Source organism: Leptodactylus fuscus, chromosome 3 (assembly GCF_031893055.1).
Source record: "Leptodactylus fuscus isolate aLepFus1 chromosome 3, aLepFus1.hap2, whole genome shotgun sequence".
NCBI classification, from domain to species: Eukaryota; Metazoa; Chordata; class Amphibia; order Anura; family Leptodactylidae; genus Leptodactylus; species Leptodactylus fuscus.
The window spans coordinates 242,135,028-242,279,206 of NC_134267.1; the positions used below are offsets into that span (position 1 = coordinate 242,135,028).

General features: G+C 48.9%; 5 protein-coding genes across 10 annotated transcripts in view; 3 read left to right on the plus strand and 2 right to left on the minus strand.

Moving 5' to 3' along the window:
* The first annotated feature begins 74 nt into the window (after positions 1–74).
* On the plus strand, positions 75–9,239 carry GPN1 (GPN-loop GTPase 1). Its single transcript, XM_075269356.1, has 14 exons — positions 75–217; positions 4,805–4,898; positions 4,989–5,028; positions 5,712–5,778; positions 5,857–5,894; positions 5,971–6,049; positions 6,127–6,221; positions 6,296–6,341; positions 7,487–7,633; positions 7,713–7,795; positions 8,261–8,300; positions 8,523–8,613; positions 8,719–8,826; positions 9,014–9,239. The coding sequence occupies exons 1-14, from the start codon at positions 119–121 to the stop codon at positions 9,097–9,099; spliced, it is 1,113 nt and encodes a 370-aa protein (XP_075125457.1). The 5' UTR covers positions 75–118; the 3' UTR covers positions 9,100–9,239.
* A 4,000-nt stretch (positions 9,240–13,239) lies between these two features.
* Positions 13,240–17,726, minus strand: ATRAID (all-trans retinoic acid induced differentiation factor). Its single transcript, XM_075266854.1, has 7 exons — positions 17,634–17,726; positions 16,516–16,640; positions 15,678–15,749; positions 15,438–15,509; positions 15,233–15,354; positions 13,651–13,751; positions 13,240–13,570 (listed from the first exon to the last, which is right to left on the minus strand). The coding sequence occupies exons 1-7, from the start codon at positions 17,697–17,699 to the stop codon at positions 13,466–13,468; spliced, it is 663 nt and encodes a 220-aa protein (XP_075122955.1). The 5' UTR covers positions 17,700–17,726; the 3' UTR covers positions 13,240–13,465.
* Positions 17,727–23,198: 5,472 nt separating this feature from the next.
* On the minus strand, positions 23,199–37,330 carry LOC142198369 (sterile alpha motif domain-containing protein 12-like). Of its 2 annotated transcripts, XM_075269367.1 has the most exons (5): positions 36,836–37,330; positions 26,596–26,668; positions 24,330–24,477; positions 24,062–24,246; positions 23,199–23,572 (listed from the first exon to the last, which is right to left on the minus strand). In XM_075269367.1, the coding sequence occupies exons 2-4, from the start codon at positions 26,611–26,613 to the stop codon at positions 24,086–24,088; spliced, it is 327 nt and encodes a 108-aa protein (XP_075125468.1). In that variant the 5' UTR covers positions 26,614–26,668; positions 36,836–37,330; the 3' UTR covers positions 23,199–23,572; positions 24,062–24,085. The 2 variants fall into 2 exon arrangements, with proteins under 2 accessions (XP_075125468.1, XP_075125469.1); XM_075269368.1 differs by lacking the exon at positions 36,836–37,330 and having other exon boundaries at positions 26,596–26,682.
* A 14,071-nt stretch (positions 37,331–51,401) lies between these two features.
* Positions 51,402–107,256, plus strand: CAD (carbamoyl-phosphate synthetase 2, aspartate transcarbamylase, and dihydroorotase). Of its 4 annotated transcripts, none has more exons than XM_075269357.1 (45): positions 51,402–51,542; positions 52,877–53,016; positions 53,625–53,754; positions 53,837–53,979; positions 54,060–54,201; positions 55,552–55,723; positions 56,106–56,291; positions 56,382–56,494; positions 56,634–56,782; positions 56,905–57,036; positions 57,119–57,352; positions 57,624–57,845; positions 59,556–59,744; positions 59,825–59,949; positions 60,028–60,161; positions 60,365–60,477; positions 60,562–60,809; positions 60,906–61,152; positions 61,329–61,427; positions 61,737–61,961; positions 62,041–62,223; positions 62,324–62,542; positions 62,629–62,796; positions 62,881–63,063; positions 63,333–63,437; positions 63,517–63,762; positions 63,845–63,926; positions 64,230–64,396; positions 64,473–64,637; positions 64,778–64,909; positions 64,981–65,182; positions 65,392–65,582; positions 67,839–67,979; positions 68,052–68,147; positions 68,317–68,458; positions 68,667–68,717; positions 69,714–69,758; positions 69,928–70,094; positions 70,260–70,334; positions 70,414–70,626; positions 70,708–70,833; positions 72,457–72,612; positions 72,688–72,789; positions 72,878–72,972; positions 73,266–73,953. In XM_075269357.1, the coding sequence occupies exons 1-45, from the start codon at positions 51,452–51,454 to the stop codon at positions 73,366–73,368; spliced, it is 6,789 nt and encodes a 2,262-aa protein (XP_075125458.1). In that variant the 5' UTR covers positions 51,402–51,451; the 3' UTR covers positions 73,369–73,953. The 4 variants fall into 4 exon arrangements, with proteins under 4 accessions (XP_075125458.1, XP_075125459.1, XP_075125460.1 ...); XM_075269358.1 differs by lacking the exon at positions 68,667–68,717 and adding an exon at positions 69,321–69,362; XM_075269359.1 differs by lacking the exon at positions 68,667–68,717.
* Positions 107,257–118,676: 11,420 nt separating this feature from the next.
* LOC142198366 (mitochondrial inner membrane protein Mpv17-like) overlaps positions 118,677–144,179 on the plus strand; it is a 100,887-nt gene continuing 75,384 nt past the window's right edge. For both annotated transcript variants that reach the window (XM_075269364.1, XM_075269363.1), the window contains exons 1-2: positions 118,677–118,745; positions 119,210–119,287. In XM_075269364.1, the coding sequence (XP_075125465.1) occupies positions 119,212–119,287 (76 nt within the window). In that variant the 5' untranslated portion in view covers positions 118,677–118,745; positions 119,210–119,211. The remainder of the gene's footprint in view (positions 118,746–119,209; positions 119,288–144,179) is intronic.

Below are 144,179 nucleotides of genomic sequence, written 5' to 3' on the forward strand. Positions count from 1 at the left end.
GAGAGAGGGCGGGGCCTGGAGATCTTGTATCCAATAGGAGGTGGAGGGGCGGGCGGTCTCCATAGTGACACTGCAGCCGCTCTGTACGGTGCTCTATGGTGAAGGAGGACTGAGCAACATGGCTGACGGCGGCGGTGACGGGGGAGCCGGGGAAGCTCCGCCACTCTGTATGATCGTGCTGGGGATGGCCGGCTCCGGGAAGACCACCTTCGTACAGGTCAGTGTGACTGAGGAGCGGCGGGAATCCTGATGGAGGAGACTGATCCCTACACCTATACACATCACATGGAGAGCGATCCCTACAGCTACTGCTATACACATCACATGGAGAGCGATCCCTACAGCTACTGCTATACACATCACATGGAGAGCGATCCCTACAGCTACTGCTATACACATCACATGGAGAGCGATCCCTACACCCACTGCTATACACATCACATGGAGAGCGATCCCTACAGCTACTGCTATACACATCACATGGAGAGCGATCCCTACACCCACTGCTATATACATCACATGGAGAGCGATCCCTACACCCACTGCTATACACATCACATGGAGAGCGATCCCTACAGCTACTGCTATACACATCACATGGAGAGCGATCCCTACACCCACTGCTATATACATCACATGGAGAGCGATCCCTACACCCACTGCTATACACATCACATGGAGAGCGATCCCTACAGCCACTGCTATATACATCACATGGAGAGCGATCCCTACACCCACTGCTATATACATCACATGGAGAGCGATCCCTACAGCCACTGCTATATACATCACATGGAGAGCGATCCCTACACCCACTGCTATATATCACATGGAGAGCGATCCCTACAGCCACTGCTATATACATCACATGGAGAGCGATCCCTACACCTATATACATCACATGGAGAGCGATCCCTACACCCACTGCTATATATCACATGGAGAGCGATCCCTACAGCCACTGCTATATATCACATGGAGAGCGATCCCTACAGCCACTGCTATATACATCACATGGAGAGCGATCCCTACAGCCACTGCTATATATCACATGGAGAGCGATCCCTACACCCACTGCTATATATCACATGGAGAGCGATCCCTACACCTATACACATCACATGGAGAGCGATCCCTACACCCACTGCTATACATCACATGGAGAGCGATCCCTACAGCCACTGCTATACACATCACATGGAGAGCGATCCCTACAGCTACTGCTATATACATCACATGGAGAGCGATCCCTACACCTATACACATCACATGGAGAGCGATCCCTACAGCTACTGCTATACACATCACATGGAGAGCGATCCCTACACCCACTGCTATATACATCACATGGAGAGCGATCCCTACAGCCACTGCTATATACATCACATGGAGAGCGATCCCTACACCCACTGCTATATACATCACATGGAGAGCGATCCCTACACCCAATGCTATACATCACATGGAGAGCGATCCCTACACCCACTGCTATACATCACATGGAGAGCGATCCCTACACCTATACACATCACATGGAGAGCGATTCCTACACCCACTGCTATATACATCACATGGAGAGCGATCCCTACACCCAATGCTATATACATCACATGGAGAGCGATCCCTACACCCACTGCTATACATCACATGGAGAGCGATCCCTACACCTATACACATCACATGGAGAGCGATCCCTACACCCACTGCTATACACATCACATGGAGAGCGATCCCTACACCCACTGCTATACACATCACATGGAGAGCGATCCCTACAGCCACTGCTATATACATCACATGGAGAGCGATCCCTACACCCACTGCTATATATCACATGGAGAGCGATCCCTACAGCCACTGCTATATACATCACATGGAGAGCGATCCCTACACCTATATACATCACATGGAGAGCGATCCCTACAGCCACTGCTATATATCACATGGAGAGCGATCCCTACAGCCACTGCTATATATCACATGGAGAGCGATCCCTACAGCCACTGCTATATATCACATGGAGAGCGATCCCTACAGCCACTGCTATATACATCACATGGAGAGCGATCCCTACAGCCACTGCTATATATCACATGGAGAGCGATCCCTACAGCCACTGCTATATATCACATGGAGAGCGATCCCTACACCTATACACATCACATGGAGAGCGATCCCTACACCCACTGCTATACATCACATGGAGAGCGATCCCTACAGCCACTGCTATACACATCACATGGAGAGCGATCCCTACAGCTACTGCTATATACATCACATGGAGAGCGATCCCTACACCTATACACATCACATGGAGAGCGATCCCTACAGCTACTGCTATACACATCACATGGAGAGCGATCCCTACACCCACTGCTATATACATCACATGGAGAGCGATCCCTACAGCCACTGCTATATACATCACATGGAGAGCGATCCCTACACCCACTGCTATACATCACATGGAGAGCGATCCCTACACCCACTGCTATATACATCACATGGAGAGCGATCCCTACACCCACTGCTATATACATCACATGGAGAGCGATCCCTACACCCAATGCTATATACATCACATGGAGAGCGATCCCTACACCCACTGCTATACATCACATGGAGAGCGATCCCTACACCTATACACATCACATGGAGAGCGATCCCTACACCCACTGCTATATACATCACATGGAGAGCGATCCCTACACCCAATGCTATATACATCACATGGAGAGCGATCCCTACACCCACTGCTATACATCACATGGAGAGCGATCCCTACACCTATACACATCACATGGAGAGCGATCCCTACACCCACTGCTATACACATCACATGGAGAGCGATCCCTACACCCACTGCTATACACATCACATGGAGAGCGATCCCTACACCCACTGCTATACACATCACATGGAGAGCGATCCCTACACCTATACACATCACATGGAGAGCGATCCCTACACCTATACACATCACATGGAGAGCGATCCCTACACCTATACACATCACATGGAGAGCGATCCCTACACCCACTGCTATACATCACATGGAGAGCGATCCCTACACCTATACACATCACATGGAGAGCGATCCCTACACCCACTGCTATACACATCACATGGAGAGCGATCCCTACACCCACTGCTATATACATCACATGGAGAGCGATCCCTACACCCACTGCTATATATCACATGGAGAGCGATCCCTACACCTATACACATCACATGGAGAGCGATCCCTACACCCACTGCTATATACATCACATGGAGAGCGATCCCTACAGCTACTGCTATACACATCACATGGAGAGCGATCCCTACACCCGCTGCTATATACATCACATGGAGAGCGATCCCTACAGCCACTGCTATATACATCACATGGAGAGCGATCCCTACACTCACTGCTATATACATCACATGGAGAGCGATCCCTACAGCCACTGCTATATACATCACATGGAGAGCGATCCCTACACCCACTGCTATATATCACATGGAGAGCGATCCCTACACCTATACACATCACATGGAGAGCGATCCCTACACCCACTGCTATATACATCACATGGAGAGCGATCCCTACAGCTACTGCTATACACATCACATGGAGAGCGATCCCTACACCCGCTGCTATATACATCACATGGAGAGCGATCCCTACAGCCACTGCTATATACATCACATGGAGAGCGATCCCTACACCCACTGCTATATACATCACATGGAGAGCGATCCCTACAGCCACTGCTATACACATCACATGGAGAGCGATCCCTACACCCACTGCTATACACATCACATGGAGAGCGATCCCTACACCCACTGCTATACACATCACATGGAGAGCGATCCCTACACCCACTGCTATATACATCACATGGAGAGCGATCCCTACAGCCACTGCTATATACATCACATGGAGAGCGATCCCTACACCCACTGCTATATACATCACATGGAGAGCGATCCCTACACCCACTGCTATATACATCACATGGAGAGCGATCCCTACAGCCACTGCTATACACATCACATGGAGAGCGATCCCTACACCCACTGCTATACACATCACATGGAGAGCGATCCCTACACCCACTGCTATACACATCACATGGAGAGCGATCCCTACACCCACTGCTATACACATCACATGGAGAGCGATCCCTACACCTACTGCTATATACATCACATGGAGAGCGATCCCTACACCCACTGCTATATACATCACATGGAGAGCGATCCCTACACCCACTGCTATATACATCACATGGAGAGCGATCCCTACACCCACTGCTATATACATCACATGGAGAGCGATCCCTACAGCCACTGCTATACACATCACATGGAGAGCGATCCCTACACCCACTGCTATACACATCACATGGAGAGCGATCCCTACACCCACTGCTATATACATCACATGGAGAGCGATCCCTACAGCTACTGCTATATACATCACATGGAGAGCGATCCCTACAGCCACTGCTATATACATCACATGGAGAGCGATCCCTACAGCCACTGCTATATATCACATGGAGAGCGATCCCTACACCCACTGCTATATATCACATGGAGAGCGATCCCTACACCCACTGCTATATACATCACATGGAGAGTGATCCCTACACCTACTGCTATATACATCACATGGAGAGCGATCCCTACGTGCACTGGGCCCCTTTAAGTCACTGCTCTGCCCTGTGATTAGTTTTGTATTTCTTGTATGTATGGGGGGGAGGGGTCACTGCCGCTGTTGTCCGCTGATATCTGCTGTTTTCTTCCTCAGAGATTGACCTCTTATTTACATGGAAAGCACTGCCCCCCCTACGTCATCAACCTGGACCCCGCTGTACATGAGATCCCCTTCCCCGCCAACATAGGTACCGACCCCCCCCCCCCCCCTATGATGTATGGTGTAACTGCCCCTCCCCCAACGGGGTGTCTTATATCTGCCCCTTCTCTCTCCACAGATATACGGGACACGGTGAAGTACAAGGAAGTGATGAAGCAGTATCCATCTCATGGGGGAGGGGGTATAAAGGGGTGGGGGTTGTAACAGCTGCAGTGATGTCACTGGTGACCTCTTATGTATGACCTGTGACCTCACTGGTGACCTCTTATGTATGACCTCATGGCATGTGACCTCTTATGTATGACCTCATGACATGTGACATCACTGGTGACCTCTTATGTAGGACCTTATGACATGTGACCTTATGTATGACCACACGACCTTTGACATCACTGGTGACCTCTTATGTATGACCTGTGACATCACTGCTGACCTCTTATGTATGACCTTATGACATGTGACCTCTTATGTGACATCACTGGTGACCTCTTATGCATGACCTCATGACCTGTGACATCACTGGTGACCTCTTATGTAGGACCTCATGACATGTGACCTTATGTATGACCACATGACATGTGACATCACTGGTGACCTCTTATGTAGGACCACATGACCTGTGACATCACTGGTGACCTCTTATGTATGACCACATGACCTGTGACATCACTGGTGACCTCTTATGTATGACCACATGACCTGTGACATCACTGGTGACCTCTTATGTAGGACCACATGACCTGTGACATCACTGGTGACCTCAGATATGAGACCACATGACCATCATCTCTTGTATATACAGTTGGGGGCGGGGCTACCTTTTCCTGAACCGCTCCCTCAGATACGGTCTTGGCCCTAATGGCGGTATCGTCACCTCCCTTAATCTGTTTGCCACTCGGTTTGACCAGGTGAGTGTTTGGCGTAGTCATGTGACTGTGCTCGCCGTGCCTCTGCCGCCCTCGCTCACCTTCTCCCTCCCCCCACAGGTGGTGAAGTTCGTAGAGAAGCGGCAGAAGAACTGTCGGTGAGTATCAGGAGATCACAGTCCTAGTCACCGAAGGGTTAACATGGACCCTGACTATGCCCCTCCCCCTCCGCAGGTACGTCCTCATAGACACCCCCGGACAGATTGAGGTCTTCACGTGGTCGGCCTCGGGGTCCATCATCACTGAGGCTCTGGTGAGTAGTGACTGGGGGCGGAGCCTGTACACAATATAGTCCAGGAAGGACCGATGACCGCCATCTTGTCTCTTCAGGCCTCCTCCTTCCCCTCAGTGGTGGTCTACGTCATGGACACGTCCCGCAGTACCAACCCCGTCACCTTCATGTCCAACATGCTCTACGCCTGCAGGTGGGTGCCAGGGGGTGGGGGAGGGGCAAGGATTACCGTCACCTGATGCCTATATGACCCGCCATCTCTTCCAGCATCATGTACAAGACCAAGCTGCCCTTCATCGTCGTCATGAACAAGGTATGGCCTCAGGGTGACGTGTTATCTATCTCCACAGGCAGGAGTAATCGATCATTACGATCAGACAGGAGTAATACACCCAGCCTTGGTGTGTTAGGGATGTAATGTTGTGGTGTTATCTATCTGTAGTCAGGCAGTTGTAATCTACCATTCGCATCAGGCATTAATAATCTACCTCTTGGCAGACAGGAGTAATAGATCCCAGCTTTGGCATAGTATGGGTTCAGAGTTTAGGTGTTATCTATCTACAGGCAGAAGTAATTGATAGTTGACAGTATTCAGACATTAATAATCTACCTCTTGGCAGGCAGGAGTAATAGATCTTAGATGGATGCAGGAGTGGAGTGTGATCATCTGTTTGAGGTGTTATCTACCTCTCAGCAGACAGAAGTAATCAGTTGTCAGATTGATGTGTTCAGGCAGACAGTAGTAATAGATCTCGTCCTTAGGGTAGAGGTGTTAGCTACCTCTTGGTAAACAGCATTAATCACTCATCAGACATTACTAATCTACCTGTAATAGATCTCAGTCTTAGTGCAGTGTGGCACAGGGCTGAGGTGTTATCTATCTTTCCGCAGGCAGGGGTAATCGATCAGACAGGAGTAATACACCCAGCCTTGGTGTGTTATGGATGTAATGTTGTGGTGTTATCTATCTGTAGTCAGGCAGTTGTAATCTACCATTCGCATCAGGCATTAATAATCTACCTCTTGGCAGACAGGAGTAATAGATCACCGCTTTGGCATAGTATGAGGTCAGAGTTTAGGTGTTACCTATCTACAGGCAGAAGTAATTGATAGTTGACAGTATTCAGACATTAATAATCTACCTCTTGGCAGGCAGGAGTAACAGATCTTAGATGGATGCAGGATTGGAGTGTGATCATCTGTTTGAGGTGTTATCTTCCTCTCAGCAGACAGAAGTAATCAGTTGTCAGATTGATGTGTTCAGGCATTAATAATTTATCAGTTGTACAGACAGTAGTAATAGATCTCATCCTTAGGGTAGAGGTGTTAGCTACCTGTTGGTAATCGCTCATCAGACATTACTAATCTACCTGTAATAGATCTCAGTCTTAGCGCAGTGTTATCTATCTACCGATTGCCAGTGTCCGCTCTCAGACATTACTAATCTCCCTCCTGCAGACAGACATAATCGATCACAGCTTTGCGGTGGAGTGGATGCAGGATTTCGAGTGTTTCCAGGACGCGCTGAACCAGGAGACGTCGTACGTTAGTAATCTGACGCGCTCCATGAGCCTGGTCCTGGACGAGTTCTACAACGCCCTGCGGGTAACGCCCCCTTGTCCTGGCGGTGCGGTCAGTGTGTAAAGCTGGTCACATGACCCTCACGCCCATCTCCTCTGTCTAGGTGGTCGGAGTCTCAGCTGTGACCGGGGCCGGGATGGACGAGTTTTTTGTGAAGGTTTCAGATGCGGCTGAGGAGTATGAGAGGTGAGGAGGGGAGGAGCCTGATATGTGAGGAGGGGAGGAGCCTGATATGTGAGGAGAGGAGGAGCCTGAGAGGTGAAGAGAGGAGGAGCCTGATATGTGAGGAGAGGAGGAGCCTGAGAGGTGAGGAGAGGAGGAGACTGTGAGGAGAGAAGGTGCCTGAGAGGAGGATGGGGAGGGAGGAGAGGAGGAGCCTGAGAAACAAGGAGGGAGGTGAGGAGAAAAGGAGCCTGAGAGGGGGCGAGGAGAGGAGGAGCCTGAGAGGTGAGTAGGGGAGGAGCCTGGGAGGCGAGGAAGGGGGAGTGAGGAGAGGAGGAGCCTGAGAGGCAAGGGGAGGAGCATGAGAGGGGAGGAGGAGCGTCAATGGAGGGGGGGGGCGAGGAGGAGCGTCAGAGCTGTCTGTTCTTTGCACCTCATTTATTTCTCTTGCCTTGTCCTGCCGTCCATAACACCTTCTGTTCTCTGCAGAGAGTACCGGCCCGAGTATGAGCGCCTGCGCCGCGCTGCGGTAAGTCATGTGACAGGGTAGGATCTAAAGGGGGTGGAGCTGATACGAATTATGTCATGTCCTGGGATACATGGGGGAGGGGCATGTATCTAATCTCTGTCCCAGGGGGTGGAGCCGATACTGATCATGTCTTCTCCTGGGATACAGGGGGGAGGGGCATGTATCTAATCTCTGTCCCAGGGGGTGGAGCCAATACTGATCATGTCTTCTCCTGGGATACAGGAGGAGGAGAAGCTGAAGGAGCGGCAGGAGCAGTTGGAGCGGCTGCATCGTGACATGGGATCGGTGGCCCTGGAGCCAGGACTCTCCTCAGGTACCTCCTATGGGCGGAGCCAGGGACCTGTATTTGGGGTCACAGAGATTTGGGGTGTCTGAGCAGGCCGATGAGGTCATGTGACTGGGATCTCTTCCCTCCCAGGCGGGGATGAAGCGGCTGCGGGGCCGTCAGATCTGATCCTGACCCGGGGGAACATGGAGGATGAGGACGAGGCGGAGGACAGCGACACGGACGACATTGATCACTCAGGTGAGACCCGGGCAGGTGGATCGATCGCTGATCATTAGGGTCAGGACAAGTTGTCGGCCACAGAGGGGTCATGTGGGGGTGGTTAGTGACAGGCAGTAACCAGCAGGTGGCAGTCTGGCCTGACCCTCTCACCTATGGCCTCGTATTCGGTACGCAGCTCTCACTCCCGCACCATTTCCCTTTGCAGCGGCGGAGTCCAGACTGGAGGAGCCGGCCTTCCAGAACTTTCTGCAGCAAATCCAGAGCAAGTACCGGGAGAAGGTGAACAAGTGATGAGCGCGGGCAGCCATGTTGTATGGGTCAGCAGGAGGTCAGGAACCTGAACTTGGTACCGCCCACTATCTGCTTCAGCGATGATGATGAGTGTGATCTGCTGCCCCCTGGGGGTGGTGTCCTTTATTTTCCTGTGATGAGCAGGGTATTTCTTTATAATATATTTTACTTTTGTTACTTGTTGTCGGCTTCTTGTGTTCTACAGAAATGACTCCGCCCACTGTTAGAGGAACGCACGCCCCAGCCCAACTCTAAACCTGGACTCAGTCTCACCCCAGTTTTCTGAAGTCTTGTTATGTGTCTGCACCTTGTGGGTGCTGTGCCTTCCTCCATTATCTGCTTGGCTGTGATCTCGCACCCTGTGTGTACAGCCCCTGTGTCTGATCCTGCAGCTTCTCTTACACACGTGTGATACTGGTCTCTGCAGATGTGTCTCTGGTGTAGCAGGGCTGTGCGCTCAACACTGCTACATCTTAGATTGGACCACAATGGAGACTGCTGTGGACCGATCTTAGACTCCGCCTCCTCTGGCAGAACCAGCGTTGATTGGCTGAAAGCTGTACTCTGTATGGCATTCGGCCAATCAGCGGTGGTCACTGCATTCCTATGGGAAAAAGTCAACTCGTGCATATCGCAAGCTGCCAGGGATACCGACGAGATAGTAGCATAATACAGGGACTTTGGTGTGTTAGATGCCCCCAGACATGCGCCCCCTGCTGGCCCAGTTACATTGCAGAGGTGTTGGTATCATTTCCTGGGGTGTCATAGTGGACTTGGTGACTCTCCTGAGATGAATGGTGGGATCCCCTGTAGCGAAGCATTTTCTCCCATAGACTATAATGGGGTTCCATATTCCTTCCAATAGTCACATATTGAGCGGCTGCTCGGAACGAATCTCAAATATTTCAGTGTTCGCTCATCTTACTCCCTATATATGGGTTGATTGTACAGCTTTGTTCGGTCCATGTCTGATCCCAGGCGCTGCCACTTCCCTCCCACCTGCAGCTTCTCTCTCGCTGTGCTGCCGCTGCTTCCTTAAACACTCCTCTAGCGCCTATCAATGCTGAAACGTTGACAGCAGTATACAGTGAGAGAAGAGAATATAGAGGAGCAGAAGCAGGTCTGGAACTTGGGCAACCAGCTGTAACCAATCAGGAGAGAAATACGGCTGCACATAGATCGAGAAAGATAAAGCATTGTATTGAGGAAAACCATTCAGCGACAAGTCTGAACATGAACCTGGAGATGAGAATAATCCTTTTATGTAACATGTGATCAAACTTGCCTGCAGCTTCTCTCAGTTGGATCTCCTCTTTCTGTGATCTTGTTCCTTGCAGCTTCCCTCTGTTTGATTTCCCCCCTTTCTGTATGATCTCACTTTCCCGCAGCTTCTCTCTCTTTGCTCTCACTTTCCCGCAGCTTCTCTCTCTTTGCTCTCACTTTCCCGCAGCTTCTCTCGCTTTGCTCTCACTTTCCCGCAGCTTCTCTCTCTCTCTTGCTTTGCTCTCACTTTCCCGCAGCTTCTCTCTCTCTCTCTTGCTTTGCTCTCACTTTCCCGCAGCTTCTCTCTCTCTCTTGCTTTGCTCTCACTTTCCCGCAGCTTCTCTCTCTCTCTTGCTTTGCTCTCACTTTCCCGCAGCTTCTCTCTCTCTCTTGCTTTGCTCTCACTTTCCCGCAGCTTCTCTCTCTCTCTTGCTTTGCTCTCACTTTCCCGCAGCTTCTCTCTCTCTCTTGCTTTGCTCTCACTTTCCCGCAGCTTCTCTCTCTCTCTTGCTTTGCTCTCACTTTCCCGCAGCTTCTCTCTCTCTCTTGCTTTGCTCTCACTTTCCCGCAGCTTCTCTCTCTCTCTTGCTTTGCTCTCACTTTCCCGCAGCTTCTCTCTCTCTCTTGCTTTGCTCTCACTTTCCCGCAGCTTCTCTCTCTCTCTTGCTTTGCTCTCACTTTCCCGCAGCTTCTCTCTCTCTCTTGCTTTGCTCTCACTTTCCCGCAGCTTCTCTCTCTCTCTTGCTTTGCTCTCACTTTCCCGCAGCTTCTCTCTCTCTCTTGCTTTGCTCTCACTTTCCCGCAGCTTCTCTCTCTCTCTTGCTTTGCTCTCACTTTCCCGCAGCTTCTCTCTCTCTCTTGCTTTGCTCTCACTTTCCCGCAGCTTCTCTCTCTCTCTTGCTTTGCTCTCACTTTCCCGCAGCTTCTCTCTCTCTCTTGCTTTGCTCTCACTTTCCCGCAGCTTCTCTCTCTCTCTTGCTTTGCTCTCACTTTCCCGCAGCTTCTCTCTCTCTCTTGCTTTGCTCTCACTTTCCCGCAGCTTCTCTCTCTCTCTTGCTTTGCTCTCACTTTCCCGCAGCTTCTCTCTCTCTCTTGCTTTGCTCTCACTTTCCCGCAGCTTCTCTCTCTCTCTTGCTTTGCTCTCACTTTCCCGCAGCTTCTCTCTCTCTCTTGCTTTGCTCTCACTTTCCCGCAGCTTCTCTCTCTCTCTTGCTTTGCTCTCACTTTCCCGCAGCTTCTCTCTCTCTCTTGCTTTGCTCTCACTTTCCCGCAGCTTCTCTCTCTCTCTTGCTTTGCTCTCACTTTCCCGCAGCTTCTCTCTCTCTCTTGCTTTGCTCTCACTTTCCCGCAGCTTCTCTCTCTCTCTTGCTTTGCTCTCACTTTCCCGCAGCTTCTCTCTCTCTCTTGCTTTGCTCTCACTTTCCCGCAGCTTCTCTCTCTCTCTTGCTTTGCTCTCACTTTCCCGCAGCTTCTCTCTCTCTCTTGCTTTGCTCTCACTTTCCCGCAGCTTCTCTCTCTCTCTTGCTTTGCTCTCACTTTCCCGCAGCTTCTCTCTCTCTCTTGCTTTGCTCTCACTTTCCCGCAGCTTCTCTCTCTCTCTTGCTTTGCTCTCACTTTCCCGCAGCTTCTCTCTCTCTCTTGCTTTGCTCTCACTTTCCCGCAGCTTCTCTCTCTCTCTTGCTTTGCTCTCACTTTCCCGCAGCTTCTCTCTCTCTCTTGCTTTGCTCTCACTTTCCCGCAGCTTCTCTCTCTCTCTTGCTTTGCTCTCACTTTCCCGCAGCTTCTCTCTCTCTCTTGCTTTGCTCTCACTTTCCCGCAGCTTCTCTCTCTCTCTTGCTTTGCTCTCACTTTCCCGCAGCTTCTCTCTCTCTCTTGCTTTGCTCTCACTTTCCCGCAGCTTCTCTCTCTCTCTTGCTTTGCTCTCACTTTCCCGCAGCTTCTCTCTCTCTCTTGCTTTGCTCTCACTTTCCCGCAGCTTCTCTCTCTCTCTTGCTTTGCTCTCACTTTCCCGCAGCTTCTCTCTCTCTCTTGCTTTGCTCTCACTTTCCCGCAGCTTCTCTCTCTCTCTTGCTTTGCTCTCACTTTCCCGCAGCTTCTCTCTCTCTCTTGCTTTGCTCTCACTTTCCCGCAGCTTCTCTCTCTCTCTTGCTTTGCTCTCACTTTCCCGCAGCTTCTCTCTCTCTCTTGCTTTGCTCTCACTTTCCCGCAGCTTCTCTCTCTCTCTTGCTTTGCTCTCACTTTCCCGCAGCTTCTCTCTCTCTCTTGCTTTGCTCTCACTTTCCCGCAGCTTCTCTCTCTCTCTTGCTTTGCTCTCACTTTCCCGCAGCTTCTCTCTCTCTCTTGCTTTGCTCTCACTTTCCCGCAGCTTCTCTCTCTCTCTTGCTTTGCTCTCACTTTCCCGCAGCTTCTCTCTCTCTCTTGCTTTGCTCTCACTTTCCCGCAGCTTCTCTCTCTCTCTTGCTTTGCTCTCACTTTCCCGCAGCTTCTCTCTCTCTCTTGCTTTGCTCTCACTTTCCCGCAGCTTCTCTCTCTCTCTTGCTTTGCTCTCACTTTCCCGCAGCTTCTCTCTCTCTCTTGCTTTGCTCTCACTTTCCCGCAGCTTCTCTCTCTCTCTTGCTTTGCTCTCACTTTCCCGCAGCTTCTCTCTCTCTCTTGCTTTGCTCTCACTTTCCCGCAGCTTCTCTCTCCACCCTCACATAACCTGCACAGACATGGAGGATAGCACTGCGGTTCTGGTGTAAGATTTATAAGACTCTTTGTGACCATATTCGGAGAGAAGACTCCAGAACTTGAGAATATTCTGAGATTGCTGCAGAATGAAATGTAAATAAAGTGTCCGGATTGAATCTGTAAAATTTACCAAAGAGGAAACCCAAAACCATTTCTCTTTATTGGAACGTTTAAAAACTTTACAAATCTATTTACACTTTCACCTCCCCTGATTGGCCGCTGACACGTTACGTATCCCTTAGCTCCGCCTCCATTATATACAGTAGTTGTAGTGGATGAGGCTGAGACTCCTCCTCATCTCCGGTCACCGCGCTGCGGGGCGGCAGTGGGCGCCTGTCAGGTTATCGTCCAGGTGGGCAGCAGCGCCCTGTAGTTACTGATTCTTCACCTTCTTACGTTGCGTGCACCACAGCAGGATGGACAGACTGAGTGTGACTGAGGCCAAGATACCGAAGAACATGAGTGTAGGGAAAGAGCCCTGCCAGGAAGAAGACCAGAGGAACATGTCATGTGACCAAATATGGCTATATACCAACCGTGAGCAGCCCTGCTCATTACCTCTCTCAGGCACTTGTATCCGCTGAACCCCGGAGCGCACAGACACTGCGTATAGCCCGGGCCGGCGGGGGCGCAGAAAGAATTCTCCGGACACAGCGAGGCTGCCGAGAGAAGAGACAAAGTCATGGCTGAGGTGTGATGTATGAGCCGGCCCACCCCCAAGGAACCAATCACCGAGCTCATGACAATCCTGACCCACCCCCAGGAGGTCACACACCGAGCGCGTGATGAGCCTGACCCACCTCCAGGAGGCCACACAACGAGCGCGTGATGAGCCTGACCCACCCCCAGGAGGCCACACACCGAGCGCGTGATGACCCTGACCCACCCCCAAGGAACCACATCCCGAGCTCGAGACAACCCTGACCCACCCCCAGGAGGCCACACACCGAGCGCGTGATGAGCCTGACCCACCTCCAGGAGGCCACACAACGAGCTCGTGATGATCCTGACCCACCCCCAAGAAACCACATCCCGAGCTCGTGACAACCCTGACCCACCCCCAAGGAACCACACACAGAGCTTGTGACAATCCTGACCCACCCCCAGGAGGCCATACACCAAGCTTGTGACAACTCTGACCCCCAAGGAACCACACACTGTGCTCATGACAACGCTGACCCCCAAGGAACCACACACCGAGCTCATGACAACCCTGACCCACCCCCCAAGGAACCACACACCGAGCTTGTAACAACCCTGACCCACCCCCAGGCCACACAACGAGCTCGTGACAACCCTGGCCCATCCAGAAGAAACCACATCCCGAGCTCGTGACAACCCTGACCCACCCCCAGGAGGCCACACACTGAGCTCATGACAACCCTGACTCCCAAGGAACCACACACCGAGCTCATGACAACCCTGACCCACCCCCAGGAGGCCACACACTGAGCTCATGACAACCCTGACTCCCAAGGAACCACACACCGAGCTCATGACAACCCTGACCCACCCCCAAGGAACCATACACCGAGCTCATGACAACCCTGACCCACCCCCAAGGAACCACACACCGAGCTCATGACAACCCTGACCCACCCCCAGGCCACACAACGAGCTCGTGACAACCCTGGCCCATCCAGAAGAAACCACATCCCGAGCTCGTGACAACCCTGACCCACCCCCAGGAGGCCACACACTGAGCTCATGACAACCCTGACTCCCAAGGAACCACACACCAAGCTTGTGACAACCCTGACCCACCCCCAGGAGGCCACACAACGAGCTCGTGATGATCCTGACCCACCCCCAAGGAACCACATCCCGAGCTTATGACAACCCTGACCCTCAAGGAACCACACACAGAGCACGTGACAACCCTGACCCCACCCCCAAGGAACCACATCCCAAGCTTGTGACAACCCTGACCCACCCCCAGGAGGCCACACACTGAGCTCATGACAACCTTGACTCCCAAGGAACCACACACCGAGCTCGTGACAACCCTGACCCTCAAGGAACCACACACCGAGCTTGTGATAACCCTGGCCCACCCCCACAAAGCCACACCAACCTCTTGACAATCTCCGTCCATAACACAGATGTATGCCATATGTGTGCCTGACACCCCAGTACTCACCCGGCTCTCCGGTGCTGTTACACCCATCCTTCTGGTCCTGGCAGATATGGACGCCAGAAATATTGTGTACACTCCTCCACACCCCATCACCCCCAGGACAGCTGATATTGGGGGGCAGGGCTCTAATACAAGACAAAGGGTTAATATTCTGTTGATAAAAGTAAAAAGGGGTGGGGGGCGGAGCTCAAGTCACATGATCACTTACATGTACTCCAGACCTGTAAGACCCAGAAACATGTCCTGAGGAAGATCCAGCAGAGGATTCTCGGAGAGGTCACTGGAGGAGAACACAAGGGTCAGAGGTCACATCGGCATATTATTAACCCTTACCTACCGGATCATTCTTCAGATATGAGGGATGATGTCATAGGAGAATGGGCAGTCTCCAGATGAAACCGACCTTCATACAAGGGGGCAGTACAGTGGGGAGGGGGCTGTCACTTACATGGCAGTCAGAGCAGCCGTCAGATTGAGGGCGGAGTCCAGATGGGAGATGGAGCAATTATGGAGATCAAGCCTGAAGGAGGAGAGGACAGAGGTCACTGATGTAACGTCCGCAATGAAAAGGTCCCCCCCCATGTGTAACGTCTCCAGTGATGAGGTCCCCCCTCCCCCCCATGTGTAACGTCTCCAGTGATGAGGTCCCCCCTCCCCCCCATGTGTAACGTCTCCAGTGATGAGGTCCCCCCTCCCCCCATGTGTAACGTCTCCCGGGATGAGGTCCCCCCATGTGTAACGTCTCCAGTGATGAGGTCCCCCCTCCCCCCATGTGTAACGTCTCCCGGGATGAGGTCCCCCCATGTGTAACGTCTCCAGTGATGAGGTCCCCCCTCCCCCCATGTGTAACGTCTCCCGGGATGAGGTCCCCCCTCCCCCCATGTGTAACGTCTCCAGTGATGAGGTCCCCCCTCCCCCCATGTGTAACGTCTCCAGTGATGAGGTCCCCCCTCCCCCCATGTGTAACGTCTCCAGTGATGAGGTCCCCCCTCCCCCCATGTGTAACGTCTCCAGTGATGAGGTCCCCCCTCCCCCCCATGTGTAACGTCTCCAGTGATGAGGTCCCCCCTCCCCCCCATGTGTAACGTCTCCAGTGATGAGGTCCCCCCTCCCCCCATGTGTAACGTCTCCAGTGATGAGGTCCCCCCTCCCCCCATGTGTAACGTCTCCAGTGATGAGGTCCCCACTCCCCCCCATGTGTAACGTCTCCAGTGATGAGGTCCCCCCTCCCCCCCATGTGTAACGTCTCCAGTGATGAGGTCCCCCCTCCCCCCCATGTCTTGTACCCTGTGATGGTGTCTTCTCCAGTCACACAGCAGTGGGCCACTACTCTTGCCCCGGGGGTGGCCGCACATCTCCTCCCCACCTCAGACACGTTTGTCATCTGTCCAGGACATGACGTGCAGATAGGCTGTGGAGACAGAAGGGTTAATCAGTGACTCCACCCACATGGCACATTGTACACCGTATACTACGTGCAGAGTGAGCGGCCATCATGGCGTATTCGTCAGATATCACACACTGGCCAATGAACGGGATCACAAGCAGAAAACTCCAACAATCACAAGGTCTGTAGTGTGAACAGCGTCTGAGAGAGAATGGAAATCATATGAGAAGAGAACGAAGAGCCGAGACAGGACCCGAACCAGCGCTCACTCACACGGAGAGGACTGTGATGTCACTAGTCGTATGCCTCATGTACTGTGATGTCACTAGTCGTATGCCTCATGTACTGTGATGTCACTAGTCGTATGCCTCATGTACTGTGATGTCACTAGTCGTATGCCTCATGTACTGTGATGTCACTAGTCGTATGCCTCATGTACTGTGATGTCACTAGTCGTATGCCTCATGTACTGTGATGTCACTAGTCGTATGCCTCATGTACTGTGATGTCACTAGTCGTATGCCTCATGTACTGTGATGTCACTAGTCGTATGCCTCATGTACTGTGATGTCACTAGTCGTATGCCTCATGTACTGTGATGTCACTAGTTGTATGCCTCATGTACTGTGATGTCACTAGTCGTATGCCTCATGTACTGTGATGTCACTAATGGTACACTTCCTGTACCATGATGTCACTAGTTGTACGGTTCCCCTGTGGTGACATCACTAGTCACATGCTTCCCGTTCTGTGACGTCACTAGTGGTACTTTTCCCGCATAGTTATGTCACTAGCCATCCACTTCCTATACTGTGACGTCACTAGTTGTACGCTTCATGTACAGTGACGTCACCAGGGATACCCTTTCTGCATGGTGATGTCACTAGTCATCCACTTCCTATACTGTGACGTCACTAGTCGTCCACCCTCCCCCCAGTACATATGGAGGATCCTGGAGGTCCGGGCTCTGTGTTAACCCCTTTGTTGCTGGCCTCACACACCGTACACGGATCTCACCTGTGCCGCGCCCAGCGATCCGCTCATAAGGAAGAACAAACACACAAGAGCCGCCGCCGCCGCCATCTTACCCGGCCCCGGTCATGTGATCACAGGTAATTGTCACGTGAGCGCGGCCCTCAGGAGGTGGAGCGGTCTGTGATGGCACCGCCCACAGTGTCCGACGTCATCAGGTCACGTGTCACAGCGCGGGCAGTGTGAGGGGTTGTAAGGGCGGGGCTGTCGTTATGGAGATGCTGAGGCGGCATTTACAGGGGGGGGAGGGGGAGACTTGTAAGTAATGGGGACAGCGGACAGGTGCAGTAATGGGGCGCCTCCTAATGACGGCATACTGAACAACGAGGGACGTGGCACATTTGGACCCTCCCACTTTTATGTTGACTCCGCCCATTCTCATTCATTTTCATGTGCCCGCACACAGTATAATCCTCCTACAGTCACCCGTAAATTATATGTCCCCCCTTCTTTTGCCCCAGTGTCATGCCGTTCTCCCCCTTCATCTGCCCCAGTGTCATGCCGTTCTCCCCCTTCATCTGCCCCAGTGTCATGCCGTTCTCCCCCTTCATCTGCCCCAGTGTCATGCTGTTCCCCCCTTCATCTGCCCCAGTGTCATGCCATTCTCCTCCCTTCTTTTGCCCCAGTGTCATGCTGTTCTCCCCCCTCCATCTGCCCCAGTGTCATGCTGTTCTCCCCCCTTCATCTGCCCCAGTGTCATGCTGTTCTCCCCCCTTCATCTGCCCCAGTGCCATGCCGTTCTCCCCCCTTCATCTGCCCCAGCGTCATGCCGTTCTCCCCCCTTCATCTGCCCCAGTGTCATGCTGTTCTCCCCCCCTTCATCTGTCCCAGTGTCATGCTGTTCTCCCCCCTTCATCTGCCCCAGTGTCATGCCGTTCTCCCCCCCTTCATCTACCCCAGTGTCATGCCGTTCTCCCCCCTTCTTTTGCCCCAGTGTCATGCCGTTCTCCCCCCTTCATCTGCCCCAGTGTCATGCCGTTCTCCCCCCTTCATCTGCCCCAGTGTCATGCCGTTCTCCCCCTTCATCTGCCCCAGTGTCATGCTGTTCTCCCCCCCTTCATCTGCCCCAGTGTCATATGGTTCTCCCCCCCCCCTCATATGCCCCAGTGTCATGCCGTTCTCCTCCTTCATCTGCCCCAGTGTCATGCCGTTCTCCCCCTTCATCTGCCCCAGTGTCATGCTGTTCTCCCCCCCTTCATCTGCCCCAGTGTCATATGGTTCTCCCCCCCCCTCATATGCCCCAGTGTCATGCCGTTCTCCCCCTTCATCTGCCCCAGTGTCATGCCGTTCTCCCCCCTTCTTTTGCCCCAGTGTCATGCCGTTCTCCCCCTTCATCTGCCCCAGTGTCATGCTGTTCTCCCCCCCTTCATCTGCCCCAGTGTCATGCCGTTCTCCCCCCTTCATGTGCCCCAGTGTCATGCCATTCTCCCCCCCCCCTTCATCTACCCCAGTGTCATGCCGTTCTCCCCCCTTCTTTTGCCCCAGTGTCATGCCGTTCTCCCCCTTCATCTGCCCCAGTGTCATGCCGTTCTCCCCCCTTCATCTGCCCCAGTGTCATGCCGTTCTCCCCCCTTCATCTGCCCCAGCGTCATGCTGTTCTCCCCCCTTCATCTGCCCCAGCGTCATGCCGTTCTCCCCCCTTCATCTGCCCCAGTGTCATGCCATTCTTCCCCCTTCATCTGCCCCAGTGTCATGCCGTTCCCCCCCCTTCATCTACCCCAGTGTCATGCCGTTCTCCCCCCTTCATCTGCCCCAGTGTCATGCCGTTCTCCCCCCTTCATCTGCCCCAGTGTCATGCCGTTCTCCCCCTTCATCTGCCCCAGTGTCATGCCGTTCTCCCCCCTTCATCTGCCCCAGTGTCATGCCGTTCTCCCCCTTCATCTGCCCCAGTGTCATGCTGTTCTCCCCCCCTTCATCTGCCCCAGTGTCATATGGTTCTCCCCCCCCCTCATATGCCCCAGTGTCATGCCGTTCTCCCCCTTCATCTGCCCCAGTGTCATGCCGTTCTCCCCCCTTCTTTTGCCCCAGTGTCATGCCGTTCTCCCCCTTCATCTGCCCCAGTGTCATGCTGTTCTCCCCCCCTTCATCTGCCCCAGTGTCATGCCGTTCTCCCCCCTTCATCTACCCCAGTGTCATGCCGTTCTCCCCCCCTTCTTTTGCCCCAGTGTCATGCCGTTCTCCCCCCTTCATCTGCCCCAGTGTCATGCCGTTCTCCCCCTTCATCTGCCCCAGTGTCATGCCGTTCTCCCCCCTTCATCTGCCCCAGTGTCATGCCGTTCTCCCCCTTCATCTGCCCCAGTGTCATGCTGTTCTCCCCCCCTTCATCTGCCCCAGTGTCATATGGTTCTCCCCCCCCTCATATGCCCCAGTGTCATGCCGTTCTCCCCCTTCATCTGCCCCAGTGTCATGCCGTTCTCCCCCCTTCTTTTGCCCCAGTGTCATGCCGTTCTCCCCCTTCATCTGCCCCAGTGTCATGCTGTTCTCCCCCCCTTCATCTGCCCCAGTGTCATATGGTTCTCCCCCCCCCTCATATGCCCCAGTGTCATGCCGTTCTCCCCCTTCATCTGCCCCAGTGTCATGCTGTTCTCCCCCCCTTCATCTGCCCCAGTGTCATACCGTTCTCCCCCCCCCCCCCTCATATGCCCCAGTGTCATGCTGCTCTCCCCCCCTTCATCTGCTGAAATTGTGAGTGTCCCGCGGAAATCGGAACGGTTGGGAGGTATAACAGGTGTATGAGCCCAGGTATACAGGTGTAATAACAGGGCACCTCATAGGGACAGAGGGAACGGATGTATTTAGGGGATACATCCAACAGGTGTAATAACGGCACCACATGGGGATCGAGTGAACAGATGTGACAATGGTCGCTACATGGGATGGGGGTAGTAACAGGGCACCTCATGGGGACAGAGCGGACAGGTGTAGTAATGGGTGGGGGCTGTGTGGGGGACACATATATTGGGTGTAATAACGGTACTGTTATGATGTGATAGATCTTTAACCCCTTCTCACCACTGCCAGTTTTGCCCCTTATGACCCATTTTCCAGACGTCTCCCATTCTGTGGTAATACATTTAGTGATCCGGAGAGATTTCCTGACTCCTTGTACTTTCGTTTGTCAGTAAAACTCGTTTTTTTCACTTTGCTTTGATTTTTTTAATGCAAATTTTAATGAAAACTACCATGTGTGGCGCTAGTGAGCAGCTCAGACATAATGGAGCCCCTTATGGATTTTAGGGTCTTGCTTTTCTTAGGGTGTACAGCAATACCCCATGTGTGGTTGTATACTGCTGTATGGGCACATGGTAGGGCTCAAAGGGAAAGAGCGTGATTTGGCTTATGGGGGGCAAATTTTGTAAAATGGCTTTTTGGACGGTCCTTGTTGCATTTTCAGAGCCCCTAAAGTAAAATAGACAGTGGACGTCTCACAAAAGTGACCCCTTTATGAAAACTACGTCCCTCTAGGAATTCATCTAGGGGAGCACGGATTCACCCCACTAGTATTTAATAGAATTTAGTGACACGGGGGTTGTGATAGCGAAAAAATAATTTTTTTCCAAAACCACATGGCTTTGCGCACAATTCTTTATTCTCACTGGGGCAATAGAGAAACAGCGCCCCGCCATTTTGGAAACTTAGGGTCTTCATCTATATCTAAGCCAGTCGGAGTACCCCAGGGAATAATACTGCTTCTAAGGGGTATTGGGTTTAGTTTTTCGGGCATTCACCTGACGGTATAAATGACTTGTTACCTTCCCCGACCATTGTGGCAATACCAAGTACTTTTACATTTGTGGCCAAATTTTTGAGACTGACACCGACTTTGGCTTTCACGGCATTTACAGCTTTGGTGTTTTTGGATCTTCTCCTAAGATGTTTCCATTGTTACTGAAGTACAATTTTAAGCATTTCAGAAGATTTTAAATTTTTATTAAGAAATCTACCAAGTTTCTATGAAGACCCAGTATTTCCAGTGTTGACCCTTTTTTCCTCCAGATTTTTGCAGTTGCCCCTGACCTGCTGGGCCAAATCCTGACTACCGACAACCCATTCTTAGCTAATGAATTACCAACAATTTCTGTGTTTTTGGTTGCCACTTTTGAGAATTGATCACAGGGTCTTCATGGGATTGAGATTTCGGGAGTTTCTTAGTCATCAGCCCAAAATGTCAATGTTTTTTTTCACCGAGTCACTTAGTTATCACTTTTGCCTTGTGGCACTGATTCCATCATGGTGGAAAAAGACTTGTCCATCACTAAATGTCTCCTGGATGGTTGGGAGAGGTTGCTCTTGGATGGTTGGGAGAGGTTGCTCCTGGGGGGGGATGTTTAGATCCGATTCTTTACTCATGGCAGTGTTCTTAGGTAATTTGTGGTTGAGCCCACTCCTCTGGATGAGTAGCCCCCCATATGAATGGTCTCAGGATACTTTCCTGTTGAAACGGGACTCCTGGTATCCTTACCTTCGCTTCTCCAGATACCCATTCTTCCAGAAGTTGCTCCTCTCTATGCTAAACCTCAAGGACAGGCGGACATTCTGCAGGAAGCATTGGGGTAAAGTTATTGTTTTGGCTTTGTTGATGCCCCTTGCAGACTGTTCGGAACATCAAGAAGAAAAGGTGTTGCCATTTCACCTCCTTGGAGTAAAGGCAGTGTCTTGTTGTTCTAACGAGCTCGTTTGCCTATTGACAAAAGCAGCGATTCACAATGGGCAAATATTATTTGATTCTGGTGACCCTAACCTACATATAGTCGAGCTGTGTTGATATACTGTTTTCTGTTGACAGACTCTCCGTATAGGGTAGTAGATCCCATGTACCATCCACATTTCTCCATGCAAACTTGGAATGGTCTTTAATATGCTTACCAAACTAGCAAAAATTTGGCAAAATTTCCAAGCCATCAAAGATTCTTGATCCATCAAACTTAGCCTTCACGTCAAATTTACAAAAAGCACAATGTCCAGCCTCGTTCTATTTATTCCTTTGACTTACAACTAAGGATGTGAAGAGAATGAACATTATGATTTATGGGGAAAGAATTTCTGGAGCCTTGAATGTTTTTGGCCGGGAAAGGGTTAAAGGTTATGTCTTGGGATCTATATCTGGCAGGTATGTCTTGCACTTCCAGTCCAGTGTGAACACCTTCAAGTTCTCCGATTACTTTAGGACATGTCGTTGTTTCATTTCTAGTTTCCAACAGCTTGTCCATACAGAATATGAGCTATAAGGCGAGGGCTACGTGGTGACTGTGGCTGCAACTACCGTCTCATGTCCAAAGATCGTAATGTTTGTTGATCTGTAGCCCTGGCCTAAGTGGAGTCTTGTTGTAGCTGGTTCTTCGTTGTGGTGGTGTAACATAGTATTGAATAAAAGCTGGTGGAAAGAGGCATCTCTTGGTAGGCCAATCCCACTAGGTCTAGGACTACAAAGGTCATGTAACAGAGTAACATCCAGTATTCACAGCATAGGTGATACACTTGAGAACAATCCTGTATATGGCACGGCATGGTCTTCCAAGGCGATACACCAGGGAACTGTCCAGTACCTGGGATATCATAGACCTCCTAGGTGGTACATTGGAGAACAGTCCAGCACCTGCTACAGTATTGACCTCATAGGTTATATATCGGAGAACAGTCTAGCACTTGAGACATCAAGGTCCTCCTAGGTGGTAGATTGGAGAACAGCCCAACACCTGGCAGAGCATGGTCCTCTTACGTTATACATTGGAGACCAGTCCATCATCCTGCACAGCATGAATGACCCTTACGCGTTTCCCAGTTTGGTGCCAGCTCCTATGAAATCTACATGGACTATATAATACTGATACCAGGTAGCACACGGCTCCATGACTTTTCTACAGACAAGTCCCTCGGACATTGCTCTCCATGCCGGCAGCTCCTCAGATAGTCACAGCTCCATTCTGAAAAAAAAGCAGCACATGATGAAATCTCATTCAGCAAGAACGAAGAGCCGTCATCCTAACTTGTCACTAAAATCTTCAAAATTCTGTCTTACTGCACCTGCCATATCTAACCTTCCTGAATAGGGTTGAGCGATCAGGATCGGAAAAGATCAGACTCCAATCGGCGATCAAGTAACTTCCACGATCGCAATCAGAATTCCAATCCTGATCTTTTTCGGTGGGATCGAGGTCTCACATTAGTTCCCACAATGTTTGGCTACTGACCAATAGGGTTGAGCAATCGGGATTGGAAAAGATCAGATCCTGATCTTCGATCGAGTAAATTTCACGATTGGGATCGGCTGGAAAATGATCGAAAATCGGATTTTAAAAACAATCCTGAAATCTCAAGATTGACTCAACAATTCCTGAACCATCTCCCTCTACGTCCAACACTACTAGCTACCTGTACCCCATGTCCCAGATCGCTCATTCCCGCATCCTCACCCTCGGATAGCGTAATGGTCAGCTTCATTTTTGCTCAGCTGTACACTCCGCGATGAGCAGCAGTTGTTGGACTTCCTGCTGTAGCTTCAGCTCTAAAACCTCTACAAGAATTGACTGGCGTAAATTCTCTTGGTCAATTCCCATCCTCTGCAGTAAACTGTCCGTCAACCTCAGCAGGGCCCGCCCTGTAAGGAAAAACCAGAGTGAATCACGGAATAATACAGGACTGGGTGATGATCATGTAGACTCGAGGATTGCGATCCCACACCTGAGATGTGGTGGGAGTAGGCTGCTTGTACCAGGCCGGCCGTGTTCTGTAAGGGTCCATACTGCAGCCAGGAGCAGACGTCTTGTACTGACCAGTCACTCACTGGTTTCTCCCAGATCTCCTCATCTGACTCCTGTGACATAAAGTTCTGTAAGAGAAGAGAATGGCACATGTGGTCATCGGTGATAACTGCTGACAGGGGCCCCCATGTGCAGGGTTCCCACCATTTATATCTTCCACTCTGAATGTATCAACCCCTTTAAGTGACTAACCTTTATGAGGACCATTAGTATAAATCCCCTTCCCTTACGTCCTACCAGCAGCACAATACGGGGTATTTCTGTCCGTGTGGTGGTAGGACAACTGGAATTTTTAATTGTCATAATATATTGCAGGACAACACTCCTATAAGAGGGCAAAACAGACAACACCCCTATGAGGACAAAAGAGACATCCCCTTGTGTTGTTTTGTCCTGTGAGGTGAGGCGGGACAGGTGGACGGAGGCTTCTTTGTCCTCCATTTTTTTCCTAAAAGGATTTTGAGCGTTAACTGCTTACTTTTTAGTAATTTTCTCCTCATTAGCTGTTCAATGCTCTTCCTTGGGAGTTTTTTTTTACTCCCAAGGCTTCCTTTTGTCTCCCTGCTGCACTCTATATCTGGACGTAGTAAGGTGTCTCCCTAGGAGATCTGCTTCCTAGATCCCCATATTGTGCTGCTGCTAGGACGTAAGAGAACTGTTGATTATGATTTTAATTGGTTTTCCCTTAGTCCTAACAGCAGCACAAGCCCCCCCCCCCCACGTCTCTTTTGCACTCTTACAGAGGTGTTGTCCTGCAATTAATTTTGCTAATTAAAAATTCTTCCTGTCCTACCAGCCCATAGGGGCATAAATACCCCATATTGTGCTGCTGTTAGGACGACAGGGAAGACAGATTAACATCATAATCAACGATTCACTACACTTGTACTGTCCTTGGCATCAGATTAACCAACGATGATTCTGCCATGGCTAATCCATTGAGAACGCGCAGTGTGTGGCCCAAACCTATAACCCGTAATCTTAAGCACATACTAGATATAGCTGTATGGCTGTCACAATCACACTGAATATAGGTAGATGCTCACCATTACCTTACTTATAACAATTGGACTCTCACCATCATCCTGAGTACAACAGCCATGAATTAATGACCCTCAGCACTCCAAGGTTATTTTGGACCTTCATCCTCATCCCGGGTATAACAGCCAGCCTCTCACCTTCATCCTGGGTATAACAGCCAGACTCTCACCCTCATCCCGGGTATAACAGCCGGACTCTCACCCTCATCCCGGGTATAACAGCCGGACTCTCACCTTCATCCCGGGTATAACAGCCAGACTCTCACCCTCATCCCGGGTATAACAGCCGGACTCTCACCCTCATCCCGGGTATAACAGCCAGACTCTCACTTTCATCCCGGGTATAACAGCCACACTCTCACCCTCATCCCGGGTATAACAGCCACACTCTCACCCTCATCCCGGGTATAACAGCCACACTCTCACCCTCATCCCGGGTATAACAGCCACACTCTCACCCTCATCCCGGGTATAACAGCCAGACTCTCACCTTCATCCCAGATGTAACAGCCAGACTCTCACCCTCATCCCGGGTATAACAGCCAGACTCTCACCCTCATCCCGGGTATAACAGCCGGACTCTCACCTTCATCCCGGGTATAACAGCTGGACTCTCACCCTCATCCTGGGTATAACAGCCACACTCTCACCCTCATCCCGGGTATAACAGCCAGACTCTCACCTTCATCCCAGATGTAACAGCCAGACTCTCACCCTCATCCCGGGTATAACAGCCAGACTCTCACCCTCATCCCGGGTATAACAGCCAGACTCTCACCCTCATCCCGGGTATAACAGCCAGACTCTCACCTTCATCCCGGATATAACAGCCAGACTCTCACCCTCCTCCTGGGTATAACAGCCAGACTCTCACCGTCATCCCGGGTATAACAGCCAGACTTTCATCCTCATCCCGGGTATAACAGCCAGACTCTCACCCTCATCCTGGGTATAACAGCCAGACTCTCACCTTCATCCCAGGTATAACAGCCAGACTCTCACCCTCCTCTCTAGTATAACAGCCAGACTCTCACCCTCATCCCGGGTATAACAGCCAGACTCTCATTCCCAACATGTAATAGAGTGCACGATACGTGGACCATTGGAAGGATAGCTGGGGAGCACCTAAGGAGGAGACATTGTTACCTTGTTGAGCGCAGCCATATTGAGTCTGGGGGCACCACGTGTCCAATCAGCTGATCTGACTTCCCAACTACACCTGCAAATGACAAGTCATTCAATACATTTCAGGCTCAGTTCACTCCTTGTTCAATAACTGCAGAGCAACTGTGTAATACAGCGGAGACCTTGCTTGTAGGGAAGGGGTTAAAAGTAATCCACGTCATGGTCACATTGTGTATCAAGCACACTGACAATCATTACAGGTAATATTACAATCTTCATGTTGGGTGACTAAAGTTGTGTGGCTGGAGCCGTGTAGGATTAGGGAGGGAAATCCAGAGAGTGGGGGCGGCCCAGGAGAATTCCAGACTGATGGGAGAAGTGGAGGGGTCGACAGCTGTGAAAGTAAAATACCATAAAGTAATGCTCATATCCATCGGATGCCAATGACGGAGGTGCCAACGCCCCCGGGCCACTACATACCGGCAGTATCTTATATCAGGATTTGTCGTAAAATGAGAAGTAGAATCTTCAGAGAAGGAATAATGGAGAGATCTGCACGCTCCGGAGCCTCCGCTGCTCGGGAACATTCGTCCAGTCAACCTTTGTGTTATTTCTATTTTATCATAGGCTAGACATACACTCACTGACAAAAAAACATCCGCCCCAGAATCGGCCATTGCCTTAGTGAGTCTCCCCAGTGTGATGATGATCTATAGAAGGGATGACATTATTACAGCCAAAGGAGACGATTATTGGGGAACACTGGACAATAAGGCGCAGGCTCTAGGATAACATCATACCTGAACCCCCACACTAATCCCAATATAGTACCTGCACCCCTGCACTAATCCCAATATAATACCAGAACCCCCACACTAATTGCAATATAATATGTGCACCCCCACTAATCCCAATATAATACCTGCACCCCCCCCCACTGATCCCAATATAATACCTGCACCCCCACACTAATCCCAATATAATACCAGAACCCCCGCACTAATCGCGATATAATTCATGCACCCCACTAATCCCAATATAATACCAGAACCCCCACACTGATCCCAATATAATACCTGCACCCCCACATTAATCCCAATATAATACCTGCACCCCCACACTGATCCCAATATAATACCAGAACCCCCGCACTAATCGTGATATAATTCATGCACCCCCACTAATCCCAATATAATACCAGAACCCCCACACTGATCCCAATATAATACCTGCACCCCCACACTGATCCCAATATAATACCTGCACCCCCACACCAATCCCAATATAATATGTCCACTCCCGCGCTAATCCAATATAGGACCTGCAGTAATCGCGATATACCTGCACTAATCCTAATATAATACATGCACCCCCACACTAATCCCAATACAATATGTGCACCCCCATGCTAATCCAATATGAAACCTGCACCTCCACACTAATTCCAATATAATATGTGCACCCCCGCACTAATCCCAATATAGTACCTGCACCCCCGCACTAATCGCAATATAATATCTGCACCCCCAAACTAATCCCAATATAATCAGACGCCCCGCACTAATCGCGATATAATTCATGCACCCCCACTAATCTCAATATAATACCAGAACCCCCACACTGATCCCAATATAATACCTGCACCCCCATACTAATCCCAGTATAACATGTGCACCCCCGTGCTAATCCAATATAGGACCTGCACTAATCGCGATATACCTGCACTAAACCTAATATAATATGTGCACCCCCACACTAATCCAATATGAAACATGCACCTCCACACTAATTCCAATACAATACCTGCATCCCCACGCTAATCTTGATATAATACCTGCACTAATCGCTATATAATATGTGCACCCCCACTAATCCCAATATAATGTGCACCCCCATACTAATCTAATATAATACCTGCACCCCCACACTTAACACGCTCATCTTTATCCTTTTTTTTTTTTTTTCTTTTTTGGTAGAGTTGGAAGGGACCTCAAGGGCCATCGGGTCCAACCCCCTGCGAGAGCAGGTTTTCCTAAATCATCCCAGCTATATGTTTATCCAGATTCCGCTTGAAGATTTCCATTGATGGAGCGCCCACCACCTCCCGTGGCAGCCTATTCCACTCTCTCACTCCCCTCACTGTCAGAAAGTTTTTCCTAATGTCTAATCTGTATCTCTTTCCCTTTCGTTTCATCCCATTGCTTCTTGTACTTCCTTGTGCTAATGAGAATAGGGGAGATCCCTCTGCACTGTGACTACCTTTCAGATATTTGTAGACTGCTATTAAATCTCCCCTCAGCCTTCTCTTCTGCAAACTAAACAGTCCCAGTTCTTTTAGCCGCTCCTCATAGGACATGGTTTGCAGACCTTCCACCATTTTGGTTGCTCTTCTCTGGACTTGCTCCAATATATCGATGTCTTTCTTGAATTGAGGCGCCCAGAACTGTACACAGTATTCCAGGTGTGGCCTGACCAGGGAAGAGTACAGCGGAATAATGACCTCTCTTCATCTAGATTCAATGCTTGTCTTAATACATCCCAGAATTTTATTAGCCTTTTTTTGCAGCAGCACCGCACTGTTGGCTCATGTTGAATTTGTGATCTACTATTATGCCCAAGTCCTTTTCCCCTATGCTATCACTTAGTTCTATTCCTCCCATACTATATATGTTTTTTACATTTCTGTTACCCAGATGTAGAACTTTGCATTTGTCCCTGTTAAATCCCATTTTGTTGGCCTCAGCCCATTGTTCCAGTGTGTCTAAGTCCTTTTGAATACACTCTCTCTCCTCTCTAGTGTTGGCTATTCCTCCTATCTTCGTATCATCTGCAAATTTTATGAGTTCCCCAATAATTCCATCGTCCAGATCATTTATAAAGATATTAAAAAGTACTGGGCCCAGAACAGAGCCCTGCGGCACCCCGCTTTTGACTTTCTTCCAGTTGGATGTGTAGCCATTTAGTATTACTCGTTGTGCCCGATCATTAAGCCAGTTGTGAATCCACCTAACTGATTTTTTGTCAAAGCCATACTTAATCATTTTTTCAATAAGAAGGTTATGTGATACTTTATCAAATGCCTTACTGAAGTCAAGATATACTATGTCCACGGCATTCCCTTGGTCCAACCATTCAGTGATTTTGTTGTAGAAGGAAATCAGGTTAGTCTGACAAGATTTATTGGTCATAAAGCCGTGCTGGCTCTGGTTAATTAATGCCTTCCCATCCAGGTACCGAAGTAAATGTTCCTTGACAATTTGCTCAAAGATTTTTCCTGCTATCGAGGTCAGACTTACCGGCCTGTAATTTCCTGGATCGTCCCTTTTCCCCTTTTTGTAGATGGGGACAACATTTGCCCTTTTCCAATCTAAAGGGACCACTCCTGTTTCCCATGACTTACTGAAGATTATAGCAAGGGGTTCTGTTATTTCCTCTGCTATCTCTTTCAGGACTCTAGGGTGTAAATCATCTGGTCCTGGGGACTTGGTTTCCTGTAACTTGGCTAAGTGCTCTCTTACCAGACCTTTGCTTATAGTCAGCTTGGAGTTCTCCTTCCCCTCATCTCCATCACCATTAATGTCGATATTTCCATTAGTTTCTTGGGAGAAGACGGATACAAAATATGAATTTAGTAGCTCCACCTGCTGTTCCACCATGTTAACTGTTTCTCCTTTGTCATTCTTCAGGACTCCAATGGTCTCCTTCACTTTTCTTTTGCTTTTAACATATCCCCAAAATCCTTTTACCTTACTCTTTGCCTCTTTTGCAAGCTTCAATTCGTGTTCAGCCTTAGCTCCTTTGATGCTTGTCTTGCAGAGTCTGCAGACTGCTGTGTACTCTTCCTTAGGTATAGTTCCCATCTTCCACTTTTTGTATGTTTCCTTTTTCCTTTTCAGCAGGTTATGTAATTTTTTGGTCATCCATCCTGATATTTTTAGGCGCTTCCCATTTTTCTTCCTTCTAGGTATTGTTAGTTCCTGTGCTTTAATGATTTCCCTACGGAAGATTTCCCACCCTTCATGTGCATTTTTGTGCTTAAGAATTTTGCACCATGGAATTCTGCTAACCCTTGCCTTCAGGCTCTTGAAGTCTGCCCTGCTAAAGTCGAGCCTTGAAGTCTGTGTCTTCTCAGGTCTTCTTCTTCTTACAACCCCAAACTCAAGTATAGCATGATCGCTGAATCCCAGTGTCCCTGCTACCCGTAGTCCCTTAACCATGTGCTCTTTGTTGGTTAGGACTAGGTCCAAAATGGATGTTCCTCTCGTGTTTTCTTCTACTAGCTGGGCAATGAAGTTGTCTGCTAGAGAGGATAAAAATTTGATGGAGCCTTTACTCTTGGCTGTATGGGTTTCCCAATGAATGTCAGGGTAATTGAAGTCTCCCATGATCACTATTTCATGTTTCTTTGAGAGCGTGGTCATTTGCTGTGAAAAAATCTCATCCATGTCTTCTGTCTGTCCTGGTGGTCTGTAATAAACGCCTACTATGATGTCCTTATCATTGTTTTTCCCTTGAATTACTACCCAAATAATTTCCAGTAGATTATCATTCTGTAAAACTGTAAATTTCTGTGGAGATGTGTTCTTTTTTAACATACAATGCAACTCCACCCCCTCTTTTATTAGTTCTATTTTTTTTGAATAAGTTGTATCCTTCCATCTGTATGTTCCAATCGTGCATGTCGTTCCACCAGGTTTCTGTGATGCCGATGACGTAATAGTTTTCCTTGTGTATCATCAGCTCTAGTTCTCCTTGTTTGTTTCCCATACTTTGTGCGTTTGTGTAAAAACATTTCAGATTGTGCTCTGTTGTATCCTTTTTCGAAATTTCCTTCTGAGTATCCTGTCTTGGGTCCTCTTTACCACATCTAGTAACCTTGTTTAGTATGTCTTTTAGCTGCATGTTCTTGTCTTTCTTTTTTCTTCCCATCCCCTCTTCTTCTAGTTTAAAGCCCTTCTGATGAGTGTGGCAAGTCTTCTGGCAAATATGTTTTTCCCAGATTTTGTGAGATGTATCCCGTCTCTAGCAAGAAGTCCATCGTAGAGGTAATTCACGCCATGGTCCAAAAATCCAAATCCTTGCTCTCGGCACCACCGTCGAAGCCAGGTGTTTACCTCTAGTATTCTATTCCATCTCCTGATGCCGTGACCATCAACTGGGAGGATTGATGAGAATACTACCTGCGCATCCAGTTCCTTCACTGTCTTCCCCAAATTTTCAAAGTCTTTATAGATAGTTGGTAAATCATTTTTTGCCGTGTCGTTTGTACCCACATGTATCAGTAGGAATGGGTAGTCGTCCTTGGAGCTGAGGAGGCTTGGTATCCTATCGGCCACATCCTTGATTTTTGCTCCTGGGAGGCAGCATACTTCTCGTGCGGTTAAGTCTGGCCTGCAGACAGCTGCCTCTGTGCCTCTTAGCAGTGAGTCACCCATAACCACTACTCTTCTTTTCTTCCTTGCAACACCATTTCTTGTTGCTCCTGATTGTCTCTGGGTGACTTTTGTTTCTTCTTTTGCTGATAGGTTATTTTTGTCATTTTCATCCGCCTGCATGAGAGTTTCATATCCTAGTATACTATATACTGGGTTTAATACCTTCTTACTTATCTTAGTACAATTTCCGCTTCACACCTTAGAGTCCATGATCACACGATTATACTTAATAGTCGGCAAAGTTTCAGCCACATGCATGCAAAACGTCATCACAGTATAGCACCTGCATCCCCGCCAACATACCAGCACCCTACAGGCCTAATTCACACATCCATGATTCCTATCTGTATTTGAGGGGGTCTCCTAGCCATGGTCCATGAAGAATGGACAGCTCATGGACGGTGGATTCTACAGACAAACTGACTGCCATAGTTGTGTTTGGTTGGAAACATGGACAATAGTAAGGTCGTTTTGTCTACAGAATGACAGTACGGAAGTCTGAATATACATATAGAAATCAGGAAAACACTGAAGGCATGCAGACAAAAATCAATGACAAGTGAATAAGCTCTAACCCCAGCATAACACCCTCACACTCCAGTACAGGTAGTCCTCGGGTTACGACATTTCTTGGTTCCGTCTAGAGACGAGCTAAAAAGTAAAGTTCCTTCGACAAAAAGCTGCCAGCAGTCCCGAATAGCAAGGACGAGCGTCAAATCAACGCTGGTTCTGCATCAGGCTCGTCCTTGCTAGTCAGGAGAGCTGGCAGCTTGCTGTTACGAGGGAGCTTATTTTCTCATAGGAATGCATTGACTAGCGTTGATTGGCCAGTATACAGTATTTGGCCAATCAATGCTGGTTCTGCCGGAGGCTTGTCTGTGAGGAGGCGGAGTCTAAGATCGGACCACAGCAGTCTCCATTGTGGTCCGATCTTAGACTCCGCCTCCTGGCCAGCGTTGATTGGCCGAATGCTGTACACTGGCCAGTCAATGCTAGCCAATGCATTTCTATGAGAAAAAGTAAGTTCCCGCATAAATGCAAGCTGTCAGCTCTCCCTGTACAGTACGTGATTTAGTGTGCAGCAGGGAAGACTACTGTACTGTACATGGTACAGTCTTCCTACAGTGTTCCGCTGCACACTAATCAGTTCCTACGCGGCGTCCTATGCTATGTTTCTGACTTACGTCGAAATTTGGTTTACGCCGCCGCATAGGAACGGATCAACGTCGTAAGTCAAGGACTACCTGTATACCACACATATCCTTCACGGTGTTTTTGTGGTCTCCCATTGATTCCAGTGGGTTTTGGAGCCTTAGATAGGACCTTCAGTAGTCTCACACTCACCCCAGAATAACATCAGCAGATTCTCTCCAGTACATAACCAGCAACTTCTCTCCACTATAAGACCTGCACCCTCACCTCTGTATACCTCTACCAGACTCACACTCACTCCAGTATACTACTAGCTCCTTTACTGCAGTATAAGACCTGCACCCTCCCCCCAGAATAACAGCTGCAGCTTCTCTCCACTATAAGACCTGCACCCTCACGCATGTATGCCCTCAGCAGCTTCACATTCACGCCAGTATACCACTCGCGCCCTTACCCCAATAGGACTTCCACTCTCACCCCTGTATACCCTCACACTCACCCCAGTACAACACCTGTTGCTGTGTTTGCAGTTGTTGGTGAATGATTGATTCCACAGGGTCAGGGTACAGGTCAGTGGACATAATGTTCCTAGGCCTATAAATCCTTTTCCTGTCATTTTACCTCCGGTCTCCTCACCTCTGGGTGTCAGAGTCTACAGATTATTGTAGCTACTGTAGATTCCTTCTGCCCCTCCTCTTGCAGCTGCCTGGTATGCGTCTGCTTACTATCATGTGTATATTAGAGTGTGACTATCTCAGAGGTATCTGCTCCTGGACCCTCCCCGCTAACTCACAAGCCTTCTGGAATGCTCACGTTTTTACAAGGACGGAGCTCCGACTTCATCCTATAGGAGGGACGATCTAGATTTAACATTCTTAGCAAATGTAATCATCACTAGTGTAAAATGAAGACAAAGTAAATGAACCCAGGAACATTCTCATCTGACCTTCTAAACCTCCTCCACTTTAGCATCTTGACAACATCGGGTGGGTAGTCAGACTTCACCTTACCATCTTGTATCAACCACCAACCTGTCAATTAATAGTGAAACCCACTAACCAATTGCACCAGAGATGCCGTGACCTGCAGCTTTGACTAAAACCTCATTCAGATTAATAGAATTTTTCTCAGGTGACCTTCTGAACAACACAAATAACTGTAGGCCCCGAGGGAGGCCCCAGTCACCAACAAATGGCTTGACTGCTAAAGTTATCACTCTCATCCACAATGCCGCACCTCCATACATTTCCTCCCTCATCTCTGTCTACCGCCCAACCCGTGTTCTCCGCTCACTCAATGACCTAACACTTAAATCCTCTATTATCAGAACCTCCCCCGCTCGTATACAAGACTTCTCCCGAGCTGCACCACTTCTCTGGAATGCTCTACCCCGGACAATCAGATTAACTCCCAATTTCTACAGTTTCAAACGCAAACTAAAGACACATCTTATCAGACCGGCCGATCACAATTTCTAACGTAAACCCTTCCGTACTATAATTAGAATCCCCAAAATCTAACCCTCCTCTGTCCCCGCTCCCACACTACCCCACATGATATGATGCCATCTCAGGCTAACTTTATAGGTCCAAGCTCCATCCACATGTTACAGGACACGACTGGTGACGGCTCATAAAGTCTTATGTTTGTGTAATGACAGTCACCTCTATTACAGAAGTGTCTGACCCCTGTATAAGCAATGCCGCCCCTGCTACCTCTTGTGTCACCCCCTCTACCTCATAGATTGTAAGCTCTTGTGAGCAGGGCCCGCAGTCCCATTGTGTGAAACGACTTTCTTTGTAATCTATCTTTCTGTCTGTATTTGAACCCTACAAATTGTACAGTGCTGCAGAATATGTTGGCGCTATATAAATAAAATTTATTATTAATTTATTATTATTAACTTACTGATGGACGGCAACACCTAGTCCACCTCCCCATTAGCGGCCTGACAGCGGTCAGCGGGGAATCAGACCTACTGACAATGTGACAGAAGCAGAGTGGCGCAGTGAAAGTGTGCTGGGCCCAGAACCCGGAGATCAACGGGTCAAAGTCATTCTCTGCTAAGAGCTTAGCATTCGTTTCTGGTCCGAAGTTGATGACTGTTTTCTGCTTGAGGATTGAATTGCCTTCATTACCTCTTGGCTTCTTTTTTATGGTCCCTCATTGAACTCATCGATCTTCTTTCCATTTCAAGAGACTCTGTTGTCAGTACAGTCGCTATTGAACTATAAGCAGTCAGATAGCCGGTAACATTTGTTTTTCTGTTTCCCGTTCGGTGCCTCTGCTGCTGAGATATTAGGGTTTTCCTGATGTGTAAATGAGTTGTTTGTGGCAATGATAGTTGCACTGCCTGGGAGAGAGGAGCAGCACCGTTGCGAGCTTTGTGGCAAGAGTGAGACATTTAAAGTGAATTCTACATTGAATAAGCAACTGGAAAAGTGATTGGTAAAGGGTACAGACATTGGTGTAGTGACTGGCACAGGGCAGAGGCAGTGTCGGACTAGTCCGCCAAGAGTACTAGGAGATCCTCCAGACTCAACAAGGGACCGCCAGAAGACACTCAAATTTGATGGGTAATAGAGTCTATTTCCTGGGGGATGTTGGAGAGAAGGCCCCTAGAATAATTGTATCTGGTGGGCCCAAGGAACCTCATTCCAACATTGCATAGAGGCATCGCTGTAGTGGCTGGGAAAGGGTATAGGATTTAGTGCAAGGACTGACAAAGGTGGTAAAGGTATTGGTGTAGTGTCCAGAACAGGGCGGATGTAGAGGATGGGCAAAAAAAGAGAGTTTGGAGAAGAGAAGATCCATTAGTAATGAGTTATACAATTATCACTGTATCCGAGGCAGTCATACTGCCCAGAGCTGACCATGGAATGTGCTGACCGCAAGGTCACTCAATAAAGACACAGACTGGGAGATGACATCAGAGGGCACAGATGGTAAAGAAGACCTCAGAAGTAACACATGGTAACGGGGACCTCAGGACTCACAGATGATGAAGAGGACAATATCAGAAGTCACACATGATAAAGAAGACCTCAGAAGTAACACATGATAAAGAGGACCTCAGGACTCACAGATGATGAAGAGGACAATATCAGAAGTAACAGATGGTGAAGGGGACCTCAGGACTCACAGATGATGAAGAGGACAATATCAGAAGTCACACATGATAAAGAAGACCTCAGAAGTAACACATGATAAAGAGGACCTCAGGACTCACAGACAGTAAAGAGGACGACATCAGAAGTCACAGATGACTGCAGAAGTTCTTCTCCTTATAATTACACATATAAACTGCCCCCAGTCCTCGAGGCTGTTATATACCTCTTACAACGAATCCTCATTTCTCTCCGCGTGGTGCAGCTCTACACACACTTACAGAGACCATGAATGACTCTATTCATCTTATACAATAGAATAGTTTAACCTGAACAGCCAGTGAAGCAAAATACCAAAGTGGTCCTTAATCCGGGGGCCCCAATTCCTGCTTTGTGTATAATATTTGTATAGGACACCATTGACCATGTGTGATGATCAGTGTAGCATTTCTTAGTGCCTCATTTATATTGTAGCATTTCCACAATTCTCGAGGCTGTACATTCTTACGTGTGGGTCTGCGGCGCTCACCCTGATATTTACCGCACCCTACCAACATAGGTGCTTACCTTATACCAGTAGGATTTCCTTCTCTTCGTCTTCTGTACTGTTCGGTAAGTTGAGAATCATCTCTGACCTCATTTCCCCGACACCATGAATGAGAGGTCTCCAGCTATGAAGCCCGAGGATACTTGAAAAAAAAGCAAGGTCATACTGATGGTCTAAACCTTTGTGTATGACACCCTTGGCCCTCTGTATGGTTACTAGGTCTTATTTCACTGATCTTCTGTCCAGTTGTCATACACTGTACATAGAGCTTTGTCTCTGTGTATCACGCCTCCAGCTTACTGTCCAGCCAGTGTGTCCTCATGAAGGTTTACCCCCTGTCACCTCACCATGTCCTCAGATACTGTTCCTGGTGTATCCTCACCTGACTCTAGGATTGCTATGTCCTGGCCCTGTTCTGCAGACAGACCTGTCCCTGGCATTGAGTCTCAGCTTTGCTCTGCTACCACACCTTTCTGCTTCCTTAACCCTGTGTGCACCCCGCCCCTCTCGCTATCTTCTCCACTCACCTGTCCATGCTTGCCCGGTGGCACGCCTCCCTCTCACATATGCAGGTAACAGCTGTGATAGGATGGTCTTTGTGCATTTACAGGGCCTCGGGCTAGAAAGCTTCATGTTGGTATAGCAGGCGTTTCCTCTCATCCTGTGCAGCAGTATGGAATATAAACAGAAGCTGCAGTTTTAGGCAATACGGTTAAACAACGATTTGCACAACCAAAGATTGCCAGGCTTCACTAATGTAAGTAAATGCAGTCACATTGTGGGCCATGACCATGACTTCTAATCACAAAAAGTGGAACAATCCTTGACTTGAAGTTGGGGTTGCAATGTAATTCTGTGTGTTCATGAGTCACGAAGAGAGTCACGGCCAAAATCACTGCGTAACCCTAGATTTACACAGAAATCCCTATCATATTAACTTATCCTCTTCACGACCGAGCCAATTTTCATTTTTGCTTTTCTATTGTTTCCTCCCCCCCATTCCAAAAGCCATCGTTTCATTTTTCAGTCCACAGAGTAAACATGAGGGCTTATTATTTGTGGGACTAATTGTACTTCGTAATGACACCATTCAATATCCTGTACAATGTACTGGGAAGCTGGAAGACAAATCTGAATGAGGTGGAACTGGAAAAAAAATGCATTTGCACCAATTTCTTTTGGGTTAAATTTTCACGGCAAAAAAAAAAAAGACATGAAGATGAACAAATAAAAGTCAGACCTTGCTTTTTGCTTCAACAGATTTTTTTTTCATACATAAACCTCATGACATAGCAGGAACAGAAACGACAGTTCCCTTAACTTAATATTTTGTCGCACTACCTTTTGAGGCAATCGCTGCGATCAGACGATTGCTGTAACTGTCAATGAGACTTCTGCCCCTCTCATCAGGGATTTTGGGCCCCTCCTCTGCTCGGGTGTAAAGGGGCCGTCTCTAGACGACATGTTTCAGCTCCTTCCAATAGGATTTAGGTGCGGGCCCATAAAAGCCACTTCAGAATAGTCCAATGTTCTCCTCTTCGTCATTCTTGGGGAGGGGTTTAGTTGTGTGTTTTAGGTCATTATCCTGTTGCAAGACCCAAGCCCTTCGACTGAGACCAAGCTTTCTGACACCGGGCAGCACATTCCTCTCTAGAGTCCCTTGATAGTCTTAAGATTTCATTGTACCCTGCACAGATTCAAGACCCCCTGTGCCAGATGCAGCAAAGCAGCCCCAGAACCTAACAGAGCTTCCTCCAGGTTTCACAGTACGGACAGGGTTCTTTTCAAGATAGGCTTCATTTTTCCATCTGTGAACATAGAGCTGATGTGCCTTACCAAAAAGTTTGATTTCTGTCTCATTTGTTCATAGGGCATTCTCCCAAAAACTTTGTGGCTTGTCAACATGTAGTTTGGCAAATTCTAGTCTGACTTTTTTATAATTTGTTTTCAACAATGGTGTCCTCCTTGGTCGTCTCCCATGTAGTCCACTTTGGTTCAAACAAGGAGGGACGGTGCGATCTGACACTGATGTTCCTTGTGCTTGAAGTTTACCTTTAAACTCTTTAGAAGTTTTTCTGAGCTCTTTGTTACCATTTGTATTATCCATCTCTTTGATTTGTCATCAATTTTCCTCCTGCAGCCACATCCAGGGAAGTCGGCTACAGTCCCAGGGATCTTACATCTCTGAATAACATGTGCGACTGTAGTTACAGGAACATCGAGCTGCTTGGAGATGTCTTATAACCTTTAACAGGCTTGTCTATAATTCTCTTTCTAAGCTCCTGAGACAACTCTTTCCTTTGCTTACTCTGGTCCATGTTGAGTGTGGTCCACACCATGTCCCCAAACAGCACAGTGAGTATCTGTACCCTCTATACAGGCCACCAAACAGCACAGCGAGTATCTGTACTCTATATACAGGTCCCCAAACAGCACAGGGAGTATCTGTATCCTATATACAGTATATACAGGCCATTGAATGATTACAAGTTTGGAGACACCTGTGATGCTAATTAGTGGACACACCGAGATGTAACATCTCCCTTTGGTCACATTACTTTCAGGGGTCCCATCATTTCTGAACAGGCCTGTGTCATGAGTTTTATTTTTTAAATCTGTTGAAGTGAAAAGCAAAGTCTGACTTTCATTTGCTAATTTATATAGAATTTTAATTTTTTATTACTTTTGTCAGAGTCCAGTTATTTTTGTGACCATTGTGGGTTTTTCTTTCATTAAATGAGGGGTAACAACAATTTTGGCTGTGTGTGTGTGTGTATATATATTATACACACATATATACTGTAGTTACCTGTATTCTGCAGGTCAGGATGATCACAGCGAGATATATATATATATATATATATATATATATATATATATATATTTACCGTTATTCGGTGGGTCAGTACGATCACAACAATACCAGATTTATTGAGTATTTGCAAAATAGAAAATTATGTTTGTGTCGCCATCTTGTGACCTCTGTAACTTTTTCATATTTACAAGTATGAAGCTGGGTGCTGGTCTTTTTATGTGGCACAAGATGGCGGTTTTATTGATAACATTTTGGGGAATTTCTGATGGTTTTATCTCTTTTTATTCCATATTTTAGGAGGCAAAGTATTGAAAAAACAGCCATTTGGCCACTTACATTTTTTTCCCCGGTACACCGTTCACCATATGGGATAATTTTTTTTATATATATTTTAATAGTTCTAACATTTTTGAGTATGCTCACATGGAGAAATTTGCTGAAGATTTGCCCCCGAATCTGGGGCAGATTCTTCCTGGAATCTGCCTCCCGAGGCAGAGATTGCAGCGGGATGCAGAAAAATGAAGCGTCCTGCTCGATCTTGCCGCGGATTTCACAGCTGATTCAGAGTCCGTGTCTTGAGGTTCCCTACTGATTAGGCCCATTTATCTGCCAATGCACGGCATCACGCATCCCATCGCAGCTAAAGAACGGACGAAAATGTCGGTGGATGAGAATCAAGAGGATTCCTTTCCATTTTCCACCGTGTGGACATACCCTTTGAGCGCAGGGATTCCTAAAGTATTTATGTTTTTTATTGTTTATTCATTTTTACATGTGATCTAGGTAAGGAGGGGGAATGTAAATTTTTAGATTTTTTTTTTAACTTTCAGAATCCTTAGGGACATTGAACCCTTGGGGGTCTGATCGCCTATGCAGTACACTACAATATTAATGTATTGCAGTGTATAGTAAAATTCATTGACTTCTATTACATGCTGCAAGCTATAGTAAGAAGCTTTGGAGGGAAGCGTTTAATAATGGTGACGCCCATGGCATCTGGGCACCTTAGATGATGGAAATGCGTTTTGCTGAGCCATCTGAAGTGTTAACAGCTGGAAAGGTGCGAAGGTCGCCCTTTAGACAGTATGTCACTGCCATGGCATAACCCATACATCACACTGCAGCTAGTGGGGCTACACCAAGGGATGTCCTCGGAGAAGTTCTCCCATGATGTAACCAACATTCAGCTCCTAAACAGGGAACCTGTAAAGAAAGCACATCATCAGAATATACACATGCCCCCTCCCCCCCTGCTCGTAAGGTGCACCCAGCGTTAACCTTATGACTAAGAAGTCTATTTAGGAGTATAGGAGTCAGAACGAGGCTCTAATAATCCTGCAATGTGAGTCTGAGCCGCTGTTCATACAGGAAACGCCCTGGGCAGGATTATTATTGAAAATGTGCCAGAAATCTACAACTAAACTGACATACACTTACTCACGAAAAAACATCCCACACCACGAAAGAGTGAAGTGACTGAACCTTTGGTAATGATGAGCTATACAAGTGATCACAATATTACAGCCAAAGGAGAAAGTTGTTGGAGACATCTCCGGAATCCGCCCTTTTCTATCCTCATTGTCCCTCTGAATCTCCCATCTTCACTATTACAATTCTCTTCTTATTGTTCTTCCTCTTACTAATCTCTCCCTCTTCCATCTGTCCTGAATGCGGCCCCCAGACTCATCTTCCTGTCACTCTGGTACATGTCTACCTTGTGTCAGTCAATGCACTGGTTCTCCATCCACCACAGAATACCATATAACATTATCAAACTCCCCCATAAATCCCCCCCATAGCGCTGACCTCCATACATCTCCTCCCTCTTCACTGTCTACCGCCCTAACCGTCCTCTCTGTTCTGCAATGACCTTAGGCTTATATCCTGTTTTATCCGAACATCCCACTCCTGTCTCCAAGACTTTTCTCAAGTTGCACCGGTGCTCTGGAATGTTCTACCCCAGAAAGTATTATGTATTAATAGATGGCCAGACCATTGTACCAAGCAAGCCCTCAGACCTCTTGTGTATCCGTATCTCCTCATAGATTGTAAGCTCTTGTGAGCAAGGCCTTCACATCTTTTGTATAATACCTTAAAAGGGTTGTTCAGAAAATATAATTTTCTACCTGGAGGCCACAGATGGTGAAAAATAAAACCCATACTCAGCTGTCCCGAAAGCTCTGGTGTCTTCAACTGATCTCTGGACCTGCGGCACCGTAGTGCTGAAGATCTCACCACACATGACCACTAACCAGTAGCCTAAGGAAAGGATATCTCAGATGATGTATGTGAGTGACTTCTCACCAAGAAGTACATTACCCAAAAGTAGCCTCTGAGACCAATTTTTATAGGGTAATGAAAGAAGCACTCTTCCACCCTCTTGTGGCAAAGCCCTAGTATCAGACCAAACCTGTAATTATTTACATATCTTCCTGATAAAAGCATGCTGAGTTTTGCAGCAAGCTGACATTTCAGTCTGTGGGCGGGGTTTCTGTCACTACCAAGCTGTGACTTCTACTGGGTGACAGTATTATAGGGGGAAGCTGTCGATAACACTGTTATGAGGGATCTATAGGTTATATACTGTTATGGGGGAATCTATATATGACGCACTGTTATGGGGGACTTGCAGGAGGACGCGGCTTCACACGGGCATATTTCAATTTTTGTTTGTGTAGTGGCCCTATAAAAATTGTATGTCTCCGAAATAAAAGCGTAGTCACCAGCTGCAACCATGATGAAGATAGAATTTCCATGGTAGAGTAAAATTTAACTTTTATTTCAATCCAAAGTATAAAAAAAGTTACATAGTAACTATTGAGGTTAATGCCAATATGTTAAAGTGACTCTTTTCGGGAACGCCATGTCCCTTCCTCTTCCTAGAATTGCCCAGTTTTGCACTTGTGTATTTTGTATGTCGTTTGTGTGTGTCTCTGCCCGCGACTTCGTCTGCGTTTTGTTGGCATCGATGATCCGCCTATTTTCAGCAAATTGCTGCCTTCGATGATTTGCCTGCATTTTGGAAGCTGTTAAGCTTTCCTGCTGCTGAACTTGTTCCTTGCGCCGTGTTTGTGATTGTTTCGGCATCTCAGCAGTTCACTGGCACACCATATAATGAGTGTGTTGTTGGTGTTGATGATCCGTCTGTTCCAGCGTTTTGGCAGTTCTTAGGCTGGCCTGCCACTGAACTAATTCCTTACGCTGTGCCCATGATTGTTCTAGCAACTCAGCAGCTCGCTGGGACACCATATAGTGAGTTTGTTGTTGGCGCCGATGTTTCCCCTCAGCTCCGCTTGAGTAGAACTCTGTGACTTCTGGCTTCCTTCATAGCTCATGTTGTTTTAAAATTTTGCAACAAATTAGATTTTCTTTTTCCCGGCATGTTTAAAAGTAGTAAACTGCCAATTTGGATTAAAGATGCTTTCCCATCCAGTGTGTCAGCACTGCTTGGAGCAGATCAGATAATATGCAAATGTGTGTAGAGAATCCACTGAGGATTAGCGTGTGATTACACAGAGAGATAACAGACCTGGCAGACCACAGGAGCAGTGTAATATAGTATGTGATCATAAATTCATAACAGTTGTGAAGCCATGTCATTTACTAGGATAAAAAGTAGCCAATGTTTTAATCAAGGTTACAATCTATGTGCCAAATTTCATTCAAATCCGTTCAGCTTTTGCGTGATTGAGAAACAAACATCCAAACTTTCATAGGATATTAGTAGGAGGATAGGATAGGATGTAAGGACAACACACTGTTATTGGGGGAATCTGAGGACGTCCTGGGTTGCATGGGGAAGAATGGAGTGAGTTCAGGAGGTCCCTAGGGGGTCTGATCATACAAGTAAAAGAAGAAAAAAAACAAAGTTTTTAAAAGTATAACAAAAAATAAAAAATGCAACAGTTCAAATCACCCCCCTTTCCCTAGATCAGATATAAAAGTAAATAAAGAAAAGTAAACACAAACACATTAGGTCTCCCCGCGCTCCAAAATGCCCAAACTAATATAATATTAAAATAATCCCATACTGTGAACGGCGTAGCGGCGAAAAAAAATTCTAAATAGCCAAATAGTGGTTTTTTTCAACACTTTGCCTCCTATAAAAAATTTAATAAAAGTGATCAAACCATCAGATCTTTCTCCAAATGGTATCAATAAAAACGTCATCTTGTCCCGCATAAAAACACGCCGCACCCAGCTCCATACATGTAAATATAAAAAGTTACAGGTGACACAAATTTTTTTTCTATTTTGCAAAGTTTTTCATTTTTTAAAAGGTATCAAAACATTACAAACACCATATAAATTTGGTATCGCCGTGTTCATACTGACACGCAGAATACAAGTAACGAATACGCTGTAAAAATTAAACCCATATGAAATTGGTGCAAATGCATTTTTTTCTCCAATTGCACCTCATTCTGAATTTTTTTCCAGCTTCCCAGTACATTGCACAGCATATTGAATGGGGCCATTACAAAGTACAATTTGTCCCGCAAACAATAAGCCCTCATGTGACCCTGTGAACTGAAAAATGTAAAAGTTAGAGCTCTTGAAATGTGCGAAGGGAAAAATTAAACTTCAAAACCGATAAATGGCTCGGTCCCCTCATCACCACAGACCACCAGAGATGCGTCTATTAACACCCTCATCACCAAAGATGTCTCTGTTGACCCCTTCATCACCACAGTCAGTAGACTAGCTTCTCTAGTCCCTAATCTTCTAAGTCAGGACACATCAGGCTAAATATTTTGCTTGCAGCGGCACCTGTAGGGCAGATGTTATATTACCAGTAGTATAGATGTGATATTACCTGTAGTATAGGTGTGATATTACCTGAAGTATAGATGTTATATTACCTGTAGTATAGGTGTGATATTACCTGTAGTATAGGTGTGATATTACCTGTAGTGTAGATGTGATATTACCTGTAGTATAGATGTGATATTACCTGTAGTATAGATGTGATATTACCTGTAGTATAGATGTGATATTACCTGTAGTATAGATGTGATATTACCTGTAGTATAGGTGTGATATTACCTGAAGTATAGATGTTATATTACCTGTAGTATAGGTGTGATATTACCTGTAGTATAGGTGTGATATTACCTGTAGTATAGGTGTGATATTACCTGTAGTGTAGATGTGATATTACCTGTAGTATAGATGTGATATTACCTGTAGTATAGATGTGATATTACCTGTAGTATAGATGTGATATTACCTGTAGTATAGATGTGATATTACCTGTAGTATAGATGTGATATTACCTGTAGTATAGATGTGATATTACCTGTAGTATAGATGTGATATTACCTGTAGTATAGATGTTATATTACCTGTAGTATAGGTGTGATATTACCTGTAGTATAGATGTGATATTACCTGTAGTATAGATGTGATATTACCTGTAGTATAGGTGTGATATTACCTGTAGTATAGGTGTGATATTACCTGTAGTATAGATGTGATATTACCTGTAGTATAGATGTGATATTACCTGTAGTATAGGTGTGATATTACCTGTAGTATAGGTGTGATATTACCTGTAGTATAGGTGTGATATTACCTGTAGTGTAGATGTGATATTACCTGTAGTATAGATGTGATATTACCTGTAGTATAGATGTGATATTACCTGTAGTATAGATGTGATATTACCTGTAGTATAGATGTGATATTACCTGTAGTATAGATGTGATATTACCTGTAGTATAGATGTGATATTACCTGTAGTATAGATGTGATATTACCTGTAGTATAGATGTTATATTACCTGTAGTATAGGTGTGATATTACCTGTAGTATAGGTGTGATATTACCTGTAGTATAGGTGTGATATTACCTGTAGTATAGATGAGATATTACCTGTAGTATAGATGTGATATTACCTGTAGTATAGATGTGATATTACCTGTAGTATAGATGTGATATTACCTGTAGTATAGATGTGATATTACCTGTAGTATAGGTGTGATATTACCTGTAGTATAGGTGTGATATTACCTGTAGTATAGATGTGATATTACCTGTAGTATAGATGTGATATTACCTGTAGTATAGATGTTATATTACCTGTAGTATAGGTGTGATATTACCTGTAGTATAGATGAGATATTACCTGTAGTATAGATGTGATATTACCTGTAGTATAGATGTGATATTACCTGTAGTATAGATGTGATATTACCTGTAGTATAGATGTGATATTACCTGTAGTATAGATGTGATATTACCTGTAGTATAGATGTGATATTACCTGTAGTATAGATGTGATATTACCTGTAGTATAGATGTGATATTACCTGTAGTATAGGTGTGATATTACCTGTAGTATAGGTGTGATATTACCTGTAGTGTAGATGTGATATTACCTGTAGTATACATGTGATATTACCTGTAGTATAGATGTGATATTACCTGTAGTATAGATGTGATATTACCTGTAGTATAGGTGTGATATTACCTGTAGTATAGGTGTGATATTACCTGTAGTATAGGTGTGATATTACCTGTAGTATAGGTGTGATATTACCTGTAGTATAGGTGTGATATTACCTGTAGTATAGATGTGATATTACCTGTAGTATAGATGTGATATTACCTGTAGTATAGATGTGATATTACCTGTAGTATAGGTGTGATATTACCTGTAGTATAGATGTGATATTACCTGTAGTATAGATGTGATATTACCTGTAGTATAGGTGTGATATTACCTGTAGTATAGGTGTGATATTACCTGTAGTATAGATGTGATATTACCTGTAGTATAGGTGTGATATTACCTGTAGTGTGATATTACCTGTAGTATAGGTGTGATATTACCTGTAGTATAGGTGTGATATTACCTGTAGTATAGGTGTGATATTACCTGTAGTATAGATGTGATATTACCTGTAGTATAGGTGTGATATTACCTGTAGTATAGGTGTGATATTACCTGTAGTGTAGATGTGATATTACCTGTAGTATAGGTGTGATATTACCTGTAGTGTAGATGTGATATTACCTGTAGTGTAGATGTGATATTACCTGTAGTATAGATGTGATATTACCTGTAGTATAGATGTGATATTACCTGTAGTATAGATGTGATATTACCAGTAGTATAGATGTGATATTACCTGTAGTATAGGTGTGATATTACCTGAAGTATAGATGTTATATTACCTGTAGTATAGGTGTGATATTACCTGTAGTATAGGTGTGATATTACCTGTAGTATAGGTGTGATATTACCTGTAGTGTAGATGTGATATTACCTGTAGTATAGATGTGATATTACCTGTAGTATAGATGTGATATTACCTGTAGTATAGATGTGATATTACCTGTAGTATAGATGTGATATTACCTGTAGTATAGATGTGATATTACCTGTAGTATAGATGTGATATTACCTGTAGTATAGATGTTATATTACCTGTAGTATAGGTGTGATATTACCTGTAGTATAGGTGTGATATTACCTGTAGTATAGATGAGATATTACCTGTAGTATAGATGTGATATTACCTGTAGTATAGATGTGATATTACCTGTAGTATAGATGTGATATTACCTGTAGTATAGATGTGATATTACCTGTAGTATAGGTGTGATATTACCTGTAGTATAGGTGTGATATTACCTGTAGTATAGATGTGATATTACCTGTAGTATAGATGTGATATTACCTGTAGTATAGATGTTATATTACCTGTAGTATAGGTGTGATATTACCTGTAGTATAGATGAGATATTACCTGTAGTATAGATGTGATATTACCTGTAGTATAGATGTGATATTACCTGTAGTATAGATGTGATATTACCTGTAGTATAGATGTGATATTACCTGTAGTATAGATGTGATATTACCTGTAGTATAGATGTGATATTACCTGTAGTATAGATGTGATATTACCTGTAGTATAGATGTGATATTACCTGTAGTATAGGTGTGATATTACCTGTAGTGTAGATGTGATATTACCTGTAGTATAGATGTGATATTACCTGTAGTATAGATGTGATATTACCTGTAGTATAGGTGTGATATTACCTGTAGTATAGGTGTGATATTACCTGTAGTGTAGATGTGATATTACCTGTAGTATACATGTGATATTACCTGTAGTATAGATGTGATATTACCTGTAGTATAGATGTGATATTACCTGTAGTATAGGTGTGATATTACCTGTAGTATAGGTGTGATATTACCTGTAGTATAGGTGTGATATTACCTGTAGTATAGGTGTGATATTACCTGTAGTATAGGTGTGATATTACCTGTAGTATAGATGTGATATTACCTGTAGTATAGATGTGATATTACCTGTAGTATAGATGTGATATTACCTGTAGTATAGGTGTGATATTACCTGTAGTATAGATGTGATATTACCTGTAGTATAGATGAGATATTACCTGTAGTATAGATGTGATATTACCTGTAGTATAGGTGTGATATTACCTGTAGTATAGGTGTGATATTACCTGTAGTATAGATGTGATATTACCTGTAGTATAGATGAGATATTACCTGTAGTATAGATGTGATATTACCTGTAGTATAGGTGTGATATTACCTGTAGTATAGATGTGATATTACCTGTAGTATAGGTGTGATATTACCTGTAGTATAGATGTGATATTACCTGTAGTATAGATGTGATATTACCTGTAGTATAGGTGTGATATTACCTGTAGTATAGATGTGATATTACCTGTAGTATAGATGAGATATTACCTGTAGTATAGATGAGATATTACCTGTAGTATAGATGTGATATTACCTGTAGTATAGGTGTGATATTACCTGTAGTATAGATGTGATATTACCTGTAGTATAGGTGTGATATTACCTGTAGTATAGGTGTGATATTACCTGTAGTATAGATGTGATATTACCTGTAGTATAGGTGTGATATTACCTGTAGTGTGATATTACCTGTAGTATAGGTGTGATATTACCTGTAGTATAGGTGTGATATTACCTGTAGTATAGATGTGATATTACCTGTAGTATAGGTGTGATATTACCTGTAGTGTGATATTACCTGTAGTATAGGTGTGATATTACCTGTAGTGTGATATTACCTGTAGTATAGGTGTGATATTACCTGTAGTATAGATGTGATATTACCTGTAGTATAGATGTGATATTACCTGTAGTATAGATGTGATATTACCTGTAGTATAGATGAGATATTACCTGTAGTATAGATGTGATATTACCTGTAGTATAGATGTGATATTACCTGTAGTATAGATGTGATATTACCTGTAGTATAGATGTGATATTACCTGTAGTATAGATGTGATATTACCTGTAGTATAGATGTGATATTACCTGTAGTATAGGTGTGATATTACCTGTAGTGTAGATGTGATATTACCTGTAGTATAGATGTGATATTACCTGTAGTATAGATGTGATATTACCTGTAGTATAGATGTGATATTACCTGTAGTGTGATATTACCTGTAGTATAGGTGTGATATTACCTGTAGTGTGATATTACCTGTAGTATAGGTGTGATATTACCTGTAGTATAGATGTGATATTACCTGTAGTATAGGTGTGATATTACCTGTAGTATAGATGTGATATTACCTGTAGTATAGGTGTGATATTACCTGTAGTATAGGTGTGATATTACCTGTAGTATAGATGTGATATTACCTGTAGTATAGATGTGATATTACCTGTAGTATAGATGTGATATTACCTGTAGTATAGGTGTGATATTACCTGTAGTATAGATGTGATATTACCTGTAGTATAGATGTGATATTACCTGTAGTGTGATATTACCTGTAGCAGCCTCCCATAGGAAACAATAGCAAAGGGGTGCACGATGTAGCGTGCACCAGTCTAATTAGCACATGAGTAAAAACGGACTTATTCAGAGACCACAGAGGCAATCTACATACTATAGGTAAGCGTGGAATAGACTTTCTACAGGCTACGCAAGGAAGGGATTAGTTAAAAATGCTTTTCCTAGTGATACAGTCCCTTTAAAGGGATTCTACCACTAAAACACTTTTTTTTCTAGTTACCACGTCGGAATAGCCTTTAAAAAGGCTATTCGTCTCTTACCTGTAGAAGTGCTCTCCGCCGTGCCGTTCGTTCAAAATACCGGTTTGTACCGGTATGCTAATGAGTTCTCTCGCAGCGATGGGGGCGACCCCATCGCAGGAGCAGCGATGGGGGCGTCCCTATTGCAGCTCGAAAACACACCGCAGCGCCGCCTCTCCGGTCGTGGGTGTCCTCCCCTTGCCTCTTCAGCGTCTGTCGGACGCCTGCGCAGTATGCTCTCTGTTCGGCGAAGATTGCCGAACGTACTGCGCATGCGCGAAAGTTCGGTGCCCGCACTATGGCTGGGATCGCAATTTCGCGCATGCGCAGTACGTTCGGCAATCTTCGTCGAACAGAGCATACTGCGCAGGCGTCCGACAGTACGCTGAAGAGGCAAAGGGAGGACACCGAAGACCAGAGAGGCGGCGCAGCGGTGAGTTTTCGAGCTGCAATGGGGACGCCCCCATCGCTGCTCCTGCGATGGGGTCGCCCCCATCGCTGCGAGAGAACTCATTAGCATACCGGTACAAACTGGTATTTTGAACGAACGGCGCGGCGGAGAGCACTTCTACAGGTAAGAGACGAATAGCCTTTTTAAAGGCTATTCCGACGTGGTAACTAGAAAAAAAAGTGTTTTAGTGGTAGAATCCCTTTAAAGGTTATATCCCCACCCCCGATGACCCCATATAAAATAAAAATTTGTGTAACGGAGAGGAAAAACTATTTTATAAAGTTTTTCAGTGACACTTTGTGTTATTAAATAATAATAATAATAATAAAGTGAAAACCAGACACAATTTCCCTCCTATTATGTTTATATTTTCCCGGATATAGAAAAAATTAAAACACATTTGAAAATAAAAAACATAAAAAGATTAGTTGGACTGAGACATACGAGGAAAATGTTACCGCCCTCAAAACCGCACATACAAAATAAACCGAAAATGCGTCTGGTCCAGGAGCACAAGTAGGCCGGTACTGAAGTGGTTAATATACCACGTGGTGAGGGCTGAGGTATTTGGGGAGGGGGTGACAGTGACCGTTATTATTAGGGTACTCCCTGTGGTGGGGTCACAGATAGAGAGTTGGTTCTTTACTACAGCTCACTTTACCTTCCTGACCTCCATGGGGCTCTTCTCCTCTGCCCGGGGCCCTCCTGTGTGGGCAGTAACATTACTTACGCAATAGAATATAGTTTCATAGTTCAGGGGCCACAGCTCTGTACCAGGGGCCACACACTGACACTGCTGACAGAGTTTCCCGCCTCTCCGTCGCAGCCAATCAGGGCTCAGCTTTCATCTGTACCCTGCGAGTCACACATGTACGCCGCGCTCTGACTGGCTGCGATGCTCGGCAGCTCCATTGGAGCCGACAAGCTGGAGGACGAGTCCATTATACGTTCAAGGGGGAGGGGGCGCCCAGAACATTCCGAAGCCCGCACATACCTGGGAAGCAGCTAAGCATCTTTCCGGATCTCATGCAGTCAGATCTATTTGTAGGCGTGTCCTTACCCCCATCTCTCCGCCCATACATTTCACCCCACCCACGTTGTCTTGTTTGGTCCCGTCTGAATATTGAATGAGCTGATACTCCCCGCCCTCACCGCTGGCTCCGCCCACTCAGGCCTTTAGTCTCCGGTAACCTGAGTCAGTATTTGGCATCTCGGGCCCCGCCCCTCCTGCTGGCTCCTCCCCTTGGAGAACACGTGTCCCTGTATCCGGCCTGCCTGGCTGAGTCGTAGCTCACATGGCGGTGCAGGCAGAGCTGATCCTCGAAGATGGAACCCGCCTCACCGGGCACATGTTCGGGGCCGAGGTGCCGGTGTCCGGGGAAGTGGGTGAGTGTGAGGAGGGGGAATATGAGGAGGGGGCGCAATTAGGAGAGACGGGGAACATAAGGAAGAGAAGACGGGGCTGAGAAAGATGGATTGTGGGGGGAGGGGTGGTTGTAGCAGGTGATATGACAATAATGGTTTGGGCTCCATGCTTGGCCCGCCTAGTGGTGGGTGACCTGTCACTGTAGATCCTGCTCCTCCGTGTGGGGTTGTCAGAAGGGTCGGTGTAGATCCTGCTCCTCCTTGTGGGGTTGTCAGAAGGGTCGGTGTAGATCCTGCTCCTCCTTGCAGAGTTGTCAGTTGCAGTCGGTGTAGATCCTGCTCCTCCTTGTGGAGTTGTCAGAAGGGTCGGTGTAGATTCTGCTCCTCCTTGCAGAGTTGTCAGTTGCATTCGGTGTAGATCCTGCTCCTCCGTGTGGAGTTGTCAGAAGGGTCGGTGTAGATTCTGCTCCTCCTTGCAGAGTTGTCAGTTGCAGTCGGTGTAGATCCTGCTCCTCCTTGTGGAGTTGTCAGAAGGGTTGGTGTAGATTTTGCTCCTCCTTGCAGAGTTGTCAGTTGCAGTCGGTGTAGATTCTGCTCCTCCGTGTGGAGTAGTCAGAAGGGTCTGTGTAGATTCTGCTCCTCCTTGCAGAGTTGTCAGTTGCAGTCGGTGTAGGTCCTGCTCCTCCGTATGGAGTTGTCAGAAGGGTCGGTGTAGATTCTTCTCCTCCTTGCGGAGTTGTCAGAAGGGTCGGTGTAGATTCTGCTCCTCCTTGCAGAGTTGTCAGAAGGGTCGGTGTAGATTCTGCTCCTCCTTGCAGAGTTGTCAGCTGCGGTTGGTGTAGATTCTGCTCTTCCTTGCAGAGTTGTCAGAAGGGTCGGTGTAGATTCTGCTCCTCCTTGCAGAGTTGTCAGCTGCAGTTGGTGTAGATTCTGCTCCTCCTTGCAGAGTTGTCAGCTGCAGTTGGTGTAGATTCTGCTCCTCCTTGCAGAGTTGTCAGCTGCGGTCAGTACTGGGACTTCATTATAATCTGGCTGAGGAATGTGGCGCGGTCGGTGTCGGGGAGGCCCCGGGCTGTGACTACATTATAAGCTGGTGCTGTCGGCCGCCCATCGGTTCCTTGTTCAGGGGCCATCATATAGAGCTAGGGCCACTTCAGTCTGCAGATTGGGAGGGGTACAGAGGGGCGGAGGTGGGGCCTTGCTGGCTCTGGGGATTCTGGTTGTCAGGACTATGATAAGTCTGACAGGGCCCACCCTGGGGCCAATGTATAGGAATTGGGGAGGGGGTGGCTGTTCCTGGTGAGGGGTGATCTGAGTGGGCGCCTGTGACCAGAGTGTCTTCTATTTGCTTGTAGTGTTCCAGACTGGCATGGTGGGGTACCCCGAGGCCCTGACCGATCCCTCCTACAAGTCTCAGATCCTGGTCCTCACCTACCCCCTGGTTGGTAACTATGGCATCCCGCAGGATGAGCAGGACGAGTATGGACTTAGTAAGGTAAGAGGACGCTGGGAGTGATGGCGGACATGGCAGGTACTGGGCACCATGGGTGCAATGTGACTCCTGGCATCAACTGGGTGATCACAGTAGCAAGATCAGCCCTTGGTGATCATGTCATCTACCCCAGGATTGGCCCCTGACATGATCTGCAGCTGGGTTGTGAGGGGTAGAGGAGGGAATTGGCCTCGCTGTAGTCCAGGTCGCACAAGGAGGGATTGGCCCCTGGTGTGATCCTGGTCGTCAGGAGGATGGGGGTCGGCCATTGGTGGCATCAGACTCTGGTGTCGTTTGGCTCATGTCTGGGTGGAGGGGTCCGCCCCTGCTGTGGTCTGGGTTATGATGATTATGGGTGAGGGGCTTTGGGTCATGTTGAGGGTATCAGACTCTGTTTTCCATATTGGGGCTGTGTCAGGTCACGGTGGGGTCAGGCCGATGCTTTATCTCCTTCTCCTGTCCTTGGCCTTGCGATTCCTTTTCTTGCCGCTCTCCTTGGTGCTGATCATGTGACTGGGGGTTGTTGTGTCTGCCGCTCGGCTCACTGCGGTGCTTGTATTCCCGCTGTCCGCCATGTTTGTTCCGTGTCACATGCTCTTGTCTCCCCACAGTGGTTTGAGTCCGCTCGGATCCACGCCGCTGGATTTATCGTGGGGGAATGTTCTGAGACGCCGAGTCACTGGAGCTGCGCCAAATCACTGGACCAATGGCTAAAAGAGCAAGGGATCCCTGGACTGCAAGGTATGAGTCTGGGGGAGTGGTGGCACTAGGTGATACCCCTCCTCCATCACCGTATACATACACCACATCTTTCCCTCGGCAGGGGTGGACACACGGGCCCTTACCAAGAAGATCCGAGAGAAGGGCACCATGCTGGGCAAGCTGATACCACAGGGCACCGGTGAGACACAAGTGCCATACGATGACCCCGGGAAGAGGAACCTGGTGCAGGAGGTGTCCCTAAAGGTGGGTGTAAGGGAGAGGGGTACATGTTGTGCCCTCTGTGCCATGTATGGACTTGTGTCCTCACTGCTGTGTCCCTGCAGGAACCCCGTGTGTTTAACCGTGGAGGTGCCGTGAAGATCGCCGCTCTAGACTGCGGCCTCAAGTACAATCAGATCCGCTGCCTGTGCCAGAGGGGCGCCGAAGTGACTGTACTGCCCTGGGACTCGCCCATCAACAGCACAGGTAACAATCCATTCACATAGACAAGTGATCCAGTGCGGGGAGTGTATAGTGCACCGCTGTATGGGCTCACACTGGGGTGAGGGGTGCACTCAGGAGCGTATACATATATACAAGGCTGTGCACACCACCTATACAGTGACTGCAGAGGGGATCATACGGGGTGTGTATACCTATATGCACATAGCTGTACACTCCTCATACGTCAGCAGTGGTTGGGGGTCATACGGGGTGTGTATACCTATATACACATAGCTGTACACTCCTCATACGCCAGCAGTGGTTGGGGGTCATACGGGGTGTGTATACCTATATACACATAGCTGTACACTCCTCATACGCCAGCAGTGGTTGGGGTCATACGGGGTGTGTATACCTATATACACGTAGCTGTACACTCCTCATACGTCAGCAGTGGTTGGGGTCATACGGGGTGTGTATACCTATATACACATAGCTGTACACTCCTCATACGCCAGCAGTGGTTGGGGGTCATACGGGGTGTGTATACCTATATACACGTAGCTGTACACTCCTCATACGTCAGCAGTGGTTGGGGTCATACGGGGTGTGTATACCTATATACACATAGCTGTACACTCCTCATACGTCAGCAGTGGTTGGGGGTCATACGGGGTGTGTATACCTATATACACGTAGCTGTACACTCCTCATACGCCAGCAGTGGTTGGGGGTCATACGGGGTGTGTATACCTATATACACATAGCTGTACACTCCTCATACGCCAGCAGTGGTCGCGGGTCATGCGGGGTGTGTATACATTTGCAGGTCCCTGCTGATCTCTGTCCTCCACGTCAGGGAACTGCACAGGGTGATGCGATTCATGTGCCAAGGTCGACGTACTATAAACCCAGGATCTGTGCCAGGTTCTCACCCTCCTTCTCCTCCTCCTCCTTGCTGGCAGCTGTGGACATTCCCTTTGCCCTATATCGTAGCGCTCCTGCCCGGCATGGAGGTGAGGGTACCTACTGGCAGCATGATCGTGACCTTCTCCCCATTTATTGTGACACCGGGGCCCCTGTTCCATCAACAGATGATGCAATAGTGGGGGCTCGGGTTCACATATTTCTGGTTAGTAATTGTTGAGCCTATGTAGGAGTCCATAATAAAACCTAACAGGGGAATGGGAGCCCACATGGCTGAGATGAGACCCCTTGTTTTGCTGCTCTTGGATGTGGATGATTTGGGAGTATGTACTACATCCCCCAGAGTGCAGTGCAGCAGGATATGTTCTACAGTGGACCTGCAGGGGGCAATATGTCCATGCTGCCCCTGTATCCCTTCTCTGGTGCAGCAGAGCTGGCTCAGTCATGTTCTTCTCTCTCCTGTAGAGTATGATGGCCTCTTCCTGAGTAATGGACCCGGAGACCCCGTGTACTGCCGCCAGTCCGTGTCTAACATCCAGCGCTTCATGGAGCACCAGAACCCAAAGCCCGTGTTTGGAATCTGCCTGGGGCACCAGATCCTCTCCCTGGTGATCGGCGCCAAGACCTACAAGATGAAGTAAGTGGAGCAGAATCGGTGTAAGAGGCCAGTCCATCACCAAACTGATAGGTGCAGTGCTAGGTGACGGCTCTCTGATCTGAGGTCGCTCCATTCCTGCACTCCTCATCCTTTGTGGTCTCTTCTGATCGCTCTTCTCGCTCTGACCTTTGGCATCTTCTTTCTTTTGTTTTTTTCTTTTTATCTCAATCTTTGTTCTGTTCTTCTCAGTCTTGTGTCCGTCCTCTGTGGTCTCTTCCACTCACTCTTTATTCTTGTTGCTCAGTCTTCTGCCTCCATTCTCCTTGTTCACCTTCTCTTACTCGCTGTCTTCTGAGGTCTCCTACACTCTCTCCATCCTCGGAGGTCTCTTTGCTCTCTCATGTGTCTGCTGTTCCTCTAGGTACGGGAATCGTGGTCACAACCAGCCATGTATACACGAGGACTCCCAGCGCTGCTACATCACCTCCCAGAACCATGGCTATGCTGTGGACCCCGCCACTCTCCCGGACGGCTGGTCACCACTTTTCACCAACGCCAACGACCAGTCCAACGAGGGAATCGTTCATAACTCCAAGCCGTTTTTCAGGTAGGTGGGGCTTGTTCTGGTGATGCCATATAGCGACCTTCACAGAATTGTGCTTTTTCCTGATGCCCGCCTCTTGCGCTCTCCTTCCAGCGTGCAGTTCCACCCAGAGCACCGCGCCGGGCCGATGGATCTCGTCTGTCTGTTTGATGTCTTTCTGGATACCGTACGTGACATGAAAGCTGGAAAGGCAGGACTTGGCACAGGTAAGTGGTGGCCCCTAGAGGAGAGGTCACATGACTGTATTGTAAGGCCTATAAACATTCATCCACACAGTCCATACGTGTCCGTGTCCATTGTGGACCGTGAAGTCATCTTAGATCCTCCATCTTGTTGTCTTCTTAGTGAGGGAACGTCTCAATCATGTCCTGACCTACAAAGACTCCCCAGATGTGTCTGAGCTGCAGAACGCCCGTCCACGGAAGGTGCTCATCTTGGGCTCCGGAGGGCTCTCAATTGGCCAGGCCGGAGAGTTTGACTACTCAGGTTCTCAGGTGAAGGCTGCTCATCTTAAAGGGATTCTCCATTGCTGAACGTGGCAGATGTAGCTGTGGAGGTGGGGTGTCCTGCTATGGTGGGTCAGGGGTCGTTTCCTAAAATGCTCTTTTCCATTTAGGCAATTAAAGCTTTGAAGGAGGAGAACATTCAGACTGTGCTCATTAACCCCAACATTGCCACCGTGCAGACCTCCAAGGGGCTGGCCGACAAGGTTTACTTCCTACCCATCACAGCAGAGTATGTGACTCAGGTAGGTCTGGCGGGCAGTGGCAGATATTGCTGGCGTGGACCTGTCCTCCATGTTCTCAATGTCTTTACCATTCACCCTCCAGGTGATTAAGAACGAGCGGCCGGACGGCATCCTGCTGACATTTGGTGGTCAGACGGCTCTGAACTGTGGTGTAGAGCTGACCAAGCGTGGTGTGCTGGAGAAGTACAGCGTGCGGGTGCTCGGGACCCCCGTCAGCTCCATAGAAATGACTGAGGACCGGAAGGTGTTTGTGGAGAAGATGGAGGAGATTGGAGAACACGTGGCTCCAAGTGAAGCCGCCTTCTCGCTAGAGCAGGTAAGGGGCCCGAGCCCTGTCTGTGGGGTCAGCTGAGATCCTACTACAGCTCCCATCATGCTTCACTGCAGACCCTGAATCAGCAGGTAGGAGCACTACACTGAGACTACCGCACTGTACTACATCTCCCAGCATGCACCACAGTAGGACATGCTTTATGCAGACACAGATCCAGCAGGAAGTAACACTACATCTCCCAGCACCCCCCCAACACTACAGGTCCTTCACTATGTGGTCTATGTTTACCTTCTCCCCTATTTCTCCCTCACAGGCTCAGGCTGCTGCCGATCGCCTCGGGTATCCGGTGTTGGTGCGCTCTGCCTATGCATTGGGTGGATTGGGGTCTGGATTTGCCAACTCAAAGGAGGAGCTGACAGCGCTGGTGTGTCAGGCATTTGCACACACCACTCAGGTGCTGGTGGATAAATCTCTGAAGGGCTGGAAGGAGATCGAGTACGAAGTGGTGCGGGACGCGTACAACAACTGCGTGACGGTGAGTATGTGACAGTGGGAATACAGAATGTTCTGTATTGTATTTGTAGCAGACCCTGTACTGTACTAATAATGGGGGTATGGCGCAGCCCCTATACTGTACTCCTAGTAGGGAAGGGGGGGTGATGCAGCCTCTGTACTGTACTAATAATGGGGGTATGACGCAGCCCCTATACTGTACTCCTAGTAGGGAAGAGGGTGTGTGATGCAGCCCCTGTACTGTACTAATAATGGGGGTTTGACGCAGCCCCTATAATGCACTCCTAGTAGGGAAGAGGGTGTGTGATGCAGCCCCTGTACTGTACTAATAATGGGGGTTTGACGCAGCCCCTATACTGCACTCCTAGTAGGGAAGGGGGGGTGTGATGCAGCCCCTGTACTGTACTAATAGTGGAGGTATGACGCAGCCCCTATACTGTACTCCTAGTAGGGAAAGGGGGGGTTGTGATGCAGCCCCTGTACTGTACTAATAATGGGGGTACGACGCAGCCCCTATACTGTACTCCTAGTAGGGAAGGGGGGGTGTGATGCAGCCCCTGTACAGTACTAATAATGGGGGTATGACGCAGTCCCTATACTGTACTCCTAGTAGGGAAGGGGGGGGGGTGATGCAGCCCCTGTACTGTACTAATAATGGGGGTATGACGCAGCCCCTATACTGTACTCCTAGTAGGGAAGGGGGGGTGTGATGCAGCCCCTGTACTGTACTAATAATGGGGGTACGACGCAGCCCCTATACTGTACTCCTAGTAGGGAAGGGGGGGGGTGATGCAGCCCCTGTACTGTACTAATAATGGGGGTACGACGCAGCCCCTATACTGTACTCCTAGTAGGGAAGGGGGTGTGTGATGCAGCCCCTGTACTGTACTAATAATGGGGGTATGACGCAGCCCCTATACTGTACTCCTAGTAGGGAAGAGGGTGTGTGATGCAGCCCCTGTACTGTACTAATAATGGGGGTTTGACGCAGCCCCTATACTGTACTCCTAGTAGGGAAGGGGGTGTGTGATGCAGCCCCTGTACTGTACTAATAGTGGAGGTATGACGCAGCCCCTATACTGTACTCCTAGTAGGGAAAGGGGGGGTTGTGATGCAGCCCCTGTACTGTACTAATAATGGGGGTACGACGCAGCCCCTATACTGTACTCCTAGTAGGGAAGGGGGGGTGTGATGCAGCCCCTGTACAGTACTAATAATGGGGGTATGACGCAGTCCCTATACTGTACTCCTAGTAGGGAAGGGGGGGGGGGGTGATGCAGCCCCTGTACTGTACTAATAATGGGGGTATGACGCAGCCCCTATACTGTACTCCTAGTAGGGAAGGGGGGGTGTGATGCAGCCCCTGTACTGTACTAATAATGGGGGTACGACGCAGCCCCTATACTGTACTCCTAGTAGGGAAGGGGGGGTGTGATGCAGCCCCTGTACTGTACTAATAATGGGGGTACGACGCAGCCCCTATACTGTACTCCTAGTAGGGAAGGGGGTGTGTGATGCAGCCCCTGTACTGTACTAATAATGGGGGTATGACGCAGCCCCTATACTGTACTCCTAGTAGGGAAGGGGGGGGGTGATGCAGCCCCTGTACTGTACTAATATTGGGGGTATGACACAGCCCCTATACTGTACTCCTAGTGGGGAGGGGGGGGCCTGATTCCGCTCCTGTACTGTACTCGTAACCACTATATGAATGACCTCACCGCCCCTGCAGGTGTGCAACATGGAGAATGTGGACCCGTTAGGCATACACACGGGAGAGTCCATCGTGGTGGCTCCTAGCCAAACCCTGAACGACCGAGAATACAACCTTCTGCGGAATACCGCCATAAAGGTGATCCAGCACCTGGGGATTGTGGGAGAATGTAACATCCAGTACGCTCTGAACCCAGAGTCTGAGCAGGTGAGTGTCACATGAGGGAGAGTGATCTGGTAGAGATGCAGGTCAGAGGCCGCCATGTCATACATGTGCTCTCTCTGCAGTATTACATCATCGAGGTGAACGCTCGGCTCTCTCGCAGCTCCGCCCTGGCAAGTAAGGCGACTGGTTATCCCCTGGCGTATGTGGCAGCTAAGCTGGCGCTGGGCATCCCACTGCCGGTTCTCAGGTGTGGAAGGATTGGAGTCTGGTATTTGCTGCTCATGTGGTGAGATGGATATTCATCAGTGACCTCTCTCCTCCCTAGGAACTCTGTCACTAACTCCACCACCGCCAACTTCGAGCCTAGCCTGGATTACTGTGTGGTGAAGGTGCCACGATGGGATCTCAGCAAGTTCCTGCGGGTCAGCACCAAGATTGGCAGCTCCATGAAGAGTGTGGGTGAGTGCACAGGAGCCCCCTGCTGGCAAACCTCCTGTCCTACTTCCCTGATACACTGTAACAAGTCTTCAGAATGATTGGGTCGGGCTTTATCCTGAGGCGGGCGAAGTTGAAAAGTTGGCGGTTGAGTTGTCGTCATATCTGGTAGTAGATGAGGGGGGATTATTGGGGCTGTGAGATGACCATGACCTCTGCCCTATCAGGAGAAGTCATGTCAGTGGGTCGGAACTTCGAGGAGGCGTTCCAGAAGGCGTTGCGCATGGTGGACGAGAACTGTGTGGGATTTGATCACACCATAAAGTCTGTGTCTGATGAGGTGAGACGGGGAACAAGGCGATGTGTAGTCGTAGTCAGTGCCAAGTAAGTGATGCAGGATTATTAAATGTTGTTTTCTGCCCAGGAATTGGCCACTCCCACCGACAAGCGGATCTTTGTGCTGGCAGCCGCCCTGCGTGCTGGGTACACCATTGAACGCCTCTACAATCTGACCAAGATTGACCGCTGGTTCCTGCACAAGATGAAGAACATCACAGACCACCTGGCCACACTAGAGTCCTACCAGAATGAGAGCGCCTTGCCATGTAGTGTCCTCCAACGTGCCAAACAGCTGGGCTTCTCTGACAAGCAGATTGCTCAGGCTGTGCAGAGGTGAGACCCCCCCTACCCCAGTCGGTGACTCCTCTTCCCAGCCCTTCGTCATGTCCTCTGTTAGGGCCAGACGTAAACTCCCTGGTTCTCCTGCAGCACAGAGTTGGCTGTCCGGAAGATGCGCCATGAGCTGAAGATTCTGCCGCAGGTGAAGCAGATCGACACGGTGGCTGCAGAGTGGCCGGCGCAGACCAACTACCTGTACCTGACCTACAATGGCACCCAGCACGACCTGGAATTCCAGGAGCCACATGTCATGGTGATAGGATCCGGCGTGTACCGTATCGGCAGCAGTGTGGAGTTTGACTGGTGTGCGGTGGGCTGCATACAAGAACTGCGCAAGGTGAGGGGCTGCTACCAGAGAATTGTAGCTGCAAAGCAAAACCAGGCCAGAGACTGCTCAGCACATCCATACACTGCGACATCTATATGTACTGTGCTGCAGCTCACACTGGACTTATACTCTAGTCACCTCCAGAGCTGCAGACATATCCTCATTCCCGTTCTTCCTCCTCACAGATGGGCTACAAGACAATCATGGTGAATTATAACCCGGAGACTGTCAGCACCGACTACGACATGTGTGACCGCCTCTACTTCGATGAGATTTCCTTTGAGGTCAGTTCTTTTGAATGAAGACTTGGTATAAGAAGGAAGATGGCCGCCTAGTGGGCTCTGGTTAGGGGATCATTGGGGGCCAATCAATGGGGTGGGAATTGCCACAACAAGGGACACTTGGTGAAGTTGTGGGGTGGGCATCATTGGGTCCACACCTCTGGCGCTGTAGTGTAGGGACTAGTGGGTGGCCTTTTACTTGGGCCTATGGTGTAGGGTGGAGTGGGGAAGGGGGCGGCATTTTTTAGGGGCTATAGTGGATCAGCGGAGGGGGGCCATTCTCTTGGTCACTATGTTATCTTTGTGCCACAGGTGGTGATGGACATCTACGAGCTGGAGAACCCTGAAGGGATCATCCTGTCCATGGGGGGGCAGCTCCCCAATAACATCGCCATGGCCCTGCACCGCCAGCAGTGTCGTGTTTTGGGAACATCCCCCGAGGACATAGACTCCGCTGAAAACCGCTTCAAGTTCTCGCGTATGCTGGACACCATCGGGATCAGTCAGCCACAGTGGAAGGAGCTCTCAGACACACAGGTGAGGTGACATTTTGGGGGATGTGGTAACGTCCTGGTAACCCCATTGTTTCTGACCTTCTATCTTCTTCCATCTCCAGTCTGCGCTGCAGTTCTGTAACACGGTCGGATACCCCTGTGTGGTGCGGCCGTCTTACGTCCTGAGCGGCGCCGCCATGAATGTGGCTTATTCCGATGAAGATCTTGAGAAGTTCCTCTCCAGCGCTGTGGCCGTGTCTAAGGAGCATCCGGTGGTCATCTCAAAGTTCATCCAGGAAGCCAAGGTTGGTGTGGTCAGGTCCGGAGGAAGGACAAAGTTACATCTTGTGATGTCTCTCCTCCCAGCTGATAATCTCACTCACTGACCGTATCATCTGTCACCAGGAGATTGACGTGGACGCCGTGGCCTGTGATGGGGTGGTGATCGCAGTGGCCATTTCTGAACACGTGGAGAATGCAGGGGTACACTCTGGAGATGCCACGCTGGTCACCCCTGCCCAGGACATCACCCCCAAAACTCTGGAGAGGATCAAGGCCATTGTGCACTCAGTGGGGATGGAGCTCCAGGTGACTGGGCCCTTCAACCTACAGCTCATTGCCAAGGTAAAAACACGCGTCACATGACCTGCTGCCTCGCATCATGGAAGATGTTGTGTTTTTCTTCGTCCTCACATGAGATCTCTCCACAGGACGATCAGCTGAAGGTGATCGAGTGCAATGTCCGGGTCTCTCGATCTTTCCCCTTCGTCTCCAAAACACTTGGCGTAGATTTGGTGGCCCTGGCCACACAAGTCATCATGGGCGAGGAGGTGGCGCCGGTGGGACTTATGAATGGTACAGGAATTGTGGGAGTGAAGGTTAGTGGCGGTGTCCTTACCTCCTGACCTCTGACCCGCTCATCCACCATCACTTACCTCACGTCTGACCTTGGTTCTTCTCAGGTGCCGCAGTTCTCCTTCTCCCGTCTGGCTGGAGCTGACGTTGTCCTCGGGGTGGAGATGACCAGCACGGGGGAGGTCGCCTGCTTCGGGGAGAACCGCTATGAGGCGTATCTGAAGGCCATGCTGAGCACCGGCTTCAAGATCCCCCAGAACAACATCCTGCTGACCATTGGGAGCTATAAGGTGAGAGTGGGGTGGGGTCTCTAGTAATACCCCACATATGTACCCCTACTACACTGACTGGTGAGTGTGCTGTCACCGTGTACCGGCCTCTGAAATTTCTTAATCTAGACTAGTTCTGTTGGGATTTTTGGTTTCTGTCGTGTCTTATAATCCAGTCACATCCAAAGCTGCAGCTGCAGATCTCAGGGCAGCAGTACAGAGATGTGGGCTCCTGCAGCTCTGGATGTGATTGGAGTTGGTCACTGACTGTTGGGCTGTCTGTCTTGCAGAATAAGAGCGAGCTCCTGCCCACGGTGCGGACCCTGGAGAGCCTGGGATACAGCCTGTACGCCAGCGTGGGCACCGCGGACTTCTACACGGAGCATGGCATCAAGGTAATGCCCTTAAACCCATAGCCACGCCCCCTGTCAGGGACATAGTGGTCCTGTATAACGGCCACCATCTTGTCTGCAGGTGAAGGCCATGGATTGGCCCTTTGAGGAGGTGGACAGTGACGGCTCCCTGAAGGAGAAGCAGCGCAGCATCATGGACCATCTCTCCGAGAACCATTTTGACCTGGTCATCAACCTCTCCATGAGGAACTCTGGGGGGCGCAGGCTTTCCTCCTTTGTAACCCGTGGGTACCGTACCCGCCGTCTGGCTGTGGACTACTCTGTGCCCCTCATCATTGACATCAAATGTACCAAGTTGTTTGTGGAGGTGAGGAGGTGGTGGGGGGCGCAGGGACAGCTCGGTGCTGGTGTAGTGTCAGGATGATACTCCATATCTTCTTCTCCCTTAGGCTCTGCGACTAATCAGAGCGGCTCCTCCTGTGAAGACCCATGTGGACTGTATGACCTCCCAGAAGCTCATCCGTCTGCCAGGTGAAGGGCCGGGGGAGATCAGACAACTGGATCCTTGTGGGAGTGGTGCGGGGCATGGGATCTGAGGGCTGTTAATTTGGTGGAGATGTAGGGACTTGGATGACTCGAGCGGTGCAATGGTGGATAGGGTGGGAGGTTAGAGGGGTGCAGGGGTTGTGTGGGGGTTCAGAGGGGAGTGGTGCAGAGGTGGTGGTGCAGGAGACGAGAGGGGTGCAGGGGTGGCAGAATAGGACATCATCAGACAGAGCAGAGCTTTCTGGATGCCATTGTCCTCCTGTTTTATTTTGGGTTCTCTTTGCTCAGGTCTGATTGACGTCCACGTCCACCTGCGGGAGCCGGGAGCCACACACAAGGAAGACTTCTCCTCCGGGACGGCGGCGGCACTGGCTGGCGGTGTGACCATGGTGTGCGCCATGCCCAATACCAGTCCTGCCATCACAGACGCTGACACCTTCTCGATGGCACAGAAGGTTAGTAACGTCAGTAGGTCCTGAAGTGTCCGGGCGCTGGTGCTCAGCTCTGTTAACCCTTAGTTTTTCCCCTCAGTTGGCAGAAGCCGGTGCCCGCTGTGACTATGCCCTGTTTCTTGGTGCTTGTTCAGAAAATGCCGGTTCCCTCACCCCCATTGCCAGTTCGGCGGCTGGATTGAAGATGTATCTGAACGATACGTACTCGCAGCTAAAGATGGACAACGTGTCCCTGTGGATGGAGGTGAGTGCCACTTGAAGGGGGGCATTAGAAACTGGTATCCTGGTGCCAGCTGGTCTGTGTCTCGGGGTATTTCTGGCCCCCACTGCCGTTCCAGATGGTCGCTGCCTCCATTTTTTACTTTCTCCCCCCTCTGTTTTCAGCATTTTGAGAAGTGGCCGGCTCACTTGCCCATCGTGGCTCATGCTGAGAACCAGACGGTTGCCGCCATCTTGATGGTAGCGCAGTTGTACAAGCGTTCGGTGCACATCTGCCATGTGGCCAAGAAGGAGGAGGTGAGTTCCTGTCCTGTCTTATGTGAATATCCTTGTAAGACCCCCCACTCATCAGCTGATGTCTCCCCCAGATCCTCATCATCAAGGCCGCCAAGCAGAGGGGTATCCGTGTGACCTGTGAGGTGGCTCCTCATCACCTGTTCTTATGTCTGGATGACCTGGATCGGCTGGGTCAGAAGCGGGGTCAGGTGCGCCCCATGCTGGGCACCAGAGAAGACCTGCAGGCTCTGTGGGACAACCTGGATGCTATTGATTGCTTTGCCACTGATCATGGTGAGAACAACCCTGGTGTTTGTAACAGCCCCCCGCCCTCCCCCATATGCTCTGGGGTAACCTGTGGTTCTCTCTCTGCCCTCCCCTATGGGCTCTGGGGTAACCTGTGGTTCTCTCTCTGCCCTCCCCTATGGGCTCTGGGGTAACCTGTGGTTCTCTCTGCCCTCCCCTATAGACTCTGGGGTAACCTGTGGTTTCTCTGCTCACAGCCCCTCACTCTGTAGAGGAGAAGGAAAGTCCTAACCCCCCTCCTGGTTACCCGGGCCTGGAGACCATGCTGCCTCTGCTACTGACTGCAGTCAGTGAGGGACGCCTGACCATCGATGACATCATCAAAAGGCTCTATGAGAACCCCCGAAAAATCTTCTCCCTCCCAGTGCAGGAGAACACGTACATAGAGGTGAGAGCCCACTGTCACCTACCAGTCCCTGCTTCACTACTCCTGTCCTCTGATCCCCTGCTGTGCTATTTGCTTTCTACCCGCCGTTCCTCGCTGTATGTCGTCTCGCTCTCCCCTGATAAGCCTCGCTGTCTGTCTTGTTGCCTCCCGTTCCTCGCTGTCTGTCGTCTCGGCCCCCGCTGTCATTGTCTCGCTCTCCCCTGTGGCTCCTCACTGTCTGTCTCGTTGCCTCCCGCTCCTCGCTGTATGTCGTCTCGGCCCCCGCTGTCATTGTCTCGCTCTCCCCTGTGGCTCCTCACTGTCTGTCTTGTTGCCTCCCGCTCCTCGCTGTATGTCGTCTCGGCCCCCGCTGTCAGTTGTCTCGCTCTCCCCTGATGATCCTCGCTGTCTGTCTTGTTGCCTCCCGTTCCTCGCTGTCTGTCGTCTCGGCCCCCACTGTCAGTTGTCTCGCTCTCCCCTGTGGCTCCTCACTGTCTGTCTTGTTGCCTCCCGTTCCTCGCTGTCTGTCTTGTTGCCTCCCGTTCCTCGCTGTCTGTCTTGTTGCCTCCCGTTCCTCGCTGTCTGTCTTGTTGCCTCCCGTTCCTCGCTGTCTGTCTTGTTGCCTCCCGTTCCTCGCTGTCTGTCTTGTTGCCTCCCGTTCCTCGCTGTCTGTCTTGTTGCCTCCCGTTCCTCGCTGTATGTCGTCTCGCTCTCCCCTGATGAGCCTCGCTGTCTGTCTTGTTGCCTCCCGTTCCTCGCTGTCTGTCTTGTTGCCTCCCGTTCCTCGCTGTCTGTCTTGTTGTCTCCCGTTCCTCGCTGTCTGTCGTCTCGGCCCCCACTGTCAGTTGTCTCGCTCTCCCCTGTGGCTCCTCACTGTCTGTCTTGTTGCCTCCCGTTCCACGCTGTCTGTCTTGTTGCCTCCCGTTCCTCGCTGTCTGTCTTGTTGCCTCCCGTTCCTCGCTGTCTGTCGTCTCGGCCCCCGCTGTCAGTTGTCTCGCTCTCCCCTGATGATCCTCGCTGTCTGTCTTGTTGCCTCCCGTTCCTCGCTGTCTGTCTTGTTGCCTCCCGTTCCTCGCTGTCTGTCTTGTTGCCTCCCGTTCCTCGCTGTCTGTCGTCTCGGCCCCCGCTGTCAGTTGTCTCGCTCTCCCCTGATGATCCTCGCTGTCTGTCTTGTTGCCTCCCGTTCCTCGCTGTCTGTCGTCTCGGCCCCCACTGTCATTGTCTCGCTCTCCCCTGTGGCTCCTCACTGTCTGTCTTGTTGCCTCCCGCTCCTCGCTGTATGTCGTCTCGGCCCCCGCTGTCAGTTGTCTCGCTCTCCCCTGATGATCCTCGCTGTCTGTCTTGTTGCCTCCCGTTCCTCGCTGTCTGTCGTCTCGGCCCCCGCTGTCAGTTGTCTCGCTCTCCCCTGATGATCCTCGCTGTCTGTCTTGTTGCCTCCCGTTCCTCGCTGTCTGTCGTCTCGGCCCCCACTGTCATTGTCTCGCTCTCCCCTGTGGCTCCTCACTGTCTGTCTTGTTGCCTCCCGCTCCTCGCTGTATGTCGTCTCGGCCCCCGCTGTCAGTTGTCTCGCTCTCCCCTGATGATCCTCGCTGTCTGTCTTGTTGCCTCCCGTTCCTCGCTGTCTGTCGTTTCGGCCCCCGCTGTCAGTTGTCTCGCTCTCCCCTGATGATTTTCGCTGTCTGTCTTGTTGCCTCCCGTTCCTCGCTGTCTGTCTTGTTGCCTCCCGTTCCTCGCTGTCTGTCTTGTTGCCTCCCGTTCCTCGCTGTCTGTCTTGTTGCCTCCCGTTCCTCGCTGTCTGTCTTGTTGCCTCCCGTTCCTCGCTGTCTGTCTTGTTGCCTCCCGTTCCTCGCTGTCTGTCTTGTTGCCTCCCGTTCCTCGCTGTCTGTCGTCTCGGCCCCCACTGTCAGTTGTCTCGCTCTCCCCTGTGGCTCCTCGCTGTCTGTCTTGTTTCCTCCCGTTCCTCGCTGTCTGTCGTCTCGGCCCCCACTGTCAGTCGTCTCGCTCTCCCCTGTGGCTCCTCACTGTCTGTCTTGTTGCCTCCCGTTCCTCGCTGTCTGTCGTCTCGGCCCCCACTGTCAGTCGTCTCGCTCTCCCCTGTGGCTCCTCACTGTCTGTCTTGTTGCCTCCCGTTCCTCGCTGTCTGTCGTCTCGGCCCCCACTGTCAGTCGTCTCGCTCTCCCCTGTGGCTCCTCACTGTCTGTCTTGTTGCCTCCCGCTCCTCACTGTCTTTCATCTCGGCCCCCGCCACTCCTCACCATGTCTCCTCCCCTCCCTCAGGTGGATCTAGAGCAGGAGTGGATCGTTCCACAGTCCATGCAGTTCACCAAGTCTAAGTGGACCCCATTTGAAGGCATGAAGCTGAAGGGCGCAGTGCGCAGGGTGGTCCTGCGTGGAGAGGTTGCCTATATAGATGGCCAGGTACCAGGACATACAACCCCCATCATCCCCTCTGCCAGACTCCCCGCACTGTTCTCACTGTCTGTCTCATAGGTCCTAGTACCTGCTGGATATGGTCAAGATGTCAGAAAATGGGCTCCACCCCTAGTCGCAACCACACCCCCAGCACCCCCAAAAGAGGCCATAAAGGTAAGTGAAGGGGGTGGGGTTAGAATAAAGGCTACATAACTGCATAGGTGATCACTAAGGAGTGGCCATATATGCTAATGATCTGTTAAGCCACTCCCCAGGTCCTATTTGACTCTTTAAGGGGCATCGCACCCCTTTGTTGTCCTCATATGTCTCTTTATCTTCTCAGACTCCAGAGCGTCACCGCCCTGTCATGCATAGTGATACAGTCCGCAGCCGCGCTCCCAGCCCCCGCAGAACCGGTCCCACCGGAGACGCCCGCTTCCATCTGCCCCCCAGAATCCATCGCTCCTCTGATCCCGGGTTACCAGGTGAGTCTGATGTGTTTGTCTCAGCTGTGTGAGCAGGACCAGGTCAGTGACAGCAAGCAGAGGTCTTATAATCTCTCATTATACTGCTCGGTATATGCCCCGCCCATCTGACTACAGACCTGACAGCAGTGATAGGGCGGGAGGAGGAGGTGACTGCTACACACAGTCATGTGACACCCTCATTGTTAACCCTTTATCACTGTATCAGTAATCAGGAGGACGTCCGTGTCTCTGCACCGGGGAAGCAGCGCCAGGAGCGGTAACTCTACAGGGGGAGGGGCCAGAATCAATGGGGAGGGGGATAAATTCTGTCAATCATCTGATTATCAACAATCACATCAGTAATCAACCAATCATATGGGGCGCTGCCTCACTGCTGGGGGAGGGGCCAATATAGAGCCCGCCCCTTCTCTGTGTTGGTGATTTACACAGTGATGTCAGTGATTGACCCCCAACTAACCGCATATAGAAGAATGATACTCCAGTCACATCCAGAGCTGCAATGACATCACTGCTTGTACTCTTATCACTTCCAGGGCTACAATGATATCACTACTTATAATCCTGCTCACATCCAGAGCTTAAGTGACATCACAATTTATTCCAGTCACATCCAGAGCTGCAGTGACATCGCTATTTATTCCAGTCACATCCAGAGCTGCAGTGACATCACTATTTATTTTGATAGTATGCTGCTGGTACCCAGTTGTCAGACTGCAGCCCTGGTTGTGACTAGAGTAGACATGTCCAGTATGTAGTTGCGGGGTATAAACCTATTGTCCTGTCTCCGCGCTCAGCTTTAGTTCTTACTCTTCGGATGTTGCAGATGGTTTGTAAACTTGCCGGATCCTTGTATTCCTAGGCCCCGCCCCCAGCGAATATCTGGCGGTCTTGTCATTCGCAGGTACAACGATTTTATTAGCTGCCTCATGGACCTGCTTGGGCTTCTGCCGCTGTATCATCAGGGGGCGCTGTACACCCCACACTAAGCTCCACTGCTGATCCTGAGCTACATCAGGTCTTTATACTCATGTCACACCCAGAGCTGCAGCCACCATTCTGCTCTTCTATACTGTCTTACTCTCCAGTCACATCCAGAGCTGCAGGAACAATTTTACTGCTACCTCCTGGGGTGCCACGTCCATTTCTTGCTCGCTTATAGCGGTTAGTGCAGAGCTTGGCAGGTGACGCCAGTGTCTGTACATACGTGTTCTGGCGTTTCTGACCCGTCTACATGCTTTGTCTCTGTCCGCAGCGGAGGAGCAGAAGGAGCGAGTGGTGAAGAAGTCTCCAGAAGCAGGTAATTGCCGCTCCCTCCTCCCCCTGTCATGGCGGGTGTGCAGCCTCTCCTTTGGTAACTCTCTCCCCTCTGCCTGACTCTGTGTCAGTAACTGAGGGGGGTGGAGTTTGTGGGTAGCCCCGCCTACAGCCTCTACATAGATGAACATCCTCTTTTTTTACGTTTTCAGAGGTCACCGCGATCCAGGACGGTTTCAGCCTCCCACCCCCGATCCCACGCCTCGTGTCCCCCCAGAACTTGACCATGCAGATCCTCCCCCATGTGCAGACCTCGCCTCTGCTGCACCCCCTCATAGGGCAGCACATCCTGTCCGTCAAGCAATTCAGCAAGGATCAGGTGAGTCCCGTCTACTCCCTTCACCTCTAGAGCTGCATTTGCTAATGCCCTGAGCCAGCAGGGGGCAGCAGAGACTTGTAGCCTGAGAGCAAACCTGAAACGTGTTAGATTTTGCGTGAAGCTCTGGGTGTGACTGGAGCCTAACCCTCTCTTGTTCTCTTGCAGATGTCGCACCTCTTTAATGTGGCGCACACGATGCGTTTATTGGTGCAGAAGGAGCGCAGTGTGGACGTTCTGAAGGTTCCTGGAGTCTTGACTTCCCGATTTCCGTCTTGCCACTGTCTGCCACCGTTCCTTATGGCTTTACTCTCTCCTTTAGGGTAAAGTGATGGCCTCCATGTTTTTCGAGGTGAGCACTCGCACCAGCAGCTCTTTCACGGCGGCCATGCAGCGTCTCGGCGGTTCAGTGCTCACGTTTTCCGAGACCACGTCGTCCTCTCAGAAGGGAGAGTCTCTGACTGACTCTGTTCAGACCATGAGTTGTTACTCGGACGTGTTGGTGGTGAGACATCCGGAGCCTGGTGCCGTGGAGGTACGTGAGCTGCCACCGCCTATACGGAACCACCCCCAGCTACATCATAGCGTTTAACCCTGCTTGTGCTGTTGTCCTCAGCTCGCCGCTAAACACTGCCGTAAACCGGTGATCAACGCAGGCGATGGGGTGGGAGAACACCCGACACAGGCGCTGCTCGACATCTTCACCATCCGGGAGGAGCTGGGCACTGTCAACGGCATGACGGTAAGTACAGAGGGGGGTGTGAAGGATCGCCCCACCCTGCCAAGCCGCTTGGCACACCTGCAGTCACCCGTCTAACCTCTTCGGACCCCCCTCGCCCTGAGAGAGACCGGGTCTCATAGGATAATACGAAACAAGCTTTATAAATGTTATATATTTGTTAAACCCAAGTAGGTCGGTACTAGCCACAAACATACATGGAGACATATATCAGCGGATTGACAAGCAAATACAGTTACAACAGCATGATACAGTACAATAAAAGAAAAGGAGAATAAAAGGCTAGAAAAAGAAATATTCTCAATTGAGTCGCTGGAGTTGTTTTTCATAAAATCCAGGGCACATTGCTTAGAGTCCTTAAGTAATTTTCAGACTTTTGGGGTGGCATTCCACAACTGTAGAACGTGGTTTCTTCAGTCTTAGCAAATGGTATATCCAAATCAAGTAAAAGATCACAGTCCAGGTGTACCTTTCAGAGTATCCTGGACAACGGAGTACAGAACACAGAGCAGAGCAGAGTCATGCTTTTAGTCCATAAAAATTCATCAGTCCCTGTAGGGGGGGGGGGGGGGAGAAACCAGCCAAAGACCATGTGCTGCTCACACGGTGTCAAAGTGCAAGAGAAAGAGAGCATCCTCCCTGCAGGTGAGACCATATATTACCCTGGTCTCCTCCTTGGAGTGATGTCATCAGGGCTATACGCCCTTCCCTCCATCCTTGAACAGTCATAATTCCTCATCAGATGATCATACAGTCAAGCCAGGGACATGATGGAGTTCATAGCGAGGTCCCCATCAGATAGACACCAAGGATGACACCCCAATCCCTTTGGATAATGAGTTCAGTGTCTGGACCTTTCCCCGGCCCTCAACCGTACAATGTTTGGACTTGAAACATGCGCCTTTGCATTGCGCACCTGAGGAATTTATTGGGGTAAATGTAACATATTCTGCTGGGGCAATATCATCATCAGAACCATATCTCTTTGAAGTGGGGCCTGGCTCTGAAGTGTCTGGAGCTGTCCCCGGCCACAGGCTCTTTCAGCCCTTCCTGTGGAGATAACAAGGTTAGCACGGGTATGGTAATGGCTTTGGCCCGGACTTAACAAAAGGGCCACGATCAACGCTGGTCGGCCACTTCCCGTAATTAATCAAGCCTGGCCATTCGACACCCACCCCCACATCCGAGGTTCCTGTGATCAATAAGGATTAATATAGCACGTGATAAAACACATAAAACAAATACATGCATGAACATACATAACTGCGGGTTGGTTCATCACAGGGGAGTACATATTTATGTTGTGTTTAAGGGGTATCAGGGATGGGGCTTGTTCTTGGAATTTATCAGTCTGTGGGGGTATGATGGGAGTTGCATGCTAGGCCTCAATATACAAGGGACACGAGAGTACAGGGGATGGGGCACATGCTCATTCTTTGGGGATATGAGGGATGGGGCACATACTGGGTCTGGGCAGGGTACAAGGGATGGGACTCATACTCAGTCTGGGCAGGGTGGGCTGATGCCATCTCAGTGAATCCGTTTACTGTTAATCTGATTTTTCCATGTGGGGTTGTCACATGTATGTACATGACGCCGCCTCATGTGACCTCGGCTCCTCTCTAGATAACCATGGTCGGGGATCTGAAGCATGGCCGCACTGTCCACTCTCTCGCCTGCCTCCTGACCCAGTACCGTGTTAACCTGCGATACGTGACGCCGCGCAGCCTGCGCATGCCTTCCAACATCATCCACTTTGTGGCTTCCAAGGGAATCAAACAGGTGAGTCTGGGGGTTCCGTTGGGGCGGGGGATGGGTGACGCTCTAGTATGGAGGTGACGGTCCGCACTCTTACAGGAGGAGTTTGACAGTATTGAGGAGGCGCTGCCGGACACGGATGTGCTGTATATGACTCGCATACAGAAGGAGAGGTTCGAGAGCAAGGAGGAGTACGACAAGGTGGGTGTAGGGGTGGAAAAGCAATGGTGTTACCACTACTGGTGGGGGTGCTATGGCGGTGGGTGTGACACTGCGTCTTTGTTCTTAGTGTTTTGGACAGTTCGTCCTCACCCCACACATCATGACCCGTGCAAAGAAGAAGATGGTTGTGATGCATCCGATGCCGCGTGTCAATGAGATCAGGTGAGCAGCTGGTGCCCCGGGTACAGACCACTACTGCCCTCACTATCCTATAGCAGTGCAGACCCCTCATAGGGCTCCTTAGTCATTAGGACCCAGGGGTCACTGCATCCTCGGCACCCCATAACTTGAACCTTCATATATGTATCCTCTCTGTGGCCACCTATCAACACCTGGGTGTTAGTCTGCCTGTGGCGCCTCCATCCATAGGATGTTCACCCCTGTCCTCCTCTGCGCCTTCCTCCTCCTTGTCCTTCGTACCCTTTCAGCCTCTGTTTCCTTGTTCTCCTCTCCAGCTATGAAGTGGACTCGGACCCCCGGGCAGCGTACTTCCGCCAGGCTGAGAACGGGATGTATGTGCGCATGGCACTGCTGGCCACTGTCCTGGGAAAGTACTGAGTATTAAGAGCTGCACACTGGACCAAACCCCTGAAGGAATAGCAGAGGAGACCCCTGTGCCGAGCACTCCAGAGAAGAGCACCATGTGACTGTGCCCTGCCCCCTCCGTGGCCTACTCTCCTTGTGTCCAGTGTCGTTCTCCCTGGGCTGGTTCCAGATTGTTCTCCCCAGTGGTTGATTTGTGCACTATTGCCCCCGATTCACCCACCAGTTACCCTAGTCTGATCTTCCCAGTCCTGTGCAGCTGCTGACATGTTGTCCCCTGGCCTCCAAGTATATCACGACTTCCCTTATGTTCTCTTTCCTTCTGATCGCCATGATCTACTGTGAGGCCACACCCACCTTATGACATAAGCATCCTCTTTTCAGCACACAGTAAAGTGCTGCCTATCTGTAGGGTTTCCTCTCATGTAGGTGATTTGTGCTGCTCTGTTTAGTCGCTCGTAGTCTGCGGATGGCGGGATGGTTGGACTGATGAAATTCTACGGTTTTTTTTATGTGAACGGAACTTTACTCATAATACTACTTTTTCTAAATAAAGTCAATTGCGCACAATTCTTCCCGATTCCTCTTCATTGTGTTGTGGGTGGGTTCGGTGCAGCGTTTCGCAGGTTAAATCTAAGAATACTTACAAATCCCCAGGTTTTGGCTCTAGTCACTACTAGAGCTGCTGCAATGATTGCGCTGTGACTACGTGTTCAGATTATTGTGTATTTCTTAGTGTGAAACCACATGTCCCACAATGCAGTATAATTGGGTGCAGACCCCTCCTGGCACCCCCTAACTACATATGTTCTCCGAAGTTGCGTGTCCACTGGATCGCTCCGTCGCTTTTGTCATAAGATCTGATGAGGAGTTCAGGATCGTAGATGAAGTTAATTCTTCGTCTGAGGATTCAGATTCGGATATAGCAAAACTGCTTTTTCCTCTGGAGAAAATTCAGAGATTATTGAAGTCCATCAGGTCAAGGGTCCATGATAGTGACCGTGGGGAAGCCTCTACTACCTCTACGTCTACGGGGCCTACGGCCTTCAAAGTGGACTACTTTCTTAAAGGACCAATGTCCACCATGTGCAAACACCCATAGAAGTCCTGTGTGCTAGCCAGGAGGTTGGAGACACTCTTCCCAGTAGCTGAAGACTTGGTGGTCGCCAAATTGTCCAGGCGAACACTTCTAGCCTCTGAGGACCGATCTAGCCTTCTGGATCCCATGGACTGGGCAGAGCGCTCCCTAAGAAAAGCGTGTACGGCTTTCTCTGCAGTATTTGATTGGTATTGATGGTAGTGGGTAACCAAAAAGCTGTGCTCCGACTCTCTTTATCGAAAAGAAATATCAATTCAGGGGTCTCTCAGGACGAAGTGTTTTCCTCTTGAAGGGGATAGTCCTTGAGGCGAATGACCTTAATGAAGCCTCTCTTCTCCAAGGAAAGTTATCTGCCAAGTCTATGACCATGACAAAAACTGACACAAAACTGGTGGCTGATGGCTCTCAGTTACTGTCCGTTATAAGTCCATTGCCCATAGACTTCAATGTTGACAAAAATAACGGGCACTTGCTGTCTGTTTTTTCTAATGGACCCAAGTCCTAGATGTAGGATTTTTTGTTCGCTGGAAAAAAAAAAACTACTTCTGACGGATTGGGTGTAAACAGACACAAGATAAAATCCCATTGAAACAAATGGAAATTTTAATGGATTTCTGACGCTTCAGTTAGTGTCTGTTGCTACAATCTTGCTGCGGACGGTCACTAACAGTAGAGTGAAAGCCCCCTGAACCTTGTGCCAAGATCAAATATTTTCCTAGGTTTAACCTATTCTTTCTCCAGAATCCACTGAAGACAGAATGGGAACCTCTTCTCTCTCTAGAAAAAAACCTGAACACGGTACCAGAAGCAGAACAGGCGGACTGTAGAATAACATACACCAGTATCAGAAGAGAACTGTATAATAACATACACCAGTATCAGAAGAGGACTGTATAACTGATCCATTATTAGAAGAGAGGGTTTTTGGGGTTTTTTGCAACCACTAGATATCTGAACAGAGTTTGTGCAAACCTATAATGAGTACATCCTCCTTGATATCAGCCTCCTATTTTCAGACCTGCAGATAGCATGTAATATCCTGAAATAATACATTAGTCTTATACATACACAAGCTGATTTAGCCTTGGATCTACATGTGTACTTCTACATGTTCTATCTAATTCCGATACAGAGTTATACATGCCATATATATCCTTCAGCACATACCATTCTGAAATGGATCTATACACACTATATCTTCCGATTTATAGTGTTTGTGTATATATATAGTGGAAAATTTACTCACCAAAATTTTCATTTCCCGTAGTCCGTAGGCAGCACAATTACACAAGGGATTTCGTCCCCTAGGTACAACCAGAGAGACAGGTTAGTTAGCAATCGTGAACAACCAATTAATCAATTAACAAGGACCCCTCCTATAAAGGTAAGGAAGTTGGCTGGCCCAATTGTGTTTTTTTGAAGCAATAGACATTCAATAGGGAGGGTCGCTTGTGCTGCCTACGGACTATAGGAAATGAAAATTTCGGTGAGTAAATTTTCTATTTTCCCGTACGTCCTATGGCAGCACAACTACACAAGGGATTTGAGAAGCAATGAGATAATAGGGAGGGATGCCGGCCACCACTCTTTGCCTAATAAGGATCGCACTGCTGCTCGTGAAGCGAGTCTGTAGCGTTTGATAAATGTGAATGAAGAGGATCCGGTTCCGCCATGTGCATTTGTTCTAGTGGAATATGTCCCACTTCTTCCCATGATGTGAACATGGGCCGAGCGGCATGAGCTCTGACTTTAACGGAGATTGCAGATCACAATTGGGCCAGCCGACTTCCTTACCTTTATAGGAGGGGTCCTTGTTAATTGATTAATTGGTTGTTCACGATTGTTAACTAACCTGTCTCTCTGGTTGTACCTAGGGGACGAAATCCCTTGTGTAGTTGTGCTGCCATAGGACGTACGGGAAATATATATATATCATACACACACACACTACCGTTCAAAAGTTTGGGGTCACTTAGAAATTTCCTTATTTTTGAAAGAAAAGCACAGGTTTTTTTTTCAATGTAGATAACATTAAACGATTCAGAAATCCCCGCTATACATTGTTAATGTAACTGACTATTGTGTTTGCTGACTGTGTAAGAAGCTAATGGATGGTTAGTAAACCCTTGTACAAGTCTGTTAGCACAGCGGAGAACAATTTTGCTGGTTAGAGAAGCCATAAAACTGACCTTCCTTTGAGCTAGTTGAGAATCTGGAGCATTACATTTGTTGGTTCCATTAAACACTCTAAATGGCCAGAAAAACAGAATTTTCATATGAAACTCGACAGTCTATTCTTGTTCTTAGAAATAAAGGTTATTCTATGCGAGAAATTGCCAAGAAACTGAAGATTTCCTACAAGGGTGTGTACGACTCCCTTCAGAGGACAAACAGGCTCTAACCAGAGTAGGAAGAGACGTGCGAGGCCGCGCTGCACAACTGAGCAACAAGACAAGGACATTACAGTCTCTAGTCTGAGAAATCGTCTCCTCACAGGTCCTCAACTGGCAGCTTCATTACATAGGACCCGCAGAACGCCAGTGTCAATGTCTACAGTGAAGAGGTGACTCCGGGGTGCCAGCCTTCAGGGCAGATGGGCAAAGAAAAAGCCATATCTGAGACTGGCTAATAAATGGAAAGATTAATATGGGCTAACACAGACATTGGACAGAGGAAGATTGGAAGAAAGTCTTACGGACCGACGAATCCAAGTCTGAGGTGTTTGGATCACACAGAAGAACATTTGTGAGACGCAGAATAACTGAAAAGATGCTGGAAGACGCCTGTAAAGGAGGGGCCGGCGCAGTCACAAGATCTCAACCCCATTGAGTTGTTGTGGGAGCAAAAAGTACCCATCAAGCCAATCCAACGTATGGTCAGGGCTTCTGGAAGCATCGGGGGGGGGGGGGGGGGGGAATGTCTCCAGTTTACCTCAGCAAATTAACAGCTAGAATGCCAAAGGTCTTCAAGGCCAGAACTGCTGCAAATGGAGGAAAGTGTGAAGGAGAAAAGTATTTCAAATTAAAATACCGTATTTTGCGGACTATAAGGCGCATTACCCATGAGCGCCTTATAGTCCTGCCTAGGTTCATATATGAGGCGCACCAGACTATAAGGCGCACCGAACTATAAGGCACAGCGCTGTCCGGTGCGCCTTATATGTGATTGAAAGTGGCGGCACGCAGACTTTGCCGGCGGCCGCTTAACCCCCCCGCGTGCCAGTTGCTTCTATTCATTTCAATGGCACGCTTCCATTGAAATGAATGGAAGCGCTCGGCACGCGAGGAGTTGCAGGGATTCTACCATTAAAAGAAGTTCTTTCCTCTTGACCACGTCGGAATAGCCTTAAAAAAGGCTATTCGTCTCCTACCTTTTGCCATAGCCAGCTCCGCCTTCTTCCTGAGCTGCGTCCGCCCCTTCTGTGTTGTTTTCTTTGGGCCTCATGGATGACGCATGCGCAGTCGGCTCTAACAGGCTCTCGCAGCCAGAGCTGACTGCACATGCGTCATCCATGAGGCCCAAAGAAGACGACACAGAAGGGGAGGACGCAGCTCAGGAAGAAGGCGGCGCTGGATATGGCAAAAGGTAGGAGACGAATAGCCTTTTTTAAGGCTATTCCGACGTGGTCAAGAGGAAAGAACTTCTTTTAATGGTAGAATCCCGTTAAGCGGCGGCCGCCAGCAAAGTCTGCGTGCCGCTTCCATACATTGCAATGGGAGCGCGCTATTCAAATAGTATTCGCGCATCTCTAACTTCAATTGTAAGAAGTTACAATTGAAATTAGAGATGAGCGAATACTATTCGAATAGCACGCTCCCATTGCATGGAAGCGGCACGCAGACTTTGCCGGCGGCCGCCACTTAACTTCTCGCGTGCCGCCGCTTCCATCCGTATATAAGGCGCACCGGACTATAAGGCGCACTTTCGATTTCTGAGGAAATCATAGGATTTTATGTGCGCCTTATAGTCCGGAAAATACAGTAATTATTTCTAACCTTGTAAATGTCTGGGCGAGATTTTCTATTCATTTTGCAACTTATTTGATAAATAAAAGTGGAAAACACTAAATTGTCCGGGGGACCCCAAACTTTTGAACGCTGGTGTATATATATATATATATATATATATATATATATATATATATATATATCCCCTCCAACATATGCCATTCAGAAATAGTCCAGAGAGCTTGGGTGCCATCAGCATAAACATGGTACCAGAAGGGAATGGGGGCTGTGTAGAGAGAGAGAACAGCAGGAGGCCTAGGACAGAGCCCTGAGGAACCTCAATGGTAAGAGGAAGAGACAGAGCCTGCAAATAATACACTGAAAGTGGTGTCTGTGAGGCCAATAGGGCGGAGATGGTCGGTGGTCTACAGTGTCAGATACTGCTCAGAGATCCTGAAGAATAAGCAGTGAATAGTTCCCTTTAGATTTCACCATCATTGGAGGCCTTTGTAGGGGCCAGTCTGTAGAGTGTATTGCTTCGATAGCTCAGCCGGTAGAGCAAAGGACTGTAGTCATAAACAAGGTCACTGACTTGATTCTGGCTCAAGAGACCTTTTTGTTATCCCATCACATTGGACTTTCCAGCCTACATACCTTCCCCCTCCGCGCTCTTCTTCTTCTCCCACCAATAAATTATTTTGTCCAGAGCCGTCCTTCCGTCTGTGTCAGGGATTGGGGTCTGTTCACATGGAGGAATTTGTAGCTGATTGAGGGAGATTCCACCCCAAAAATCTGCTTCAGAAATGTCTGACGTCGGCCTCCCATTCATCCATGTCAGCTCGTTCTTCAGGCGGATTCGGGTTGAAACTTCCATTGAAAAAAACTGGAGACAAGTCCATGATGTGGTTTTAGAAAAAATGCCTCAAAATGTTTTTCAGATTCCTGAAACAGATTTTTTTTTTTTTACCTGATCGAATTCCTGTTTGAATAGACCTGAAAACCAAATGTACAGAGCCGACCTCCACCAGACTGTTACCACAAGGGGTAATAAAAGCAATAACAGTCCGGACTGGAAGACCCCTTTAATATGAGTGGGGGTCATTCACTTTATGAAGAAACGGGCTGCAATGTAACCAGTGAGGAGGTGACGGCGCCCCCAGGACCCCCGCGGCCCCTCACACAGCGTATCAGGGAGGCAACGACTGGTCTGAGAGTCACGACATGTCCTGTAACCGCAGAAACCCCTCATATACGGCAAAGAGAGGCGGAAATAGGAGACGGGAGGGGGAGAACTACAACTCCCAGCATGTCCAGACTGTTATCAAAGGGCATTACAGCCAAGAGTATAAGAGGAGAGAACTACAACTCCCAGCAATCTCACGGCTCCCAAACTGAGGCCTTCATGTCCCAACTTCTATCTCACTGACAAACGAGCCCCGCCCCCATGTACTGGTCACATGACGGTGACATCATCACTGGTCCTTCTGCTCTCGCAGTGTAGCAGATACAGAGCAGGTTAGGTTGTGTCTAGAATGGAGTATGATGTCACAGGAAGGGGCGGGGTCTCTTCCATTACACCTCTGTACAGGAAGCGGAAGCCGAGCCCTAGATGGAGAACAGAAAGCAAAGAGGACTGGAGGGAAGAAGGGGAGAGATAGGAGGAGATAGTTACATGGGACGGTGTCCTGGAGGGTCTGGGGGATTGGAGTGATGTTCAAGGTGGTATAGGAGCCATTGGCATAGAGGAGACAGAGATCCTTTGGTTACTGCTAGCATCTGAGGGGGCAGGGGTCTTTGGGGTACTTCTGGCATCTGAAAAGGCAGGGGTCTTTGGGGTACTGCTGGCATCTGGGGGGCAGGGGTCTTTGGGGTACTGCTGGCATCTGAGGGGGCAGGGGTCTTTGGGGTACTTCTGGCATCTGAAAAGGAAGGGGTCTTTGGGATAGTGCTGATATCTGGGGGGCAGGGGTCTTTGGGATAGTGCTGATATCTGGGGGGCAGGGGTCTTTGGGATACTGCTGGCATCTGGGGGGGCATGGGTCTTTGGGGTACTGCTGGTATCTGGGGGTCAGGGGTCTTTGGGGTACTGCTGGTATCGGGGGGGGCAGGGGTCTTTGGGGTACTGCTGGCATCTGGGGGGGCAGGGGTCTTTGGGGTACTGCTGGCATCTGGGGGGGGCAGGGGTCTTTGGGATACTGCTGGTATCTGGGGGGCAGGGGTCTTTGGGGTACTTCTGGCATCTGAGGGGGCAGGAGTCTTTGGGATACTTCTGGTATCTGGGAGGCACGGGTCTTTGGGGTACTTCTGGCATCTGAGGGGGCAGGGGTCTTTGGGATACTGCTGGTATCTGGGGGGCAGGAGTCTTTGGGATACTGCTGGTATCTGGGGGGCAGGGATCTTTGGGATACTGCTGGCATCTGAGGGGGCAGGAGTCTTTGGGGTACTGCTGGTATCTGGGGGGCAGGAGTCTTTGGGGGTACTTCTGGCATCTGAGGGGGCAGGGGTCTTTGGGGTACTGCTGGTATCTGGGGGGCAGGGGTCTTTGGGATACTGCTGGTATCTGGGGGGCAGGGGTCTTTGGGATACTGCTGGTATCTGGGGGGCAGGGGTCTTTGGGATACTGCTGGTATCTGGGGGGCAGGAGTCTTTGGGATACTGCTGGTATCTGGGGGGCAGGGATCTTTGGGATACTTCTGGCATCTGAGGGGGCAGGAGTCTTTGGGGTACTGCTGGTATCTGGGGGGCAGCAGTCTTTGGGGTACTGCTGGTATCTGGGGGGCAGCAGTCTTTGGGGGTACTTCTGGCATCTGAGGGGGCAGGGGTCTTTGGGGTACTGCTGGTATCTGGGGGGCAGCAGTCTTTGGGGGTACTGCTGGTATCTGGGGGGGCAGGGGTCTCTGGGGTACTGCTGGTATCTGGGGGGCAGGGGTCTTTGGGATACTGCTGGTATCTGGGGGCAGGGGTCTTTGGGGTGCTGTCATTTGTCTTGTGAGGAAGAGTGCTTCTGGCAACTAAAGGGGGTGGAGACACGGGCTCCTGGGTGCTATTGTCTTCTAGTTGTGTGGACATGCGTCCTTTGGGTGCTGCTGGCATATAAAGGAGTAGGAGTCCCTGGGGTGTTGCTTGCATGTAATGGGGGGGGTGAATAAATAACGGTTAATGAGGCTTGTGCGGATGGTTTTATTTCAATAAAATATATTTTTTGGAATGTCTGTCTGTTTTATAAATCTTGCAGTGGGTGGAGCTTATTGTAAGATATAGGCCCTATAGTGACCAACCTGTACAGAATACACCCAGACCATGAACCTACTACAGCAACTCCATTCTAGACAGGTCAGTAGTGAGACAGGAATGGAGGTGCTGTATGGGGGAGCTACCTATAGTAACTACAGAATATACTGAGACCATGAACCTACCTATAGTAACTATATACTGCTACATCAGGCACACAGCGATACGTCAGACTTTACATCTCTACCAGTTAGGAATTGTCAGAGATTTCCATTAATATTTGCAACAAGAAAGTGTCAGATATAATAAATACGTCAGGCCGAGGCGTCACCGCCCTGTTCAGACTATAGTCGTGCAATGTCTCAGAACTGGTCTGGTGCAAATTCTATATACCATACATATGGGACTCATATAAATAATATACACACACACACTTTATGAGTGCCATATGTATATATATATATATATATATATATATATATATATATATATATATATATTGTCTCGGCCAGTTCTGGCTCCTCCCTATAGAGACTCCTCTCCGGCCCGTCCTGTAGTGAGGGGAATAGATTGGAGTTCCTGGCTTCAGCTCCTGTAATAACCCCAATATAATCACCTCCATAATGACCAGTTTACATTGGAGTTGGTTCCAGCAGTTTCCACCCCCAAAAACTCCAATCCCTTCCCTCTCTCTATAGGGCGCCGAGCTGTGATGGAAGAGACCCCGCCCTCCTCAGAGAGGCTCTGCCCCTTCCTGTTATATCATACCTACCAGGAGCGCCTCCATACTAGACCTGACCCACATGGCGGTGCAGGCAGAGCTGATCCTGGAGGATGGAACCCGCCTCACCGGGCACATGTTTGGGGCCGAGGTGCCGGTGTCCGGGGAAGTGGGTGAGTGTGAGGAGAACATGAGGATGTGGTATTACTGTTAAGTCTAAAGGACACGGTGCCTCTGCCCAATTGAATTTAGCACCCTTTATATAAGGAACCAAAGGCCTAATGGGTTAAAGGGCCAGGTTCCCCTGCACACTAGGCATACCTAGTTCTGAGCAATGGCCCCAAGTCCGTCTGCCCTCTTGGATTTAGCCTGCTCTATATAGGCATGTTATATCCTAGCACTTTGATTTGTTTCATTCTTCCTGCTCCGTATCTGCATGTCCTCCCATACTATGAGCCTATGGGCACATAGATGTCCACGTGTTGGCTCCATATCCTGGACTGACCATGGGTTAGATGAGCAAAACTCTTCTCGTAGATCACTAAGACGCAGTAAGTTTGGTTCAGACAAGGTGCGGTCAGGCTAATGTGAATGCCACGTGTAGTGAGGGTGCAGTCACCTGGAATAAGGCCACTCTTATGGATCAGAAGTCTTTAGTCCATGCTTCCTCCAAAGCTCCTTGTCTTCCTCCTACTACTACCTCACTGTCGCTAGGTAGACAAAGCAAAATAAGTAAGTGGTAAAGAATATATATAGTGGTAAAGAATATATAGCTGGGATGATTTAGGAAAACCTGCACCCACAGGGGGTTGGACCCGATGGCCCTTGAGGTCCCTTCCAACTCTACCATAAGATAAGATATACTTATAACCACATGGACCTAGTAATACCGGTCATCTCTCCCAGTTGAGCTGTACAATCTATTGGATACCCCACTTACACCCCGATCCCCCTTATTTTGTTGGAACTGATACTTGGGGGTAGTTGACAAACCCTGTCCTAGTGCTCAGACGGAGCTGATCCGGTAACCACCTGGGATGTTTTATCCTTAGGCTGAGGCCACACGTTGCGGAAACACCAACTTTTTTTGTTGCAAATTTTGTTTGAGCTAAAACCAGGAGCAGACGTTGCAGTATAAGAACTTCCTAGATATCTCACCTTTCTTCTGTAGCTAATCTTGGCTTTTGCTCAGAAAACTGCAGCAAAATCTGCAACAAAAAAAAGCTAAATTTCTTGAAGGTGGGGCCTCAGCCTTATTGTAGAGCAGGATAAATCCTAGTGCATGCAGCAGCTGAATCCATGTGTTCAGGACCAGTTGTATTCTAGTAGCCGGGTGAGCAAGTCTTTTAGCCCACTAGATTGTAAATGTAATGTTATTTATACAATGAGATGGCTGCCATAGAAGACGCAAAAACTGTATACCAGAAATGCTGTTTGTCACCTCGCCTCTGCATTTGTTCAGGCTGTTCTTGGAATTGCAGCTCAGTCTCATTCACTAGGAGTGAACTGTAACCAGGCTGTGAAGGATCTCGCCTTACTGAAGCCACTTGGCACACCTCTGATCACTTTACTTACCTTCCACTCACACCCCGTGTGTGTGTCTAGACTCCTATAGGATAATACAAAACCAGCTTTATAAATCTTATATATCTATCAACCCGAGTGGGTCGGTAACAGCCACAAATATACACAGAAATATATATCAGTGGATGACAAGCAAATACAGTTAAAGAGCATAATACAATACATAAAACAGAATAGGAATAAAGCTAAAAAGAGAACACTACCAAACAAATCTCTGAAACCTTCAGGGCACATACTTATAGTTAGTAAGGCCGGGTTCACACAAGGTTTTTTTGGTCTGGATTTTGACACAGAATCCGGCTCAAAAAACCGCCTCCCATTGAATTCAATGGGTTCCTTTTTCCGTGAGTGCCCTGTCTTGACCTGGATTCTAAAGCATGACACTCCCTCCCAACTAGGCCCATTAATTTGGGCCCAATACGGAGCGGAATGCCGCAACTGGATGCCGATGCACTGCACTGGCATGTAGTTGTGGCTAGCCGTTTTTTGGACCGGAGTCTGAAGTGGCCTCCATGTCAAAATCTGGTCCAAAAATCCCTGTGTGAACCCAGCCTTGCCACTGCCTATATACAGTGTACAGAGCTGCAGTATTCGCCACCGCCTATATACAGTGTACAGAGCTGCAGTATTCGCCACTGCCTATATACAGTGTACAGAGCTGCAGTATTCACCACCACCTATATACAGTGTACAGAGCTGCGGTATTCGCCACCGCCTATATGCAGTGTACAGAGCTGCAGTATTCGCTACCGCCTATATACAGTGTACAGAGCTGCAGTATTCACCACCTATATACAGTGTACAGAGCTGCAGTATTCGCTACCGCCTATATATAGTGTACAAAACTGCGGTATTCGCCGCCGCCTATATACAGTGTACAGAGCTGCGGTATTCGCCGCCGCCTATATACAGTGTACAGAGCTGCGGTATTTGCCGCCGCCTATATACAGTGTACAGAGCTGCAGTATTTGCCGCCTATATACAGTGTACAGAGCTGCAGTATTCGCCACCGCCTATATACAGTGTACAGAGCTTCAGTATTTGCCACTCTCCTGCATGGAGGGATCTTTGGCATGAATGGGGGGCCCATGGTACCCTCAATCCTCTCCAGTGACAAGTAATAATTGCATCTTACCACTTACTCCTTAACCCCTTCTTACCAGTGATGCAGCATAGGGGGGCTAATAAATTTTTAGAAACCTCCCTGCCCCCCTCCCAATTGAATATAATTGGGGGATGGACGCAGACCTTTCTGGTTGAAACAGGCTCTGATGTTCTCACCTTATCCCTGCTTCACATTAGCATTTGGATTCCGTCCGTAGAGAGTTCACATGGAGACCTCCCAGACAGAATACAAACGCAAGTGCTGTGCTGTCAAAGCGCACGGACCACATAGACTATAGTGGGGTCTGTGTGCTTGCTGCGCACTGCCCGCACAAATCATTCGTGCGTGGCAAGCACACCGACCCCATTATAGTCTATGTGGTCTGTGCGCTTTGACAGCACAGCACTTGCGTTTGTATTCATACAATATAATGTAATCGCCATATATTGTGCAACTATATACAACTAGCTTTTACCCGCGACTTCGTCTGCGGTGATTTGAGAATTGGGCGGACACAGACGTGTGAAACTGTAAAAGTGCTTGAAAAAGTTTGGTGGGATAGCAAATGTGATGTGTTATATTGTGTATGTAGTAATACAGACAATGTGATGTGTTATATTGTGTATGTAGTGATACTCTGTTATATAGTGGAAAGCTATATGTAAATGTGAGTGAGTAGAGTGAGGGCGACTCCTGAGGTGACAGTAAGGAGTGTGCAGGCAGGTTGAGGCAGGAAATGCCAGGCAGTGTGTGTGAGTCTATAGCTGGGGCTGGGAGTCCTGCTTTTGTGAGTCTCCTACTAGGAAGCCATGTTTCGTGGCACCAAAAGTAGCCTGTGACTCAATCCTAAGGGAAAACTATGTTTGTGGAAAATTGCACGCAAATCCGTCCAGGCGTTTTAGCGTGATTGAGGAACAAACATCCAAACATCCAAATTATAATATTAGTAGGATGATACTCATTCAGGATGTACAGGTTAACAAACATGGCAAGTGTGGCATGTGCTACCTCTTAGAGAAAGAAGGGGACAGGTGAGGAGAGATGGTGGGGTGAGGAGCGATGTCAGGGGTGTGGAGGAGGAAAGGGGGAGACATGGGGTGTTTGTAGCAGGTGATGTAACTTTAGATGACACTAATGGTTTGGGCTCCATGCTTGTTCCACTTAGTTGTGGGTGACGTGTCAGTGTAGATTCTGCTCCTCCTTGCAGAGTTGTCAGAAGGGTTGGTGTAGATTCGGGCCACTTCAGTCTGCAGATTGAGAGGGGCAGAGGTGGGGCCTTGCTGGCTCTGGGGATTCTGGTTGTCAGGACTATGATAAGTCTGACATGGCCCACCCTGGGGCCCATATACAAGAATTGGGGAGGGGGTGGCTGTTCCTGGTGAGGGGTAATCTGAGTGGGCGCCTGTGACCAGAGTGTCTTCTATTTGCTCGTAGTGTTCCAGACTGGCATGGTGGGGTACCCCGAAGCCTTGACCGATCCCTCCTACAAGTCTCAGATCCTGGTCCTCACCTACCCCCTGGTTGGTAACTATGGCATCCCGCAGGATGAGCTGGACGAGTATGGACTTAGTAAGGTAAGAGGACGCTGGGAGTGATGGCGGACATGGCAGGTACTGGGCACCATGGGTGCAATGTGACTCCTGGTATCAACTGGGTGATCACAGTAGCAAGATCACCCCAGGATTGGCCCCTGACATGATCTGCAGCTGGGTTTTCATGGGTGGAGGAGAGAGTTGGCCTCGCTGTAGTCCAGGTCGCACAAGGAGGGATTGGCCCCTCGTGTGATACTGGTTGTCAGGAGGATGGGGGTCGGCCATTGCTGGCATCAGACTCTGGTGTTGTTTGGCTCATGTCTGGGTGGAGGGGTCCGCCCCTGCTGTGATCGGGGTTATGATGATTATGGGTGAGGTGCTTTGGGTCATGTTGAGGGTATCAGACTCTGTTTTCCGTATTGGCCCCTGCTATGTTGGGGCTGTGTCAGGTCACGGTGGGGTCAGGCCGATGCTTTATCTCCTTCTCCTGTCCTTGGCCTTGAGATTCCTTTTCTTGCCGCTCTCCTTGGTGCTGATCATGTGACTGGGGGTTGTTGTGTCTGCCGCTCGGCTCACTGCGGTGCTTGTATTCCCGCTGTCCGCCATGTTTGTTCCGTGTCACATGCTCTTGTCTCCCCACAGTGGTTTGAGTCCGCTCAGATCCATGCCGCTGGCTTTATTGTGGGGGAATGTTGTGGGACACCGAGTCACTGGAGCTGTGCCAAATCACTGGACCAATGGCTAAAAGAGCAAGGGATCCCTGGACTGCAAGGTATGAGTCTGGGGGAGTGGTGGCACTAGGTGATACCCCTCCTCCATCACCGTATACATACACCACATCTTTCCCTCGGCAGGGGTGGACACACGGGCCCTTACCATGAAGATCCGAGAGAAGGGCACCATGCTGGGCAAGCTGATACCACAGGGCACCGATGAGACACAAGTGCCATACAATGACCCCGGGAAGAGGAACCTGGTGCAGGAGGTGTCCCTAAAGGTGGGTGTAAGGGAGAGGGGTACATGTTGTGCCCTCTGTGCCATGTTGGACTTGTGTCCTCACTGCTGTGTCCCTGCAGGAACCCCGTGTGTTTAACCGTGGAGGTGCCGTGAAGATCGCCGCTCTAGACTGCGGCCTCAAGTACAATCAGATCCGCTGCCTGTGCCAGAGGGGCGCCGAAGTGACTGTACTACCCTGGGACTCGCCCATCAACAGCACAGGTAACAATCCATTCACGAGATGATGCAATAATGGGGGTTCACATGGTTCTGGATAGTAATAGTTGGGCCTCTGTAGGAAGCCCTAATACCGACTAGTGGGGAGGATTGGAGCTGACATGGCCGGAATGAGACCTCTCAGATTGGGTGATTGGGTAGTGTGTACGACATCTCCCAGAGTACAATACAGCAAAATATGTTCTGCATGTTCTACAGTGCCCATACTGCCCCTGTACCCCAGCCCTGGTGCAGCAGAGCAGACTTGGTCATGTTCTCTTTCCTGTAGAGTATGATGGCCTCTTCCTGAGTAATGGACCCGGAGACCCCGTGTACTGCCACCAGTCCGTGTCTAACATCCAGCGCTTCATGGAGCACCAGAACCCAAAACCAGTGTTTGGAATCTGCCTGGGGCACCAGATCCTCTCCCTGGCGATCGGCGCCAAGACCTACAAGATGAAGTAAGTGGAGCAGAATCGGTGCAAGAGGCAAGTCCATCGCCAAACTGACAGGTGGGGTACAAGGTGCCCACTCTGACTGCCCCCTGATCTCAAGTGAGACCCTTTACTGCACTCTTCATCCTTTGTGTTCTCTTCTGCTTCTGATCACTCTTCTTGCTCTGACCTTTGGCGTCGTCTTTGGGGTTTTTTTTTTTCCTTTGATCTTTCCCTCTTCTATCTCGATCTTTGTTCTGTACTTCTCAGTCTTGTGTCCATCCTCTGTGGTCTCTTCCACTCACTCTTCATTCTTGGTGGTCTTTTCGCTCTGCAGTTGCATAACTACGAATGGTGGGGCCCTGTGGCAAACTTTTGACATGGGAGGGGGGGGGCTTCTGGTTTCCCCTTCTCTGCATTCCTGCCCCGTAGTGGCCCCTGCACACAGTATGTTGCCGCATTGTGGGCACCCATGAACAATCATTATACTCGGGGGGGGGGGGGGGGGGGGCGCCTTTCAGACCCCTGAGTATAATAATTGGCGACCCAGGGGAGGATACAAACATAAAAAAACCCAGTTAATTATCTATCCCCTGCTCTGTTGCAGTCCCTGCTGATGTCGGCCATCTTCAATGATGTACAGGACGTCACTTGACCCGGGCCTGCGTCGCGACACATAAGATCGCTAGCCCTGATCATGTGACGTCAGGGACATCACACAAGTATCCCTGAACCAGGAGACTTAAGTAAATGGGGCCCGTTACCAGCTGGAAACTGCATATTTAAAAAAAATTAAATAAAAATGGTTGCTGTCTCCGGGCCCCCTAATGTCCGTGGCCCTGTGGCAGCTGCTACCCCAATAGTTGTGCCCCTGTTGCTCGGTCTTCTGCCTCCATTCTCATTGTTCACCTTCTTTTACTCTGTCTTCTGGGGTCTCCTACACTCTCTCCATCCTCGGAGGTCTCTTTGCTCTCTCATGTGTCTGCTGTTCCTCTAGGTACGGGAATCGTGGTCACAACCAGCCATGTATACACGAGGACTCCCAGCGCTGCTACATCACCTCCCAGAACCATGGCTATGCTGTGGACCCCGCCACTCTCCCGGACGGCTGGTCACCACTTTTCACCAACGCCAACGACCAGTCCAACGAGGGAATCGTTCATAACTCCAAGCCGTTTTTCAGGTAGGTGGGGCTTGTTCTGGTGATGCTGTTGGGGGAATCATAATACCCCAGAGATATGCTGTCTGTAAAGGAAAATTAATTAACAGGCCAAGATCGGCTACAGCCATCTTTAACCTGGAGAATCAACAGAGACACATGGTGGTCGTGTATCAAAATGGATTCTGTTTAATGGTGGCTAGAACAAAGTATATATCACATGGCATTGACAGAACAGGATTGGCTAGTATAATTAGCCTAACATCTATTGGTGGAGAAGTTTGTAACAATAGCCCTGATGCATATCTATTGGATAAGAAACTGGAGAGAGGTCACACCCCCCGAAGGGCTAGCTCAAGTCTCCATCCTTGGTAAGATAGCATCACCCAATACACAGAGCATAGTATTTACATAACCAGTCTGGCAAGTCTCCAAATTGCTCATCTCTGGACAGATAGAACAATCTCAGCCCCCACCTCTATACACAATTTTTCATATAATATTATTAGCCCCTCACAATGCCATATAGCGATCTTCACAGAATTGTGCTTTTTCCTGATGCCCGCCTCTTGCGCTCTCCTTCCAGCGTGCAGTTCCACCCAGAGCACCGCGCCGGGCCGATGGATCTCGTCTGTCTGTTTGATGTTTTTCTGGATACCGTACGTGACATGAAAGCTGGAAAGGCAGGACTTGGCACAGGTAAGTGGTGGCCCCTAGAGGAGAGGTCACATGACTGTATTGTAAGGCCTATAGACATTCATGCACACAGTCCATACGTGTCCGTGTCCATTGTGGACTGTGAAGTCATCTTAGATCCTCCATCTTGTTGTCTTCTTAGTGAGGGAACGACTCAATCACGCCCTGACCTACAAAAACTCCCCGGATGTGTCTGAGCTGCAGAACGCCCGTCCCCGGAAGGTGCTCATCTTGGGCTCTGGAGGGCTGTCAATTGGCCAGGCCGGAGAGTTTGACTACTCAGGTTCTCAGGTAAAGGCTGCTCATCTTAAAGGGATTCTCCATTGCTGAACGTGGCAGATGTAGCTGTGGAGGTGGGGTGTCCTGCTATGGTGGGTCAGGGGTCGTTTCCTAAAATGCTCTTTTTCATTTAGGCAATTAAAGCTTTGAAGGAGGAGAACATTCAGACTGTGCTCATTAACCCCAACATCGCCACCGTGCAGACCTCCAAGGGGCTGGCCGACAAGGTTTACTTCCTACCCATCACAGCAGAGTATGTGACTCAGGTAGGTCTGGCGGGCAGTGGCAGATATTGCTGGCGTGGACCTGTCCTCCATGTTCTCAATGTCTTTACCATTCACCCTCCAGGTGATTAAGAACGAGCGGCCGGACGGCATCCTGCTGACATTTGGTGGTCAGACGGCTCTGAACTGTGGTGTAGAGCTGACCAAGCGTGGTGTGCTGGAGAAGTACAGCGTGCGGGTGCTCGGGACCCCTGTCAGCTCCATAGAAATGACTGAGGACCGGAAGGTGTTTGTGGAGAAGATGGAGGAGATTGGAGAACACGTGGCTCCAAGTGAAGCCGCCTTCTCACTAGAGCAGGTAAGGGGCCCGAGCCCTGTCTGTGGGGTCAGCTGAGATCCTACTACAGCTCCCATCATGCTTCACTGCAGACCCTGAATCAGCAGGTAGGAGCACTACACTGAGACTACCGCACTGTACTACATCTCCCAGCATGCACCACAGTAGGACATGCTTTATGCAGACACTGATACAACATACAAAGGGGCTTCATTATCATAACCGAAGGAAAAAACATTTGGTATTGCCAAAGCAAACAATGGTTGGTAGTGGGCATGGGGTTTGTGCTTTGGGCGTACGTGTGTTCTTGGGGTCTCACTGTTTTGTGGGTATGGGTGGGCAAAGAGTGGGTGGGTGATTGGTGGGGCTTAAAGGCCTGTGGGGGCAGCGATCTCCACAGTGGCCTCTTCTTCTCCCAGTAGGATGTAGAGTTTCCTCTTCTCGTCTGCAGATATGAAGTCTGGGATGTGGGCAGAGAGTCTTTGGTAGTAGACGGCCCTCACAGCTGAGTATTTGGTGCAGTGTAGCAGGAAGTGGGTCTGGTCTTCTAGGCCCCCCTGGTCACAGTGCTGGCACAGTCTCTTCTCCCGTGGCTTGTACGTCTGCCTGTATCGCCCCGTTTTTATCTCTAGGTTGTGGGCGCTCAGTCTGTACCGGCTCAGGGTCTGTCTGTGCTTGGGGTGGCGTATTCTCTCCAGGTAGGTGGCCATGGTGTAGTCCCTTTGTAGGGATTGGTACACGGTGAGTTTCTGGGAGTTATTTATTTCGTTTCTCCATTCTTCAATGTACCGCTCTCTGTTTGCCTCTGTGGTCGCCTTTATTTGGGCCTTGGTTATCATCTGTTGGTGTTTTTGGTTTGGTGGTTGGCTGTTGTTTGGGGGTTGTCGAGTTTGTTTCGAGTTCTGTGGCTTAGCCATGCTTGGTGGTGGTAGGGGTTGCTGCTTTGGATGTGCACCTTGAATACTAGTGCCCTCTTCTGTATGGTGAGCCATAGGAGGAGTCTGCCTAGCTCTGCCCTGCAGGCCATGTTGGAGGTGTTGCGGTGTACGTGGAGCAGGTATTTGCAGAACTCCAGGTGGAAGTTCTTTGTTGGGCTAGAGTCCCATTTTGGCTGGTCTGGGTAGGTGGCTGGGCCCCAGATTTCACTGCCGTAGAGGAAGATCGAGGTGATGACTGCATTGAAGATCTTTAGCCAGACCCACAGTGGTGGTTGAGGAGAAGGTTCTGCAGGCTTTTACTTTCAGGGTTTCTATTGCTGCTTTACTGAACCAGTAGGAAGTGACACTACAACTCCCAGCACCCCCCCCCCCCCCCAACACTACGGGTCCTTCACCATGCGGTCTATGTTTACCGTCCGCCCTATCTCTCCCTCACAGGCTCAGGCAGCTGCTGATCACCTCGGGTATCCGGTGTTGGTGCGCTCTGCCTATGCATTGGGTGGATTGGGGTCTGGATTTGCCAACTCAAAAGAGGAGCTGACAGCGCTGGTGTGTCAGGCGTTTGCACACACCACTCAGGTGCTGGTGGATAAATCTCTGAAAGGCTGGAAGGAGATCGAGTACGAAGTGGTGCGGGACGCGTACAACAACTGCATGACGGTGAGTATGTAGGAATGCAGAACGTTCTGGACTGTAATTGTAGCATCCCCTGTAACGTACTCGTAGTGGGGGGGGGATAGTATGACGCAGACCCTATACTGTACTCCTAGTGGGAAGGGGGGGGGGTGATGCAGCCCCTGTACTGTACTAATATTGGGGGTATGACACAACCCCTATACTGTACTCCTAGTGGGGAGGGAGGGGCCCTGATTCCGCTCCTGTACTGTACTCCTCGCCGCCCCTGCAGGTGTGCAACATGGAGAATGTGGACCCGTTAGGCATACACACGGGAGAGTCCATCGTGGTGGCTCCTAGCCAAACCCTGAACGACCAAGAATACAACCTTCTGCGGCATACCGCCATAAAGGTGATCCAGCACCTGGGGATTGTGGGAGAATGTAACATCCAGTACGCTCTGAACCCAGAGTCTGAGCAGGTGAGTGTCACATGAGGGAGAGTGATTTGGGAGAGGTGCAGGTCAGATGCCGCCATGTCTCACATGTGCTCTCTGCAGTATTACATCATCGAGGTGAACGCTCGGCTCTCTCGCAGCTCCGCCCTGGCAAGTAAGGCGACTGGTTATCCCCTGGCGTATGTAGCAGCTAAGCTGGCGCTGGGCATCCCACTGCCGGTTCTCAGGTGTGGAAGGATTGGAGTCTGGTATTTGCTGCTCATGTGGTGAGATGGATATTCATCAGTGACCTCTCTCCTCCCTAGGAACTCTGTCACTAACTCCACCACCGCCAATTTCGAGCCCAGCCTGGATTACTGCGTGGTGAAGGTGCCACGATGGGATCTCAGCAAGTTCCTGCGGGTCAGCACCAAGATCGGCAGCTCCATGAAGAGTGTGGGTGAGTGCACAGGAGCCCCCTGCTGGCAAACCTCCTGTCCTACTTCACTGATACACTGTAACAAGTCTTCAGAATGATTGGGTCGGGCTTCATCCTGAGGCGGGCAAAGTTGAAAAGTTGGCGGTTGAGTTGTCGTCATATCTGGTAGTAGATGGGGGGGGGGGGGGATTATTGGGGCTGTGAGATGACCATGACCTCTGCCCTATCAGGAGAAGTCATGTCAGTGGGGCGGAACTTCGAGGAGGCGTTCCAGAAGGCGTTGCGCATGGTGGACGAGAACTGTGTGGGCTTTGATCACACCATAAAGTCTGTGTCTGATGAGGTGAGACGGGGAACAAGGCGATGTGTAGTCGTAGTCAGTGCCAAGTAAGTGATGCAGGATTATTAAATGTCTCCTTCTGTCCAGGAATTGGCCACTCCCACCGACAAGCGGATCTTTGTCCTGGCAGCCGCCCTGCGTGCTGGGTACACCATTGAACGCCTCTACAATCTGACCAAGATTGACCGCTGGTTCCTGCACAAGATGAAGAACATCACGGACTACCTGGCCACACTAGAGTCCTACGCGAGTGCCTTGCCATGTAGTGTCCTCGAACGCGCCAAGCAGCTGGGCTTCTCTGACAAGCAGATTGCTCAGGCTGTGCAGAGGTGAGACCCCCCACCCCACCCTAATCGGTGACTCCTCTTCATCATGTTCTCTGTTAGGGCCAGACGTAACCTACCTGGTTCTTTTGCAGCACGGAGATGGCTGTCCGGAAGATGCGCCATGAATTGAAGATTTTGCCGCAGGTGAAGCAGATCGACACGGTGGCTGCAGAGTGGCCGGCGCAGACCAACTACCTGTACCTGACCTACAATGGCACCCAGCACGACCTGGAATTCCAGGAGCCACATGTCATGGTGATAGGATCCGGCGTGTACCGTATCGGCAGCAGTGTGGAGTTTGACTGGTGTGCGGTGGGCTGCATCCAGGAACTGCGCAAGGTGAGGGGCTACTACCAGAGAATTGTAGCTGCAAAGCAAAACCAGGCCAGAGACTGCTCAGCACATTCTCCACCATCATCCGTACACTGCCTAAATCTATATGTACTGTACTGTACTCTCCTCCAGAGCTGCAGATCTATTGGCTCCGTCTCTGTGACTGCCTTTGTTACAGCTCCTACAAGCTAAACTCATATTTCTTTCCTTTCTTGCACTCTCTGTCTCACTACAAGGAACATTGCACTATGAATAACTCGCTTCTGGACTTGAAATTACAGCACGCTTTCAAAGGAACCCATTGTGTCTATTATGTTTGGAAATGCCTTCACACACGCAGGGAAGGTTTGTGTAGCCAAGGCTTACTGAAATCACGCCAGACGCGCTTGCCTCCTTGGAGGGTTTCAAAACTTTTTCGTACGAATAGGACACAGGACAGCAGTAAGAGGAAGGGAGGAGGTCTTGCGATATTTGTGAATGAAACACGGTGTAATCCAGGACACATTGTTTCTTAAACACAATCATGACCACGAGACAAAGCAACACTGGACTTGCTCTTTCCCAACGTAAGGGATGCATATAACTCATCTGCACTACTGCCCCTAGGTAGATCAGATCACAACCTGGTGCATCTCAGACCGATGTACAAGCCCCTCGTACGCAGACAACCACAACTCGTACCGTGAGGATCTGCTCACAGGAGAATGTCAAGGCTCTGAGAGACTGTTTTTAATACAACTACATGGGAAGGGCTCTAGATGACTGAGAGACTTGCACACAGCATAACGGACTACATTAATTTCTGTGTAGTCCACAAAGCACCAACAAAAGTGGTGAAGTGTTTCTCTAATAATAAACCAGGTATAAACTCTCTCAAGGAGAAAGAGTCTTTAGATCTGGTGATAAGAGATGCCTTGGGGATGTGCAAAAAGAGCTGAGGCAATGGATTAGGGAGGGGAAAGCCAACTACAGGCGAGAGATGGAGCATCAGACAGAAGTGTCAGCAAAGTGTGGAATAGCCTTAAGGCATAGGCAGAAGGCAGGTCTCCAGATAGGACACAGGAAAACGAGCTTAATCTATTCTTAAACAGATTTTATTTCACTCCAGCTTTGCCCTCACCAGCATGTCAACCAACAACATTTCTGTTCACACTGTACACTGCTGACTTTAGGTACAACTCATCCAGCTGTTACTTACAGAAGTATTCCGATGACCCTGCAATAGTAGGTCTTATCACTGACAGAGATGACAGGGAGTGCAGAGACTTAAGCCGGGATATTGTGGAATGGTGCCAGTGGAACCACCTCAGGATTAATGCTGGGAAGACCAAGGAGATGGTGGTAGACTTTAGTAAGTGGAGAAGTGTATTGAGATAATCCAGACCTATAAGTACTTGGGTGTGCTCCGTAATAAGAAGCTGGACTGGGCCGATGATCTGGAGGTGTTGCGCAAAAAGGGTCACAGCAGGCTCTACCTGCTCAGGAGGCTGAGGGCCTTCGGAGTCCAGGGGACACTTTTTAGGGCCTTCTTCAACTCTGTGGTTGCTTCAGCCATCTTCTTTGGTGTGGCCTGCTGGGGGAGCAGCATATCGACCAGGGACAGAAACAGACCTGACAGACTGATTAGAAGGCCCAGCTCTGTCCTGGGGAGCCCCCTGGACCCAGTACAAGTTGTGGGTGACAGAAGGACACTGTCCGTTGTGAGCTCCATGCTGCAGAATAAATCCCACCCTATGTAGGATTTCATTCTTGGTCTTCCTCCTCACAGATGGGCTACAAGACAATCATGGTGAATTATAACCCGGAGACTGTGAGCACAGACTACGACATGTGTGACCGCCTCTACTTCGATGAGATTTCCTTTGAGGTCATATAATTTTTTTTTTTTTTTTTTTATGACTTGTGTATAAGAAGGAAGATGGCTGTCTAGTGGGCTCTAGTGTAGGGATCAGTGGCCCCCAATCATTGGGGTTGGGAGTCCTCACTCCTGGCGTTGTAGTGTAGGGACCTACGCTAGGGTGGCCTTTTACTGGTGCCTATGGTGTAAGGTCCAGTGTTTCATTTTATAGGGGCTATGGTGTAGGGATCAGCAGGGGTTGTTTTTGTTTTTTTTTTGTTTTGTGTTTTTTTTTTTTTTTTCCCCAAGGCCAGCTGGGGGGCCTCATTATGGAAATTGTGATATTATGGATTTTAGGGATTGGTGGGGGGGAGGGGGGAATTCTCTTGGTCAATGTGTTGGACCATGTTATCTTTGTGCCACAGGTGGTCATGGACATCTATGAGCTGGAGAACCCTAAAGGGATCATCTTGTCCATGGGGGGGCAGCTCCCCAATAACATGGCCATGGCCTTGCACCACCAGGGTTGTCGTATTCAGGGCACCTCCCCCAAGTCCATAGACTCCGCTGAAAACCGCTTCAAGTTCTCGCGCATGCTGGACATAATCGGGATCAGTCAGCCACAGTGGAAGGAGCTCTCAGACACACAGGTGAGGTGACATTTTGGGGGATGTGGTAACGTCCTGGTAACCCCATTGTTTCTGACCTTCTATCTTCTTCCATCTCCAGTCTGCGCTGCAGTTCTGTAACACAGTCGGATATCCCTGTGTGGTGCGGCCGTCTTACGTCCTGAGTGGCGCCGCCATGAATGTGGCTTATTCCGATGAAGATCTTGAGAAGTTCCTCTCCAGCGCTGTGGCCGTGTCTAAGGAGCATCCGGTGGTCATCTCAAAGTTCATCCAGGAAGCCAAGGTTGGTGTGGTCAGGTCCAGAGGAGGGACAGAGTCACATCTTGTGATGTCTCTCCTCCCAGCTGATAATCTCACTCACTGACCGTATCATCTGTAACCAGGAGATTGATGTGGACGCCGTGGCCTGTGATGGGGAGGTGATCGCAGTGGCCATTTCTGAACACGTGGAGAATGCAGGGGTACATTCTGGAGATGCCACGCTGGTCACCCCTGCCCAGGACATCACCCCCAAAACTCTGGAGAGTATCAAGGCCATTGTGCACTCGGTGGGGATGAAGCTCCATGTAACTGGGCCCTTCAACCTACAGCTCATTGCCAAGGTAACAACATGCATCACATAGCTTGCTGCCTCATATTGTATCCTCACCTAAGATCTTTCCACAGGACGATCAGCTGAAGGTAATCGAGTGCAATGTCCGGGTCTCCCGATCCTTCCCCTTCGTCTCCAAGACTCTTGGCGTAGATTTGGTGGCCCTATCCACACAAGTCGTCATGGGTGAGGAGGTGGAGTCAGTGGGACTTATGAATGGCTTGGGAATTGTGGGAGTAAAGGTTAGTGGCGGTGTCCTTACCTCTGACCTGCTCATCCACCAACATTTACCTCCCGTCTAACCTTGGTTCTTCTCAGGTACCGCTGTTCTCCTTCTCCCGTCTGGCTGGAGCTGACGTTGTCCTTGGGGTGGAGATGGCCAGCACGGGGGAAGTCGCCTGCTTCGGGGAGAACCGCTATGAGGCGTATCTGAAGGCCATGCTGAGCACAGGCTTCAAGATCCCCCAGAACAACATCCTGCTGACCATTGGGAGCTACAAGGTGAGAGCAGGGTGGGGGTCAGGGCAGCAGTACATAGATGTGGGCTCCTGAAGCTCTGGATGTGATTGGAGTTGGTCACTGACTGTTGGGCTGTCTGTCTTGCAGAATAAGAGCGAGCTCCTGCCCACGGTGCGGACCCTGGAGAGCCTGGGATACAGCCTGTACGCCAGCGTAGGCACCGCAGACTTCTACACAGAGCATGGCATCAAGGTAACATCCGCTGACCCATAGCTATGCCCCCTGTAAGGGTCATAGTGGTCCTGTATAATGGACACCATCTTGTCTGCAGGTGAAGTCCTTGAATTGGCCCTTTGAGGAGGCAGACTCTGATGGCTCCCTGAAGGAGAAGCAGCGCAGCATCATGGACCATCTCTCCGAGAACCACTTTGACCTGGTCATCAACCTCTCCATGAGGAACGCTGGGGGGCGCCGGCTTTCCTCCTTTGTGACACATGGATATCGTACCCGCCGTCTGGCTGTGGACTACTCTGTGCCCCTCATCGTTGACATCAAATGTACCAAGTTGTTTGTGGAGGTGAGGAGGTGGTGGGGGGCGCAGGGACAGCTCTGTGCTGGTGTAGTGTCAGGACGATACTCCATATCTTCTACTTCTCCCTTAGGCTCTGCGACTAATCAGAGCAGCTCCTCCTGTGAAGACCCATGTGGACTGTATGACCTCCCAGAAGCTCATCCGTCTGCCAGGTGAAGGGCCGGAGAGACCAGACAACTGGATCCTTGTGGGAGTACTGCGGGGCATGGGATCCGAGGGTGGAGATGTAGGGACTTGGATGACTCGAGCGGTGCAGTGGTGGCTAGGGTGGGAGGTTAGAAGGATGCAGGGGTGGTGTGGAGGTGCTGGAGACTAGAGAGGTACAGGGATGGCAGAATAGGACATAATCGGGCAGAGCTTGCTGGGTGCCGTTGTCGTCCTGTTCATTTTGGTTTCTCTTTGCTCAGGTCTGATTGACGTCCACGTCCACCTGCGGGAGCCGGGAGCCACACACAAGGAAGACTTCTCCTCCGGGACGGCGGCGGCGCTGGCTGGCGGTGTGACCATGGTGTGCGCCATGCCCAATACCAGTCCTGCCATCACAGATGCTGACACCTTCTCGATGGCACAGAAGGTTAGTAACGTCAGTAGGTCCTGAGGTGTTCAGGTGCTTGTGCTCAGCTCTGTTAACCCTTAGTTTTCCCCCTCAGTTGGCAGAAGCCGGCGCCCGTTGTGATTTTGCCCTGTTTCTTGGCGCTTGTTCAGAGAACGCCGGTTCCATCACCCCAATTGCCAATTCGGCGGCCGGACTGAAGATGTATCTGAATGACACGTACTCGCAGCTGAAGATGGACAACATGTCCCTGTGGATGGAGGTGAGCACCACTGAGGTGGGGCATTAGTATCTGGAGGCAGGGAGTATCTTGGCGCCAGTTGGTCTGTGTCTGGGGGTTATCTCTGGACCCCACTACAGTTCCAGAAGGTCATTTCCTCCATTTTAGACTTTCCCCACCCCCTCCCTCCTCTGTTTTCAGCATTTTGAGAAGTGGCCGGCTCACTTGCCCATTGTGGCTCATGCTGAGAACCAGACAGTTGCTGCCATCTTGACGGTAGCGCAGTTGTACAAGCGTTCGGTGCACATCTGCCATGTGTCCAAGAAGGAGGAGGTGAGTTCCTGTCCAGTCTTATGTGAAGATCCTCGTAAGACCACCACTGATCAGCTGATGTCTCCCCCCAGATCCTCCTCATCAAGGCCGCCAAGCAGAGGGGTATCCGTGTGACCTGTGAGGTGGCTCCTCATCACCTGTTCTTATGTCTGGATGACTTGGATTGGCTGGGTCAGAAGCGGGGTCAGGTGCGCCCCATGCTGGGCACCAGAGAAGACCTGCAGGCTCTGTGGGACAACCTGGATGTTATTGATTGCTTTGCCACTGATCATGGTGAGAACAACCCTGGCGTTTGTAACAGCCCCCCCGCCCTCCCCCATGTGCTCTGGGGTAACCTGTGGTTCTCTCTCTGCCCTACCCCATGGGCTCTGGGGTAACCTGTGGTATCTCTGCTCACAGCCCCTCACTCTGTAGAGGAGAAGGAAAGTCCTAACCCCCCTCCTGGTTACCCGGGCCTGGAGACCATGCTGCCTCTGCTACTGACCGCAGTCAGTGAGGGACGCCTGACCATCGATGACATCATCAAAAGGCTTTATGAGAACCCCCGAAAAATCTTCTCCCTTCCAGTGCAGGAGAACACGTACATAGAGGTGAGAGCCCACTGTCACCTACCAGTCCCTGTTTCACTGCTCCTGTCCCTTGCTGTGTTATTTGCTTTCTCACGTCTGTATCCCATGCCTCTTTCCCCTTGTTGTTTCTCGCTCTCTATTGTCTCGCTCTCCCCTGTGGCTCCTCACTGTCTGTCTTGTTGCCTCCCGCTCCTCACTGTCTTTCATCTCGGCCCCCGCCACTCCTCACCATGTCTCCTCCCCTCCCTCAGGTGGATCTAGAGCAGGAGTGGATCGTTCCACAGTCCATGCAGTTCACCAAGTCTAAGTGGACCCCATTTGAAGGCATGAAGCTGAAGGGCGCGGTGCGCAGGGTGGTCCTGCGTGGAGAGGTCGCCTATATAGATGGCCAGGTACCAGGACATACAACCCCCATCATCCCCTCTGCCAGACTCCCCGCACTGTGCTCACTGTCTGTCTCATAGGTCCTAGTACCTGCTGGATATGGTCAAGATGTCAGAAAATGGGCTCCACCCCTAGTCGCAACCTCACCCCCAGCACCCCCAATAGAGGTCATAAAGGTAAGAGGGGGCAGGGTCAGAATAAAATCTACATAACTGCATGTGGCCCCTCCCCCTGATGAGGGCACATGACACAACCCAGGATTCCACAGCAATCACTGAGGCGTGGCCACATATGCTAATGATCTGTTAAGCCTTTTGTCCGCCATATGTCTCTTTATCTTCTCAGACTCCAGAGTGTCACCGCCCTGTCATGCATACTGAAACAGTCCGCAGCCGTGCACCCAGCCCCCGCAGAACCGGTCCCATCGGAGACGCCCGCTTCCATCTACCCCCCACAATCCATCGCTCCTCTGACCTCGTGGTACCTGGTGAGTCTGTTCTGTCTGTCTCAGCTGTGTGAGTAGGACCAGGTCAGTGACAACAAGCAGAGGTGTTATAATCTCTCATTATACTGCCCCGTGTATGCCCGCCCATCTGACTACAGACCTGACAGCAGTGATAGGGAGGAGGTGACTGCTACACACAGTCATGTGACCCCCCTCATTGTTAACCCTTTATCACTGTAAGAAGTATCAACTAAGAAGTAAAAAGACTCAGGATCATTTAGTTCTCTGTGCGGAGTGCTCTACGATTGGCCTGATGTAGATTATACCGCGTTATCGCGGTTGGGAGGAAGCATCTCTGATGGCTCCTTCTCACACTTGGGATGAAGCAGTCGGTCACTGACAGTACTGCCCAGTGCTATCACAGTCTCGTACATGGGGTGAGAGTTGTTCTCTAGCATGGATCTCACCACGGACAGTGTCCTTCTGTCACCTACCACCTGTACTGGGTCCGAAGGGCTCCCCAGGACAGAGCTGTCCCTCCTGATCAGCCTGTCAAGTCTACTTCTATCCCTGGTTGATATACTGCTCCCCCAGAAGACTGCTCCAAAAAATATAGCTGATGCTACCACAGAGATGAAAAAGGCCCTAATAAGTGTCCCCTGGACTCCAAAGGCCATCAGCCTCCTGAGCAGGTAGTCTGCTGTCGCCCTTTCTGTGCAGCACCTCCAGGTGATCAGCCCAGTCCAGCTTATTATTGGGGAGAACACCCAGGTACTTATAGGTCTTGACTATCTCACTGCCCGTCCACTGGATTCGGAGCACGCCTCCGCTTACTAAAGTCCACCACCATCTCCTTGGTCTTCCCAGCATTAATCCTGAGGTGGTTCAGCTGGCACCGGTCCACAAAACCTAGTTTAAGTCTCTGTATTCCCTATCGTTGCCATCAGTGATAAGGCCTACTATAGCAGCGTCATCGGAGTACTTCTGTAAGTAACAGCTGGAGGAGTTGTGCCTAAAGTCAGCAGTGTACAGTGTGAAGAGAAATGGGGCAAGAACTGGACCTTGTGGTGCCCCCGTACTACAGATCAGTGTCAGAGCTACAGCCTCGGGCTCTCGCATACTGAGGGCGGTTTGTCAGGTAGTCTAGGATCCAGTTGGACAGGTGATGGTCCACGCCACCAAGGTTCAGCTTCTCCCTCAGTAGCTCTGGCTGTATGGTGTTAAAAGTTCTGGAGAAGTCAAAGAACGTTATTCTCAGTGTTCCCGGGTTTCTCCAAGTGAGAGAAAGCTCTTTGAAGAAGGTGCATGATGGCGTCATCTACCCCAATGTCCAGCCGATAGGCAAACTGGAGGGGGTCTAGAGCAGAACTCACCAGAGGCCGGAGATGTGCCAGGACCAGTCTCTCTAGGACCTTCATCAAGTGGGATGTTAGTGCTACAGATCTATAACTGTTGACGTCTGTTGGATGAGGTGTCTTTGGAACAATATGTTTTCCACAGTTGTGGCACCACTCTCCGCTTCAGGCTCCTATTGTACATGTGTGTAATAACACCACCCAGTTGGTCTCCACACATTTTAAGGACTGGTGTTTATCCCATTGGGTCCTCCAGCCTTGTCATCTTTTTATCTTCCTGATTTCCCTACACACTTGAGACTCTGTGAAGATTAGATTGTAGCCAGACGGCAGCTGGGTGCAAAAGGAACTTGATTGGTTTGAACAAAGAGTGGGGTGGGCCCTGGCGTAAGGGGAAAGGGGATGTTGGTTGACTTGCTTTTTCTGTCTCCACATCTGAATGTTTTCATTTTCTCCTTGAGAAGAGCTTTTATATCAGTTCATACCTCACCACTTTTGTGGGTACCGTGTTGTCTACACAGAAATTTATGTAGCCCATTATGCAGTGTGTAAGCCCCTCAATATCATTCAGATGGGAACCCACCAGCACTTCCCATGCAGTTGTATCAAAACAATCCTTCAGAGCCGCCACACATTCTTCTGGCCAGATCCTCATTGTAAAAGTAACAGCTGGTTCTCTACGTACAAGTGGCTTGTGTATCGGTCACAGATGCACCAAGTTGTGATCTGATCTACCTAGAGGCAGTAAAGGCTGATGAATTATCTGCCACCATTACATTGGCAAAGAGCAAGTCCAGTGTCTTGTTTCTTGTGTGGCAGGTTACATACTGTGTGAAGCTGGGTAGAGTGGTTGGTAGAGAGACTTGGTTGAAATCTGGAGTGCACGGAGTGGATAATTAGCACATGACTAAAAATGGACTTATTTAATAACTACTGAGGCGACTTGCATACAAAAGGTATGTGTGACATGTCCTTTCTAGACTATGCAAGTATGTGCTTAGCTAAAAATGACTTTTCCCAATAATAGAGCCTCTTTAATTACAATGTACCCCGGCTTACACCATCTTTCATTCACAAATATCACAAGACCTCCTCACTCCCTTTTACCGCTGTCACACATTCTATCCACACAAAATAGTTTTAAACAGCGGGGTCCGGGGTGACTTCGAACAGCATCATTTCGTACTCACGAAACTCCTGATGATGCCGGGTCACCTTCGCCAGTTCATCCATCTTATTTGCAATAGATCTCTCATTGCCCATAATGATGGGGGTAGCGCCGGTCTATGCTGTCTTCTTTTATTCATCTGAGTTCTGGCTCTACAGCCTCTTCTTGGGGAATGGCAGGTCTGGCCGCATGTAGACCAGCTGTGTGCCTGAGCTGCAGAAGCTTCTCTCTGGAGTAGACAAAAGAATCCTGGCTGCAGGCGGGGTCTCCAAACACATTCGCTCCCAGTGAAAGAGTGAATGGAAAGCAAGCAGAGTTCCAAGTCCATAACCTCCTAGTTCCTCATAGTGCAATGCCCTGAGTAGTAGAGTAATAAGACAAGGAAAGAAACAGAAGGGGAAAAACTCAAGTTGAGCAGGATCTGCATGTGCCAGGCTGCCGCTCTTCAGGGGCACCATAAAAAATAGCGGTTAGTGCAGCTCTTGGCAGGTGACGCCAGTCTCTGTACATACGTGTTCTGCCGTCTCTGACCTGTCTACATGCTTTGTCTCTGTCCGCAGCGGAGGAGCAAAAGGAGCGAATGGTGAAGAAGTCTCCAGAAGCAGGTAATTGCCGCTCCCTCCTCTCCCTGTCATGGCGGGTGTGCAGCCTCTCCTTTGGTAACTCTCTCCCCTCTGCCTGACTTTGTGTCAGTAACTGATGGGGTGGAGTTTGTGGGTAGCCCCACCTACAGCCGCAACCTCTACATAGATGAACATCCATTATATATATATATATATATATATATATATATATATATATATATATATATATATAAATTTTCTTTACTTTCACGTTTTTAGAGCTCATTGTGATCCAGGACAGTTTCAGCCTCCCACCCCCGATCCCACGCCTCGTGTCCCCCCAGAACCTGACTGTGCCGATCCTCCCCTATGTGCAGACCTCCCTTCTGCAGCGCCCCCTTGTAGGGCAGCACATCCTGTCCGTCAAGCAGTTCAGCAAGGATCAGGTGAGCCCCATGTGCAGGCACGGGTGTCTACTCCCTTCACCTCTAGAGCTGCATTTGCTAATGCCCTGAGCCAGCAGAGGGCAGCAGAGACTTGTAGCCTGAGAGCAAACCTGTAACGTGTTAGATTTTGCGTGCAGCTCTGGGTGTGACTGGAGCCTAACCCTCTCTTGTTGCATTCTCTTGCAGATGTCGCACCTCTTTAATGTGGCGCACACGATGCGGATATTGGTGCAGAAGGAGCGCAGTGTGGACATTCTGAAGGTTCCTGGAGTCTTGACTTCCCGATTTGTCTTGCCACTGTCTGCCGCCGTTCCTTATGGCTTTACTCTCTCATCCTTTAGGGTAAAGTGATGGCCTCCATGTTTTTCGAGGTGAGCACTCGCACCAGCAGCTCTTTCACGGCGGCCATGCAGCGTCTCGGCGGTTCAGTGCTCACGTTTTCCGAGACCACGTCGTCCTCTCAGAAGGGAGAGTCTCTGACGGACTCTGTTCAGACCATGAGTTGTTACTCGGACGTGTTGGTGGTGAGACATCCGGAGCCTGGTGCCGTGGAGGTACGTGAGCTGCCACCGCCTATACGGAACCACCCCCAGCTACACCATAGCATTATCTCTTCCTGTGCTGTTCTCCTCAGCTCGCCGCTAAACACTGCCATAAACCGGTGATCAACGCAGGCGATGGAGTGGGAGAACACCCGACACAGGCGCTGCTTGACATCTTCACCATCCGGGAGGAGCTGGGCACTGTCAATGGCAGGACGGTAAGTACAGAGGGGGGGGGGGTACATATTTATGTTGTCTGTGCAGGGTATGAGGGATGGGGTTGCATGCTAGGCCTCAGGATACAAGAAACATGAAGGTACAGGGGATGGGGCACATGCTCAGTCTTTGGGAACATGAGGGATGGGGCACATACTCCTGTGAAGGTACTCTGGATGGGGCACATGCTGGTTCTGTGAGGGTATGAGATGGGGCACCTACTCATATTTGGTCTGGGTGGGGTGGCCTGATGCCGTCTCAGAGTCCCTTTAATAGTAAACTGATTCACAATCCTTAAAGAAACCGGTTGTAAACTAATAGCACGTAGGAATGGCCTTCATAAAAATTCATCACTTACGTTTACTGTGCAGGTCTGCACTTCCATTTTTCAACCTTTCTTCTTTATGCTACTTGCCCTCTGTTATGAGCGAATTCCAGCGCTGCCTTTCTTCTGCTCCATCGGGCATTCTCCTCCTCCATCGGGCATTCTCCTCCTCATCCTCCTCGCTCCTCCTCACTCCTCCTCATCCTCCTCATTCCTCCTCACTTCTCCTCACTCCTCCTCCTCACTCCTCCTCCTCACTCCTCCTCCTCACTCCTCCTCCTCACTCCTCCTCCTCACTCCTCCTCCTCACTCCTCCTCCTCACTCCTCCTCCTCCTCACTCCTCCTCCTCCTCACTCCTCCTCCTCCTCACGCCTCCTCCTCCTCACGCCTCCTCCTCCTCACTCCTCCTCCTCCTCACTCCTCCTCCTCCTCACTCCTCCTCCTCCTCACTCCTCCTCCTCCTCACTCCTCCTCACTCCTCCTCCTCCTCACTCCTCCTCCTCACTCCTCCTCCTCACTCCTCCTCACTCCTCTTCTTACAGGAGACTACAGCAAAATGGCTGACGAAACAATCGACTGCGCATGTCTGTTGGCCATATTGCAGTGGTTTCATGTAAACCAGTTCTTTAATGATAGAATCCCTTTAATGTGGTGGTCTGATTCTCCCATGTGGGGTTGTCACATGTATGTACATGACGCCACCTCATATGACCTCGGCTCCTCTCTAGATAACCATGGTCGGGGATCTGAAGCATGGCCGCACTGTCCACTCTCTCGCCTGCCTCCTGACCCAGTACCGTGTTAACCTGCGATACGTGACGCCGCGCAGCCTGCGCATGCCTTCCGACATCATTAACTTTTTGACTTCCAAGGGAATTAAGCAGGTGAGTGTGGGGGCACCGCTGGGGCGGGGGATGGGTGACGCTCTAGTATGGAGGTGACGGTCCGCACTCTTGCAGGAGGAGTTTGACAGTATTGAGGAGGCGCTGCCGGACACGGATGTGCTGTATATGACTCGCATACAGAAGGAGAGGTTCGAGAGCAAGGAGGAGTACGACAAGGTGGGTGTAGGGGTGGCAAGGCGTTGGCTATTACCATTGCAGGTGGGGGTGATATGGTGGTGGGTGTGACACTGCATCTTTGTTCTTAGTGTTTTGGACAGTTCATCCTCACCCCGCACATCATGACCCGTGCAAAGAAGAAGATGGTTGTGATGCACCCGATGCCGCGAGTCAATGAGATCAGGTGAGCAGCTGGTGCCCTGGGTACAGACCACTACTGCCCTCACTATCCTATAGCAGTGCAGACCCCCCATAGGGCTCCTCAGGCATTGGGACCCAGGGGTCACTGCATCCTCTCCACCCCATTATCTGACCCTTTATATCAGTGACTGAGTGCTAGTCTGCCTGTGGCGCCTCCATCCATAGGCTGTGTACCCCCCACCCGTCCTCTATACCCTTTCAGCCTCTGTTCCCTTGTTCTCCTCTCCAGCTATGAAGTGGACTCGGACCCCCGGGCAGCGTACTTCCGCCAGGCTGGGAATGGCATGTATGTGCGCATGGCACTGCTGGCCACTGTCCTGGGAAAGTACTGACACCAAGAGCTGCACACTGGACCAAACCCCTGAAGGAATAGCGGAGGAGACCCCTGTGCCGGGCACTCCAGAGAGACACCCCATGTGACTGCGCACTTCGCTCATAATACTACTTTTTCTAAATAAAATCATTTACACAAAATTCTTCCCGATTGTGTGTGTCTGTCTGTGTGTGTGTCTGCCCGGTGCAGCACTTCACAGGTTAAACCTAAGAATACTTATAAATTCCCAGGTTTTGGCTCCAGTCACATCTAGAGCTGCAGCAATGATTGTGTTGTGACTACGTGTTCAGATTTATGTATTTCACCACATTCCCCCCCCCCCAATAACTACAACCCCCACTATGTTCTCTCCAATGTGCGCGCACTGCATTAGCGCTCTCCCTACATCAGACCCTATTGGTTGCCCCCGTCGCCTCACACACAGTCAGGACAGGTCCGGTTATGACTCAGATTTATTCACTCATACATGTGGCAATATACAGCAGGTAGTGATACAATGTCACAGAGTTCTGTCCATGGTAGTGGCCCCTGCGTTGGATCAGTGGCCCCCGTGGCCTCCATGGTGCTTCTTCATCATGGGCTGTAATAGAAAACAAAAACTCATTATCAGTAGCCAGACGGCAACCCGAGCCCCATCCAGACCACATATGTTTGATGGAGAGGAGATGCCCTACGGTACATTGATGAGGAGAGGAGGTGCTCTATGGTACATTATCAGGGTGAGGACAGGAGACGCTCTGTGGTACATTACTGGGGTGAGGAGCTGCCCTATGGTACGTTATCGGGGTGAGGAGAGGAGACGCTCTATGGTACATTACTGGGGTGAGGAGAGAAGGTGCCCTATGGTACATTATCAGGGTGAGGACAGGAGACGCTCTATGGTACGTTATCAGGGTGAGAAGAGGAGCTGCCCTATGGTACGTTATCAGGGTGAGGAGAGGAGATGCTCTATGGTACATTACTGGGGTGAGGAGAGGAGGTGCTCTATGGTACATTACTGGGGTGAGGAGAGGAGATGCTCTAGGGTACATTACTGGGGTGAGGAGAGGAGGTGCTCTATGGTACATTACTGGGGTGAGGAGAGGAGATGCTCTAGGGTACATTACTGGGGTGAGGAGAGGAGATGCTCTATGGTATATTACCGGGATGAGAAGCTGCCCTATGGTACATTATCATGGTGAGGAGAGGAGACACTCTGTGGTACATTACTGGGGTGAGGAGCTGCCCTATGGTACGTTATCGGGGTGAGGAGAGGAGACGCTCTATGGTACATTACTGGGGTGAGGAGAGGAGGTGCTGTATGGTACATTATCAGGGTGAGGAGAGGAGATGCTCTAGGGTACATTACTGGGGTGAGGAGAGGAGATGCTCTAGGGTACATTACTGGGGTGAGGAGAGGAGACGCTCTAGGGTACATTACTGGGGTGAGGAGAGGAGACGCTCTAGGGTACATTACTGGGGTGAGGAGAGGAGGTGCTCTATGGTACATTACTGGGGTGAGGAGAGGAGATGCTCTAGGGTACATTACTGGGGTGAGGAGAGGAGATGCTCTATGGTATATTACCAGGATGAGAAGCTGCCCTATGGTACATTATCACGGTGAGGAGAGGAGACACTCTGTGGTACATTACTGGGGTGAGGAGCTGCCCTATGGTACGTTATCGGGGTGAGGAGAGGAGACGCTCTATGGTACATTACTGGGGTGAAGAGAGAAGGTGCCCTATGGTACATTACCGGGCTGAGGAGAGGAGATGCTCTACAGTACATTACTGGGGAGAGGAGATGCTCTATGATACATTAATGAGATGATACGCTCTATGGTACATTACCAGGCTGAGGAGAGGAGACACTCTATGGTACATTACCGGGTTGAGGACAGGAGACGCTCTATGGTACATTACTGAGGAGAGGAGGTGCTCTATGGTACATTACTGGGGAGAGGAGGTGCTCTATGGTACATTACTGGGGAGAGGAGATGCCCTATGGTACATTATCGGGGTGAGGAGAGGAGATGCTCTATGGTACATTACCGGGCTGAGGAGAGGAGATGCTCTACAGTACATTACTGGGGTGAGGAGAGGCGATGCTCTACAGTACATTACTGGGATGAAGAGCTGCCCTATGGTACATTACTGGGGTGAGGAGAGGAGACGCTCTATGGTACATTACTGGGGTGAGGAGAGGAGATGCTCTATGGTACATTACTGGGGAGAGGAGATGCTCTAGGGTACATTATCGGGGTGAGGAGAGGAGATGCTCTATGGTACATTACTGGGGTGAGGAGAGGAGACACTCTATGGTACATTACTGGGGAGAGGAGATGCTCTATGATACATTAATGAGGAGATGATACGCTCTATGGCACATTATCGGGGTGAGAAGAGGCGCTATCCTCTTGTACATTACTGATAGGAGGGGGGTGTCGCATGATTTTAGGTTTGCTAGGCTTCTTGGGATGGAACTTTGTGTTCTCTATGTAGCTAGCGCCCCCTATATCACACAAGATCTTACCATAAGCATCATGCAGAGCAGCAGGTATGAGAGGATCAGTGATGTCATCACCAGGAGAGCCACACCCCAACCAGGGACACCTGAAAGTAACAATAATGTGTGTGAGTGCCTGCCTCGTCATTGTCGGTGTAGCCCTGTAGTGGGAGGGGCTTACGGCCTTACCTGTGGTTGTGTTGGTTTGTGCCGCTGTGGATTGCCGATTGGATTAAGAGGGTCATGACATCCAAGAGGGGTGAAAAAGAAAGAAAATGGGACACATTTAGGAACATGTCAAACATGATAAGAAAATGGCAACTGTTGGTCATCACAGCGGTCATCTCCTTATCAGCAAGTCACTAGCCAGCACTGGCCAAAGTCACCAATGTCTAGGACTGGGCGACCATGGAAGGTGTATAGAAGCCTGGTCAGTCCAGCCGAGTGTCCAGATGTATGGAGGGGTCCGGTAGAAAAGCTCTTGGCTAAACTAACACCGGCCATTTACATGATGTGTTCGGCCATTTACACAGTACAGGGTATATGTTACACGAAACCACGCCAAGTGCTGACCGCTGCTCACTTAAAGGACCCTCACGCCTCATGATGTAAGCACTCAATGAGATTGTTAATACTAAGACTCCTTTCTATACTAGTTACATTTTTACAACAATTTTGCCAACACATACAATGTCTTGGGGGGAGATCAACCATTTTTTTACAGGATATGAAAGCTTCAGTTACAGATGGACAAGTACTGGTTCCTTGTCCTAGTGTAAGGGGAAGAGGAGAAGACCTGGTACTGCATCTGCAAGAACATTAACTGCTAGGGGAATGAAGAGGATCTAGGACAGAACCCTGAGGAACACCAACAGCAAGAGGAATAAAGAGGACCTGGGACAGAACCCTGAGGAACATCAACAGAAAGGGGAATGAAGAGGACCTGGGACAGAATCCTGAGGAACATCAACAGAAAGGGGAATAAAGAGGACCTAGGAAAGAGCCCCCGAGGAACATCAATAGCAAGAGGAATGAAAAGGATCTGGGATAGAACCCTGAGGAACATCAACAGAAAGGGGAATAAAGAGGACTTGGGACAGAATCCTGAGGAACATGAACAGAAAGGGGAATGAAGAGGACCTGGGACAGTACCCTGAGGAACATCAACAGCAAGAGGAATGAAGAGGAACTGGGACAGAACCCTGAGGAACACCAACAGCAAGAGGAATATAGAGGACTTGGGACAGAACCCTGAGGAACATCAACAGAAAGGGAAATGAAGAGGACCTGGGACAGAATCCTAAGGAACATCAACAGAAAGGGGAATAAAGAGGACCTAGGAAAGAGCCCCCGAGGAACATCAATAGCAAGAGGAATGAAAAGGATCTGGGATAGAACCCTGAGGAACACCAACAGAAAGGGGAACAAAGAGAACTTGGGACAGAACCCTGAGGAGCACCAAAAGCAAAGGGAATAGAGAGGACCTAGGACAGAACCCTGAGGAATATCAACAGCAAGGGGAAAAAAGAGGACATGGGACTTCATCTGCAGGAACATCAAAAACAAGAGGAATAAAGAGGACCTGGGACAGAACCCAGAGGAACACCAAAAGCAAAGGGAATGGAGAGAACCTAGGACAGAATCCTGAGGAATAAAGAGGACCTGGGACTGCATCTGCAGCAACATCAACAGCAAGAGGAATGAAGAAGACCTGAGACAGAACCATGAGGAACACCAACAGCAAAAGGAATGAAGAGGACCTGGGACACAACTCTGAGGAACATCAGCAGAGAGAGGAATGAAAAGTACCTAGGACAGAACCCTGAGGAACACCAGCAGCAAAGGGAATGAAGAGGACCTAGGACAGAAACCTGAGGAACCTTAATACCAAGGAGAAGAGGAGAGGTCCTAGGACTAAACTCTTTAGAACCCCAAGAACAAGGAGAAGAAGAAATGACTAGGACTGAAGCGTGAAAGCAAAGGAAAGAGGGGAAGACCTGGGAGTAAATCCTAAAGAATATCAGCAGAAGGAAGAAAAGGACCTAGGACTGAGCCCTCGGAAACCCTAATAGGTGAGTACCTAGAACTAAGCCCTGAGGAACCTCAATAGGTAGAGGTGAAGAACTTTGACTTGGCCCTGAAGGAACCTGAACAACTAGGATAAAATGAGATGGCTCAGGATTCAATCCTAAGGAACCCCATCAGCAAGGGGAAGAACCAGGGGATGACATAGGATTAAACTCTGAGGAAGCCCAGAAGAAGAGGAGATCAGACCATCTTTGTTCCACTTTACACCTGAAGAACCTAGCCCATCAATACCATACAATGTGCCCAGCTTCTCTCACCTGCCCCCTGCAGGCTGACCATGAGACAGGCCAGGAGCAGGCACACTCCGCGGTTACACTTGGGTCTTTGAGCTTCCATGTTGCTGTGCAGGTCAGGGTTGGGAGGATGAGGATGTTGCTGCTGGATGATGGATGGAGTTGTGTCCTAAGGTGTCTCCTTCTGGCTTATATACGGCACAGCTCGGTAGTGACATAGGACACAGTTATGTCAGTCATCGATTCATCACCATTATAACATAGGAGGAGGCAACATTTATGGAGCTATCATCTCGGTGTCACGGGGCCACTCAAGTCAATGCGGGAAAGGTCGTGTAGGAACATGAAAGGAAAGAGGATGACCTCAGCCCAAAATAAACCATAATAACGACTGAGTCAGGGAAGGGGGTGATGCTGCTGCTGCTTCAGTCACCGACCTTCAAAACTTTACCATAAACTGTGACAGTGGAGCTCAATCTAATGCGAACCAATCATACATCCTGTGATACCGCGCGGCTCGGCAGCAGCTGCCTGGCACTGGTTCTCCAGTTCACTATACAGTGGGCTATCCTTATCTGAGTGACCCAATTGGTATAATCTGCAAAGTTTTACTGTGTACTATATATACGCGGGCACCTCCAATAACCGCGCCAACCGCGCTCCGTTGTAACACTGACCTCTGTGAACTGTGAACTGCACTAGTACCAGGGATCTGAGCCTTAGTATTGTTATAGCCCTCTGATACTGCCCCCTGTAGCCCTCACTAATATCTGTTATCCAGTACAGTACTGCCCCCTGTAGTCCTCACTGATATATCATCTAGTGCAGTACTGCCCACTGTAATCCTCACTGATATCTGTCACCCAGTACAGTCCTGCCCCCTGTAATCCTCACTGATATGTCACCCAGTACAGTCCTGCCCCCTGTAATCCTCACTGATATCTGTCATCCAGTACAGTACTGCCCCCTGTAGTCCTCACTGATATGTCACCCAGTACAGTACTGACCCCTGTGGTCCTCACTGATATCTGTCACCCAGTACAGTACTGCCCCCTGTAGTCCTCACTGATATGTCACCCAGTACAGTCCTGCCCCCTGTAATCCTCACTGATATCTGTCATCCAGTACAGTACTGCCCCCTGTAGTCCTCACTGATATCTGTCACCCAGTACAGTACTGCCCCCTGTAATCCTCACTGATATCTGTCACCCAGTACAGTACTACCCCTGTAATCCTCACTGATATCTGTTATCCAGTACAGTACTACCCCTGTAATCCTCACTGATATCTGTTATCCAGTACAGTACTGCCCCCTGTAGTCCTCACTGATATCTGTCCCCCAGTACAGTACTGCTCCCTGTATTCCTCACTGATATCTGTCACCCAGTACAGTACTGCCCCCTGTAATCCTCACTGATATCTGTCACCCAGTACAGTACTGCCCCCTGTAATCCTCACTGATATCTGTCACCCAGTGCAGTCCTGCCCTCTGTAATCCTCACTGATATCTGTTATCCAGTACAGTACTGCCCCCTGTAGTCCTCACTGATATCTGTCACCCAGTACAGTACTACCCCTGTAATCCTCACTGATATCTGTTATCCAGTACAGTACTGCCCCCTGTAATCCTCACTGATATCTGTCCCCCAGTACAGTACTGCCCCCTGTAATCCTCACTGATATCTGATATCCAGTACAGTACTACCCCTGTAATCCTCACTGATATCTGTTATCCAGTACAGTACTACCCCCTGTAATCCTCACTGATATCTGTTATCCAGTACAGTACTGCCCCCTGTAGTCCTCACTGATATCTGTCACCCAGTGCAGTCCTGCCCTCTGTAATCCTCACTGATATCTGTTATCCAGTACAGTACTGCCCCCTGTAGTCCTCACTGATATCTGTCACCCAGTACAGTACTACCCCTGTAATCCTCACTGATATCTGTTATCCAGTACAGTACTACCCCCTGTAATCCTCACTGATATCTGTTATCCAGTACAGTACTGCCCCCTGTAGTCCTCACTGATATCTGTCCCCCAGTACAGTACTGCCCCCTGTAATCCTCACTGATATCTGTCCCCCAGTACAGTACTGCTCCCTGTATTCCTCACTGATATCTGTCACCCAGTACAGTACTGCCCCCTGTAATCCTCACTGATATCTGTCACCCAGTACAGTACTGCCCCCTGTAGTCCTCACTGATATCTGTCACCCAGTACAGTACTGCCCTCTGTAATCCTCACTGATATCTGTTATCCAGTACAGTACTGCCCCCTGTAGTCCTCACTGATATCTGTCACCCAGTACAGTACTACCCCTGTAATCCTCACTGATATCTGTTATCCAGTACAGTACTGCCCCCTGTAGTCCTCACTGATATCTGTCCCCAGTACAGTACTGCCCCCTGTAATCCTCACTGATATCTGTTATCCAGTACAGTACTACCCCCTGTAATCCTCACTGATATCTGTTATCCAGTACAGTACTGCCCCCTGTAGTCCTCACTGATATCTGTCCCCCAGTACAGTACTGCCCCCTGTAATCCTCACTGATATCTGTCCCCCAGTACAGTACTGCTCCCTGTATTCCTCACTGATATCTGTCACCCAGTACAGTACTGCCCCCTGTAATCCTCACTGATATCTGTCACCCAGTACAGTACTGCCCCCTGTAGTCCTCACTGATATCTGTCACCCAGTACAGTACTGCCCTCTGTAATCCTCACTGATATCTGTTATCCAGTACAGTACTGCCCCCTGTAGTCCTCACTGATATCTGTCACCCAGTACAGTACTACCCCTGTAATCCTCACTGATATCTGTTATCCAGTACAGTACTGCCCCCTGTAGTCCTCACTGATATCTGTCCCCAGTACAGTACTGCCCCCTGTAATCCTCACTGATATCTGTCCCCCAGTACAGTACTGCTCCCTGTATTCCTCACTGATATCTGTCACCCAGTACAGTACTGCCCCCTGTAATCCTCACTGATATCTGTCACCCAGTACAGTACTGCCCCCTGTAATCCTCACTGATATCTGTCACCCAGTGCAGTCCTGCCCCCTGTAATCCTCACTGATATCTGTCACCCAGTGCAGTCCTGCCCCCTGTAATCCTCACTGATATCTGTCACCCAGTACAGTACTGCCCCCTGTAGTCCTCATTGATATATCATCCAGTACAGTACTGCCCCCTGTAGTCCTCACTGATATCTTTCACCCAGTACAGTACTGCCCCCTGTAGTCCTCACTGGTAAATGTAACCCTATGCAGTTCTGTCCCTTGTTTATTACCATATGGGTCTAATGGGATACTGGAGACCCCCTAGTAAGTATTTTGTTGTGTTGTTATCTAGGTGGCTGTCATAAAAGCTGGGGTGTGGGGAAGAAATCCATCTGGGGTGTAGTTGGCCCCCATAACGGTCCCAACATACAGTATGTGAATCAGGATATACACAGACACCAGGCCAGAATCAGGTTTATTAATGGGCGAGCGTCAACTGCACAGGAAGTCCTCCGAGTAATCGCTGCAAAGAAGGAGGACGAGTCACAGCGGCAGGATGATGAGAGTGATTATTCCTCACTTTGATCTTCCCGCAGGTGACACAAATCCAAGGAAACAAACCTAAACTAAGGGATTAATGCTGTGCCCTCCTTGTATACTGATCTATATACAGCAAGTATACAGGGACACAGAGGCTCCAGAGCTGAAATCATTAATGCTGCAGTCTCCTCGTATACTGATCTATATACAGCAAGTATACAGGGATACAGAGCCTCCAGAGCTGAGATCATTAATGCTGCAGTCTCCTCTGATACTGATCTACATACAGCAAGTATACAGGGACACAGAGCCTCCAGAGCTGAGATCATTAATGCTGCAGTCTCCTCGTATACTGATCTACATACAGCAAGTATACAGGGATACAGAGTCTCCAGAGCTGAGATCATTAATGCTGCGGTTTCCTCTAATACTGATCTACATACAACAAGTATACAGGGATACAGAGGCTCCAGAGCTGAGATCATTAATGATGACGTAAAACTGGTGTAATAATTCCGCACCTCTCACAATAAGCCTCTACATATGTGGGCTGAGGTGGATCACCATACTCCCCTTATCGAGTTAACATATTAAGATACTTCATACTGTATTCCACCCTGACACAGCCTGCAGATAGAAGTCGGTCACCTTACACCGTTCTCCAGCACATCTGGAGACTCTTCCAGGACCCTCTTCACCAAGCCCCAGCACCTCCAAGCCCCTTCAAATCGCGCAGCCGTCAACTGGAATGGAACATACCTCCCAATTATCCCGGATTCCGCGTCTTGTCCCAGATTCAACTCATCTGTGACCTCTTCGGATGAGTCAAGTCAAGTCAAAAAAACTTTATTGGCACGTCCAATTATACATTTGGCATTGCCAAAGTAGAGAGAGTGGTTGGGGGTGAGCAGGAAGGGGGGGGGGAGTGGGCATGTAGAAGGTGGATGGGTGGGGGGGTGTATTGGTTTGGGGTATCTTCGTTCTTGTTTGGGACATGTGGGTATGGGCAGGCGTAGGGTGGGTGGCTGATTAAATGAGGTGGTAATGGGGTGTAATAGTCCTTGGGGTGTTATCTTCCCCTCATTTGGTGACAGCTGGACACGTATTGGGCAGCGATCTCCACAGTGGCCTCTTCTTCTCCCAGTAGGATGTAGAGTTTCCTCTTCTCCCAGTCTGGGATGTGGGCAGAGAGTCTTTGGTAGTAGACGGCCCTCACAGCTGAGTATTTGGTGCAGTGTAGCAGGAAGTGGGTCTGGTCTTCTAGGGCCCCCTGGTCACAGTGCTGGCACAGTCTCTTCTCCCGTGGCTTGTACGTCTGTCTGTATCGCCCCGTCTCTATCTCTAGGTTGTGGGCGCTCAGTCTGTACCGGCTCAGGGTCTGTCTGTGCTTGGGGTGGCGTATTCTCTCCAGGTAGGTGGCCATGGTGTAGTCCCTTTGTAGGGATTGGTACACGGTGAGTTTCTTGGAGTTATTTATTTCGTTTCTCCATTCTTCAATGTACCGCTCTCTGTTTGCCTCTGCGGTCGCCTTTATTTCGGCCTTGGTTGTCATCTGTTGGTGTTTTTGGTTTGGTGGTTGGCTGCTGTTTGGTTGTTGAATGTCTGGTTTGCTCAGGTGGCTTAGCCATGCTTGGTGGTGGTAAGAGCCAGGACTGCTGTCCTGTATGTGAGTCCAGAATGATAGCGCCCTCTTCTGTATGGTGAGCCATAGGGGGAGTCTGCCTAGCTCTGCCCTGCAGGCTATGTTGGTGGTGTTGCGATGGACTTGGAGCAGGTATTTGCAGAACTCCAGGTGGAAGTTCTCTGTTGGGCTGGAATCCCACTTTGACTGGTCTGGGTAGGTGGCTGGGCCCCAAACCTCACTGCCATAGAGAAGGATCGGGGAGATGACAGCGTCAAATATCTTCAGCCAGACCCTCACCGGTGGTTTGAGGTGGTACAGTTGTCTGAGCTGTATACAATACAGCAGATGAACTGTACAGGGGTGGAGCAGGGCCGTCACATCGCACCTGCAGCTCTCTGAAGACTCCAGACCAGAGAACATTTTTTTAATGTTTGGTAGAAGGCGGACATTATACAGTTGGGACAGTTGGAGGAGGACATTATACTGTGGGGGTAGATGGAGGGGGACAGCTGGAGGGGGAAATTATACTGTGGGGGAAGCTGGAGGGGACATTAAACTGTGGGGGCAACTAGAGCGATCATACAATGTTAGGGTGAATTTAGGGGTATTATACTGTGTGGGGGCAGAAAGAGAAATGAATGGGAGTGGGTGGGGCCGCACCTTCTATCTAGTTGGGGAGGGGCGTGCTGGAAGCCATACTCCTCAGACTGAGCGGCCCGATACCTGGGCCCAGCCAAGCGGTTCCCACCACACAGCCAGTCACAAGACGTCAGCGAGTCAGTCGGGCCGATCATCTCCTATCTCAGGCCTTCATGTGTACTGAGGAGCTGCGGCCATGTACGATCTGTATGAAGGACTCGGTGACTGGCGATATGGCTACCATGCTGCCCTGTTCACACACCTAGCACAAGCTTTGCATTGGCAGCTGGATCCAGGCAAGCCCACGCAGTTCGCAGTCTGTGACGTATCCTCTGCTTTACCAAATACGTCAAAATACCATTCAAAATGTAATAAATTTACCAAAATTTTCTGTTGTCCTCTATCATTCTGTACCTATTGTTGTAACCTGTGGCCGCACACTGACCTGGCCGTGGCCACAGTCGCATTGTGACCCCGAGGTGGCAGCAGCCATGACACTCAACTATAAAAACTAAAACGCGTTGCTCCAGTGACGCAGGTTCGGGCTTACGTTCATTTACGTTAGCGGTAGGGTGGCGCCCCCTCTTGTATTACTGTACACATTGCCTCTAATGGCAGCCGCCACTATCAGGGCTGTCCAGTTGGGGGCGCTCCTGTGAGGTATACGGAAGTAATAAACCGTGAAAAGAAAAGGGGGGGAAAAAAGCAAAAACTGGGTGACAGATCTGGCGTCGCCATCAGCGACCAGGAGGATGTGAGGCACAGCGCCCCCCTATGGGTGTATATGAGATAACTCCTGGGTATGACCGCAGGGCAGAGATGACACCTACAGTCAGCACACAGGCTCCGCCCTCCTCTGTGTCACATGGTCTCCTGTATAAGGAAGTAACAGTGTAGACTACAAGCCCCAGCATCCTCTGCTGCTTGTGATGTCACTTCCTGTCAGCAGACTCCGAAGTGTCACATTGTAAGTAATGGCTCATTCATGTCAGTGATAAGAACCCGGTATATATATATATGTGTATGTAGTATATACTGTGTGTACAGGACTGCACGTTGTATATACCATGTATATGAGCTTGGCGGACTGTATGTTGTATATACTATGTGTACAGATCCCCTCAGAGGACTATACATTGTATATACAGTGATTTGGGACCCCTGGAGGACTTCACGTTGTATATACTGTGTGTATGGAGCTTAGGGGACTGTATGTTGTATATACTGTGTATACAGGCCCCTCAGAGGATTATACAGTGATTTCTGACTTCAGGCGGACGTTGTATATACTGTGTGTACTGAGTTTGGAGGACCACACTTTTTATATACTGTTTGTACGGACCCCTGGAGGTCTGTACACTGTATATACTGTGTATACTGAGACCTAGGTTGTATACTGGTGCCATTGATGTCATGTGACCTTTGTTTCAGGTATGATGGCTTCCCTGTGGCGTGGTTACCAGCGATTACTCTCCCGCCATCCTTGGAAGGTGCAGATCATCACTGCCGGTGAGGCCTCCATGTACACAGCTCCAGCGCAGAATAATAATACAGTACACTCACATAATGTATGTTATTAGTGACAGCCACTCCCCCATGTCATGTGATAGCCTGACATGGCTGATAACAGATAGTAATAGATTGTATTCCCCTGTCCTACAGTCGGCCTCTCCTCTCCTGACATGGCTGATAACAGATAGTAATAGATTGTATTCCCCTGTCCTACAGTCGGCCTCTCCTCTCCTGACATGGCTGATAACAGATAGTAATAGATTGTATTCCCCTGTCCTACAGTCGGCCTCTCCTGACATGGCTGATAACAGATAGTAATAGATTGTATTCCCCTGTCCTACAGTCGGCCTCTCCCCTCCTGACATGGCTGATAACAGATAGTAATAGATTGTATTCCCCTGTCCTACAGTCGACCTCTCCTCTCCTGACATGGCTGATAACAGATAGTAATAGATTGTATTCTCCTGTCCTACAGTCGGCCTCTCCTCTCCTGACATGGCTGATAACAGATAGTAATAGATTGTATTCCCCTGTCCTACAGTCGGCCTCTCCTCTCCTGACATGGCTGATAACAGATAGTAATAGATTGTATTCTCCTGTCCTACAGTCGGCCTCTCCTCTCCTGACATGGCTGATAACAGATAGTAATAGATTGTATTCCCCTGTCCTACAGTCGGCCTTTCCTCTCCTGACATGGCTGATAACAGATAGTAATAGATTGTATTCCCCTGTCCTACAGTCGGCCTCTCCCCTCCTGACAAGGCTGATAACAGATAGTAATAGATTGTATTCCCCTGTCCTACAGTCGGCCTCTCCTCTCCTGACATGGCTGATAACAGATAGTAATAGATTGTATTCTCCTGTCCTACAGTCGGCCTCTCCTCCCCTGACATGGCTGATAGCAGATAGTAATAGATTGTATTCCTCTGTCCTACAGTCGGCCTCTCCTCTCCTGACATGGCTGATAGCAGATAGTAATAGATTGTATTCCTCTGTCCTACAGTCGGCCTCTCCCCTCCTGACATGGCTGATAACAGATAGTGATAGATTGTATTCCCCTGTCCTACAGTCGGCCTCTCCTGACATGGCAGATAACAGATAGTAATAGATTGTATTCCCCTGTCCTACAGTCGGCCTCTCCTCTCCTGACATGGCTGATAACAGATAGTAATAGATTGTATTCCCCTGTCCTACAGTCGGCCTCTCCTCTCCTGACATGGCTGATAACAGATAGTAATAGATTGTATTCTCCTGTCCTACAGTCGGCCTCTCTTGACATGGCTGATAACAGATAGTAATAGATTGTATTCCCCTGTCCTACAGTCGGCCTCTCCTGACATGGCTGATAACAGATAGTAATAGATTGTATTCCTCTGTCCTACAGTCGGCCTCTCCCCTCCTGACATGGCTGATAACAGATAGTAATAGATTGTATTCCCCTGTCCTACAGTCGGCCTCTCCTCTCCTGACATGGCTGATAGCATTTAGTAATAGATTGTATTCCTCTGTCCTACAGTCGGCCTCTCCTCTCCTGACATGGCTGATAACAGATAGTAATAGATTGTATTCCTCTGTCCTACAGTCGGCCTCTCCTCTCCTGACATGGCTGATAGCATTTAGTAATAGATTGTATTCCTCTGTCCTACAGTCGGCCTCTCCTCTCCTGACATGGCTGATAACAGATAGTAATAGATTGTATTCCCCTGTCCTACAGTCGGCCTCTCTTGACATGGCAGATAACAGATAGTAATAGATTGTATTCCCCTGTCCTACAGTCGGCCTCTCCTCTCCTGACATGGCTGATAACAGATAGTAATAGATTGTATTCTCTTGTCCTACAGTCGGCCTCTCCTCTCCTGACATGGCTGATAACAGATAGTAATAGATTGTATTCCCCTGTCCTACAGTCGGCCTCTCCTGACATGGCTGATAACAGATAGTAATAGATTGTATTCCGCTGTCCTACAGTCGGCCTCTCCTCTCCTGACATGGCTGATAACAGATAGTAATAGATTGTATTCCGCTGTCCTACAGTCGGCCTCTCCCCTCCTGACATGGCTGATAACAGATAGTAATAGATTGTATTCCCCTGTCCTACAGTCGGCCTCTCCTCTCCTGACATGGCTGATAACAGATAGTAATAGATTGTATTCCCCTGTCCTACAGTCGGCCTCTCCTCTCCTGACATGGCTGATAGCAGATAGTAATAGATTGTATTCCTCTGTCCTACAGTCGGCCTCTCCTCTCCTGACATGGCTGATAGCAGATAGTAATAGATTGTATTCCTCTGTCCTACAGTCGGCCTCTCCTCTCCTGACATGACTGATAGCAGATAGTAATAGATTATATTCCTCTGTCCTACAGTCGGCCTCTCCCCTCCTGACATGGCTGATAACAGATAGTAATAGATTGTATTCCCCTGTCCTACAGTCGGCCTCTCTTGACATGGCAGATAACAGATAGTAATAGATTGTATTCCCCTGTCCTACAGTCGGCCTCTCCTCTCCTGACATGGCTGATAACAGATAGTAATAGATTGTATTCCGCTGTCCTACAGTCGGCCTCCCCTGACATGGCTGATAACAGATAGTAATAGATTGTATTCCCCTGTCCTACAGTCGGCCTCTCCTCTCCTGACATGGCTGATAACAGATAGTAATAGATTGTATTCCCTTGTCCTACAGTCGGCCTCCCCTGACATGGCTGATAACAGATAGTAATAGATTGTATTCCCCTGTCCTACAGTCGGCCTCTCCTCTCCTGACATGGCTGATAACAGATAGTAATAGATTGTATTCCCCTGTCCTACAGTCGGCCTCTCCCCTCCTGACATGGCTGATAACAGATAGTAATAGATTGTATTCCCTTGTCCTACAGTCGGCCTCTCCTGACATGACTGATAACAGATAGTAATAGATTGTATTCCCCTGTCCTACAGTCAGCCTCTCCTCTCCTGACATGGCTGATATCAGATAGTAATAGATTGTATTCCCCTGTCCTACAGTCGGCCTCTCCTCTCCTGACATGGCTGATAACAGATAGTAATAGATTGTATTCCCCTGTCCTACAGTCGGCCTCTCCTCTCCTGACATGGCTGATAACAGATAGTAATAGATTGTATTCCCCTGTCCTACAGTCGGCCTCTCCCCTCCTGACATGGCTGATAACAGATAGTAATAGATTGTATTCCCCTGTCCTACAGTCGGCCTCTCCTCTCCTGACATGGCTGATAACAGATAGTAATAGATTGTATTCCCTTGTCCTACAGTCGGCCTCTCCTGACATGACTGATAACAGATAGTAATAGATTGTATTCCCCTGTCCTACAGTCAGCCTCTCCTCTCCTGACATGGCTGATATCAGATAGTAATAGATTGTATTCCCCTGTCCTACAGTCGGCCTCTCCTCTCCTGACATGGCTGATAACAGATAGTAATAGATTGTATTCCCCTGTCCTACAGTCGGCCTCTCCTCTCCTGACATGGCTGATAACAGATAGTAATAGATTGTATTCCCCTGTCCTACAGTCGGCCTCTCCTCTCCTGACATGGCTGATAACAGATAGTAATAGATTGTATTATCCTGTCCTACAGTCGGCCTCTCCTCTCCTGACATGGCTGATAACAGATAGTAATAGATTGTATTCCGCTGTCCTACAGTCGGCCTCTCCCCTCCTGACATGGCTGATAACAGATAGTAATAGATTGTATTCCCCTGTCCTACAGTCGGCCTCTCCCCTCCTGACATGGCTGATAACAGATAGTAATAGATTGTATTCCCCTGTCCTACAGTGGGCCTCTCCTCTCCTGACATGGCTGATAACAGATAGTAATAGATTGTATTCCCCTGTCCTACAGTCGGCCTCTCCCCTCCTGACATGGCTGATAACAGATAGTAATAGATTGTATTCTCCTGTCCTACAGTCGGCCTCTCCTCTCCTGACATGGCTGATAACAGATAGTAATAGATTGTATTCCCCTGTCCTACAGTCGGCCTCTCCTCTCCTGACATGGCTGATAACAGATAGTAATAGATTGTATTCTCCTGTCCTACAGTCGGCCTCTCCTCTCCTGACATGGCTGATAACAGATAGTAATAGATTGTATTCCCCTGTCCTACAGTCGGCCTCTCCTCTCCTGACATGGCTGATAACAGATAGTAATAGATTGTATTCTCCTGTCCTACAGTCGGCCTCTCCTCTCCTGACATGGCTGATAACAGATAGTAATAGATTGTATTCCCCTGTCCTACAGTCGGCCTTTCCTCTCCTGACATGGCTGATAACAGATAGTAATAGATTGTATTCCCCTGTCCTACAGTCGGCCTCTCCCCTCCTGACAAGGCTGATAACAGATAGTAATAGATTGTATTCCCCTGTCCTACAGTCGGCCTCTCCTCTCCTGACATGGCTGATAACAGATAGTAATAGATTGTATTCTCCTGTCCTACAGTCGGCCTCTCCTCCCCTGACATGGCTGATAGCAGATAGTAATAGATTGTATTCCTCTGTCCTACAGTCGGCCTCTCCTCTCCTGACATGGCTGATAGCAGATAGTAATAGATTGTATTCCTCTGTCCTACAGTCGGCCTCTCCCCTCCTGACATGGCTGATAACAGATAGTAATAGATTGTATTCCCCTGTCCTACAGTCGGCCTCTCCTCTCCTGACATGGCTGATAACAGATAGTAATAGATTGTATTCCCTTGTCCTACAGTCGGCCTCTCCTGACATGACTGATAACAGATAGTAATAGATTGTATTCCCCTGTCCTACAGTCGGCCTCTCCCCTCCTGACATGGCTGATAACAGATAGTAATAGATTGTATTCCCCTGTCCTACAGTCGGCCTCTCCTCTCCTGACATGGCTGATAGCATTTAGTAATAGATTGTATTCCTCTGTCCTACAGTCGGCCTCTCCCCTCCTGACATGGCTGATAACAGATAGTAATAGATTGTATTCCCCTGTCCTACAGTCGGCCTCTCCTGACATGGCAGATAACAGATAGTAATAGATTGTATTCCCCTGTCCTACAGTCGGCCTCTCCTCTCCTGACATGGCTGATAACAGATAGTAATAGATTGTATTCCCCTGTCCTACAGTCGGCCTCTCCTCTCCTGACATGGCTGATAACAGATGGTAATAGATTGTATTCTCCTGTCCTACAGTCGGCCTCTCTTGACATGGCTGATAACAAATAGTAATAGATTGTATTCCCCTGTCCTACAGTCGGCCTCTCCTGACATGGCTGATAACAGATAGTAATAGATTGTATTCCTCTGTCCTACAGTCGGCCTCTCCCCTCCTGACATGGCTGATAACAGATAGTAATAGATTGTATTCCCCTGTCCTACAGTCGGCCTCTCCTCTCCTGACATGGCTGATAGCATTTAGTAATAGATTGTATTCCTCTGTCCTACAGTCGGCCTCTCCTCTCCTGACATGGCTGATAACAGATAGTAATAGATTGTATTCCTCTGTCCTACAGTCGGCCTCTCCTCTCCTGACATGGCTGATAGCATTTAGTAATAGATTGTATTCCTCTGTCCTACAGTCGGCCTCTCCTCTCCTGACATGGCTGATAACAGATAGTAATAGATTGTATTCCCCTGTCCTACAGTCGGCCTCTCTTGACATGGCAGATAACAGATAGTAATAGATTGTATTCCCCTGTCCTACAGTCGGCCTCTCCTCTCCTGACATGGCTGATAACAGATAGTAATAGATTGTATTCTCTTGTCCTACAGTCAGCCTCTCCTCTCCTGACATGGCTGATAACAGATAGTAATAGATTGTATTCCCCTGTCCTACAGTCGGCCTCTCCTGACATGGCTGATAACAGATAGTAATAGATTGTATTCCGCTGTCCTACAGTCGGCCTCTCCTCTCCTGACATGGCTGATAACAGATAGTAATAGATTGTATTCCGCTGTCCTACAGTCGGCCTCTCCCCTCCTGACATGGCTGATAACAGATAGTAATAGATTGTATTCCCCTGTCCTACAGTCGGCCTCTCCTCTCCTGACATGGCTGATAACAGATAGTAATAGATTGTATTCCCCTGTCCTACAGTCGGCCTCTCCTCTCCTGACATGGCTGATAGCAGATAGTAATAGATTGTATTCCTCTGTCCTACAGTCGGCCTCTCCTCTCCTGACATGGCTGATAGCAGATAGTAATAGATTGTATTCCTCTGTCCTACAGTCGGCCTCTCCTCTCCTGACATGACTGATAGCAGATAGTAATAGATTATATTCCTCTGTCCTACAGTCGGCCTCTCCCCTCCTGACATGGCTGATAACAGATAGTAATAGATTGTATTCCCCTGTCCTACAGTCGGCCTCTCTTGACATGGCAGATAACAGATAGTAATAGATTGTATTCCCCTGTCCTACAGTCGGCCTCTCCTCTCCTGACATGGCTGATAACAGATAGTAATAGATTGTATTCCGCTGTCCTACAGTCGGCCTCCCCTGACATGGCTGATAACAGATAGTAATAGATTGTATTCCCCTGTCCTACAGTCGGCCTCTCCTCTCCTGACATGGCTGATAACAGATAGTAATAGATTGTATTCCCTTGTCCTACAGTCGGCCTCCCCTGACATGGCTGATAACAGATAGTAATAGATTGTATTCCCCTGTCCTACAGTCGGCCTCTCCTCTCCTGACATGGCTGATAACAGATAGTAATAGATTGTATTCCCCTGTCCTACAGTCGGCCTCTCCCCTCCTGACATGGCTGATATCAGATAGTAATAGATTGTATTCCCTTGTCCTACAGTCGGCCTCTCCTGACATGACTGATAACAGATAGTAATAGATTGTATTCCCCTGTCCTACAGTCAGCCTCTCCTCTCCTGACATGGCTGATATCAGATAGTAATAGATTGTATTCCCCTGTCCTACAGTCGGCCTCTCCTCTCCTGACATGGCTGATAACAGATAGTAATAGATTGTATTCCCCTGTCCTACAGTCGGCCTCTCCTCTCCTGACATGGCTGATAACAGATAGTAATAGATTGTATTCCCCTGTCCTACAGTCGGCCTCTCCCCTCCTGACATGGCTGATAACAGATAGTAATAGATTGTATTCCCTTGTCCTACAGTCGGCCTCTCCTGACATGACTGATAACAGATAGTAATAGATTGTATTCCCCTGTCCTACAGTCAGCCTCTCCTCTCCTGACATGGCTGATATCAGATAGTAATAGATTGTATTCCCCTGTCCTACAGTCGGCCTCTCCTCTCCTGACATGGCTGATAACAGATAGTAATAGATTGTATTCCCCTGTCCTACAGTCGGCCTCTCCTCTCCTGACATGGCTGATAACAGATAGTAATAGATTGTATTCCCCTGTCCTACAGTCGGCCTCTCCTCTCCTGACATGGCTGATAACAGATAGTAATAGATTGTATTATCCTGTCCTACAGTCGGCCTCTCCTCTCCTGACATGGCTGATAACAGATAGTAATAGATTGTATTCCGCTGTCCTACAGTCGGCCTCTCCCCTCCTGACATGTCTGATAACAGATAGTAATAGATTGTATTCCCCTGTCCTACAGTCGGCCTCTCCCCTCCTGACATGGCTGATAACAGATAGTAATAGATTGTATTCCCTTGTCCTACAGTCGGCCTCTCCTGACATGGCTGATAACAGATAGTAATAGATTGTATTCTCTTGTCCTACAGTCGGCCTCTCCTCTCCTGACATGGCTGATAACAGATAGTAATAGATTGTATTCCCCTGTCCTACAGTCGGCCTCTCCTGACATGGCTGATAACAGATAGTAATAGATTGTATTCCGCTGTCCTACAGTCGGCCTCTCCTCTCCTGACATGGCTGATAACAGTAATAGATTGTATTCCCCTGTCCTACAGTCGGCCTCTCCCCTCCTGACATGGCTGATAACAGATAGTAATAGATTGTATTCCCCTGTCCTACAGTCGGCCTCTCCTCTCCTGACATGGCTGATAACAGATAGTAATAGATTGTATTCCCCTGTCCTACAGTCGGCCTCTCCTGACATGGCTGATAACAGATAGTAAGAGATTGTATTCCGCTGTCCTACAGTCGGCCTCTCCTGACATGGCTGATAACAGATAGTAATAGATTGTATTCCCCTGTCCTACAGTCGGCCTCTCCTCTCCTGACATGGCTGATAACAGATAGTAATAGATTGTATTCCCCTGTCCTACAGTCGGCCTCTCCTCTCCTGACATGACTGATAACAGATAGTAATAGATTGTATTCCTCTGTCCTACAGTCGGCCTCTCCCCTCCTGACATGGCTGATAACAGATAGTAATAGATTGTATTCTCCTGTCCTACAGTCGGCCTCTCCTCTCCTGACATGGCTGATAACAGATAGTAATAGATTGTATTCCCCTGTCCTACAGTCGGCCTCTCCTCTCCTGACATGGCTGATAACAGATAGTAATAGATTGTATTCTCTTGTCCTACAGTCGGCCTCTCCTCTCCTGACATGGCTGATAACAGATAGTAATAGATTGTATTCCCCTGTCCTACAGTCGGCCTCTCCTGACATGGCTGATAACAGATAGTAATAGATTGTATTCCGCTGTCCTACAGTCGGCCTCTCCTCTCCTGACATGGCTGATAACAGATAGTAATAGATTGTATTCCGCTGTCCTACAGTCGGCCTCTCCCCTCCTGACATGGCTGATAACAGATAGTAATAGATTGTATTCCCCTGTCCTACAGTCGGCCTCTCCTCTCCTGACATGGCTGATAACAGATAGTAATAGATTGTATTCCCCTGTCCTACAGTCGGCCTCTCCTCTCCTGACATGGCTGATAGCAGATAGTAATAGATTGTATTCCTCTGTCCTACAGTCGGCCTCTCCTCTCCTGACATGGCTGATAGCAGATAGTAATAGATTGTATTCCTCTGTCCTACAGTCGGCCTCTCCTCTCCTGACATGACTGATAGCAGATAGTAATAGATTATATTCCTCTGTCCTACAGTCGGCCTCTCCCCTCCTGACATGGCTGATAACAGATAGTAATAGATTGTATTCCCCTGTCCTACAGTCGGCCTCTCTTGACATGGCAGATAACAGATAGTAATAGATTGTATTCCCCTGTCCTACAGTCGGCCTCTCCTCTCCTGACATGGCTGATAACAGATAGTAATAGATTGTATTCCGCTGTCCTACAGTCGGCCTCCCCTGACATGGCTGATAACAGATAGTAATAGATTGTATTCCCCTGTCCTACAGTCGGCCTCTCCTCTCCTGACATGGCTGATAACAGATAGTAATAGATTGTATTCCCTTGTCCTACAGTCGGCCTCCCCTGACATGGCTGATAACAGATAGTAATAGATTGTATTCCCCTGTCCTACAGTCGGCCTCTCCTCTCCTGACATGGCTGATAACAGATAGTAATAGATTGTATTCCCCTGTCCTACAGTCGGCCTCTCCCCTCCTGACATGGCTGATAACAGATAGTAATAGATTGTATTCCCCTGTCCTACAGTCGGCCTCTCCCCTCCTGACATGGCTGATAACAGATAGTAATAGATTGTATTCCCTTGTCCTACAGTCGGCCTCTCCTGACATGACTGATAACAGATAGTAATAGATTGTATTCCCCTGTCCTACAGTCAGCCTCTCCTCTCCTGACATGGCTGATATCAGATAGTAATAGATTGTATTCCCCTGTCCTACAGTCGGCCTCTCCTCTCCTGACATGGCTGATAACAGATAGTAATAGATTGTATTCCCCTGTCCTACAGTCGGCCTCTCCTCTCCTGACATGGCTGATAACAGATAGTAATAGATTGTATTCCCCTGTCCTACAGTCGGCCTCTCCCCTCCTGACATGGCTGATAACAGATAGTAATAGATTGTATTCCCTTGTCCTACAGTCGGCCTCTCCTGACATGACTGATAACAGATAGTAATAGATTGTATTCCCCTGTCCTACAGTCAGCCTCTCCTCTCCTGACATGGCTGATATCAGATAGTAATAGATTGTATTCCCCTGTCCTACAGTCGGCCTCTCCTCTCCTGACATGGCTGATAACAGATAGTAATAGATTGTATTCCCCTGTCCTACAGTCGGCCTCTCCTCTCCTGACATGGCTGATAACAGATAGTAATAGATTGTATTCCCCTGTCCTACAGTCGGCCTCTCCTCTCCTGACATGGCTGATAACAGATAGTAATAGATTGTATTATCCTGTCCTACAGTCGGCCTCTCCTCTCCTGACATGGCTGATAACAGATAGTAATAGATTGTATTCCGCTGTCCTACAGTCGGCCTCTCCCCTCCTGACATGGCTGATAACAGATAGTAATAGATTGTATTCCCCTGTCCTACAGTCGGCCTCTCCCCTCCTGACATGGCTGATAACAGATAGTAATAGATTGTATTCCCCTGTCCTACAGTGGGCCTCTCCTCTCCTGACATGGCTGATAACAGATAGTAATAGATTGTATTCCCCTGTCCTACAGTCGGCCTCTCCCCTCCTGACATGGCTGATAACAGATAGTAATAGATTGTATTCTCCTGTCCTACAGTCGGCCTCTCCTCTCTTGACATGGCTGATAACAGATAGTAATAGATTGTATTCCCCTGTCCTACAGTCGGCCTCTCCTCTCCTGACATGGCTGATAACAGATAGTAATAGATTGTATTCTCCTGTCCTACAGTCGGCCTCTCCTCTCCTGACATGGCTGATAACAGATAGTAATAGATTGTATTCCCCTGTCCTACAGTCGGCCTCTCCTCTCCTGACATGGCTGATAACAGATAGTAATAGATTGTATTCTCCTGTCCTACAGTCGGCCTCTCCTCTCCTGACATGGCTGATAACAGATAGTAATAGATTGTATTCCCCTGTCCTACAGTCGGCCTTTCCTCTCCTGACATGGCTGATAACAGATAGTAATAGATTGTATTCCCCTGTCCTACAGTCGGCCTCTCCCCTCCTGACAAGGCTGATAACAGATAGTAATAGATTGTATTCCCCTGTCCTACAGTCGGCCTCTCCTCTCCTGACATGGCTGATAACAGATAGTAATAGATTGTATTCTCCTGTCCTACAGTCGGCCTCTCCTCCCCTGACATGGCTGATAGCAGATAGTAATAGATTGTATTCCTCTGTCCTACAGTCGGCCTCTCCTCTCCTGACATGGCTGATAGCAGATAGTAATAGATTGTATTCCTCTGTCCTACAGTCGGCCTCTCCCCTCCTGACATGGCTGATAACAGATAGTAATAGATTGTATTCCCCTGTCCTACAGTCGGCCTCTCCTGACATGGCAGATAACAGATAGTAATAGATTGTATTCCCCTGTCCTACAGTCGGCCTCTCCTCTCCTGACATGGCTGATAACAGATAGTAATAGATTGTATTCCCCTGTCCTACAGTCGGCCTCTCCTCTCCTGACATGGCTGATAACAGATAGTAATAGATTGTATTCTCCTGTCCTACAATCGGCCTCTCTTGACATGGCTGATAACAGATAGTAATAGATTGTATTCCCCTGTCCTACAGTCGGCCTCTCCTGACATGGCTGATAACAGATAGTAATAGATTGTATTCCTCTGTCCTACAGTCGGCCTCTCCCCTCCTGACATGGCTGATAACAGATAGTAATAGATTGTATTCCCCTGTCCTACAGTCGGCCTCTCCTCTCCTGACATGGCTGATAGCATTTAGTAATAGATTGTATTCCTCTGTCCTACAGTCGGCCTCTCCTCTCCTGACATGGCTGATAACAGATAGTAATAGATTGTATTCCTCTGTCCTACAGTCGGCCTCTCCTCTCCTGACATGGCTGATAGCATTTAGTAATAGATTGTATTCCTCTGTCCTACAGTCGGCCTCTCCTCTCCTGACATGGCTGATAACAGATAGTAATAGATTGTATTCCCCTGTCCTACAGTCGGCCTCTCTTGACATGGCAGATAACAGATAGTAATAGATTGTATTCCCCTGTCCTACAGTCGGCCTCTCCTCTCCTGACATGGCTGATAACAGATAGTAATAGATTGTATTCTCTTGTCCTACAGTCGGCCTCTCCTCTCCTGACATGGCTGATAACAGATAGTAATAGATTGTATTCCCCTGTCCTACAGTCGGCCTCTCCTGACATGGCTGATAACAGATAGTAATAGATTGTATTCCGCTGTCCTACAGTCGGCCTCTCCTCTCCTGACATGGCTGATAACAGATAGTAATAGATTGTATTCCGCTGTCCTACAGTCGGCCTCTCCCCTCCTGACATGGCTGATAACAGATAGTAATAGATTGTATTCCCCTGTCCTACAGTCGGCCTCTCCTCTCCTGACATGGCTGATAACAGATAGTAATAGATTGTATTCCCCTGTCCTACAGTCGGCCTCTCCTCTCCTGACATGGCTGATAGCAGATAGTAATAGATTGTATTCCTCTGTCCTACAGTCGGCCTCTCCTCTCCTGACATGGCTGATAGCAGATAGTAATAGATTGTATTCCTCTGTCCTACAGTCGGCCTCTCCTCTCCTGACATGACTGATAGCAGATAGTAATAGATTATATTCCTCTGTCCTACAGTCGGCCTCTCCTCTCCTGACATGACTGATAGCAGATAGTAATAGATTGTATTCCCTTGTCCTACAGTCGGCCTCTCCTGACATGACTGATAACAGATAGTAATAGATTGTATTCCCCTGTCCTACAGTCAGCCTCTCCTCTCCTGACATGGCTGATATCAGATAGTAATAGATTGTATTCCCCTGTCCTACAGTCGGCCTCTCCTCTCCTGACATGGCTGATAACAGATAGTAATAGATTGTATTCCCCTGTCCTACAGTCGGCCTCTCCTCTCCTGACATGGCTGATAACAGATAGTAATAGATTGTATTCCCCTGTCCTACAGTCGGCCTCTCCTCTCCTGACATGGCTGATAACAGATAGTAATAGATTGTATTATCCTGTCCTACAGTCGGCCTCTCCTCTCCTGACATGGCTGATAACAGATAGTAATAGATTGTATTCCGCTGTCCTACAGTCGGCCTCTCCCCTCCTGACATGGCTGATAACAGATAGTAATAGATTGTATTCCCCTGTCCTACAGTCGGCCTCTCCCCTCCTGACATGGCTGATAACAGATAGTAATAGATTGTATTCCCTTGTCCTACAGTCGGCCTCTCCTGACATGGCTGATAACAGATAGTAATAGATTGTATTCTCTTGTCCTACAGTCGGCCTCTCCTCTCCTGACATGGCTGATAACAGATAGTAATAGATTGTATTCCCCTGTCCTACAGTCGGCCTCTCCTGACATGGCTGATAACAGATAGTAATAGATTGTATTCCGCTGTCCTACAGTCGGCCTCTCCTCTCCTGACATGGCTGATAACAGTAATAGATTGTATTCCCCTGTCCTACAGTCGGCCTCTCCCCTCCTGACATGGCTGATAACAGATAGTAATAGATTGTATTCCCCTGTCCTACAGTCGGCCTCTCCTCTCCTGACATGGCTGATAACAGATAGTAATAGATTGTATTCCCCTGTCCTACAGTCGGCCTCTCCTGACATGGCTGATAACAGATAGTAAGAGATTGTATTCCGCTGTCCTACAGTCGGCCTCTCCTGACATGGCTGATAACAGATAGTAATAGATTGTATTCCCCTGTCCTACAGTCGGCCTCTCCTCTCCTGACATGGCTGATAACAGATAGTAATAGATTGTATTCCCCTGTCCTACAGTCGGCCTCTCCTCTCCTGACATGACTGATAACAGATAGTAATAGATTGTATTCCCCTGTCCTGCAGTCGGCCTCTCCCCTCCTGACATGGCTGATAACAGATAGTAATAGATTGTATTCCCCTGTCCTACAGTCGGCCTCTCCTGACATGGCTGATATCAGATAGTAATAGATTGTATTCCCCTGTCCTACAGTCGGCCTCTCCTCTCCTGACATGGCTGATAACAGATAGTAATAGATTGTATTCCGCTGTCCTACAGTCGGCCTCTCCTGACATGGCTGATAACAGATAGTAATAGATTGAATTCTCCTGTCCTACAGTCGGCCTCTCCTCTCCTGACATGGCTGATAACAGATAGTAATAGATTGTATTCTCCTGTCCTACAGTCGGCCTCTCCTCTCCTGACATGGCTGATAACAGATAGTAATAGATTGTATTCTCCTGTCCTACAGTCGGCCTCTCCTCTCCTGACATGGCTGATAACAGATAGTAATAGATTGTATTGCCCTGTCCTACAGTCGGCCTCTCCCCTCCTGACATGGCTGATAACAGATAGTAATAGATTGTATTCCCCTGTCCTACAGTCGGCCTCTTCTCTCCTGACATGGCTGATAACAGATAGTAATAGATTGTATTCCCCTGTCCTACAGTCGGCCTCTCCTGACATGGCTGATAACAGATAGTAATAGATTGTATTCCCCTGTCCTACAGTCGGCCTCTCCTCTCCTGACATGGCTGATAACAGATAGTAAAAGATTGTATTCCCCTGTCCTACAGTCGGCCTCTCCCCTCCTGACATGGCTGATAACAGATAGTAATAGATTGTATTCTCCTGTCCTACAGTCGGCCTCTCCTCTCCTGACATGGCTGATAACAGATAGTAATAGATTGTATTCCCCTGTCCTACAGTCGGCCTCTCCTCTCCTGACATGGCTGATAACAGATAGTAATAGATTGTATTCTCCTGTCCTACAGTCGGCCTCTCCTCTCCTGACATGGCTGATAACAGATAGTAATAGATTGTATTCCCCTGTCCTACAGTCGGCCTCTCCTCTCCTGACATGGCTGATAACAGATAGTAATAGATTGTATTCCCCTGTCCTACAGTCGGCCTCTCCCCTCCTGACATGGCTGATAACAGATAGTAATAGATTATATTCTCCTGTCCTACAGTCGGCCTCTCCTGACATGGCTGATAACAGATAGTAATAGATTGTATTCCCCTGTCCTACAGTCGGCCTCTCCTGACATGGCTGATAGCAGATAGTAATAGATTGTATTCCTCTGTCCTACAGTCGGCCTCTCCCCTCCTGACATGGCTGATAACAGATAGTAATAGATTGTATTCCCCTGTCCTACAGTCGGCCTCTCCTCTCCTGACATGGCTGATAACAGATAGTAATAGATTGTATTCCCCTGTCCTATAGTCGGCCTCTCCTGACATGGCTGATAACAGATAGTAATAGATTGTATTCCCCTGTCCTACAGTCGGCCTCTCCCCTCCTGACAAGGCTGATAACAGATAGTAATAGATTGTATTCTCCTGTCCTACAGTCGGCCTCTCCTCTCCTGACATGACTGATAACAGATAGTAATAGATTGTATTCCCCTGTCCTACAGTCGGCCTCTCCTCTCCTGACATGGCTGATAACAGATAGTAATAGATTGTATTCTCCTATCCTACAGTCGGCCTCTCCTCTCCTGACATGGCTGATAACAGATAGTAATAGATTGTATTCCGCTGTCCTACAGTCGGCCTCTCCCCTCCTGACATGGCTGATAACAGATAGTAATAGATTGTATTCCCCTGTCCTACAGTCGGCCTCTCCCCTCCTGACATGGCTGATAACAGATAGTAATAGATTGTATTCCCTTGTCCTACAGTCGGCCTCTCCTGACATGGCTGATAACAGATAGTAATAGATTGTATTCTCTTGTCCTACAGTCGGCCTCTCCTCTCCTGACATGGCTGATAACAGATAGTAATAGATTGTATTCCCCTGTCCTACAGTCGGCCTCTCCTGACATGGCTGATAACAGATAGTAATAGATTGTATTCCGCTGTCCTACAGTCGGCCTCTCCTCTCCTGACATGGCTGATAACAGATAGTAATAGATTGTATTCCGCTGTCCTACAGTCGGCCTCTCCCCTCCTGACATGGCTGATAACAGATAGTAATAGATTGTATTCCCCTGTCCTACAGTCGGCCTCTCCTCTCCTGACATGGCTGATAACAGATAGTAATAGATTGTATTCCCCTGTCCTACAGTCGGCCTCTCCTGACATGGCTGATAACAGATAGTAAGAGATTGTATTCCGCTGTCCTACAGTCGGCCTCTCCTGACATGGCTGATAACAGATAGTAATAGATTGTATTCCCCTGTCCTACAGTCGGCCTCTCCTCTCCTGACATGGCTGATAACAGATAGTAATAGATTGTATTCCCCTGTCCTACAGTCGGCCTCTCCCCTTTTGACAAGGCTGATAACAGATTGTAATAGATTGTATTCCCCTGTCCTACAGTCGGCCTCTCCTCTCCTGACATGGCTGATAACAGATAGTAATAGATTGTATTCCCCTGTCCTACAGTCGGCCTCTCCTCTCCTGACATGGCTGATAACAGATAGTAATAGATTGTATTCTCCTATCCTACAGTCGGCCTCTCCTCTCCTGACATGGCTGATAACAGATAGTAATAGATTGTATTCTCCTGTCCTACAGTCGGCCTCTCCTCTCCTGACATGGCTGATAACAGATAGTAATAGATTGTATTCCGCTGTCCTACAGTCGGCCTCTCCCCTCCTGACATGGCTGATAACAGATAGTAATAGATTGTATTTCCCTGTCCTACAGTCGGCCTCTCCCCTCCTGACATGGCTGATAACAGATAGTAATAGATTGTATTCCCCTGTCCTACAGTCGGCCTCTCCTGACATGGCTGATAACAGATAGTAATAGATTGTATTCCCCTGTCCTACAGTCGGCCTCTCCTCTCCTGACATGGCTGATAACAGATAGTAATAGATTGTATTCCCCTGTCCTACAGTCGGCCTCTCCTCTCCTGACATGACTGATAACAGATAGTAATAGATTGTATTCCCCTGTCCTGCAGTCGGCCTCTCCCCTCCTGACATGGCTGATAACAGATATTAATAGATTGTATTCCCCTGTCCTACAGTCGGCCTCTCCTGACATGGCTGATAACAGATAGTAATAGATTGTATTCCCCTGTCCTACAGTCGGCCTCTCCTCTCCTGACATGGCTGATAACAGATAGTAATAGATTGTATTCCCCTGTCCTACAGTCGGCCTCTCCTGACATGGCTGATAACAGATAGTAATAGATTGTATTCTCCTGTCCTACAGTCGGCCTCTCCTCTCCTGACATGGCTGATAACAGATAGTAATAGATTGTATTCTCCTGTCCTACAGTCGGCCTCTCCTCTCCTGACATGGCTGATAACAGATAGTAATAGATTGTATTCTCCTGTCCTACAGTCGGCCTCTCCTCTCCTGACATGGCTGATAACAGATAGTAATAGATTGTATTGCCCTGTCCTACAGTCGGCCTCTCCCCTCCTGACATGGCTGATAACAGATAGTAATAGATTGTATTCCCCTGTCCTACAGTCGGCCTCTTCTCTCCTGACATGGCTGATAACAGATAGTAATAGATTGTATTCCCCTGTCCTACAGTCGGCCTCTCCTCTCCTGACATGGCTGATAACAGATAGTAATAGATTGTATTCCCCTGTCCTACAGTCGGCCTCTCCTCTCCTGACATGGCTGATAACAGATAGTAATAGATTGTATTCCCCTGTCCTACAGTCGGCCTCTCCCCTCCTGACATGGCTGATAACAGATAGTAATAGATTGTATTCCCCTGTCCTACAGTCGGCCTCTCCTGACATGGCTGATAACAGATAGTAATAGATTGTATTCCCCTGTCCTACAGTCGGCCTCTCCTCTCCTGACATGGCTGATAACAGATAGTAATAGATTGTATTCTCCTGTCCTACAGTCGGCCTCTCCTGACATGGCTGATAACAGATAGTAATAGATTGTATTCCCCTGTCCTACAGTCGGCCTCTCCTGACATGGCTGATAGCATTTAGTAATAGATTGTATTCCTCTGTCCTACAGTCGGCCTCTCCCCTCCTGACATGGCTGATAACAGATAGTAATAGATTGTATTCCCCTGTCCTACAGTCGGCCTCTCCTCTCCTGACATGGCTGATAGCATTTAGTAATAGATTGTATTCCTCTGTCCTACAGTCGGCCTCTCCTCTCCTGACATGGCTGATAACAGATAGTAATAGATTGTATTCCCCTGTCCTACAGTCGGCCTCTCCTCTCCTGACATGGCTGATAACAGATAGTAATAGATTGTATTCTCCTGTCCTACAGTCGGCCTCTCCTCTCCTGACATGGCTGATAACAGATAGTAATAGATTGTATTCCCCTGTCCTACAGTCGGCCTCTCCTCTCCTGACATGGCTGATAACAGATAGTAATAGATTGTATTCCCCTGTCCTACAGTCGGCCTCTCCTCTCCTGACATGGCTGATAACAGATAGTAATAGATTGTATTCCCCTGTCCTACAGTCGGCCTCTCCTGACATGGCAGATAACAGATAGTAATAGATTGTATTCTCCTGTCCTACAGTCGGCCTCCCCTGACATGGCTGATAACAGATAGTAATAGATTGTATTCCCCTGTCCTACAGTCGGCCTCTCCTCTCCTGACATGGCTGATAACAGATAGTAATAGATTGTATTCCCCTGTCCTACAGTCGGCCTCTCCCCTCCTGACATGGCTGATAACAGATAGTAATAGATTGTATTCCCCTGTCCTACAGTCAGCCTCTCCTCTCCTGACATGGCTGATATCAGATAGTAATAGATTGTATTCCCCTGTCCTACAGTCGACCTCTCCTCTCCTGACATGGCTGATATCAGATAGTAATAGATTGTATTCCCCTGTCCTACAGTCGGCCTCTCCTCTCCTGACATGGCTGATAACAGATAGTAATAGATTGTATTCCCCTGTCCTACAGTCGGCCTCTCCTCTCCTGACATGGCTGATAACAGATAGTAATAGATTGTATTCCCCTGTCCTACAGTCGGCCCTCCTCTCCTGACATGGCTGATAACAGATAGTAATAGATTGTATTCTCCTATCCTACAGTCGGCCTCTCCTCTCCTGACATGGCTGATAACAGATAGTAGTAGATTGTATTCTCCTGTCCTACAGTCGGCCTCTCCTCTCCTGACATGGCTGATAACAGATAGTAATAGATTGTATTCCCCTGTCCTACAGTCGGCCTCTCCCCTCCTGACATGGCTGATAACAGATAGTAATAGATTGTATTCCCCTGTCCTACAGTCGGCCTCTCCCCTCCTGACATGGCTGATAACAGATAGTAATAGATTGTATTCCCCTGTCCTACAGTCGGCCTCTCCTGACATGGCTGATAACAGATAGTAATAGATTGTATTCTCTTGTCCTACAGTCGGCCTCTCCTCTCCTGACATGGCTGATAACAGATAGTAATAGATTGTATTCCCCTGTCCTACAGTCGGCCTCTCCTGACATGGCTGATAATAGATAGTAATAGATTGTATTCCGCTGTCCTACAGTCGGCCTCTCCCCTCCTGACATGGCTGATAACAGATAGTAATAGATTGTATTCCCCTGTCCTACAGTCGGCCTCTCCTCTCCTGACATGGCTGATAACAGATAGTAATAGATTGTATTCTCCTGTCCTACAGTCGGCCTCTCCTCTCCTGACATGGCTGATAACAGATAGTAATAGATTGTATTCTCCTGTCCTACAGTCGGCCTCTCCCCTCCTGACATGGCTGATAACAGATAGTAATAGATTGTATTCCCCTGTCCTACAGTCGGCCTCTCCTCTCCTGACATGGCTGATAACAGATAGTAATAGATTGTATACCCCTGTCCTACAGTCGGCCTCTCCTGACATGGCTGATAACAGATAGTAATAGATTGTATTCCGCTGTCCTACAGTCGGCCTCTCCTGACATGGCTGATAACAGATAGTAATAGATTGTATTCCCCTGTCCTACAGTCGGCCTCTCCTGACATGGCTGATAACAGATAGTAATAGATTGTATTCCCCTGTCCTACAGTCGGCCTCTCCCCTCCTGACAAGGCTGATAACAGATAGTAATAGATTGTATTCCCCTGTCCTACAGTCGGCCTCTCCTCTCCTGACATGGCTGATAACAGATAGTAATAGATTGTATTCCCCTGTCCTACAGTCGGCCTCTCCTCTCCTGACATGGCTGATAACAGATAGTAATAGATTGTATTCTCCTGTCCTACAGTCGGCCTCTCCTGACATGGCTGATAACAGATAGTAATAGATTGTATTCTCCTGTCCTACAGTCGGCCTCTCCTCTCCTGACATGGCTGATAACAGATAGTAATAGATTGTATTCTCCTGTCCTACAGTCGGCCTCTCCTCTCCTGACATGGCTGATAACAGATAGTAATTGATTGTATTCTCCTGTCCTACAGTCGGCCTCTCCCCTCCTGACATGGCTGATAACAGATAGTAATAGATTGTATTCCCCTGTCCTGCAGTCGGCCTCTCCCCTCCTGACATGGCTGATAACAGATAGTAATAGATTGTATTCCCCTGTCCTACAGTCGGCCTCTCCTCTCCTGACATGGCTGATAACAGATAGTAATAGATTGTACTCCCCTGTCCTACAGTCGGCCTCTCCTCTCCTGACATGGCTGATAACAGATAGTAATAGATTGTATTCCCCTGTCCTACAGTCGGCCTCTCCTCTCCTGACATGGCTGATAACAGATAGTAATAGATTGTATTATCCTGTCCTACAGTCGGCCTCTCCTCTCCTGACATGGCTGATAACAGATAGTAATAGATTGTATTCCGCTGTCCTACAGTCGGCCTCTCCCCTCCTGACATGGCTGATAACAGATAGTAATAGATTGTATTCCCCTGTCCTACAGTCGGCCTCTCCCCTCCTGACATGGCTGATAACAGATAGTAATAGATTGTATTCCCCTGTCCTACAGTCGGCCTCTCCCCTCCTGACATGGCTGATAACAGATAGTAATAGATTGTATTCTCCTGTCCTACAGTCGGCCTCTCCTCTCCTGACATGGCTGATAACAGATAGTAATAGATTGTATTCCCCTGTCCTACAGTCGGCCTCTCCTCTCCTGACATGGCTGATAACAGATAGTAATAGATTGTATTCTCCTGTCCTACAGTCGGCCTCTCCTCTCCTGACATGGCTGATAACAGATAGTAATAGATTGTATTCCCCTGTCCTACAGTCGGCCTCTCCTCTCCTGACATGGCTGATAACAGATAGTAATAGATTGTATTCTCCTGTCCTACAGTCGGCCTCTCCTCTCCTGACATGGCTGATAACAGATAGTAATAGATTGTATTCCCCTGTCCTACAGTCGGCCTTTCCTCTCCTGACATGGCTGATAACAGATAGTAATAGATTGTATTCCCCTGTCCTACAGTCGGCCTCTCCCCTCCTGACAAGGCTGATAACAGATAGTAATAGATTGTATTCCCCTGTCCTACAGTCGGCCTCTCCTCTCCTGACATGGCTGATAACAGATAGTAATAGATTGTATTCTCCTGTCCTACAGTCGGCCTCTCCTCCCCTGACATGGCTGATAGCAGATAGTAATAGATTGTATTCCTCTGTCCTACAGTCGGCCTCTCCTCTCCTGACATGGCTGATAGCAGATAGTAATAGATTGTATTCCTCTGTCCTACAGTCGGCCTCTCCCCTCCTGACATGGCTGATAGCAGATAGTAATAGATTGTATTCCCCTGTCCTACAGTCGGCCTCTCCTGACATGGCAGATAACAGATAGTAATAGATTGTATTCCCCTGTCCTACAGTCGGCCTCTCCTCTCCTGACATGGCTGATAACAGATAGTAATAGATTGTATTCCCCTGTCCTACAGTCGGCCTCTCCTCTCCTGACATGGCTGATAACAGATAGTAATAGATTGTATTCTCCTGTCCTACAGTCGGCCTCTCTTGACATGGCTGATAACAGATAGTAATAGATTGTATTCCCCTGTCCTACAGTCGGCCTCTCCTGACATGGCTGATAACAGATAGTAATAGATTGTATTCCTCTGTCCTACAGTCGGCCTCTCCCCTCCTGACATGGCTGATAACAGATAGTAATAGATTGTATTCCCCTGTCCTACAGTCGGCCTCTCCTCTCCTGACATGGCTGATAGCAGATAGTAATAGATTGTATTCCTCTGTCCTACAGTCGGCCTCTCCCCTCCTGACATGGCTGATAACAGATAGTAATAGATTGTATTCCCCTGTCCTACAGTCGGCCTCTCCTGACATGGCAGATAACAGATAGTAATAGATTGTATTCCCCTGTCCTACAGTCGGCCTCTCCTCTCCTGACATGGCTGATAACAGATAGTAATAGATTGTATTCCCCTGTCCTACAGTCGGCCTCTCCTCTCCTGACATGGCTGATAACAGATAGTAATAGATTGTATTCTCCTGTCCTACAGTCGGCCTCTCTTGACATGGCTGATAACAGATAGTAATAGATTGTATTCCCCTGTCCTACAGTCGGCCTCTCCTGACATGGCTGATAACAGATAGTAATAGATTGTATTCCTCTGTCCTACAGTCGGCCTCTCCCCTCCTGACATGGCTGATAACAGATAGTAATAGATTGTATTCCCCTGTCCTACAGTCGGCCTCTCCTCTCCTGACATGGCTGATAGCATTTAGTAATAGATTGTATTCCTCTGTCCTACAGTCGGCCTCTCCTCTCCTGACATGGCTGATAACAGATAGTAATAGATTGTATTCCTCTGTCCTACAGTCGGCCTCTCCTCTCCTGACATGGCTGATAACAGATAGTAATAGATTGTATTCCCCTGTCCTACAGTCGGCCTCTCTTGACATGGCAGATAACAGATAGTAATAGATTGTATTCCCCTGTCCTACAGTCGGCCTCTCCTCTCCTGACATGGCTGATAACAGATAGTAATAGATTGTATTCTCTTGTCCTACAGTCGGCCTCTCCTCTCCTGACATGGCTGATAACAGATAGTAATAGATTGTATTCCCCTGTCCTACAGTCGGCCTCTCCTGACATGGCTGATAACAGATAGTAATAGATTGTATTCCGCTGTCCTACAGTCGGCCTCTCCTCTCCTGACATGGCTGATAACAGATAGTAATAGATTGTATTCCGCTGTCCTACAGTCGGCCTCTCCCCTCCTGACATGGCTGATAACAGATAGTAATAGATTGTATTCCCCTGTCCTACAGTCGGCCTCTCCTCTCCTGACATGGCTGATAACAGATAGTAATAGATTGTATTCCCCTGTCCTACAGTCGGCCTCTCCTCTCCTGACATGGCTGATAGCAGATAGTAATAGATTGTATTCCTCTGTCCTACAGTCGGCCTCTCCTCTCCTGACATGGCTGATAGCAGATAGTAATAGATTGTATTCCTCTGTCCTACAGTCGGCCTCTCCTCTCCTGACATGACTGATAGCAGATAGTAATAGATTATATTCCTCTGTCCTACAGTCGGCCTCTCCTCTCCTGACATGACTGATAGCAGATAGTAATAGATTGTATTCCCTTGTCCTACAGTCGGCCTCTCCTGACATGACTGATAACAGATAGTAATAGATTGTATTCCCCTGTCCTACAGTCAGCCTCTCCTCTCCTGACATGGCTGATATCAGATAGTAATAGATTGTATTCCCCTGTCCTACAGTCGGCCTCTCCTCTCCTGACATGGCTGATAACAGATAGTAATAGATTGTATTCCCCTGTCCTACAGTCGGCCTCTCCTCTCCTGACATGGCTGATAACAGATAGTAATAGATTGTATTCCCCTGTCCTACAGTCGGCCTCTCCTCTCCTGACATGGCTGATAACAGATAGTAATAGATTGTATTATCCTGTCCTACAGTCGGCCTCTCCTCTCCTGACATGGCTGATAACAGATAGTAATAGATTGTATTCCGCTGTCCTACAGTCGGCCTCTCCCCTCCTGACATGGCTGATAACAGATAGTAATAGATTGTATTCCCCTGTCCTACAGTCGGCCTCTCCCCTCCTGACATGGCTGATAACAGATAGTAATAGATTGTATTCCCTTGTCCTACAGTCGGCCTCTCCTGACATGGCTGATAACAGATAGTAATAGATTGTATTCTCTTGTCCTACAGTCGGCCTCTCCTCTCCTGACATGGCTGATAACAGATAGTAATAGATTGTATTCCCCTGTCCTACAGTCGGCCTCTCCTGACATGGCTGATAACAGATAGTAATAGATTGTATTCCGCTGTCCTACAGTCGGCCTCTCCTCTCCTGACATGGCTGATAACAGTAATAGATTGTATTCCCCTGTCCTACAGTCGGCCTCTCCCCTCCTGACATGGCTGATAACAGATAGTAATAGATTGTATTCCCCTGTCCTACAGTCGGCCTCTCCTCTCCTGACATGGCTGATAACAGATAGTAATAGATTGTATTCCCCTGTCCTACAGTCGGCCTCTCCTGACATGGCTGATAACAGATAGTAAGAGATTGTATTCCGCTGTCCTACAGTCGGCCTCTCCTGACATGGCTGATAACAGATAGTAATAGATTGTATTCCCCTGTCCTACAGTCGGCCTCTCCTCTCCTGACATGGCTGATAACAGATAGTAATAGATTGTATTCCCCTGTCCTACAGTCGGCCTCTCCTCTCCTGACATGACTGATAACAGATAGTAATAGATTGTATTCCCCTGTCCTGCAGTCGGCCTCTCCCCTCCTGACATGGCTGATAACAGATAGTAATAGATTGTATTCCCCTGTCCTACAGTCGGCCTCTCCTGACATGGCTGATATCAGATAGTAATAGATTGTATTCCCCTGTCCTACAGTCGGCCTCTCCTCTCCTGACATGGCTGATAACAGATAGTAATAGATTGTATTCCGCTGTCCTACAGTCGGCCTCTCCTGACATGGCTGATAACAGATAGTAATAGATTGAATTCTCCTGTCCTACAGTCGGCCTCTCCTCTCCTGACATGGCTGATAACAGATAGTAATAGATTGTATTCTCCTGTCCTACAGTCGGCCTCTCC

Bases quoted from the DNA above. Each gene is read 5' to 3' on its own strand.
- ATRAID (XM_075266854.1), bottom strand. From the start codon at position 17,699: ATGGCGGCGGCGGCGGCTCTTGTGTGTTTGTTCTTCCTTATGAGCGGA. The intron at 15,510-15,677 runs GTAAGTGACAGC...GTTCTCCTCCAG, and splicing joins ACGGCTGCTCTGACTGCCAT to TGACCTCTCCGAGAATCCTC. The intron at 13,752-15,232 runs GTGAGTACTGGG...TTCTCTCGGCAG, and splicing joins TAACAGCACCGGAGAGCCGG to CCTCGCTGTGTCCGGAGAAT.
- CAD (XM_075269357.1), top strand. From the start codon at position 51,452: ATGGCGGTGCAGGCAGAGCTGATCCTCGAAGATGGAACCCGCCTCACC. The intron at 63,064-63,332 runs GTGAGAGTGGGG...TCTGTCTTGCAG, and splicing joins TGACCATTGGGAGCTATAAG to AATAAGAGCGAGCTCCTGCC. The intron at 70,335-70,413 runs GTTCCTGGAGTC...TCTCTCCTTTAG, and splicing joins GCAGTGTGGACGTTCTGAAG to GGTAAAGTGATGGCCTCCAT.
- LOC142198369 (XM_075269367.1), bottom strand. The intron at 24,247-24,329 runs GTGTGGGATCGC...TTTTCCTTACAG, and splicing joins CTACTCCCACCACATCTCAG to GGCGGGCCCTGCTGAGGTTG.
- GPN1 (XM_075269356.1), top strand. From the start codon at position 119: ATGGCTGACGGCGGCGGTGACGGGGGAGCCGGGGAAGCTCCGCCACTC. The intron at 6,050-6,126 runs GTGAGTAGTGAC...TTGTCTCTTCAG, and splicing joins CCATCATCACTGAGGCTCTG to GCCTCCTCCTTCCCCTCAGT. The intron at 7,796-8,260 runs GTGAGGAGGGGA...TGTTCTCTGCAG, and splicing joins GCGGCTGAGGAGTATGAGAG to AGAGTACCGGCCCGAGTATG.